This window comes from Mesoplodon bidens, assembly GCF_964165515.1.
Source record: "Mesoplodon bidens genome assembly, chromosome: 20".
NCBI classification, from domain to species: Eukaryota; Metazoa; Chordata; class Mammalia; order Artiodactyla; family Ziphiidae; genus Mesoplodon; species Mesoplodon bidens.
The window spans coordinates 8,857,748-8,968,755 of NC_138181.1; the positions used below are offsets into that span (position 1 = coordinate 8,857,748).

Below are 111,008 nucleotides of genomic sequence, written 5' to 3' on the forward strand. Positions count from 1 at the left end.
ATAGAAATGAATAAATTATTGGTTAGGGTTCAAAAAAACTGTAGAAATAAAATATATTGGAAAAAATGGCCTAAGTTACAATAGAACAAAGCAACAAAGTGTCTAGAAATTTTTTTAACGCACAACATCTACATGGGGAAAATATTTAAGTTGTTTAAAGCTTTATGGAAGACCCGAATAAATGGACAGATACAATACATGGATGAATCTCACAGTCATATGTTGAGGGAAAGAAGTCAGACACCAAAGAGTATATACTATGTGACCATATTTATGTGAAGTGCAAATAGGCAAAACTAATCTACAGTGAGAGAGGTCAGAATACTGGTTCTTTTTTGGTGAGGGGGGTAATTGCCCGGGAGGGAAGGTCGAGAGGGTGTTAAGTTGCAGGAGTGCGTGGCTCAGACCCCTTCAACACTACCTGATGTTGCTTCTTTTTCCTCTTTCTCAGTCCATGCCTATGGCCTCTTGGGGGTGCTCTTTATGGCCAGCGGACTAAAGAAGAAAATACTGAAGCCTGGTTTGTGGATGGCTCTGCATGACATGCTGATACCACCTGGAAGTAAATAGCTGCAGCACTACAGCCCCACTTGGGTAGCTCGGAAGCACAGAAGTGAAGGCCAAGCTGCTCAGTGAGCATTACAATTCTGAGCATTACAATTCTCGTCCACTTTGTCTGGAATAAGAAATGGCCAGAAGTATGGATCTACTCTGATTCCTGGGCTTTCACTCATGGGTGGCTGGATGATAAGGGACATGGAAGGAGTGGGCAAGGGAGGTTGGAGGAGAGGCACGTGGATGAACCTCCCAGGATGCGCAGAGACTGAAGATACTTGTGTCTCCTGTAAGCGCCCACAGAGAAGATCCACCGCAGGGAGCCTGTTAATAACAAGGCGGGCAAAATTACATGGTAAGTGGATGCTGGTCAGTTTCTCTGCCCGGCCACCACACTGTTTGTTCAATAGTATGACCTTCCTCTGACCAAGGCAGAGCTGGATAATGCTGCTGTTAACCGGCCAGCAGAGACTCCCACGAGCCCCCAGCGTGGCACTGTTCCCAGGGAGACAAGCCAGCCAAATGACGGCAGCTTGATTATAGTGGAAGAGGCAGAGATTCATCCTGGGCAGCATTCCACTGGAACAGCTCCGCATTCGGGATACGGACTTGCTCTCCCCATCTGCCTCTGTCAGCACCACCGTCTGCGGACCCATAGAACCACACTCCCTACAGCACTGCTTCTGATGAAGGAGCTCATTCCACAGCAAAGGAAGTGCAGCCACATACTCTATCGTCCGGAAGTGGCTGGGAAAACAGAAAGTGGAGTGGCTTAATGAAGACACAGTTACAGTACCAGTTGGGACACAACATCCTGAAAGGATGGGATTCTGCCTTATAGGATGCAGTCTACGCATTGAATCAAAGGACATTATATGATGTTATCTCTGCCATAGTGAGAATGCATGGGTCTGGGATTGAAAGGGTGAAAGGAGAGACTTTGCTCACTATATATACAAAAAAAAGCCTTGCAGAATTTTTGCTTCCCACACTGACAGTCTTGAGCTCTGCTGGTCTGGAGGTCTTAGTGCCCAAGGAGGGAACACTTCAACCTGCAGCGTTCCCCTGAATTGGAGCATGAGACTGCCACCTGCCCATTCTGGGTTCCTGACGCCACTGAGCCAACAGGCCAGCAAAGTGCCTACTCTACTGATTAGAATGATTGATCCTGACTGCCAGGAAGAAATTGAGTTGCTGCTATACAATAGGGGCAGAGAGAACTGTGTCTGGAACCCAGGGTATTCTCTGGAGCGTCTCCTGGCACCTTTATGTGCAATAGTTAAGATTAATGTAAAATTACAGCAAAAAAAAAAGGCTTTATGATTTTGGATTTGGATTTTTTAGGAATGAAGATTTGGATCACAGCACCTGGCAAAGAATCCCGACCAGCTGAGGCTCTGGCTGAGGGCAGGGGAAATATGGAACGCGTAGTGGGGAAAGAAAGCCATCTGATCAGTTCCAGCCTCATGGAAGACAAAGGTATCAGGTACAGAAACAAGGACACAGGGGCTGTGTGCAGTTTCTCTTTGCTTGTTACGTGTGTGCTTACTTGTACATGCGATCCATTTTCTTCTCTCTCCTTCTTCCTAATAGTATTTCATATACAGGTTGTTGGAGATAAAACTTTATAATTTAGTGCGACTCAATTAGGGGAGTCATTCATATAGCTGGTGATGGATACAGTGACTGTATCTCTTGATTTGGGGGGAAGGGTGAGAACATGTTCATTTCTGTGCGGGATGCTCATCTCTTGTTAGGTGGAAACAGAGTTGTTTTATTGTTGGAAGGAAGTTTAAGTGTATGTGGGAGGACGGATATGGAAGCTGACGGTCAAAGGGCTGGACTCTGCGCACCACCGGCTTATTGCCTGTTCATCCCAAATCCACCCTTCACGGTCCTGCTTTTGATGCTGGAACATCTCCGCCTTGCCGACTGCCCCGGTTATCAGCTTTGTCACTGGGAACACTGGAGGGACACAGAGGAGGAGGGACTCTTCCTGCTGCTCGGATGTGCTCCTATTGGGGGCCCATGCCCATAGGCAGTTTCTCAGTGAGTTGTGTGCAGTGATCCATGCAGGAATGCCACATCCTGTGAGAGCCGGCACCATTCCAACAAACTGGGAGAGTTTGTGATGGGAAAAATCTGACTGCTGTCCTCACCCCACAGCCAGCTCTTCCTGGAGAGAGAGAGCCACTTCTGAGAGACCTCCTGGGCCCCATAAGAAGATCACATTTAATTTAAGCTGATTACAGCCCCAGTTTCCTCGTGGATAAAATGAGGATAATGATAGCACTTAACCTCATCAGAATCGTGAGGGCTACCAAAGGCTGTATTTCAACAACCTAAACCCACTGAACTGTAAAAAACACCATGATTTTCTGTACCAGTAAGAAAAAAAAGCCACCAACGAAACTTTGGCACCACATCTTAGCAGTAATCGCCATGACAAATGAATGAGTCACGCCAGCCTCTTGTTGCTTTAAGGTTTTTCAGCTTTCCCTGAGGGACCTGGCAGTTTCTCTTGCCTTCCATTGCATTGCTTGGCATGCGAGATAGACCTTTGTCCTTTGGCTTGTGTTTCAGTGACAGACAGGCTCGCCTTTTTGTAGGTATATTCTGTTCTTATGACCCATTAGAATTTGGTAGAATTATGCTCATATCTCCACATGAAATATTTATTTGACCAACATCAGATTTATGCTCACTGCTGTTTCTATGCGTTTCTGCGTACACAATACATTTCTGTGTCAAGTTGAATCAAAGGGTAATCTTTCTGGGACTTCCCTGGCGGTCCAGTGGTTAGGACTGCGCACTTCCACCGCGGGGGGCACGGGTTCGATCCATGGTTGAGGAACTAAGATCCCGCGTGCCATGTGGCGAGGCCAAAGGAAAAAAAAAAGAAAAAAGGTAATCCTTCTGAAGAGATTTTTAAAGGCAATTAGATTCAACGTGGGTAGTACCAAGTGTACATGGCTCAACTGAATGACAGCTATGACTAAGTTCCCACATGCAAATGATAACTGTAAGTCAATAACCATAATTGTGACATGACATTGATTCAAAAACATGTCCCACGTTGAAAAAATTACACACTTTTTATCGCTGATGAAACATATATTTCAAGTAAAGTTAGTTCAGTGCCCGGCATATTTCAACCAGTCTACACATGCTGGTCCTGCTCCAGATACATCTTTCAAAGACAGTGTTTTCCTTCTAGAATGTACTGTCCAATATAGTAGTCACTTGCCACACATGGCTATTCACATTGAAAATGCAATTAAATAAAAAGTAAGATGAGGGCTTCCCTGGTGGCGCAGTGGTTGAGAATCTGCCTGCCAATGCAGGGGAAACGAGTTCGAGCCTTGGTCTGGGAAGATCCCACATGCCGCGGAGCAACTAGCCCCGTGAGCCACAATTACTGAGCCTGCGCGTCTGGAGCCTGTGCTCCGCAACAAGAGAGGCCGCGATAGTGAGAGGCCCGCGCACCGCGATGAGGAGTGGCCCCCACTTGCCGCAACTAGAGGAAGCCCTCGCACAGAAATGAAGACCCAACACAGCCATAAATAAATAAATAAAATTTAAAAAAAAAAAAAAAGAATCACTAGACTTTGAAATTTAAAAAAAAAAAAAAGTAGAAACCTACAGGGAAAATTAATTTAAAAAAAAAAAAAAAAGTAAGATGAAAAATCTAGTTCCTCAGTTGCACTCACCACATTTCAAGTCTCAGCTGCCCCCTTACTGGACAGTGCAGATTAGATGGCTCTTGTTGCCACACTAAGTTCTATTGAGAAGCACTTTTCTAGAAACTTCTATTAATAAGGACATATATATATATATATATTTTGGGGGGGGATAAAATTGAAATTTTATTCTTCATAACATATGCAGATATTATTTTAAATTAAATGCTAAACATAGAAAGCTTCTAAAAGTAAATGTAGATTATGAAAATATCTTCAGCAACTTGGAATAGGCAAAAATGCATATCTTTGTTTTTAAGAATTTTTAATCTCACTGAGATTGGCGTCAAGGTGACACGGGGTGAGGAGAGTAAAGAGGATGTTACCTATTATTAATTAATCAGAACGGGTATAGAAGAAAAGGATAAGATAAAACCAGCATCGCTAACTAGAAAACAGATTGTCAATTTGTTGAAGTACTGAGCACTTCTTTTTTTTGAAGTATAGTTGACTTACAATATTATATTAGTTCCAAGTGTACAACATAGTGATTCACAATTTTTAAAGATTAAACTCCATTTAAAGTAATTACAAATCACGGCCATATTTTCCTGTGCTGTGCAATAGATCCTTGTAGCTTATTTATTTTATACATAATAGTTTATACCTTTTAATGCCCTACCCCCATCATATCCCTCCCCCATCCCTCCCCCCTCCCCCCTCCATGTAACCATTAGCTTGTTCTCTATATCTGTGAGTCTGTTTCTGTTTTGTTATGTATATTCATTTGTTTTGTTTTTAGATTCCACATATAAGTGATAACACAGAGCATTTGTCTTTCTCTGTCTGACTTATTTTACTAAGCATAAGGCCCTCCTGGTCCATCCGTGTTGCAGCAATGGACATACACTTCTTATATACACAGAATATATTACTAAGTGTCCACGTCACTCACATTCTTTCCTTTTCTACCATTACCGTCTCTCTCTGTCCACACCTTCCTCTTCTCTCCAAGCCCCAGCCCAACACCCATCCACAAAACTGGGTTTCTACCTCCAGGGATTTTTTGTTTTCTTAAAAAAAACTTTTAATTTTAAAATAACTATAGATTCACAGGAAGTTCCAAACAATTACAGATTTACAAGAAGTTGCAAATACACTATAGAGAGGTCCCACACACCCTGCACCTAGTTTTTCTCAATGGTCACATAAAAACCAGGTAACTGACACTGATTCAATGTGTGCGTATAGCTCTGTGTCATCACATGCAGATTTGTGCAACCACCACCAGACTCAAGATACAGAACCATTCTATTACCAGAAATATCTCCCTCGGGTTATCCCTTAAACAACCCCCCTCCACCCCTCCAACGTTACTAATTCCAGGAAATCACTCATTTCCCTTTATTCTCCATCTCATAACATAGTCATTTTGAGAACATTATATAAATGGAACTACACAGTATGTGACCCTTTGAGACTGGCTTCTTTTTTTCACTCAGCATAACGTCCTTGAGGTCTATCCAAATTGTTGCATGTGTCGATAGTTTGTGTCTTTTTATTGCTGAGTAGTACTCCACGCTATGATGTATCACAGCCTGTTTAACTATTCACCTGTTGTGGGAAATGTTGCTTCCAGTTTTTGGCTCTTAAAAATAAAGCTGCAATGAACACTTTTCTGTGTGGACGTAAGATTTCATTTCTCTAGGATAAATGCCAGGAATGTGATTGCTGAGTCATATGGAATCTATTTAGTTTTTTTAAGAAACTGCCAAACTATTCCAGGGCACCACTTTATACACCATGAGCAATGTCTGAGTGATTCAGCTCCCCACAGGTTCACTCAGACTTGATATTGTCACCATTTTAAAATTTACTTGCTTTGTAAGTGATAATGATATTGTATCACTAATTATTTTAATTTGAATTTCTATTGAACATCTCTTTACATGATTGCCACCCGTGCATCCTTTTTTCGTGAAATATCTCTCCATGGCTTTTGTCCATTTTCTAATCAGATTGTTAGTAAAAAAAAAAAAAAAGTTAAGTTTTGAGAATGCTTTATATGTTCTAGATGAATCCTTTGTGAGATATATGGTTTACAAATATTTTCTCCAAATCTATAGCTTGTCTTTTCATTCTCTTAAGTATATTTCACAGGGCAAAAGTTTTCAATTTTGATGACGTCTACTTTATTGATTTTTAAAATTTTACGGGCCATGATTTTGATATAATGTCTGAAAACTTCACCAAGCTCTACACCCTGAAGGTTTTCTGTATTTTTCCTAGAAGTTTTGTAGTTTTACATTTTACACTTAAATCTATGATCCATTTTGAGACATTTTTTATATAAAGTGTGAGACAGGTCAAAATTTTTTTTTTTTTGCTAATGGATATCCAACCATTTGTTGAAAAGACTAACCTTCCTCCATTGAATTACTTTTGCACCTTTGTCAAAAATCTGTTGGTTGTACTCGTGTGGGTCTATTTCCAGTTTCTCTTTTCTGTTCAGTTGATCTGTGTGTCTACTTCTCTAACCACTAGAATATCTTGAAACTGGTAGAGTCATTAATCCAGTTCACTCTTCTCTTTCAGAATTATTTTAGCTATTTAGCTCCTTTGTCTCTCCATATAAATTTGAGAATAATCTTGCCTATATCTACCAAAAGTATTGCTTGGATTCTGATAAAAATTGTGTTAAACCTGACTATCAACTTGGGGAGAACTGATACTTTAAAATGTTGAGTCATCCAATCCACAACATGGTATTTCTCTCCATTTATTTAGTTCTTTGGATTCTTTCATCAGCATTTTATAGTTTTCAGCATACAGGTCCTATACACGTTTTGTTAGGTTTACACTAAGTATCTTTTTTTTTTTTTGCCTTTGGATCCATTTTTATTTTATGATTTTCAAATTTCTTATTATTCTCAGTTTTTTATACAATTTTAAAGGTTATACTCCATTTACAGTTATTACAAAGTATTGGCTCTATTCCCCGTGTTGCACACACACCCTTGTAGCCTGCCTTACCCCCGTTTGTACCTCCCACTCCCCCTCCCCTACAATGCCCCTCCCCACTGCCCCCCTCACTGGTAACCACCAGTTTGTTCTCTACGTCTGTGAGTCTGCTTCGTTTTTGTTATATTCACTAGTTTGTTGTATTTTTAGGTTTCACATATAAGTGATATTATACAGTATTTGTCTTTCTCTGTCTGACTTCTTTCACTAAGCATAATGCCCTCCAAGTCCATCCATGTTGCTGCAAATGGCAAAATTTCATTTTTTTATGGCTGAGTAGTATTCCATTGTATAGATGTACCACATCTCCTTTATCCACTCATCTGTTGATGGACACTTAGGTTGCTTCCATATCTTGGCTATTGTAAATAATGCTGCTACAAATAGTGGAGTCTATGTATCTTTTCGAATTAGTGTTTTCGTTTCTTTCAGATAAACACCCAGGAGTGGAATTGCTGGATCATATGGTAATTCTCTTTTTAGGTTTTTAATGAATCTCTATACTGTTTTCCACAGTGGTTGCCCCATTTTATATTCCCACTGACAGTGTGCAAGTGTTCCCTTTTCTCCACATCCTTGCCAACATTTGTTATTTATGTTCTTTTTGATTATAGCCATTCTGACAGGTGTGAGGTAGTATCTCATTGTGGTTCTGATTTGCATTTCCCTGATGATTAGCCATGTTGAGCATCTTTTCATGTGCCTGTTGGCCAAATGCATTTCCTCTTTGGAAAAATGTCTATTCAGTTCTTCTGCCCATTTTTTAATCAGGTTGTTTGTTTTTTTTACATTGAGTTGTATGAGCTGTTTATATATGCTGGATATTAATACACCTAAGTATTAATTTGGTTTTGAGTAATTACAAATGCTAGTGTATTTTTAATTTGGGGTTTCATGTGCTCATCTAGTATAGAATTTTGAATGTTTATCTTTGTATTCTGTGACTTTGCTTAAGTCACTTTTTAGCTTTAGGAGAGCTTTTGTAGATTCTTTGGGATTTCTACATAAACCATCGTGTCATCTGCAAATAGGGACAGTTTTATCTCTTCATTTCCCATCCCTATGTCTTTTATTTCCTTTTCTTGTCTTATTGTGCTAACACTTCTACTACTATATTGAACAGCAGGGGTGAGAGAGGACATCCCTGCTTTATTTGAAATGTAAGGGGAAAGCACTCAGTCTTTCATCATTAAGTGGTTGCTGTTGGGTTTTTGTAGATGCTGTTGGGTTTTTGTAGATGATTCAGTTGAGGAAGATTCCTTCCATTTCCATTTTTCTCAGCCTTTTACCTTGAATGGATGTTAAATACTGTCCAGAGTTTTTCTGCATCAACTGATATGATCGTGTGATTTTTCTTCTTTAGCCTCTTAATATGTGATTACACTGATGGATTTCCAAATATTGAACCAGCTTTGTATCCATGGAAAAAAAACCCACACTTGGTCATGGGTTATAACACTGCTGAATTTTCATTAATATTCTGTTAAGGATTTTTGCATCTATGTTCGTGAAGATGTTTATGCGTTAACTTTCATTTTCTGTACTGTTTTTGTCTAGTTTGGTACCATGTTAATAGTGCCTTCACAAAATGAACTGGGAAGTATTTCCTCCTGTTCTATTTTCTGCAAGAGATAGTGGAGCATGTGTTAATTCTTTCATTGTTTGGTAGAACTTTCCAATGTAACCATCTGGGCCTGGAGATCTCTTTTTCAGGGATTTTTAAAATTACAAATTCAATTTCCTTCATGGCTATAAGGCTATTCAAATTATTTCATATTTGATGAGTTGCGATAGCTTGTGCTTTTCAAGGAATTGGTTCATTTAATCTAAGCTGTTACATTTATTGCATAGAGTTGTTCACAGTATTCCTTTCCTATTCTTTTGATATCTGCAACATTGATAATATCATCTTGTTTTATTCCTGATATTGATAATTTGTGTCTTCTCTCTTTGATCTTAACAGAGAAGCTGCTCATTGTTTTACTGATTTTGTTTTCCTTTTTGTCAATGCCTTTGATTTCTGGTCTTTTCTTGTTTTGTTCCTTTTGCTTGCTTTTGATTATTTTGCTCTTCTTTTTTTTAAGTCCTTGAGGTCATTTGGTGCCATAAATTTCTCTTTCAATTGGTTTAGCCGTACCCCACAAATTTTGATATGTTGTATTTTTATTTTCATTCAGTTCAATGTATTCTTAAAATTTCCTGTGAGACTTCCTCTTTGGTCCATGAGCTATATAGAAGCATGTTTTTTAGTTTGCGTATGTTTGGGATTTTCCTGCTATATTTCTGTTGCTCATTCCTGGCGTGATTCCACTATGGCCAGAGAACACACTCTGTATATAAATTTTTGTAAGTTTTTTGAGGTTTGTCTTATGAGCCAGGATTTGGTCTATCTTAGTATATGTTCCATGGGTGCTTGAAAGGAATATGTATTCTGTTGTTGGGGGAAGGCTCTATAAATGTTGATGAGATCCTGTCGGGTGATGGTGCTGTTGAGTTCTTCTATATCCTTTATATATTGCTGATTTTATATAGTAGTTCTATGAATTGTTAACATCCCCAACTAACTTGTGGACTTGTCTCTTCCACCTTGCAGCTCTATCAGTTTTTGCTTTATATATTTTGCATCTCTGTTGTTTGGTGCATATAGATTTAGAGTTGCTATGTCTTTCCACGGACTGCTGAAATTTATTACTATGATGTTCTTCCCTGTCACTGGTAATTTTCTTAGCTCTGAAGTATAATTTATCTGACATTAATATAGTCACTCCTGCATTTTTTGATTAATGTTTGCATGGTATATCTCTTCCATCCTTTTACTCTCAACCTGCTTTGATCATTATATTTGAAATGAGATTCTTGTAGACAGCATATATTGGGGTCTTTTTCAGATCCACTCTGCCAGTCTCTTTTAATTGCTGCATTTCAGTCTATTTACATTTAATATAATTATTGATGTATTAAGGCTCAAGTCTCCCATTTCATTTTAGGTTGCTTTCTGTTTTTCCTCTGTGCTTCTAGCTTCTCTTTTTCTTTTTCCTCCTTTTCTATAAGTTTCTTGAACATCTTTTAGGCTTCCATTTCAATTTATTTATGGTGTTTTTGAGTGTACCTCTTGGTATACCTTTTTCAGGTTGCTCTAGGTGTTCTATTATATATGCATATCTTATCACAGTTTGATACCTGAGCCTAAAGTGTCAATTTATGAATTCCCTCTGAATTCAAGTGAAGTATAGGAACCTTGCTTCTCTTTGTATCTTTTACTCTACCCCATTTATAGTAAAATTGTCTTAAATACTTCCTGTACATACACTGAGAACCATATCAAACCATGTTATAATTTCTGCTTCAACCACCAACATAACTTAGAAAACTCCAGAAAAGAAAGTCTATTATATTTATCCATATTTTTAGTCTTTCTTTTATTCTTCCTAACTTACTGAAGTTCCAAGAATGCTTCTTTTATCCTTTTCACTCTGTTTAGAGAGCTTCCTTTAGCCATTCTTTTAGGGTGTGTCTACTGGCTACAAATTCCCTTCATTTTCTTTGATTTGAGAATGTCGTGACTTCCCCCTTCATTCAGAAGGCATTCCTGAATATGCCTCTGGTATATTTTAGCTGGACAGAGGATTTGGGGTTGACAGTTCTTTTCTACCAGAACCTGAAAAATATACCACTTCTTCTGACTTCCATGGTTTCTGATGAGAAATCTGCTATCATTCAAATAGTTTCCCGTCCCCCATAACTAAGGTGTATTTCTTGTAGTTTTACACATTTTTTTCCCTTTATCTTTAGTTTTTAGGGGTTTGACTGTATGTGTCTTCATATACATTTCTTTCTTTGTGAGAGTTTATCCTGTGTGGGGTTTGCTCAGCTTCTTGAATATAGAGGTTTCTATTTTTTGCCAAATTTGAAGGATTTACAGGTATTCGTTCTTTGAATACTTTTCAGCTACACCTCTTTTCTGCTCTCCTTTTTGGGACTTAGATGACATAAATATTAGCTCTTTTGTTATAGCCCCACAGGCCTTTAAGTCTCTGTTGTTGCTTTTTCCCAATGTTTTCTCTCTGTTGTTCTGAGTGAGAAATTTCTATCGTTCTATTTTCAAGTTCGCTGATTTGTTTCCCTCCATCCTGCTGCCGAGCCTATCCATTGATATTCTTCCTTCATTTATTTTATTTTATTTTATTTATATATATATATATATTTTTTTTTTTTTTTGCGGTACGCGGGCCTCTCACTGTTGTGGCCCCTCCCGTTGCAGAGCACAGGCTCCGGCGCGCAGGCTCAGCGGCCACGGCTCACGGCCCCGGCCGCTCCGCGGCACGTGGGATCCTCCCGGACCGGGGCACGAACCCGTGTCCCCTGCATCGGCAGGCGGACTCTCAACCACTGCGCCACCAGGGAAGCCCACTTCACTTATTTTACTTCATTTCTTTTTCAGTCCTGACATTTCCCCTTGGCTCTTCTTTACATCTTCCGTTTCTTTGCTGAGACTTTCTATTTTTGTTCGTTTGTTTCAAGCTAGCTCATAATTCTTGCCTGAAGCATGTTTACATGATGGCTGCTGTGAACTCCTTTTCGGATGCTTCTACGTCTCTGCCCGTTGGGGGTCTGTGTCCGTTGGGGTACCTGTTCTCAGCTGAGGTCTCCTCACTCCTGGTGTGATGCGGGATTCTGCAATAAGACCTGGGCACCTGAGCCGCGGGTTGTCAGGCTCTGGCTCGCGCTGCGCTCCTGTCCGCAGGCTCGTCCGACACCCACGGGGGACGCAGGGTACTATCTGATCACCAGCAAGTGGGGGCGGGAGCCAGGCTTCCCGAGTGGAAAGGGCCCTCCCGCACAGGCGGGGGGCAGCAGGAGTCCCGGCTCCCCCGTAGGCCTGCTGTCCCCTGGGGGCAGGAACGCCTCGTTCCTGCTGGGCATTCCCCACGTGGTGCCCCCCGATACCAGCAGGAGAGGCCGTGTTACTGTCCAGCATCGATGAACGTCCCCGTTCCCCACCCCATCACTCCAGTGGGGCACTGACTCGTGGCCTGATGTGTGGGGAAGTTTACGTTTCCCCCTTGGTCTTCGCAAGCAGGGGTGGGGCAGTACGTTTCGTGACGTTTGGCTGCCATAGAGTGGTTATCGTTTCCATTTCTGTTTTGCGAGGCTGCCCCGTCCTGACCCTTCACCTGATGTAGTGAGGTGGGTGCACACCCCCAAAGGCTTGCCCACGTCCTAGTTCCCGGAGCCTGTGAACATTCCCTTATACGGCAAAATACGTGATTCAGTTAAGGACTTTGAGAGGAGAAGCTCACCCTAGGTTATCTGGATTGGCTCTAAATCTAGTGACAAGCGTCCTTATAAAGCGATGCACAGGGGAGATTTGATGCATGGAAGAGAAGGCAATATGATCACATTGGCAGAAACTGAACAGATGTAGCCACAAGCCAAGGACCACCGGGAGCCGCCAGAAGCTGGAAAAGGAAAGGAACGTATCTCTCCTACAACTTCTGGAGGGAGCACAGCCCTGCCAGCATCCTGACTTCAGAGTTCTGGCCTCGAGAACTGTGAGAGAACACGTATCTGTTGTTTTAAGCCACCCAGTTTGTGGCAACTTGTTATAGTTTGGTACTGGAAAGTGAGGTGCTACTGTTAAAACTCTAAAACTGTGGAAATGGTTTTCCAATTATATAATGGTTAGATGCTAGAAGAATTCTGAGATGCATGAGAGGAAAAGCCTAGGTTGCCTTAAACAGACTATTGGTATAAATGAGTGTTAAAGAAATTGATGATGAGGGCTCAGAAAGTGAGACGCATGGTAGAAAAAGTTTCTAATGTCTCAGAGGATACATACATCATCATAAACAGAATGTTGGTAGATGTGAATGCTACTTGGCTCTGCCATTGTGTTCTACCATTATGTGGACAGCGGAACTTGTAAGCAACGAACTGGGGTATTTTATTGCAGAGATTTCCAAGCAAAGTGTTAAAGGTGCAGTGTGATTTCTCCTTGCTGCTTACAGTAAAATGCAAGACAAAAGAAATAAATTGAAGAAAGAACTGTTAAGAAGAAAAGCAGCAGCATTTGATGATTTAGGAGATTCTCCATCTATCCATATTGCAAAGGATACTAAAATTAAAAAACTCACTGTTGGAGACAAGTCCAAGGGCGCAGCTGGACAACCTCTTGCTGAAGAGATTATTTGTGTGACTCACAGACCCACTCACTCATCTCAGCAGAAGCCAGGAATAGAAGTGGAGTTATCCAAGAAAGACCTGTGGATCTTTTGTTAACGGTGTGGACTCCCATGACATACACAGGAGACCCACAAGATTATTAAGAATGTTGTATCAGCAGAAACAAGCTTGGTTTGAAAAGGACAGAGAGAGGATGGCATAAGTCTACTGGACTTCTAAAACTCCAGAGCCAGGAAATGGTTGACAGAGTGACTTGGTTGTAAACATGTGCTAGCTGTCAAGACAAAGGAGGAATGACTCTGAGGGCAGAGCCGTGGGTGCAAAGGAAGAGACTGGAAGAGCAGTTACAGAGGCAGTGGGTGCAGAGGCCTATGAAGCTGCCTTGGGTTCAGTGGACAGAGCCTCAAGTGACAGAAAATTATTCTCAGGACTTGAAACCTAACGGAATTTACCCTGGTAGATTTCAAACTTGCTTCGGGCTAGTGACTCCTTTATTCCTTCCAATTTCTCCCCTTTGGAATGGGAATGTCTATCACATGCCTATCTCGCCATTGTATTTTGGAAGCAGACAAATCGTTTTCTTGTTTCACAGGCCCACAGATGGAGGGATTTTGTCACAGGATGGATCACGCCCAGAGCCTGCCAAACCTGATGTTGATGATGAGATTCAAGACTTCTGAGCTGATGATATTTAGATTTTGGTCTTAGTGTTGATTCTGTAGTGGGTTGAGACTTTTCGGGATGGGGTGAATGTATTTTGCATGTGATGAATGTGAACTTTGGGGGGCTAGATGGTGGACTGTAGTGGGTTCCATGGTGGCCCCCCAGGAAGAAATGTCCACATCCTAATCCCCAGAATCTATAAATATCGTCTTATATTGTAAAACATGAGACCAAATTTAGGGTCTTGATCAAATTATGTGCCTCTTAGGCACTTATCTTGGATTATCCAGATCAGCCCTAAATTCAATCACGAGGGTTTTTTATGAAAGGTACACAGGGGAGACTTGACAGATAGAAAAAGAGGTGGCAATGTGACCACAGGGGCAGAGCTGCAGCCACCAAGTCAAGGATCTCCTGCACCCACCAGAAGCTAGAAGGAGCAAGGAACAGAATCTCCCCTAGGGACCTTGGAGGACTTGATCTCAGACTTCGGCCTCCAGACCTGTGAGAATAAATGTCTGTTTTAAGCCATATAGTTTGTGGTGATTTGTTACAGCAGACCTAGGAATCTAACAGAGTTGGAGAGCAGCTTCTTTGTTTGTGCCATTGGTCGGCATCTCCAGCCTTCCGTCAGGGACACAGGAGGCAAGAGGAAAACCCAGGGAACTCACCACCACATCACCGCTCAGGGCCAAGGTCCCTAGCTGGTCTGCCTCCTTCTCACTGCCTTTTGGGGTCTTACCTTTGTTTATAAATAACGTCCAAGGATCTCAGCTGTACTAGCAGGAGGAATAGGAAAAAAGTACATCTGCTCCACCTTTTGGAAGTGGAAGTCCTACCTCCAGAATTTTCACTTTTTCAACCAATTAGCATATTCCAGTTACATCACTCGTTTTAAACATTAGCTTTGGTGATGTGTCCTTCCTTGTTCAAAATTCTTCAGTGGCTCCCAACTGCCTACAAAATCAGCCCCTGACTCTTAACTCCACATTCATTCCCTCCCTAATCTGACCCCGTCCCAGCCTACCTTTCTGGTAGAATGTCCCACTGTGTTCCTCACCAGTGTTTCCAAAATCACGCTTTATCAAACTCAGTTCTTTGGGACGTCAATCAATGTTACATGTACACGGGAGAAAAAAAAAAAAAGGCTCTACTGTCAAATGAATTGGGTAAACAGTGGATTTAGGTAGATTTAAGCCAGTTTATTATTATAGATCTTTCAGATTCTTTAATAAACCAGTGCACAAGGTGAATCTCCAAGAGGCAGTTAAAGCATGAAGCGTTTCCCAAACTTCCCTGACACAGAACCCACTGTACCGCCTCCACGGAAGGCACTCTGTGAAACTCTTCTCGTCCCACTTTCTTCTCCAACCAAACTTGCCTGTTTGTTATCATCTGAACTCACTTTGCTTTCCTGCTGTTATAGGAAGGAGCAGCTTTTGTGAAACGTCAAAGAGGCAGTGCTGGCGCTCTGGCACTGTTTGATCAGGCACCATTCAATTTCATAAAACTTTCCATTAAAGTTGGGCTTTGAGTTCATAAGTCCCAACCAGAGGTATTATAAAAATAGACTGTGGGATTTGAGTCATGTTACAAAATAGAGAATCTGTTTTTTAAATATAAATCCATTTAATAATACCGCTGGATGATACGAGGGATGGGAACTGCCCCGTGCACCCTGCCACACCCAGGGGCAGGGGGTGTGGGCACAGGGGTCAGCAAGCTGGTGGTTGACAGACACCTTCCTCTTCTTTCCTTCTTCTCCATGGCAGCTTGCTCCCGGGGACTCTTTGGGACCCACAGGAAGGGAGACGCTCTCCCCTCCTGGCACCAGCGACTCACTCTGGCTGGAGAGACTCCGGATGGGGAAAGCAGCACTCACCCAGCCTGGCCCAAGGTCGAAGGCAGAAGGAAAACGTTAGCAGCCGTGAAGTCAGAAGAGGAGGGAGGACCGGGCTGGGCTGAATCCACGGTTTCAAGAGAAGCCGGATCCAGATTAAACCTTAGCTATGAAGACAGGTGGATGAGGCCTCTGGAGATCAGGAGGGGTCAGGAGAGGACAGCTAGCACCAAGTGCCGTTCATACTTCGCCCTAAAAGTCAGTTAGACGTGTGGCCAGTGGTCTGTGGAGCCACCGTACTCGGAGCACTTCTCTCCGCTCAGAGGCAGTGGCTGCCGTGGCTCCATCTCCCCAGACGCCGTGCTCGGCATCCACGTCTGCTGGGCCTCTGTGGCGGAGGACGTCCAGCGTGCAGACAAGCTGCTGGCACTGCCCCGGAGGGCTGCATCCTCGGTCCACGGTGATGGTCATGGCTGCTGGGGAAGCGAGATCTCCATCTGGGTGCCGAGAACACTGGAGGCGACGCGGCGGGGCCCCGGGGGCCTCGGGCCAGGCAGCCCGGCAGGGTCAGGGCCGCCCACCATCAGGAGGTCCGCTCCAGGCTTCTCCTCCTCCCCCGACTGCAACCAGCTCCAGTCTAGAGACTGAAAGTCAACGGGCACGTTAAAGACACCATGGCCACCTAGACATCTGCCTTGTTCGGGAGGCAACCAGCACAGTTTAGAGGGAAAATGAATTCCTCTCGTTAAGACAGCCTTGTTTCTGCAGGGTACCCCTGAGCTACAGCTACGTCTGCAAAACCGTGCCGGAGCCTTTTCTTCGGATGGGCTTGGAGCCCTGAGATTCCAGGAAGGTGATTTAAGTATTGTTACTGCAGCTCACAGCACAGACTCATGCTCACTGCGGGCAGCTGGTACCCTGGGCTAATCTCAGCTCTCGACCTCCAACCTCACCAGGTGAAATGGCCTGGTCAGACTTCCTTTTCCTCTGGCAGAAGTGCCAACGGGCAGTGAAAGGATCGAAGTATACACGGCTTGGAGGAGGAAGAACAGCAAGAAGAGACACAGAAAGCCCCAAACCAGAGAAGGACGCTTGACTAAGTAAGAAGTGATGACACTGAGCAGTATCCCCTCCGATTCTTCCCCCAAATCAGAAGTTCTGGAGACGCTAACATGTGACTGTATCGGCAGGAAAAGGCCGAAGAGCCAAGCGAGTGAGTTAGCATCCTCGCAGCAACTTCAGCTGTGTCTCAACGTACCTGCATCTGGACTCGTGTTTCTTTAGGTCAGCTTCCCTGTAACTAGGACTGCTAAGCCCCGAGTCCCTGAGAGGCGGGGTGGTGACGGGCTCTTGCTTTGTTCCCGGAGCCCAGCACTGCACCCCACACACAGATGCCCGGCAGTTGTACAGAAGGTGCAGCGGGGGAGAGGCCTTCTCACAATGAGGTTACCTTCTTCGTAAGGAGCAAGGGTAGCAAGGATGAAATGACATAATGCGCACAAAGTACCTGCACACGTTCAACAGGCATCAGCATTGCTATCACGGTGAATAAGAAGCACGTACTAGAAAATCCTAAGTGTACACTGAGATCGAGGAAGCACGGCATCGCCTTTCGATCTGCTTTTTCTCGTTTGCTGTGGAAAGAAAGGGCGTGGGGCGGCGGGGGCTCCCACGGGCCATTACCCTTAAGCTCTGGTCCTGGTCCTTCATGGTGTCCTGCAGGGCGTTTTCCAGCCGGGTGCACAGGGTGTGTGCTTCAGCCACGAGGTCTTCACTAAAAAAAACGATTGAATTAGTAGAACGTGGTCAATGTCAACTTTTCAAAAGTGTTTACAAATACGCTAAAGAGCTTCTGGAAAGGTTTTAAAAATTAAATAATTATTCTGAGGCTGAGTGTCTTAAAACACTGTGTTATTGCCTAAGTGATTTCATCTGTCTAGTAAGTGCTGTTACAGAAGCTCGAGTCCAGCTACGAGCATCACTGTTCACCACGTGAAAAAGCAGCGACCCGGCTTAATAACAAAGCTCTTTCTGACTTAACTAGATTCTCTCCTAACTGCCGTAACCTGAAGATCTCTCCCAAACCACCTGTTTTCCACTTTTTGAAACGGACAAAAATATACACACCATGCAATTTCCCCAGATGTCCCCAGCTCGTTGACATCTGGGGGAAGCAAGTTCTGGGAACTGATTTGTTTACCGCGCTCTCTCCCCTTCCCTCTGATGAGAAATGCACGTGTCCCCCTGATAACCGGCCGCAGTGAGAAAGAGGAGAGCAGGGCGAGGCATCTGTCCTTTCTAACCTTGGCTTGAGGACGTGGAGACACAGACAGCGGCCTGTGCCCCCGGGACAACTTCTCCAGAGCTTTGAGGATCTCATGGAAAGAGAGTGACAAATCCAGGAGGAAGGGCCCTCGATGCCCTCCCCTCACCGTGAAGGGGGCACTGATGGACGGAACAAAGCACGGCGCTGCCCAGACTCATCCATGGACTACTAACCAGGCTCCAGGCTCCGGGCCGGCCCCAGAGGCCCCGTGAGAGGCGCGGGACCTGGTTACCATCCTCAAGGAGCTAACAGTAAGTTGGGAGAGAATTAAGAATCCAAAACAGGGACTTCCCTGGCAGTCCAGTGGTTAGGACTCTGCGCTTTCACTGCTGAGGACCTGGGTTCAGTCCCTGGTCAGGGAACTAAGATCCCGCCAGCCAAGCGGCAAAAAAAATTAAAAATTAAAAAAAATTAAAAATAAAAAATCCAAAACTGTAGAGGCTACAAAGCCCCCAAGTACAGGAACAGGATTTTTTAAAACAGCTGTATTGAGATAAATTTACAAACCATAAAGTTCACCCATTTAAGGTGCACAGTTCCATAGTTCGAGTACATTTTTGGAGTTGTGCAACCATCCTGGTAATCCAGTTTTGGACCGCTTTCATCACCCAAAAAGAAACCTTGTACCTGTCGCCGGTCACTCCCCATTCCTGCCCCGCCCCCTGCCCTCGGCAATCATTAATGTATTTTCCATTCTATAGATCTGCCCACAGGAACCGATTTTAACTGTCTCCACTGCCTGGGGCCCAGCAAAGGGAAGGTGCTGAATAAATGTGAGACTGAACCAGAAACAAAAAAACCCCCAAAGGTGGTCCAGGAGGAGAAGGATCCCTGTGCTCGTGTGCCAGGGCCGTGGAGGAGGTGGGCGAAGAGGGAGGGTGGCTGCGGGGAAAGGTGTCAGCGGAGCCGAGGTTCTGGAACTTCAGGGCGCAGGAGGGTCAGCCAGGGCTGGTTCAACAGGACTGCTCCGCCCCACCCCGAGCTCCTGACCCCAAATCTGCATTTCTGGCAAGTACCCAGAACCCTCCGATGCTGCTGGTCTGGACCAGGCTTTAAGACCCCCGACGGCAGAGCCAGGAATCTGCCCGGGAGCAGTGGGTCAGAATGCGGAGGTGGCTTGAAGGCCTGAGAAGGCTCAGGCTTGGACCCCGAGGCAGGAGGAAGCCATGGCTGGTCCCTAAATAACTCGAGGAATAACTCGATCAAAGTGGTCTCCTGTGGGGCTTCCCTGGTGGCGCAGTGGTTGAGAGTCCGCCTGCCGATGCAGGGGACGCGGGTTCGTGCCCCGGTCCGGGAAGATCCCACATGCCGCGGAGCGGCTGGGCCCGTGAGCCATGGCCGCTGAGCCTGCGCATCCGGAGCCTGTGCTCCGCAACGGGAGAGGCCACAGCAGTGAGAGGCCCGCGTACCGCAAAAAAAAAAAAAAAAAAAAACGGTCTCCTGTGAAGACTGATTTGACCAGTGGGGCCTGGAAGCAGCACTGGGCGGGGAAGCAGGGAGGGAGAAGTTCGCCGGAAGGGCTCTGGGGCTCTGCTGCCAGCTCCGCGGCAGGGGTGCAGGTGATGAGTGGGGCAGGGAGAAGCCACGGGGGGGGGGGGGACCAGTGACACGCGACTCAGGCGTGGAGGCCAGGGCACGCCCGCAGGGACCTGGTTCTATGAGCAGACCGCGATGGGTGGACTAGCGGACAGTAGGGACTGGCCAGCACTTCCAAGGTTCCCGTCCAGCAACAAGCAACCTGACCTCAGACGAGGGAACCTTAGTCGGCGAGTCAGGAGGAGCTCTGGGAGCAAAACGCCGCATCTGTCCCCACAGCGCCCGGCAAACACGCACAGAACCGCCGACGGGTGACCGACACGCCTGACTCCTGCACTGGGCACGGCGAACGGGGACGCACCTCTTCTTGATGGCCCCGGGTAAGCTGTCAGGGGCTGGGCAAGGCTGAGACAGAAGCTGGCTGGGGTGACTCAGGCGGGATGTGTTCATGCTGTCCGGGCTTCCACTGACGGGACCTCGCACCTTGCTCTAGACGACAAAACCAGGAAGAGAGTCAGCAGTTTTGGAGCAAACAGATGTTTCAAATTTTGCATTCACACCAGGGTATTTTCTTTCTTTCAAGTTTTTTTTTTTTTTTTTCCGATGTGGACCCTTTCTAAAGTCTATATTGAATTTGTTACAATATTGCTTCTGTTTTTTATGTTTTGGTTTTTTGGCTGAGAGGCATGTGGGATTTTAGCTCCCTGACCAGGGATCGAACTCGCACCCCCTGCATTGGAAGGTGAAGTCTTTAATCACTGGACTGCCAGGGAAGTCCCAGGCACCACACCAGGGTATTTTCTCATGAGACAACTGGCCACGAGACACAGGCCCTTCCTGGAGAAATAGATCAACATCGCTATTTGATGGTTTGCATTTCAGTTTAGAAACTGTTTCTGTATCTATAGGTGTGCTTTTTGGTAAAAGTTTCTAGGGGCTTCCCTGGTGGCACAGTGGTTAAGAATCCGCTTGCCAATCCAGGGGACACGGGTTCGAGTCCTGGTCCGGGAAGGTCCCACATGCCGCGGAGCAACTAAGCCCGTGCGCCACAACTACTGAGCCCGCACTCTAGAGCCCGCGAGCCACAACTACTGAGCCCACATGCCACAACTACTGAAGCCCGTGTGCCTAGAGCCTGTGCACCGCAACAAAGAGTAGCCCCTGCTCGCAGCAACTAGAGAAAGCCCGCACGCAGCAACAAAGACGCAACGCAGCCAAAAATCAATCAATCAATCAATCTACTAAAAAAACCCAGATTCTAACTACAGAGAGATCTGAGGGCTCTATTGGTTGGGTCGCTTAACAAACTCTTACAAGGAAATTAGAAGGAAGGTGTGTTTACTCTTTCCAAGTAGAAGACAGACACACAAAGGTCCTAAGTGACTTTCTGTGACTCGCACCATCGCGGGACAGGAGACCCAGGTGTTCTGACGCCCCAGGCCGCGGTGGCCACTCCACCTCATGCAGCCGTTGCTCCTCTGACCCGCGACCAAGGCCTGTCACCGCCTCAACTGCCCTGCAGCCCGCAGGGCGGCGCGGTCTGTCCCACCAGCTCGCTTCCAAGACACGGCTTCTACCTGGCTCTTCTCCCTCCTCTGTCCTGGGCTCTTCTGTGCTGAGGGCTCTCTCTGAGCAACTCAGTGGGATCACAGCTACGCTGAGACGGCGGGCACACAGAGTGTGGGCTGAGTGCTGCGCGGCACGGGCACAGCTCAGGACCCACCAGGCCACACGGGCACGCGCTGCTGGGGCTGCACGCAGACCTCCAGGAACCTGGGCGTGTGACCTCGTCTGGAGAAAGGATCTTTGCAGGTGTAGCTAAGGAGCGGGTGATGAGATCACCCTGGACTACGTGGGTGGGACCTGAATCCAGCGACAAGTGTTTTTACAAGAGATACTCAGAAAAGAGACGCAGAGAAGAGGGTCACGTGGAGACAGAGGCAGACACTGCAGGGACACTGCCACAAGCCAAGGAGTACCGGGAGCCGCGGAAATCGAAGAAGAGGCGACGAAGGAGGGGGGAGTCTCCCCTCCAGCCTCCAGAGGGAGCCTGGCCCCGCCGACACCTGGATGGCGGCCTTCTGGCCTCCAGGACCGTGAGAGTAACTGTGCTAATTGATCACAGCCACCACCCGCACAAGTAACACGAGGACACAGGCGCCCACCCCGCCCCTCCCCACTCACACCAAGTCACGGAGCAGAGAAGTGGAAAGCGAGCGGTGGCCCCGCGGCCCCCACGCCGGGTGCTGGGCTGGGGACGGCAGCACAGGGCCGCGCCGAGGTCACTCACGCAGGCGATCTTCAGCAGGTTCCAGAGCTCCTTCTGTCGCTTTTCCTGCAGCCGAACCACAGTCTTCTCGTCCTCGCTCATTAGGCTCACCACCTCCTCCACCTTGGGCAGCAGCTCCAGAGCCTTCTGCTTGCAGACCACAGTCTTACTGTGAAGGACAAACGTGACAAGCTCCAGCGGCACGTGGGTCGGAGGACGCGGGACGCAGCCCCGGCCGTAAAGGCTCTGCTCGGCGCCGCAGGTGCAGGTCCCGCGGGGCTCAGGCGAGTGGGCGAGGCCTCACACACAGCCCGCCGCCCCTCCCCACTCCACCCCGCCGGAGGGAAGGCGGCCTGATACCTGAGCTGCGTATAGATCACTCGCACTTTCTTCTCAAAGCCTTGGATTGCCTGCAGGAGCAGCCGTACCATTTCCTGACTGTCGCCATCAGTTCGCTGGTCTGCAAAGAGGGACGGGGTCGCACGGTCCGCGGGGGGCGCTGGCCTGGTGCCCGGGTAGTGAGGGACCCGGGAGGTGGCCCACTCACCTCGGGGCTTCTCCCTCAGCCTCCGGTAAAGCTCCCGCGCCTGCTCTTCTCTGAAACACACAAGACAGCAGCTTCGTCAGCATCGAGCAGAGGTCAACAAGCTCACCTGAAGCGCCGGGGCCAACTCCTGCCGTCCGGACTACTGATTTCTAGAAGCCAGACGGGCAGCACATCCCGACTGGAGCAAACGATCGCTCCTGGTGATGTTACAGGTGAAATCCAGGACAAGGGAAGGCCCGCCTCATTATCAAAACTCAAACACCTCCACGGTCTAGTAAGAATCTTCAGGACAGCAGTCTCCTCTGAATTCCCTGCCCGCCCGGCTCCTGCCATCGGGACTCTGGGTGCGGTCTGTTGCTGGACCTGAGCCCGGAGAATGTGGCCCCCGAAAACTCAAGCCCAGGAGCAGACACAGACACCCTCCCCGTGCCCCTAACACAGTGAGATGGGCTGACATTTTCAGGGGTGACTTTCGTTTGAAAATCAGAGGAGAATAAAGGGTTAAATGACTTGAGAAAGTAAGGATTACAAATAACTAAATTTCTGATGTTCGGCATCTGGTCCTAAGAATCCTAATAGAAGCATCAGAGGACACGGCTGAGCCCCAAGGAGGTAGCTCCTGAGGGGCCCCGAGGCTCACCTGCCCCTCCTGTCCGCTCCCAGGGCTGCAGGCGGGGCTGCTCTGCCTAGGCACCCCCCTGCACTGCCCCCCACTCCCGGAGCCAAGGCCAAGTTCCTGATCAAGACTCAAATGAAGTGTCCAGATCCCACCTTCTAAGACTTGCCAGGCTCCACCCGTTCTACTTTCTGCTCCTCGGGCCACGGCGAGTGAGGGTGGGCTGGGCGGCCCTGGCGTCTAATCTGATACTTTGGTCAAGCAAAGGCCCTTGGGACGGCAGCCTCCGTAGTTCACGAGCCACCGCTGGGGGCGTTATCTGAACTGGTCCCCATAACTGTGAGGTCAGACAGCGCTTCTCTATCCTGTGAGGCTCAGAGTGACGGAGCTGTGCCTGTGCTCATCTCTGCGTGTGCCGAGGTGACCCCATGGGGGCCGAGCTCCGGGGGGAACGGGCCCACGGGGCCCCACCGGGACCACACTCAAACCATCCCGACACACACACTCATACCCACACATACAAAGAGAGACACACGCTCACACACAGACATACACATTCCTATACAGGCTCACTCTCACACAACACACGCTCACACACACACACACGCACGCGCGCGTACACACACACTCACAGGTCGTCCAGCGTCCCGCCCTGCTTCCGGCCCACGGGGCTGCGCTGCAGGTCCACGATGTCCGTCTGCAGCGCCATCATCCGCTCCACCAGCTGCTTCACCTCGTTCTCCTGAAGGAAGAGCGGTGCTGAGGCCAAGGACGCGGCGACAAACTCCTGAGACACGGGCTTCTCGGGGGGGCCCTCTGGCCTCACCGCAGACCCTCAGCTGACCAGCCGGAAGGGACACGCACTTGGAGCCCTGCAGTCGGATCTGGGGTCGGCCACCTGTCCGCTGTGTGGCCCTCGGGCAGGTCCCCTGACCTTGCACTGCAGTTTCCTCCACCGTAAACTAGGCTCTCAAAGGGCTGCGTTAGGGTGAGAGCAGACAGAGCAGGTCGGGGCCTGGCCCAGTCCTGGCGTGGAGAAGCGGCCGGGGCACATTCTCTTCTCCAAACTCGTCGATGACCTCAGGGATTACACCCACGAGTGCCAAGACTGGGGGTGCGTTGGGGTCCCTGTGGTTGGACAAGGTACTGCCGATGGACACCCACCTTTAAGGAGGCACATCGGTACTGATTTATAGAAACAGACGTTAAGACACGGAGGTGAAACTCCCTGCCCCAGTTCACAGGGAAAATGGTGACAAAGTCCAGGAAAAAGCCTTGGAGTCCACAGTCCTCCATTTGTGCGAGGTCTGCCACGTCACACCCTGGCCTCATAATCAGCACTTTTCAGCGGTATCTGATTTACACTGTCCTAAGACTTGCCCCTTAGACCCGTTCTTTCCTGGGGATTTCTTGTCCCAGGGAGGTTAGGACAACCTCCGACAAGACGGAGTGTTGCTCCTTCATCCAAGGCCCCTTCTCGTGGAAAGAGGACAATCACGTCGTAATCCTGACTCCAGTCTGTGCAGCTCCCGGACCTGCCACGGCAGGGCCTCCTGCACTGTCCCCCACCCCCTGCCTCTCCCACTCTTTCCAGCAAGTCCTAGCTGAGGGCAGAGAGCTGGGAGAGGAAAATCTCATTTTCGACATACAAGCTCGACCGAGAGCACAGTGAGAAAGGGGAGGACGGCAGGGAAGAGCCTCGCGCCCTCAGCTGGGCTGGGGACCCCAGGGTGCCTCCTACCCGTCCACAGAGCTCCACGGCCTGCTCCATCTCCCTCCAGGCCAGCAGCAGCTTGTCTGACGCTGAAAAAAAATGGAAGGAAAATAAATTAAAAGCAAAATGAAAACATCCCCAAACCCAAACAGAAAACAAGCGATTCAATGGCAAGGGGACAAAAGACACCTCGGAGAGAAGAAGAAAGCAACGGTCTCTCGACACTCATCACAGACAGTACACTCACTGATCCCAAACTCTTTCTGCTCACTGTACTTCTCCAGGTCAATCTGGATGCTGGTTTTAAAGAAATCCAGCTTGGCCTTGAGCTGCTGAGACATAGAGGCCATGGAATTCTTCATCTTGGACAGGCAGCTGTTGTTCCGGAGCAGATTCATCCTGCAGGGACCCCGAGAAACAGAACCGCGGGGTGTCTCTGGCATCCAAGTGCCAGTTCCTGGACCGATAGCAAACCCAGCTCAAACAAGACGGCAGGCCCCTGCTGTAACTGGTATAACCGCAACATGAGCAGCCACCTATAACCAAAATGACAAGCTCCTGGCCCTCGGCAATGGGTGAATTAGGCCAAGTACCACACGAAGTGACCCAAATCAGCCACAACCCGGGGCAAGAGTCAGCCCAGCCTGGCAGGACGGTCAGGGGAGGGCGGCCGACCCACGCCGCAGCGAGCCCTTCCGCGGCCCCAGTGCTGCCCGCTGACCACACTGGCCCGGTCGGGTCTGATGGAGCCTCCCTCCATCCCACCCTTCCAGACCAGCGTTCCCCTGCCCGCTCTCCCAGCGGCCACCCCTGGGCCCTCGCCTCCGCCACCGTCCTGCGGCTGGGCCACCGGGCAGCTCTGAGCAAGCAAAGGCGAACCACCGGGCACGTACATGGCAGCGCGCTGGCCCTGCTGCAGGCGGCCGCAGTCCTCCTTCAGGGCCTGGATGCTGTGCCAGACCTGACCCCACACCTTCCTCAGCTGGAAGAACGGGAGGCTCCTCTTGGGCTCTTGCACTGGCCAGAGACACACACGACCGTCAGGGAGCGGCGCCTGCGACGGACCGCCTCCTGCCCGCAGAGCTCGCAGGCACGTCTACACTGCTCCGTTATGTAATGCTCTGCTGCTACACAACCGTGTCGGGTGCTGGGCCTGGTTACCGTCGCAGACATTTTTGTGCCCTGGTAGAGCACAGGCACATCAAAAGTTACAGACGCACAGAACACCCCGGAAGGTAGACCCAGGAGTCAGGCAGCAGTGGTTTCCCTGGGGAGCTGGGGAGACGGAGGCACTTACTGCCTACCGTACAGTCTTTTTGATTTTTTGGTATCGCGTGCACGTATTGATTATTAAAATATGAAGACGACTTCAAGAATCAAGAAAATGGTCACGTGGTTCAAGTTCAGTAGCCTGTGGGCAGTACTGTCTGTCCTCTGTTTAAATGAGGTTGACATTAATTGAAGATGGATGTCCTTTCCTCTCTTCACCTGGGCTACTCCTCGCGGGTGCAAGTGAGGAAGGCTGCCTGAGGGCCGGAGGGACTCATCTTCTCAGGGGCAACCCCTCCCTCGGTCCAGGGCTCTCCCTCCAGCCTCGTCCCACGCACTGTAAGTAATTATCTTTTAAAAGATCACGCTGCTCTTACGGATACAGCTGACGCTTTCCGGCTGGGGCCGTGGGGAGATCTGGGTCTCATAGGTGACCCTGCTGTTGTCAAAGAGGAAAACGAGATCCATGTCCAGGGTGCGGCCCTCGTTCAGCTGCAAAGGGACAAGAGCAAAATGAGGCCTCGTGGACCCAGCCCCTCCTTTACTCAAGCAACAAGGCGGGAGTCTTCGGAGGGTCCCGACAGCACCGTCCTCAGACAGCAGGTGCCGGGCGCCCACTGAGCCTTTCCTAGGGGCCGCGGCCTGTGTTTCCCTTGGCTGCTCCTTTTACACTTATTCCCAAATGCAAACCTCATCTACAACTTACTCTATTCTATTCTCTGATTGTCTATATCGTGCAACTTAGATGGTTTGCTTTACTGTCCAGTGACTCTCTCTCCTGTGTTAACTTTCCAGCTCTTTCTGTGCAGCTGTCAGCACGGTTCTGCACACACGAGGTGTGTCAAAAATAGTTTTGGTTGACTCGGAAAAATCAAGCATCACTTTGGCAGCAAAGGCAAAAGAAAGGCACTCCCAGTGGTCTGGAAGGAACGGGTGAAGCGTGGGGTAACTCAGATCTCCTATCAGGTTCACGGGATCTCGCATTCCAACCTCAAAACAGGCAGGCGCCTGCCCTGCGTGGTAACAGACTGCCTGGCACGAAGGAGTGGGATGGGACGGGCGATCAGCCTCCAGGGGTCGGGCGGGGCTGGGGCGCCTGCAGGAGGCCAGTCTCACCTTGCCGTCGGAGGTGCACTGAGCGGCAGGCTTGTCGGGGGTCAAGGCCAGACCCGCTTCCTGCAGCAGCTCCTGGTCCTCCTCGGGGATGCCTGTGTCCTGCTGGATCCGGGCCTTCAAGCTAGGCAGACTCTCGTCCTCCGCCACGGGGTAGGTGTGAATGGTGCCCGTGACCATGTTCAAGACGTGAACCAGCTGCAACACAACCCAGGACAAACCACCTGACAGACTCCCGCCTGCTGGCCCGGATCCTCTGCTACTCCCCACACCTCCCAGCCTCCCAGAGGCCCGGCCTGGGGAGGAAGGTCAGTGCTGGGCCACACACAGGAGGAGTCTTCCCACTCCTGTCCGTCCACAGCTACGACCTCACGACCCACGTCGGTCAGCAAGGGGTCCCATCATCCTCTCACGTGGAGACGCCCTCACGGGAGCCTGCGTTTGCCCACTGGTCGGGCAGCCCACAGCCCGCAGCCTCGGGCTAACTCGGCGTAGGCTCACCTTCAAGTTTAAGATGTCGTCCAGGGCCTTGAAGCAGCCATTGGGCCCGTAGACGGGGTCGGTGCCCCTCTGTCGGGGGTGCCACATCAGCATCAGCTGCAGCCACTTCTCCAGCCGCTGGGCCAGGACGCTGAGAAGAGAGGGCCGTGCATGTGTGTGTGTGTGTGGGCGTGCATGCGTGTGGGCCCAGAGCCAGCCTCAGGGCCCCGCGTGGGAACTGAAAGGCACTCACACCTCACATGCACGTGACCATCACGCGGACGGGGCCAAAGTGATCCCTGAGGATGAACTAACCTGAGGAAAGACGAGCCTTTCCAACAAAATGACTCACTCAGGCGCTCACCCCTCCCGGACCTGCGCCAACACCCTCACATCAGGGCTGTCTTGGCAGATGGCTGTGCCAGAACCTCAGAAAGCTTTGCATGTGCTTCCCAGGCCCGCCCCACCTCAGGAGAACCACCCACACAATCCAGACCCCTCACTGCCGATTCGCTTTGTCGGTCGCCCTGGGGACCCCTCGAGGGGTCCACACGACAAAGTTCTCACTTCTCCCGGTCCAGCGGGGTCCTGCCGGCACCCTCAGCAGCCCTCGCCACGCCCCCAAGAAAGCCCTGCAGAGGCCAGCACTGCTACGAGCTGCCTCTCCTGGGCACCCCCCATCTTTCCCCATGCCTATCCTGCACGTCTTTCCAGATCCTTCCAGAAAGTTCCAGCCCGCCCACTCATCCCGCACAGCTAGTCCACTCGGTACCTCTCTCCCCGTCCTCCAAACACTCAGGAGTCACTGTGCTCCGTGCTCCTCAGCTGTGTGTGGCCGCCTGGCAGCTTTCCCCTGTACTAGTCCCCAATTCTGATAGGATTACCTGACTGCTCATATTCTGGCTCTGAGACCAGACTGCAGTGCCGTTCAAACCGCAAAGGTTTGTTTGTTGACAGTAACACACGATTAGGCTGCAGGCAAAGAGAAATAAAGCGTAATCCCTTGGCCATCAAAGGCTCACAGCTGATCAGAAGGTAAACCCTCTGCAAAACCAAATGTCACGCGAGGTAGAAGCTCCTTGGAGTGAGGAAAGGTACAGATTACTGTGTGAATTCGGGAAAGAGATGACTTCTAGATGGGGTCGGGGGGAAGGCGTTCCAAGTTTAACACTGAGATGGATTATGCCAGGTGCCGGCCACAGCAGGATGTCCCGATGTCAGAGCTACCAGGACGTCGGCTCCGACATCCATTTCTAAAACAGGAAGGACACGACGCGGAGGGGAAGGCCCGGGGAAGTACCTGTTGAGGTTGCTCGGGTTGGGTAACGAGCTGGAGAACTTCACGGCTCCGTTCAGGTCCTCACTCACCACGATGTCCATCTCACTCTTCTGTCGGACTTTGGAGTGCCTGCGGACGCAGGGCCTGGTCTGTCACGCTGCTTGTGACGACCCTGCGTCACCCAGCAGCCAACAGCCCCTCTACACCGGTAGCCTTCCACATGACAACCGGACGGGATGCCCCTGGGTCGCTAGTTAACCCCTTGGGATGCCGGCCAGTGCGTCTGCGTCCTGCTAGGATGCTTCTCTGAGAGTTTAAGGCCGTCAGTACTGCCCGGTGAGTGTCACTGACCTTCAGGCTTGTACTGCTGATTCCTGGCCTCACCCTGATCTTTCTTCTACTTTTCATCAAACACAAAACTCGCACGTTTTGGTATGGATCAAATTAGGACGTGCACACCAAGATTACTGCACGAGGGTCCTGCTCACGTGAAACCTGCACGCGCCACACACTTCCCTCTAAATGCATGTGGCTAAGCGTTACTTCTGATGGCGAATGAATGGTTACATTTCCCAACTTAGAGACCCTTTTGATGTATCTGAAACAGTATTTGAAGGAAGCAAATTTTTAAACTGGTTTCAAATCTTCTCGGTGACAAGGGTGATGACGTTAAGTCTGAATACTGCTTCATAGATAACCAAGCACTGACTGTGAACACGCCCTTCTCGGCCCGATGACCCAACGTGGTAGACGGTTTTCAGCCACCCATTCAGCGGTAAGGAAGTGAAGATCAGGTGACCTGCCCAAGGTCACACAACTGGGGACTCAGATCCAAAGTCTGGCGCTCCTTCTACTCTGTCTAAATGTCTACATCCTTCCTTTTCAAAAACACGTAAGAAATTCAAACGCAAAATGCTTTAGCCCTGAAGCCTCACTGGCGAGGGGTGAACCGGACCATGTGGAGCACACATAGCCTGGAAGAGCTGGGGTCCAGCTGGAACCTGCCTGCTCTACGTCAGGCTGTCATTACACACAATGGGATGGTCCTCTGATAGAAACTCGGTCTATCAACGGGAAACTATACAGATAAAGAAAAGGACACAGTAAGTGAAATGCTTACTGCTCAGGCCAGTCCTAAAATGTACTTCACAGTAGCTCAGTGATAGGATAATAAAGCTCAAATTGCATTTGTCCTGAAATTACTATCTACCTGCCATCTGAGATGAGAGTGAAATTGCTAAAGCTGCCTGAGGCATTACAAGGCAGACAAGACAGGCACGTCTCATGGCTACCGGGTTTCAGAGATGTCCACCTGCAAGTGGTCACCTGGCCTCCCGGCTCCGTACAGGAGGCTGGCTCTGCAGACAAAAAACTTACTATGAAGATGCCAGGCCATTAGGGATAGCTTCAAATAGCATTTCTTCTTCTAGTTCTAATGGACTTTAACTCATCTTGTTATAAATAATGGAAACGCTCGACATTTGAACTGAAAAAAATGCAGTAATTCCTTGGTTAGTTAAAAACACTATAGATGTACAGACATTTAAAGTTTTTGTCATGATGGTTACATGATAAGGTGTGACTAATGTAATGAGCTAATTCAACACTCCAGAACCCAGCTTAGGAACGCTGCCTCTTCTAAAGTCACTCCCCACAGGAGGGCACTCTCTGCCATGTCACCAGGCTCCTCAGGAGCTGGGACCATGCCTGGTTCATCTCTTCCAGTGTCTTGGCATGTGAATGGTGACTGAACTGGACCACGTCACACAAAACTACTCTTCTGGAATTGATTTCAAAGGCTACATCTTAGTCTTATAAATAAACAATCTCATGATGTCCTTTGAAAAAGTCAATGTTTTCGCTACTTCCAGAAAAATACTGAGAAACATGACAACAGCCAGTGTGGACCCACAAAGGGGCAGCTTCGTACGTTCCTGGTGGAAACATTATTTATACAAACTTTCTGTGGAGCAATTTGTTAGTGTACATGGAAGACCTTTAAAACGCGGATAATCTTTGATCTGTTGATCCCATTTCTAGGAATTTATCCCAGGGAAATAAATGTGGACATACAAGGATTTCCGTACAATGATGTTATTCTTGGTGTTATTTTAAGAAGTAAAAATTATAAACCACTGATTCTTCCAGTAATGGGGAACAGGTTAAACCAACTACTGTGGAACAGCAAACAGACGTGACAAAGAACATGGAAAACCAGAAAGTATTTTCCGTAGCAAGTTTGAAAGGCAGGTTCTATGAGAGTATGTATGGTAACCTACTTTGTTTTTTAAATTAACACAGGCACAGTGAAGAAGCTGGAGACACAGAGATATGTTCACAGCAGTTGGAGGAAATTCTCAGTGTAAAAATCCTGGAAGAGCACGTATAGGGCAGTGTGCACATTACACTGTCACTGAGGTAAAATGGGGTGGCGTACATAAATGAGTTAACAAACAGGTACGTGCTCATTTGCTTGTACACATACAAGACGTCCGCAGAGGAGGACCCAAAATCAATGGGACCGGATGCCTGTGGGGAGGAACCATGACTTCTCACTTTTATACTCTGAAGTTTGAACCACATGAACTTACCACTGCTCCAAAAAATAAAAACTGGAGATAAAAAAATAATGTTGAACAACAGTAGCATCATTTCAATTAGTGTGTGGTCTCTCAAGGAATCATTTTGAATGAATCCTAACTGATTTAGGGGGATATTAGTTTTTAAATGATGCATTTCAGTAAAGGTTAACTTTTATGTATGCAATGAACCACACGTTAGTATTATAATCAGAAAAGAAGTTTCAAAATATAGAGTAATTCTTAATAACTTAATTGTATCCTTTGACTTTTCTTATTAGAAAATCTTTTTGGAAATGTATTCAGTTCACATTTTAAGCCACTTTTTGACACTTTTAAAAACAGTAAAATTTGTCAACAATAAATTTTCATGTAAATACAGCTCATAATTTGTCACGTGAACATGCTATTTGTTTGTTTACAGTGTTTTCAGTGTAAGCGTACACTACACACACACTCTCTGTAAACACAATGACCTCCTGCCCTGCACAGAGCAGTCATTTACACAGTACTGGATTTAAAGCTGTTAAGGTTCAGAATCCAGGTTGACACTTAACAACCTTCCATCTTTCTAGGCTTTTGGAGCTCAGACTGCCCACGTGCCAGGTCTTAACGGGACTTCCTCTGGGCGAGAGGTCACAGGTGTCTCAGGCCCAGCCTGGGGCGCCCAGAGGGACAGGACAGGCGAGGTGACATCTGACAAAGACAGGGGGACACTCCCCGCTTCGGGCGGCCGGCCCGCCCCGAGCCCTCACTCACCACTGCACGGGCTGCCAGTTGGGCAGGAAGGGCCGGAAGCCCGTGATACACTCGAAGGCCAAGGTGCCGAAGCTCCAGTAGTCCACGGTCACCGTGTACTTCTGCTGCTCTAGCAGCTCAGGGGCCTGCGGTGACAATGGGGGGACATACCTGAGCTGCTCCCCATCTGAGGGTCTACCACAGAGCGGGGCACCCAGCCTCTTACCGTGCCCCATATGCTCCCGGGGCCCCGATCCAGGTGAGGAGGTGACCACGTGTTCAGCAGGTGGTACCTAAGGCCTCTCTGGACCTCATTCAGTCCCGGTGCTGAAACTAGGGCCTGGGGGTATTTTAGGTGAACCGGAGGGCAGCGTGTACCCTTTTCCCGGCACTGTGCAGGGAGGGGAAGACAGGGCACGGACAACAAAGGGAAGTGATCCCGGCCATGCACACCCGTTCACAGCGCACGCACTGCATGCCAGCTGGTCCCCTAAAGTGGCGAGGTCCACAGCATGCGGTCGGACAGCGGGATGGATTGTTGCAGTCAGGTAGGAAAGGCCAGATGCACGGCTGCTGCCCAAGCAGACAGGCTGGGACAACCGAGGAAAGCTTCCCAGCACAGGTGGGACGGGAACGGATCAGAGTGCCTCAGGGCAGACAGCCCAGAAAGGACCGTGACAAGCGAAGGCGTGCAGGCAGGACTGAGCCCGGGCTGGCTGGAGGCATGACGCTCACGAAGGACCACGGAGTCCAAACCAAGAGGAAAAATGTGGGGACGCACGGGTCAGCCTCTGTGTCCAGTTATGGGCAGAAGTTTTAGGCCCGCAAGTGAACAATTTGGCCGAGCATCCTTGTCAGAGCCTGGGGTCCTCACTAACTGCTGCAGAGCTGACGAGGGGTCCAGAGGACACCGGGCAGGACCCACGGGGTCACGTTATGTGGACACACGTGCTGAGTCACAGCCCCGAGTCCCCGCTCTGAATCCTCTAGTCCCCAGGGCAGGCGATAAACCGGCAGTCCACTGCCCGGTTGGGGGGTTAGCGGGAAGTATGGCTACACTCAAAAGGACCTCAATAATTGCTTTCTCTCTTTCTATATAAGAACCACGTAGGATAATTAAGCTCGTCGAGCCCAGTGGCTTTCAACCTTTTTTTGTTTTTCTTTTTTAAACTGTGGACTCCTTTAATCAACAGGTACTGGTTATCATCTGCAAACAATCTATTACCCAGTTCTGCTGGGTCTCTTCCAGGCATTTCTTGAACCATCCTTTACATCCTCAAGGCCCTCCACCAGCTCGGACCAGCTCAGTACAACAGCCCCCTTACCACTCACCCACTACCTGCAATCCACCCTCCACGCTGTACCAAGCGTGGTCTCTTCAAAAGGTAAACCCGGGCTTCCCTGGTGGCGCAGTGGTTGAGAGTCCGCCTGCCGATGCAGGGGACATGGGTTCGTGCCCCGGTCTGGGAAGAGCCCACATGCCGCGGAGCGGCTGGGCCCATGAGCCACAACTACTGAGCCTGCGCGTCCGGAGCCTGTGCTCTGCAACGGGAGAGGCCACAACAGGGAGAGGCCCGCGTATCGCAAAAAAAAAAAAAAAAAAGGTAAACCCGATCCGTCTCACACTTAAAAACCTTCCATATCTCTCCAGAGGTTTCAGGATAAGGTTTAAAATCTCTAACCCAGCCAACAAGGCTTTGAATAATCTGTCCTCTACCTCTCTCTCCAGCCTCAACTCTAGATACCCTCTTCCTTCTTCTCTGGTTCCTGCCACACCTTCTGGTCTCCCATGTCCTATCCCTTTACCTGGAACTTCCTCTCTCTTCCCCTCCCCCAGTCCTCCTTCCCCACCCCACCGCCCCCCATCCTTCAGGTCCCAGACCAGGCTAGGTCTTCCTAAAATATATTCTCATAACACCCTGCACTTGCCCTTTGCAGTACTGATCACAAGTGTAATTTCTTCATTATTTGTGTATCAGGGTGACGCCTGCTTTCCTCCTAAACTCTAAAACTACACTTGACCAATATTTCTTGGATGAATGAGTGACTCAAATAGAACCGCAGTATGAAGACCAAATAACAAAAAGAAAGGGTGGGAGCTCGAAGCTCAGCCCTCTCCTCCATGGCCCCTGAGATGCTGCGTGGAAACTGAGGCCCCCTAAAGACCAGCAAGAACCTGGTTTAAACTCTTTGTCCTCAGATAAAATACTGCAGCATGAGAGGTTATGGGGCTTGTGCGAGGGCCCAGGAGCAGGGTCCTTCTGATATGAGAAGACGACCACATCCCTCCATAAGGCCTCTGCTGGCAAAGCGTGCTGACTTGAATGGATTATGAGTCTGACCTCATACAACAGTTCCTAGGCATCCAGGAAACATCCAAGAGCCGGCAAACTTAGATGGCAGAAGGCAAGGATGGAGGAAGAGCCCCACAGACACGGCCATCGGACAGCAACTGACACACAAACATGGAAACCCCGTCTCTTACCAGGTACTGCAGGGTCCCCACAAAGGAAGTGCACAGACTGCCCTGGTCCAGCTCCTTGGCATATCCTAGGTCAATAATTTTGTGTATTAACTGAAAAGAAAGGGAGGAGGAGAAACCTGACGGTTATGAGAGTATACTGTCCTTCCAGAATTCTGAACGTCTCTGTTAGAGCAGAGGATATTTCTGAATTCCCGATCCTAAGACCCTAAGTTCCAAAGGACCACCAACTACACGGGCGAGTGCCCTGGACGTGGTAGATTTAGGCAAAAGAAAACAATGTAAAAACGCCAGGCACATGTTCTCCCTTGCTCTGCGACCAACTGCCAGAGGAAGGTCAAAATTAGCAGAACACGCACCAGCCCTCAGGACTGCTAAACCTAGACGCAGAGGACCAGGCCAGTTCCTTCTCAGTAAATACCTTTAATTCTCAAATCTTAGAACTGGCAGGAATGAGCGTGAACTGGGCCAAAGGTGAGAGCTAGGACAGGCATGGGTCACACCTAGGCTGCTGCAGGAAGCTGCGTGGAAGAGATCAGACAGTCTGTGAGCTGAGTTACTGCATTCCACTCAGCTGAGCCCCTGCCAGTCACCCAGCTGAACAAACAAGGCCAGGAAGAGCACAGGGCCAAGCCCTGCGGGGAGGTTACCCCACACCTGAGCAGGGGGCGCTGGAGAAGGTCCCCGAGAGCTCTGGGGAAACTGCAGGCTGGACCAGGCCCCATGGGCAGGTGCCAGCTCCAAATGCCTCCTCTCAGCCACGTCCAGAACCAACTTATAGATGGACTCCCTGTTAGCTTCAAAAGCTGAGGCTCTCAAACAGATGGAAAACAAAAAGTCCATTTCCAAGAAGTGCAACTCCCAAAGGCTGGGGGTGTCAGCTGGAAGACAAACATTATTTTTCTTATCAGATTCCTGCAACTTGGATGACTAACAATGTGGTCCATTCAAACCTGCCTCAATCTGCAAGCGAGAACTTTTCGCTGAATTTCGTTTCAAATCAAAAAGCATTCCCAGAGAATCAAAGCAAATATGTGAGCAAAGAAACGCAAACACACGAAGCGGGTTCCTCCCCCGTCCAGCTGCCACCCGCCCTCCCCAGGCCCTGGAGGGTCACTCACTCTCTGTTCCCCTTGCTGCAGGACGATGTTTTCTGGCTTTAGATCCCGATGGATGATCCTGTTTTCGTGAAGGTATCTAAGTGCAGAGGCTGACAGGGTGGAAAGGGGAGTGAGTTTTCGTTAAGGCTGGACAATGCTTTTCACTTGGAATCGCCTACCCAGTGAAAGATGATTACCGCATGCCCCTGACACACACCCTGACTCGGTGCAGGGGATCACAGTGGAGGGACGGGGACCGGCAGACACCCCCCCGGTGAAGGGAAGGGGACCCAGCTACGTGAGCAGAACTTGGACCAGCACCAGAATCTGCCTCGTTCACGCAAAGAACTCTGAGCCTTCCACCCACGAGGTCACCAAGTCCAGTCTTGAGTGGCGGTTCTCAAACTGCACTGCCTGGACCTGCAGCATGCAGACTTGCTAGAAATGCAAAACCCTTGGGTCCCAACCCAGACGAAGTGAATCAGAAACCTGGGGGTTACCCCACAATCTGTGTTTTACAAAGCCCTCCAGGTGATGCTGATAAAGATTGAGAAGGGGAACTTCTCTGGTCTAGAGGCTCAAAAAAAATCTAAATTCTGCTGGGCAGGTCAGGGAGAAGGGCCCTGTGGGCAGAGAGCACTTGGTCATCTGATGTAGAGTCCGCAGGGCAGAGGTGGCTCCAAGGAAGAAGTGGGGGGCTCTGGAAGGAGAGAATGGGGGCGCCTTCAATATATCTGACAGTCCAACGTGTGCCTGTTATGCGCCCCGTTCTCTGCTGGGTTCTGAGGGACATAAAATCAGGGAGGGCATGGTTCCCAACTTTAAAGGCCTCAGAATCTAGCTGGCAAGGAAGGAGCCTGCACAACCTGGCTGTGAAGTCACTTGATACCACAGCTTCTGCCGTGAAGAGCAAACATGACTATGCGACTGACCCAGGACGGCCAAGGCTAAGACTCCAAGCAGGACGTGATTTTTACCCCTAAGAGAGGTTTAATAACTGCAACAGAAGTCCTAACAACCTGTACTACAAAAGAAAAAAACTGAAGAAGTATTGGAAAGAGATAAAATTACCTTTAATTGGAAATGATCTGACTATATGCCAGGAAGACTCAATAGACTAAAAACTGGGAAAAATTTAGTAAGTTGTCTGGAAGCAAAACAAGTATATACAAATCAATAGTTTTTCTCCCTGTCATAGATCCAGTTGAAAGGAAAAAGAAAATAAAATCCCATTCACATTAGCAACAAAAATTCTAAAACACCACGGGATAAATTTAGCAAAAAAAGTAGTGTCATGTGAGGAAAACTATATGGCACAAAGAAAAGCAATACAAATAACATAAAGAGTTTTAAAATTTTATGGCAACTATGGAAAAGAGTACGGAGGCTCCTTAAAAACCTAAAAATAGAGTTGCCATATGATCCAGCAGTCCCACTCCTGGGCACTTACCCGGAAAAGACAAAAACTCTAAATCAAGAAGATTCATGCACCCCAGGGGACTTCCTTGGTGGCGCAGTGGTTAAGACTCCGTGCTCCCAATGCAGAGGGCCCGGGTTCGATCCCTGGTCAGAGAACTAGATCCCACATGCATGGTGCAACTAAGAGTTCACATGCCACAGCTAAGGAGCCGGCGAGCCACAACTAGAGTCCACCTGCTGCAACGAAGACCTGGTGCAACCAAATAAATTAAAAAATAAACAAAAAGATACATGCACCCCAATGTTCACAGGAGCACTATATACAACAGCCAAGACATGGAAGTAACCTAAATGTCCATTGACAGACGAATGGATAAAAAAGATGTGGTACATATATACAATGAATCCTACTCAGACATAAAAAAGAATGAAATAACACCATGTGCAGCCACATGGATGGAACCGCAGCCACATGGATGGAACCAGAGATTATCACAGTAAGTGAAATAAGTAGAAAGATAAAGAGAAAGATAAATATCATATGATATCACTTATATGTAGAATGTAAAAACTTATTTACAAAACAGAAATTGACTCACAGACATGGAAAAGAAATGGTTACCAAAGGGAAAGGCAGGGGAGGGATAAATTAGAAGGTTGGCATTAATAGATACACACTACTATATATAAAACAGATAAACAACAAGGACCTACTGTATAGCACTGGGAACTCTATTCAGTATCCTGTAATAAACTACAGTGGAAAAGAATCTGAAAAAGAATGTGTGTGTGTGTGTATATATATATATATATATATATATATATATATACACATATATATATATACACACACACACACACACATATGTATAACTGAATCACTTTGCTGTACACTTGAAATACTGTAAATCAACTACACTTCAATTAAAAAAAAAGAAAGAAAGCTTTATGGCAAGAGACACTATACACAAAGCAAAAGGCCAAAAAAAGGGAAAAGAATATCTGCAGCACATATGCCAAAAAGCATATACCTAACAGACAAGAGCTACTACAAATCAATAAAAAAGCAACCCAGATGTTAGGGTAGCAAGAAAACTTTAGTTTTTCCTTTTTTGAACCTCTATTTTTCAAAATCATAATGTTATGTTACTTTTCTAATGAAAAAAATACATAGCTTTTTACTTTAAAAAAACATAAAAAAAACAAAGAGGTGGGTTACATAGGTGGCTCCAAAGTTTTTGGATTCAGACCAGTAGAACTAAGAATAAAAACTGAGGATGGGGTCCAAGAGAAGATTACTATATTTCTATTCTGCCAGGTTAAGTTCATATAAAAATAATAAATATTATCCACTATCAACGTAATTTAGTAATTAATAATGTAAAAAAGGAAAGACCGGGCTTCCCTGGTGGCGCAGTGGTTGGGAGTCCGCCTGCCGATGCAGGGGACGCGGGTTCGTGCCCCGGTCTGGGAGGATCCCACATGCCGCGGAGCGGCTGGGCCCGTGAGCCATGGCCGCTGAGCCTGCGCGTCCGGAGCCTGTGCTCCTCAATGGGAGAGGCCACAACAGTGAGAGGCCCACGTACAGCAAAAAAAAAAAAAAAAAAAAAAAAGGAAAGACCATTTTAACACAAAGAAAGCAACCAACCCAGTAGGAAAAAGGGCAAAGAACACGTGAAGCGGTAACTTACAGGAGTAGAAATGAAACGCAAACCGTGAACAATTATGCAATTATGCACAAAGTCGCCGCGACCCACAACTACTGAGCCCACGGGCAACAACTACTGAAGCCCACGCGCCTAGAGCCCATGCTCCGCAACAAGAGAAGCCCCTGCTCGCCGCAACTAGAGAAAGCCTGTGCACAGCAACGAAGACCCAACGCAGCCAGAAAAAATACGTTAAAAAAAAGCCACAACGAAATGTCTTTCACCTCTTCAGCTGGCAGGAATTTTAGATGAGAGATAAAAGGTACTCCCTACGTTGCTGGAAGGAGTAATAACTGCTGTGCAATTGGGGGAAAGAAATATGGCAAAAGCTATTAAATTTTAAGACATACATATCATTTGACCCTTCATTTCCGCCTCTGGTAATCCAGCTTACAAAATCAAAAGCACTATCACGTACAAATACGGATGTGGACTGCATAGTGTGGAGTGAAATAATGAGAAACTAATGGAAAGTCATCAATCAGGGAACGGCTGAACAAATTATGGAAGATCCATAATATAACAGGCAATTATTAAAAATTATTTAGGTTTATATTACCCAACTCAGAGGGATGTCAACGATGTAATGGTATGAACCTTTTTTTATTAGAAAAAAAAAAGGTAAAAAGCAAAAGTGATCACAACACTAAGAGAGGTTTACTAACGGGTCCTCGGCCAGGGCACAGCAGGGAGGGAGGCAAGAGAGAAGCCCTCCGCAGAAACCAAGGGATCAGATATGCTGTGTAAAGACTTCATGCTGAATGTTTCCTGAAAACACTGGAGAAGGTCTAACTGAGAGTTAAACACCCAACTTCAGGGACTTCCCTGGTGGCTCAGTGGTTAAGAATCCGCCTGCCAATGCAGGGGACACAGGTTCGATCCCTGGTCTGGGAAGATCCCACATGCCGCGAAGCAACTAAGCCCGTGCGCCACAACTACTGAGCCCGCGTGCCACAACTACTAAAGCCCACATGCCTGGAGCCCGTGCTCTGCAACAAGAGAAGCCACTGCAATGAGAAGCCCGTGCAACACAACAGAGAGTAGCCCCCGCTCTTCGCAACTAGAGAAAGCCCGCACGTAGCGACGAAGACCCAATGCAGCCAAAAATAAATAAAATAAATTATTTTAAAAATAAATAAATAAACACCCATCTTCTCAGGGATGTTCCATCCGCATAGTAAGTCAAATCGTAAAACCTCTCCTTAAATCTGCCCTTTTAAACCCAGCCTTTGACCATAGAGTTCCAACATTTCACACCTGTTCCCTCTTTTCTTTTCTTTCATAACTGGGTACAGTGACTGGCTTAGGTCCAACAAACGTCCAAATGAAGGAACACACTCGCTGCTTTCAAAGTGTGCCCCACCAAATTCCCCCAAACATTGTTCTCGGTTACGGTGACTTTTAAAAGACATGCTTCTTATCAGCACTTTCGTTTTTATTTTACTCATCTTTATTAAAGAATCAAAGCAATGTGTAATAACAAGTACTAATAATTGCACAGACACGACACTGCACACAGGGATGCTGCTACTGCTGCATGTGAACGCATGGCCGGCGGGAGCACTATGTGGGGAGACCAGGCGCGCCTGCTCAGTGACTGGGTCACAAGGGCCTGCTTGGGTATGTGACACAGTGTCGGGATGTAATACATAAAGGCGTGGGTCAGTTTGTTCAACAGCAGGATATATGAACATTGAAACTCACTGTATTCAGAGCGAGTAGAAACACAGACTAAGGTAAGGCCTCTGAAGCTAGATGTGAACCTCTCAGAGCCAGTGGCACGGGGCACAGGCGGGGGGGTGTCCCAAGAAGCTCCCAGGGAGGGCAGTCAGGTCACACAGAGAGTGCTGCCCTCGACACTACAAAGACTGAGAGTTGTCACCAGGTCTCTAGGGAGGACAGAGGGCAAGCTGGTGACCACGCCAGTGATCACTATTAACAGCTGTCTGTTTTTATGCTTAAGCAACTGTACGTGACAAACTTGAGTCCTCATTTCGGGGGAGTCATTTATTCTCAAATGCTTTTTTGTTAACTTAATAAAGCCCGGAATTTAAAAAATCCTATAGGTGTTGTTATACACTGTTTCTTGGACTGAGGGAAACGGTCAAAACCTTGATGGGCAGGAGCTCTTAGACAGCTCCCCTTACGGGATCAGTCCTTAAAAGGCTTAGTTCAGTCTGACGGTGCCTTGTTTTACACAACGGTACCTCAGGGGAGTGTCATGAATCGGAATTGTCTCAAGCCAAGAGAATCTAATTTAATTTCAGTTGGATGGAACATAAGAATTTGAGATGAAGAACAATACCTTTGTGTCTAAAGGTTTCTTAAAAATCGAAGCCCCTGGGCTTCCCTGGTGGCATAGTGGTTAAGAGCCCGCCTGCCGATGCAGGGGACACGGGTTCGTGCCCCGGTCCGCGAAGATCCCACATGCCGCGGAGCAGCTGGGCCCGTGAGCCATGGCCGCTGAGCCTGCGCGTCCGGAGCCTGTGCTCTGCAACGGGAGAGGCCACAGCGGTGAGAGGCCCACGTACCGCAAAAAAAAAAAAAAAAAAAAAAAAAATGAAGCCCCTAACAATAGAGGTACTACAAGTGTATAGAAATGGAAAAGCACACCACAAAGCGGAAAAGCCTGCAGGTTAATTTCTCATGTTCCAGTGATAGAAAAGTGTCACCAAGCAGTACTCCGTGTGAACTGTTTTACACCACGCAGTGGCATTTCCCAGGACAGATGCTGCTCGGAGGGGTCCGCACCTGCCCCCCCCTGCTGTCCTTGTCAGGAACAGCACCCAGGTCTGGACCCCAGCTTTCTCTCAGCTCAAGAGGGAGAGACAAACATTGTAACTGAAGATGGTGGCACTCCTGGAGTTCTTACTGATGAGCCAGAATCCCAAACCACAGTCCACAAATTAGGGAACAGACAGGACCAGCTAGACTCCCATGTCGAGAAGCGGCTGTGTGAGGATCGTGACCATGAAGCCTACTGACCAGACCCTGAACCGAAAGAGATTACTCAGCTCTCTTGAGAATATTGTTGCTCGGGATACAGTCCCGAGCAACGATGGAAGAAATGGAAAGATAAATGGACCAGAATGCTGACGCAGGGATAAGAAGGGAAAGAAGACAGTTACCCGTTGGTGGTCTGAGTCACCAGTGTGGGAGAAGGGCAAGAGGACGTTCGCTTACTCAGTAAGAACTGGCCGCAGGCCTACTATGTGCCAGTCACTTTGGTGTCACTGGGCTTTCCAAGCAAAACAGGCTGGAAGGCCAAGGGCAGACATGTGGAGATTTAGTCCAGCTAATGGTTTCCTGGCTAAAAGAGCCCCTATGACTCATCAGCAAGGTAGCGAGGCAGTCACACCAAGTGCTGAGCGAAAAGTGCAAAATCATTCTCTCATTCACTCAACCATCCTCAGGAAGTGTCTTCATACCTAAGTGTGCCAGGTGTTGCCGAAAATGTGCCACTGGATCGAACCGTTTTCTTCACTTACTGCACAGTCTGGTCAATGGGCCTCAAACCCAGCAGTCAGTCCTTACTGTCAAGGACAGGCAGAGGTCACATAACAATAGCAGGGAAACCAAGTCCTGAGTGGAGGAGGCCACGAGGGCAGAAGAATCCCGAGAGGGAGACCCACTGCGCTCACCAGGCCAGGGCGGTCCCCACGGAGGGTCAGGTCGAAAGCGCAGGGTCGTGGGGAGGGGCCGGAGCAGCATTCTAAAGAGGAGCGTGCGGACAAAGGCTCGCAGGGGGATCGAAAAGTGGGTTTTGAAGTTGCCTAGAGTGGATCAGGAGAGATGGGAGGCTATGAGGTTTGGCCTTGATCTAGTGGTGGATTATGATGAAAACATCCTTTCAGAAGCATGAAAGATGGGTTAGTAAAATGGGAATAAGGACTCCAGGTAAGTGATATGCTGCGACACTGAATGAGCAGAGGTGGTGGGAACAGAAAGGGAAAGTGGGATGCTCAGCAGGAAGGAAAGGATGGAGACTTTTTGTTTGTTTTGTTTTTTTGTGGTACGCGGGCCTCTCACTGTTGTGGCCTTTCCCGTTGCGGAGCACAGGCTCCGGACGCACAGGCTCAGCAGCCATGGCTCACGGGCCCAGCCGCTCCGCGCACGTGGGATCCTCCCAGACCAGGGCACGAACCCACGTCCCCTGCATCGGCAGGCGGACTCTCAACCACTGTGCCACCAGGGAAGCCCTGAATGGAGACTCTTTAAATGGGATGGTGAGGACCAGGAAGAGGGCAGGTTCTAGGAAGAGACGAGATTCGAGGTCAGCACCCGTGTCGGGTAGCTGGCAGAAAGACAGGGCCAGTGACCCAAGAAAGAGGACGTCAGGAAGGGATCGGCTTTAAGGAAAACGTCTAGGACTTCAATTTGGAAGTGACTTGGGGAGAAATGTCGTGTAGACGTGGATATGGAGCTGAGGGTGGAGGTCAGCGTTCAATGTCCAGACTTCGGAAAAGATTTGGTTGATAAAGATGTCGTGAGAATGGCCCAGCACACAGAATACTGGAAGCAGCGGGCGGTCACCCAGGTGCAGAGAGGGACACACAGGCTGGGGCAGGAATAGACAGACAGCATCAAGACAAGGTTCCAGGCAGAAGATGATGCATGAGGACCACGGGAAGCAGTCAGGCTGGGGCAGTGCAGCGGATGTCAAAGACGTTCTGGGCAACCTTTCTGAAAATCAGAACCTGAACAATGAAAAAGCAATATTCAGAGTCAGAAGGGCCCCCGGGGGTCACCCAGCCCAAATGCCTCATTTAAAGTTGAAGATGCGCAGGCCCAGAAAGTCGCCTTGGTTTTCCAGAGAGGAAAGGCCCTCGTCAGAGGCAGCGGAGCTGGAGAGGCAGTGAGGCCAGGACTGAGAGCAGCTGTCTTCTCTTTTATTATGATTACATTCATTAATCTGGTTATTTACGCCTTTCCATGTATTTTATATATAAATGACCTGGACTGCTGAGACCAGGTAGTCATCTTTTATTATAATCAGCAATGCAGTCAGAACGTAAGTATTCAACAGAATAAGCAAGGAAGTCCACAATTACATAAACACAAAGCAGAGAGCCCAGTGTTCTGATTCCCTAAAGCCCTGAGTTCCCTTTGGAACCCTCCCTGTCCTGTAAGGTGGAAGGGCTGGACACCTGCTAGGAGCAGCTCTAACAGGGACAGAGATGGCGACTCAGAGAATGGAGCACAGACAAAATGGGGAGCGGGGGCCCTGAACGCTTACAGGACAGGATGGTCGGTCACCACGGTGCCCCGGCCACCTGGAGAATCAAGAAGGGTACAGATCAAAGATCCGGTAAGGCCGTGGTGATCGCTGACCGTCCCGCCCAGCTGGCCTGGGCGTGGGCAGGTCCCCGCTCTTTGGGCGGCAGAGACCTGGGCCTCCAGAGCGTGTAGGGGTTTGCTGTCAGCTGGCAGACGGAAACACATGGCAATGTTTTCCAAAGGATACTGAGCACACTGTTTAAATAGAGTCCACTGAGATACAACTTCCTGGACCTATTTTAGGGTCGCTTTATGCGGAAGACAGATCACTTCCAGCTACCTCTACCACCTGTCCCCAGACCTCTTGCTAGCATAAGAGCCATGTTCTAACAGGCCTGTCCGTCCTGGCACAGGACACGGGCTCACCCGCGCGCTTGCCCGGCGTCTGCTCGCTCACTCATGCGTACTCTGCAAGATCTTCTTGGGCAATGTGAAGCTCACTGGAAAAAACCCTGCCTGCGTCTATCATCCTGACGCTGCTTTGAGTGGGCATCTCTGGGAGGCCAGGGGCACCGAAGAGGTTAAAGGCAAGTAGGTGTCACCCAGAGGAGAAGGTCGTGAATCTGACCTGGCAGGCAAGGGTGGGGTTCTGCCCTTATCTGAAGTCAACCTGGCAGGGACCAGCAGGGCAGCTCCACAAAGGGGACGTGCGGCCGGCCCTTGGGACAAACTGGAACAAAACAGGTTCAGGAAATGTTCCAGAATACAAAAGAGTTACGTTAGATGAACTCCCAGAAAAACTTCTGGACTTGGGCTCTGTGACGACATCTGTGCAAAATAAATAAACTTCATGAATCTCGTACACAAATCAGAAAAGGGAGTGAAAGTACAATACAGGCTTATCAGCAACCTCCACCGAAGCCTCCAAATCAGGGGGCCTGATGGCATCCTGGAGGCAGCCACTTCCGGGGAGGGACATCTCAGAAGACAGCCACCTGCCTGGCTCACTGGATCCCAGCCTCGGGTCACAACCCAAGTGAGGGCGACGGAGGTTTTCTAAAAGGGGTGCCATGACCCCAAACCCAGGGGGGAAGGACAGGAGGAAGGGACGAGCATGGGCTCACTGCACATTAACGCGGCGAGCAGAGCGTGTGCTGGGACTACGTGTCCCACCTCCCTCTCTCCACCCTCCTAGCGGTTCTCCCGTGGTGAGTTATGTTCCCACCTCACAGCAAATAAAGCTGCTGCCCTTAAGAATTAAATAACGTGCCCTAGGTCACGCTGCCAACAGGTGGAAGCGCTGGTATTTGACCTGGGACTGTTAATTTAATTATATGTGGACAGCGGTTCTTTTAAATAAAAAAATATGTCCTTATTCTAATTTCTTTTGGGATTTATTTCATTCATTTGAAAAATATTTACAAACAAGCTGCTACATAAGGTACTACTGCTGTTCCAGATGCCAGAGACACAGCACTGACTAAGTCTCGGCCTTCATGGACTTAAGTCTAGTTGACTATACTTCAAAGCCTCATTATTTCCAACCTAGGGCCACAGAGAGGAAAGACAGGGCATCAGCGACCTAAAGACCTTCAATACTCATCCACCGACAGAAGAACGGAGCCACATAGGCACGTGGAGTGAACCTGTCTCCTGTCTTCATGACTGTGATTTACATGTAACTTACACACAGACACCTTGAATGCATCGCAGGAAAGCTGCCGCAGGAGGCCAAGGTAACTGGATGTGATACATGCCCACACCAAGGGACACGTGACCAGCAGAGGCTCCATGAATATTACTACAGTCACTTGAAGCAGTAGAAGGCTGCATGAGGAAGTAGACAGTTTCGTGTGCTTGAGCCAATAATTTAAAGACTTTCTTAATAACCATCTCCTGAATGCACAAATAATCTAATGAGGGGAAGCACGATATTTGAGGGAATAACATACAAAAAAATAACTTGAAACAGCTCTAACCAGAGAGAAACAAAACCAAAGTTGCCCATGAAGAGCAAAAGAATGTTCCCCAACCTTCTAACCTGCCTCCAACCCAACAGAGAATAAACTGATGATGTGGCCACTGGGGCAAAAAACAGGTAAATGTGTAAGCACAGCGTGGATGGGCCAGGGTGGGGCAAGGTGTCGAGGGAACAGGTGGGATCTTGGCCTAAGGACTGGACGCCCTAGGGAGTCAGAGAGGGCACCTCCCACACACCCACACCCACACCCACACGAGGGAAGCAGTCTGGCCCGTGACGGACGCCCACGCTGGTCACGTAAAACCGGTGAGATGTTTTCACGCTGCACACCTGAAACTTACATGTGTTACCTGTCAGTTATACCTCAACAGAGCTGGAAAAAAAAAAAACCCCAAACTGGCGCCAGGTCAACTTGCCCTCACCGTGAACCCCATCCACAGGACAGGGACACCGGCTACAGGGGGAGAGGGAATTTTCTATGTCCGACCGCTCGGATCCGAACCTTAAGCATGTCATCCCTCGGTTCCGCTCACTTCCTTCTTGACCAGAGCGAGAGGGAGGCAGACCCAGAGCCGCGGGGACCAGAGGCCCCCCTGCCCTCCCAGGCCAAGTGTCAGCCGACGCAGCTTTACAGACGTGGCGAGACGGTAACAACTGGTGAACCTGGGTGACGGGTGTGTGGGTTTCACTACTCTTCCGACTTTCCTATATGTTTGATATTTTCCTAAAAAGAAAGTTTGAACGCATAGAAGGAAAAAAGAAAAATACAGCTTCGAAGAGGTTGTGGTGGCAGAGGGGTGAAAATGACGTCATTCCCCAAATGTGGGGGCAAAGGCTCAGTGATGAACTCTGGGGTACCTCTAAACTTTAGATCCTTGCACCACCAACCTCGGAGGTTTACTCCTAAATAATAGCAGGCGCCAGGGTGGAGGAGACTGGATCTGACCCGGGCAGGCTGAGGTCAGGCTCCCGCTCCCCAGGCCAGCTGGGCTGCCAGCCAGGCCTTCTCTGAGGGCCATGGACACCCTCCTCGGAGGACACCAAGGGCACCAAAGGGATAAACAAGGCCCGTTTTTCCTAAGCCTGTGGCCAGCAAAAGAACCGCCAGTGTGGAAGTGGAAAAATTCACTGCCAAGGGATGAAATTCACTCAAAGAACAGACGACCTGCTCCATCACTGGCTGTTCCGGGAAAGTAGGGAGTGGAGCTTTAAATGGGAAAGGAAATCTGTTACCCTATATACACCATCATTCACTTCATGACTTAGTCTGGAAGGAAGGTATTTGAGTCCAGCGCCGGCCCGACCAGGCCCTGCTGACACCCCCACCGTCCCCCGTCCTCCACCACCGTCTGTCCCCGACAACCCCACCTCCATAGAGACCGGAGGACCAGTCATCTCCCCTCCTCGCCCCCAGAGGCCTCTCCCCGGAGGGCACGGCCTGACTTCCAGGGCTGGGATTTACCGATGTCGCTCAGCAAGGTGAGGATGGCTCCTTCCCGCAGGCCACAGCAGTTCTCAAACTGGTTCAGGTACTGTCAAGAAGGGGAAAGAGGCGTCAGGGGAGCGGCCACCAGCCACCAATGCGCCCCCAAGTGTCCTTCACCAGCCGAGGCCGGCTGAGCACTCCCCGGGCCCTGGGCCTTGGGGACCTGGGTGGACAGCCCACCCGGGCAGGACTGGCAGGGTCGGCCCAGGCGGGGAAGGAGGAAGCATCTGAGAGCTCCTAGAAGCGCTCCCGTGTGTGACCCTAACCCTGAGTCATTCTCAGAGTCTCATCTGGGCCGCGGTCCTGGGGGAAGCAGGCCCATCTGAGCTCAGCCACAGTTGGTCCACTGCTCCCGGGAGCCCGAAAGAGCCACTGAACACCTCCCTCCGACCCCCTCCCCGACGCGGCCTTGCTGTGGGGTGCAGATGACAGCAGGGACCGGGCAGTGGGCACTTCGTACGTGCCTGGCACCCGGCAGAGCTGCGTGGACGGGCTCAGTGCAGCCTCACCTGCCCCATCTCACTTCACCCTCTCTCCCGCTCCCCTGCCCAGGCCAGCGCTGGCGGCATTTCCACTTCACAGGTGAGGGTGCTGGACGGGAGGGGTCCAGCCATCCGTCTGCCACCACGGCCGCTGCGCGGCAGAGCTGCCATAGGACGCAGGTCCACCTGAGGCTCGTGCCCAAACGCTCAGCCCCTGTGCCCTCCTGGCCCTGGCAAGCCTGTCGAGGGACTCCATCTGCTGCTGGAAGCCGGCCTCAACTTCGGGAAGTAACTTCCCGATGGGGTTCCCCGTCGTTAATTCACACCCACACCCGTGCACGTCCGCCAGCCGCTCCCTGCGACAGGCACACACACGGCACTCCTTCAATCAGCTCTGGCTTTTACCCTCGCTCCCGTGCTGGTCAAGCTTGTCTCCCCAGACCAGGTGCGGATTCTGAACTTTCTAGAGGTGGGAAAGACGAGCCACCTCATTTGGAGAACAAAGAGGACAGACCGCGGGCACCCCAGGTCCCCTGGTGACCGTGTGGACCAAGGCCCCGTGGGGTACAATCGCTTCCCGCGTCCCCTGCACCATCCTGCACCCCGTGCCAGGTCAATCACGCCAAAGTCTGTGTCAGCTTCTTCCTTGGCCAACTGGCTCCCTGCTGCCTACAAGATGACGTCCAAAGTCCTGTGCCTCTGTAAGCTGGTCACCTCCCACCCCTCCCACGCTGCCCTCTAAGGACTGTCCACTCAACTACAATGACACGGCTTTATCTCCCTAAATAGCTGCAGTTAGGAATCAGACAGCTGTCAAAGGTTAGGAAGATAAAAGAACGGAAGCGTTGTCAAGTTCCCCATTTGTCATCGGTTATCAGTCCTGGGCTGGGGGTTGACAATGACTGTGCTCACATCCTGCCCTGAGCCCCAGGATGAGCCCATCTCCCCGGATGGGAGAGCCACCCGGGCACACCAGCCCTCATGGATAGTCTCCTTTGGAGAGGGAAGGCGGGAGGGGCCGGAAGAGTGCTGGGAAAGCATGCGATGCCGGGTCCCGGAAAGTAAGAACCGCCTGGCTATCCTGACCGCGCCCCCGAACAATGCAGACCTTTGTCCAGAGTGCGAGGTGAGGGGGTGGAGACGAACAGGCAACCTCTTTTCAATACAAAACCAGCTTCTGCCCAGAGCTCTCACGGTCCTCGTGTGCCGGGCGCTATTCCCTTCACAGACAGAGGGGAGCCTGCGGCTGGGACCCACCGGCCGTGACCCAGCCTCTGCCACTGCAGCTATGTGAGGCCCGGACACCCACGTGGGCCCTCGGGGCTGCGGGGCCCACCCTTCACACGGGATCCCATCCGTTTTACCCACGTCACGGGCTGCTGAGAATCACACGAGGCCACGTGTAAGAGCGGGTCGTGACACTGTTCCGGAGATCGCTGGGGAGGGGGGGACACACAACGGTCCCCGACACCCACCCCGTAGCGTGCGTGCTGGCAAGGGGACGTGGTGGATGCGGCGGGAAGAAAGGGAGAGGGGCCCAGAAGCTGAGTCAGTGGGGCTCTGGGTCCCCAGCCCGGCTGGCCCGAGCCACTCCCTTCCTGCCTCGCTCCAGGACCCCGGGTGGCCACATCTGGGAGAAGCCCTCCAATCCGGGCCAGTGGCCACGATGACACCAAAGGGCTCAAGTGGCCCCAGCGTGCCAAGGGAGGAAGGCCCGTCCTGGAGTCTGACCGGCCTCTCCCTGCGCTCGGACCTGGTGGGTCTTCCGCGTCACGTCAGGGACAGCTGCGCAGGGTGTACGGCAAGCCCCTCCCTGCCCTCCGTGCACCCGCAACCCCATGACCCCACCCCGAGGCTCCCGAGCGCCCTGCCCGGCCCCCGCAGCCTCACCTTCCGCAGGTCCCCTCCCTGGCAGTACTCCATGGCCAGCAGGGGCAGGTCGTTGGGAGCCAGGCTCTGCATGCCCTCGGGGACGTCCCGGGCGGCCACCACGTTGGGGTGGTTCAGCCTGGGGGGAGGGAACCAGTGAGGGAGGGCGGCCTGCAGGCGCCGAGGGCCCTGGAGAGCGAGCGGTGGGGAGACACGGGGCTCACCACTCGCCCAGGGCCCGGGCAGCGCTACTGTGGGCACCGTAGCCCCGGCTCTGGGCGCCCACCACTGGGCGGGGATGGGTGTGTGTGGGGGGGTGTGGGGGGGTGTGGGGTGTGTGTGTGTGTGTGTGTGGGTGTGTGTGGGGTGTGTGTGTGTGCGCGCACGCACATGTGCACCTGCAAACAAGGAAGGGGATGCCTCCCCTTTCCCTGAGCTCCAGCAGGGAGCCCCTGTTTGGGGCCTGTCGGCCTGTGAGCTTCCCCACATGCCTTCCTGGCTGAGGGCACCCTGGAGGAACGGACGACAGCAACAGGCTCAGGCCTCGGGAGACTCACATACCAGCTCGGAAATGGAAACACTGGAGAAAAAAGGACTTTTGCCAACAAAGGAAAATTCACTGTGATGGCGATTTTAAATAATTTAATATAACAAAGAAAACCCCCAAGAGCGCTTGGCAAGGCCAAGTGGTGGGCTGTAACTGCCACTCCTCCAGAAGTCAGCCCTCTGGACAGTGTGGCCTGGGGTCCTTACTGAGGGACTGGGATTTATGGCTCCTGCCCAGACGGAACTGGGGCTGTTGCTCCACATCCCAAAGCTCGGCCTGCCGGCTAGCTCCCTCCAGAGTCATTCCGACGCCCCAGGCCCCCGGTCCTGCGGTCCCCCGGCCCCGCGGTCCCGCACCCGGGCCCGCTCGTGCACCAGGCCCTCACCTCCTCATGATCTGGATCTCCAGGCACCAGCGCTCGCGGTTCCGGGGACTAAGCTCCTGCCGGCACTGCTTGATAGCGATCTGCTCGCCCGTTTCCTGCAGAGGACACATACGGGAGGATCAGAGAAAGCCGAGGGTCAAATCCGAAGTTGTCTCCCTGGGACCTGAGCACGGACCGCCGTCACCTCCAGGCTCCCGAGGTCTGCATGGGTGCCCACTTGAACAGATGTCCCCCAGTCACGTCCAGCCCGTCACGTGGGTCCCCACCAGTCCCACCTCCCAGCCTGCCCACCCCCATCTCTATCCATCCCAGGTCCACACCGAGGCCTTGCTCCATCCCCACCTCCTCCACGAGACCTCTGCTGGCCACTCGTGCCCCAGAGGGTCCTCACTCCTCAGACACCAACGCTGCTGGACGTGACCTCCGACCCACGCAAAGGGCACTTCCCTGCACTTCAACCTAACAGTTAATGCCCTGGCTTCAGTCTTCATGCTTCTGCCTCTGGGGGATTTCTCTCTCCAGAGAGAATGCAAGCCTGGTATAGGAGATGGAACATAGGCTGATTCAAATCCCGATGCAGCCATGTACCAGCTCTGTGACCCTCGGCAGACCACGAGGTCTGGCTCAGTGTCTTCAGCTGTAAAATGGGAACACTGACACCCACCTTTCAGGGCTGTCATGGAGCTGAGCCCCTAACAGTGTCCAGCCCTTAGGGGTGCTCAGTAACACCCTTGGGGGCAGACCCATGTCACACAGGCACTCCTGGCATGTAAAACCCTTCCAGGCTGCGCTCTAACCTGCCTTTCCATCACCCACCGTCGACTCCACCCCAGGCGTCTGACGCCAAGTCTAGGTCAGACCATCGGCCCGGTCCTGTGCTCTAGGGTCTCTGTTCTGGCTCGTGCGGATGCCCAGGCACCGACCCCCGACTCCTTCACTGTACTTACCTACCAAAGACTTACTTTCCGTAGGGTCAAAGGGTTATTTTCTCTTTTCTCCGTTAAACTATGGGCCTGTCCCTCCTCGTGCGTTTAAGCTCTAATGCAGTACCTGGCACAGTGCCCTCGATGGAGCCTCCGTGAACAAAGGCAATCACTACAGTTCTCGTGAATGGGCGACTGCCTGGGCCCCGAGAATTAACTCTTCCCTTCCCCTGGGTGTCTAGACAGAATCCAGGACAGTGCTCAGCTGCCACCTCCTGGCTCATGGGGCCCCCAGGACGGCCAAGGGTCAGCAGCTGCCCTGGCCATGGCTCTGCGGCAGCAGCCTGGGTGCTGGCCCGGCCATCAGCGAGCAAGCTGACCTCCACCCCTACCCCGCGAACCCTACACACCTGCGGCGAGACCCCTTCCCCCAACAGCCCACGTGCCATGAGCCCTGGGACAAGCCCCAGCCGGTGGGACGGGCGGAGTGTAAATCCAGCAAGAAAAGGCTTCAGAATGGTACCAAAATCCTACTAGTTCCCAACTGAAGGATGGGTGTCCTACAGGCCCTGTCGGACCATTGTCTCTGTTTATGAAAATGCATACCGTAAGGCATCATAAGCTCTGTAAGTGCAGGAGTTCATTCGGTACAGATGGGACTTATCAGAGGCATGCTGAGGACGTGGCAAGGTCCCCAGGAACACATGCTTCCCGAGGGCGGTGGAAGTGCATCGCGGTCACACGTCCACCGAACTAGCCACTATCCCTGTGAACAAGGACCCACCCAGGAGGAAAAGGAAAATGGGACTCCAGGACGGAGACAGACGGTGTCCACAAAGACCCCTGACTCGCTCGTCAACAGACCCGTCCCTAAAGCTGACATTCAAGAACAGCAGCTTCGGGAAGAAGGCGGAGGCATTGTTTGACCGTGACGGCTCCAAGGCCCGAAGCAGGTACTTGCCACACCTCCAGGGCACTCTCAGAAGTAAGTGGCTTTTATCACATCCCCGTGTGGCTGTGGGTAAGCCTCTGTCATGAGGTCACCTCACATGCTTATTGTTTTTCAACAGCTCTACTGAGCTATAATTCACATATCATTCAATTCATCTGTTTAAAACACACATGTGGGGACTTACTTCCCTGCTGACACAGTGGTTAAGAATCCGCCTGCCAAGGCAGGGGACACGGGTTCCAGCCCTGGCCCGGGAAGATCCCACGTGCCACGGAACAACCAAGCCCGTGCGCCCCAACTACTGAGCCTGCGCTCTAGAGCCCGCGAGCCACAACTACTGAGCCCGCGTGCCACAACTACTGAAGCCCGTGCGCCTAGAGCCCGTGCTCCGCAACAAGAGAAGCCACCGCAGTGAGAAGCCCCCATACCGCAATGAAGAGTAGCCCCCGCTCGCCGCAACTAGAGAAAGCCCGCGCGCAGCAACGAAGACCAAGCGCAGCCAAAAGTAAATAAATAGATAAATAAAGCAGACACGTTAATGGTTGGGGCGCATTCAGAGTAACGCGGCCAAAGCCACGGTCGGTTTTAGAACACGCTCATCATCCCCCAAAGAAACCCCACACCCGTCAGCCGTCACTTCCCGTTTCTCCCCAGCCCCCTCCAGCGCCAGGCAACCACCCGTCTACACTCTGTCTCTACAGATTTAGCTGTCTGGACGTTTCATCTAAGTGGGATCATACAAGATGTGGCCTTTTGTGATGGCCTCTCACCCCGCACAGTGTTCCCCAGGCTCACCCTGCGGTGGTCCATGCCTGCCTCTGTGCCAACGCTCCCTGGTGCCAGGCAGGCCCTGATGGCCAGGCTGTGCCACATCGTTCACTCACTTTGCTCTCAGAATCCTGATCTCTGGCCTGGATTCAGAAGCCCTACTGAAGAAGAGCTGACGTCTTTCAAAAACTGTCAACCCTGCTGCTCCTGAGCCCATCACTGCAGCTGGACCAGTGAACTTGGGTGGACGTCCAGCTAATACTTGTCAAGAGTTACGGCGTGTGTCAAGAGACCACTATTTCTTTAATCGAGGTACAAACAGGCTTGAGTTACATCTCACAAGACGTTCCGTTCTCTACAGCGTGAACTTCCCGCTTCCTCTGCTCTCGAACTGATTTGAATCTGCTTTCGAGTTTCACTTCCCACTAAGCATTCAGACTACAACGTTTTCACCCAGGTCTCCAGTAACTTCACCAACAGCCGCTCTGACATGCGTCTAGATGCTTGTTTCCAGGTGGGCGGGATCGCACAGGAACCCGGGCTGGGATGCCGAGATCTACCAATGAGAGAAGACTGACGGCCAGGCTGTAAAAGGAGGCGACGCCGCTGGCAGTGTCCACTGGAGCGTGTGACGTTGCGATGGACAGTGCTTTATGCAACCATTTCGAAGAAGATACTGCCACGCACGGTGTGTTACCTCAGGATGTCTCTGAGAGTTTAAAAATCTGCACCTACTTTAAATTCAATACACAGAACAGTGTATTCGTTTTCTATTGCTGCTACAACAAACTGCCACCAGCTTACTGGCTTAAAACAACACAAATTTATTTCCTGATAGTTCTGGAGGTCAGAAGTCTGGAAAGTGCCTCGCTGGACTAAAATCAAGATGCGGGCAGGCTGTGTCCCTTTCCGGAGAAGGCACATCCCCGTCCGCCCCAGCTTCTAGAGGCTGCATTCATCCCTTGGCTCATTGCCCCTTCCTGCAGCTCAAAGCCAGCAGTGACCAGCTGAGTCTTTGTGGTTGCATCACTCTGACACTGACTCTCCGGCCTCCCTCTTCCACTTTTAATGACCCTTGTGGTTACAGTGGGTCTGCCCAGATCACCCAGGATAATCTTCCCATTTAAGTCAGCTGATTAGCAACCTTAATTCCCTCTGCCACGTAACCTAACACAGTCACAGGCTCAAGGGGTTAGGATAGGACGCAGACTTTTCGGGAGGCGTCATTATTCTCCCAAGCATAAACAGTATGCTTCCTTCATAAAGATAACAGATAAATCAAACCCAAAGGGTTGACTTATTAAGTGACTTAGAAAATATTTTATAGACTCTTACCTGTATATGCTGGGTGATTGTAGATAACTGTAGTCTTTTGCCCAACACAAACACTGGAGCTAACACACTGCCATCACCTGGCCCATCCCAGAATCCACAAATAGATTCTGATATTGAAGACTGATCCGATATCGGTCTCAACAGCCAAACCAAACCTAAAGAGCGAACTTAATGTATGAACACGGAACACATCACAGACTAAGTGGGCACAGACACCAACACTGACTCTGGACAGCTCAGCTTCGTCCTACGGCGGCAGGGGATATCCTGACTTCCTAGGCCTGAGTGTCCCATGCAGACACAGACACAACTTTTCTTACCCGGTGGCCCTCTAGGAAGTACTCTAAAACATTCCCGTTTTTCCATGAGTAATGTTTCACTTGAAACAGAAACCCAAAGAGAATGACCTTCCATTGCTAAAAACATACTGGCTCTGGAAAGCGTAATTCAATTCATTGTAAACAGACTACAAAGATGTTTTTGAAAGTCGGGGGGTGGGGGGGGGGTGGGGGGCTTGGTTCCCCAGCAGCAATGACACTCGAGGGCATGGATGACTTTCTCCACTTGGCTCGGAACCTCCCTCTCTCAGCTCAGTTCTCTGGAAACCCAGACTCGGCCCAAACCATCGCAGTATCCGACTCCTAGTAAGTTGGGGCAAAATTTAGAAGTGATGTGTATTTTGAGAAAATGGAGAAAGGGGCTCACAGTGGTACCTACATCAAAGGCAGTTGATTATGAAGGTCCTTTGAGTGTCTGCGACTCTGCCTTTTGTACAGGAAAACACGAACCTGGCGTATAAACGGGGGTATACTCTGAAGTGAGGGCGGCGGGGGGCATGCATCCTCAGACTTCTGAGACCATCGGATGGTGTTCTTCTAACGACAAGGGGACATGCACGGGAAGCCGAGAGGTCCCTCCACACACTCAGGTCAGAAAGCCGACTCTTGTTACCATAGCAACCACCCAACAGGCCTCTGTGGTCCAAGAGGGGGATTAGAAATACCTTCCTTGTTCCTCCTCAGGTCCTCCCTCCCAGATGAGTGTTTCAGGAAGGAGGTGCGAAGCTGGGCCCAGAGAGATCCTAGGGACAGAACCCAGGCCTGAGAGTCAGAAGGCCGAGGTCTGGCAGCAGCTTCACCCGATTTAACCCCGGTGACCAGTCTACGCCGAGACGGCTGACTCCACCCAACTCCCTTCGGAATAAACACCTAACGGGCACGTCGGCCTCCAAACTCACCCACAGGGGCTCAGGGGTGAAGCAGGTCAGATCATGATCCCTGTACTCTGCCTGGTGCATGTGCGACCTTGAGCCCATTAGGCCTCTGGGTCTTTATCCACAAGGTGGAGGCGACCCTACCCCTGCCGGTGCTGTCAGTTAAATGAGACGCAGCATCTGATCCTTGAGGGCCTGGTGCACATTCCCGCAGCACCGTTCCCTTCCCAGCCCCGTGTAGGCGGTGCTCTCCCCGTCCCACCACCTGCAGCCCACCTCCCATGAAACCCTGCTTTGAGAAGCCTCCGATCGCCACCGGGCATCGACGAGACAGTGCGGGTAAAGCACCCGGCACAACTGGCAATGACATTCCTGATGAACAGGAGCTGTGATTACTTCCTCATGATTTGGTGCTCATATTTACACTCGATACGTTCCTGAGGATTCACTTTATCCCCTTGACTAGAGCACAGTATGTCAGGGTCACCTCCTTTTTTCCCTGACGGCCTCAGGCCCGTGCTCAAAGTGTTTAAGGCCTGAAGACACACAGACAGGCTAAAGTGAGCTCAGTGTCATCCAGTGAGGGGACAAGTAGAGCCAGCGCCATTTCTAGAGGGATAGCCGGCGTGTCCTCGGGGACCAGGGCAGCAACTCCCAGCCTTTCCCATCACAGCACACAGAGTAAGTATGTGGTATCTGTGAGGTACCCTGGGACGAGTCCGGAGGCTTCCAGGGCGTAGCAGCGCCACGTCTGGCCCAGACAAGCTGAGAGCAGAGGGGATCGATATCTCAGCTTCTTTCAAATCCGTGTGGGAGGCTGTGGCCCAGAGCCCTGAAGCTCAGGCTGTGCGACTGTGAGTCCTGAGTTTTCTCCCCCTCACTCCCGAAGGGGGCTGCAGCTGAGGTCACGGAGGTCCCCCCCTCTGCTTCTTCTTCCTTTGTGTTTGACAAACACCTTATTGAAAATATCAGCCCATCTAGAAAGTACTGACCCTTGGGCTGAAGATTTAAGGGAGTATCCACACAGCAAGGATTGTCAAGGCCCATGCTTGGTAAGAGAACCAAAAAACTCACGCAGACGGGTGGGGTCATTTGTTGCACTGCCTTTCCTCCGTGGGAAAGATTCACTTTAGGGTTCTCTGCTTAGCAAGGAAGACTTATATAGTCTGTCATCCAAAGGGGTGTTTTTCCTTTAGTGCTTCAACTGAACCTGTTCCGGGGTGTCCCTGACCTTGGATCCCCACCTTGGAGAAGCCACAAGCCAGTGGAGGAGGCATGAGGCTGGGATTCAAACAGATGTAGGTTCAGAAGATTCCCGCTCCTTTACTTACTAGCTTAGCCTCTCTGAGTAAGGGGTTGACTTCTCTAGGCTGCAGTTTCCTCAGTTATAAAAAGGGAGGAAAGACAACAGTACGTCCATTTAGGGTGGCTGAGCAGACTGGAGATAATGCACGTGAAACACCTCGCCCGTGCTGCCATACAGGACGTCCTCAATGAATGATGGGTCTGGACTCCCCTCATGGCACAGTGGTGAAGAATCCGCCTGCCAGTGCAGGGGACACGGGTTCGAGCCCTGGCCCAGGAAGATCCCACATGCCGCGGAGCAACTAAGCCCTTGCGCCACAACTACTGAGCCTGCGCTCTAGAGCCCGTGAGCCACAACTACTGAGCCCACGTGCCACAAGTACTGAAGCCCGCGTGCTTAGAGCCCATGCTCCGCAACAAGAGAAGCCACCGCAATGAGAAGCCCGTGCACCGCAACGAAGAGTAGCCCCCACTCACCACAACTAGAGAAAGCCCGCGTGCAGCAACGAAGACCCAACGCAGCCAAAACTTAAAATTAATTAATTAATTAATTTTAAAAATACTGAAAAAAAAATGATGGGTCTGATCATCAGTCTGACTCATCTGACTGAGCACACCAAGGCTTAGGCTCCTTTATGCTTCTCCTGTGACGAAGGACAAATATTCTCTCTTGTAGACAAGGTACATGGCATATGAGAAAAACGTACACAGTTGTCACGTCGAATATAAGCAATTACTCTGCCCGACTGGAGTTACGTAACCACCACCCTGTCCCAGCTGCTCTCCTCCAGAGGTTCTGAAAGCAGGGGTGTCCCCACCCCGAGAACACACTCGTGTTCCGATTCTGAACACCGATTAAAGACCCTCCCCTAAGCACCCAGAGCAGCCCAGGGACTTCCCCCAGGGGGGAACGCCCGGAGGACCTGGAGTGCTTCCCGGACGGAGCCAGGCCCCGGGCCAGTGCTCACGACACACCTGGGAACGCTGGACACCTCTCCCCCAGCGCCTCACCGTCCACTCCACCCGTGTCCTGCCAATGTCACCCTGAAAAACTCTTAAATCTGCCCACTTCCCCCCACGTCCACCACCATCAGCCCAGTCCAATGTCGCACCTGGACTGCTCCGGAAACCTCTTACTTAACTGGTCTCCCCAACAGACGGGGCAGTGCCAGTGGGGGCCCAGTACCGGATCCCGAGAGCTGACTGCTAATGCTCAGGAAATTCGGTGAGAAAGGAGGTTAAGCTGCCAGCGGCAAGAAACAAGCCGCGGTGGGAGCCGTCCCGCTGCAGGCGTAGGGGAGTTTTTTCGGACAGCTGACTTCCCAGCCCAGCACTGCCTGGGCCCCGCCACGTGTTCCTGCAGCCCAAGCGGGGCTCCCTGCAGCAGCCCTTCCGCTCACATCCACCTGCCATGACCTACCCCTCCCAACCCTCCAGCAGGGGCTCTGAACAGGCCGCGCCCTGGGCCTGGAATCCTCCTCCCGCCTTCTCTGCCCGGCTAGCTTCCACCAACCCTCAGGTCTCCTGTCCAGCGCTGCTTCCTTGGGGCAGCCTTCCAGACCCCCTGACGGGCCCCGGCCTCCGGGACAAGGTCTCACTGCACCGGGCCCCTCTCCTGGGTCGCAGTGATCACAGCTGGGAGCTTACATTTTTAACACTTGATGAGCGGCTCCTTCCCTTCTCCAGAAAGGTCTTTAGCCAGGAGTGGACGAGCCTGTGCACCTAACACACGTGTAACACGAAGAGAGTCTCTGGGGGGGGGGAGTGAAAGAAGCCCAAAGCCAGGCAGTGCCCAGGCTGATGAGAACACTCCTAGGCAGAAAACCACGCAGCGCGTGAGGCCGCCCGAACGAGCGAGGGTGAAGGGCTCAGTGAGAACCAGCTCCCGTGGGACGAGGGGTCCTGCCGGCTCCGTGGGAGGTGGTCTACACGGGGTCCTGGAGGCAGGGGCAGAATGCACACAAAGATGTCCAGGAGGGAGGGGCTCGTCCCACACAGGGCTCAGCCGGGAGCCGACGGGGGAAAGGCAGGGGGTGGAGGGGCCGCAAACGGGAGAACGAGAGCTCCGCCTTTGGCGTTCTAAAAAGTAAGGTTTCTGAACAGGAGAAGAAACTGGAAAGCAGTAATTCTAGAAAACAAGTCCACACACACACACACACACACACACACACACACACGCACACTCTTGGGCTCGCAGCTGTAAAGCCAGAAACAAACTCCGTCTGACAAGCGTATCCCAAGCCCAGAGAGCAGATGGAGGCCACTTGGGGTGAGAGGTGGCAGACACTCGGCACATCCTGATAGAACTCTTCCCGCAGGAAACCAAGATGTCTCCAGTTCAGCTGCAGCGGGACACTTGCTGTAGTCAAGACTCCAGAAGCCCTGGCCTGTCTGGGAGCAGCCCGGCCCAGGTCTGCGTGGGGCTGTGGAAGGATCTGACTCTCCTTTCCTGATGCCAGGCCCCTGGCTGCACCCCCTGCCCCCCTCCCCCAACCCCATCCCAGCCACAGGGTTTGCTGGAATTGGCGTCTCCTGGGTGAGTGTGAGAATTACCAGCTGCAGGACTGTCCTCTGCCCTCCAGCTCTGGCTCTCACATTCCTCCAGGGGCTGCTTCATCCACTCAGAGCTGACAGGGTTCAGGGCAGGGCCTCAAATGTCTTCCAGTTGATACAGGAGGGTGGCTGTCTGAGATGGCCCTCTGTGTGGCTGGCCGGGGGCCTGGATGACCCTCCCTGCTGGCTGCAGCCAGGCTCCTGGGAAGCGGTACGAAATTTTCCATCTCTTGAGTCCAAAAAGATGCTCGCGGCCCTTGATTAAAAAGCAGGAGCCTTCTTCCCTCAGGGGCTCTGGGGTGTCTGAATTTTGGGTCAAGAAACTAGTATTATCTCTTTGGTGAGAGGGGGTTCCCTCAAGCAGTGGTCTCCAAATTGGGTACATGTAGGGGTTTCCCAAGACTGGAATCCAAAAAATAAACACCAAATGAAGCTTTCCTGATATTAACCGTACAGCACCGGCCTCAGATCATGTGTCAGGTCATGTGCCGCTTCTGACACTCGAGGGATCCCAAGGAAAATGGGCATTCCACAGGCAGGGGATGGAGGATGTGCTGCAGGTTCCGTGTGCCCCACTTTGGTAGAATTATGGATGGTATTATCCGATTTTAACAAAATAACTCTCATAAAATGGACGAATGGCTTAAAGACACTGCTGTGGAGAATTTCAGTGCATGTAACACCAGTACAAACAAACAGTAATATGGAAGACCTAACGCTTGTGGGGTGAGAAACTCACGTCAGACACATAAGGAATAAAAACAATGAGGATCACTTTGTTATCCAGCAGAAACTAACACACAATTGTGAAGCGATCATACTCCAGTGAAGATGTTTAAAACAAAACAATCAGGATCTAGCAGAGCTAAAAAGAAATCGGTCCAAAGAATTCAGAACTATAAAAATTATTTGAAATACGGATGTTCACCCACCATCCTTAACCATAATTCTCACTTTCGTGTGTCTCTGTATAATTCGTGCTGTTAAGTATTGCAAACAATACTGGGAAGACATCACAATTGGTAAGTACTTAAAATATTTTTTAAATTAACTTTTCAAACATTTTAAAATATTTTATTATTTTCACACTGTAGATTTTTCTATTTTTGCATGTTTCATAACATGTAATATATTACTACACAATGTATTAGTAGGTGTTAGTCTAAGGTTAGCATAGATACAGAATTTTCAATATATATAACTGAAGCTGAAAGCTTAAACTTTTTTTTTTTTTTTTACTATTTATTTAGGTGACACAGTCATTAAAGCTTGGAGACCACTAACCTAGAGTCAGCTTAGGGGCCCTGAGGCCCCCTCTCTCACTCTCTCCCAAGAAGCCCATGGCCAAGGTGAGCCCCGTTCACCCAGGGAGCCCAGGGTCGGGCAGAGGCAGTGAGGGGGGAGCCTGCCCCCAACCCCGCCGCCCCCAGCTCTTCCCAGTGGCACCGGGCCTACCTGATTGTGCCATCGGATGACGTTCCCAAATCCCCCTGTCCCAAGCCGTTCTTTCATTTCCCAGGCCCCGCATGTCTGGGTTGGCAGGGAAGGTGACCAGCTCATACTGATGTCCTGCTAACTCTGTAAGCAATTTGGCGGTGGGGGACAAAAAGCGAAGGTTAAGGAAGAATGGAACGCAAGGAGATGGACAAGAGATACTACAGCCCTTCCATGTGAAAGGAGAAAAATCGGAAGTGGTTTTCACCTCGTACATAAACCAGGTTGTTTGGTTTGGTTTTGGTTTTGGTAGCCAACTCCGGCCTTTCGCAGCCCCTCCACCGACCCCGCCCTCCCCAAGCTGTATGGAAGCAGCAGGGAGGAGAGTCCCTCAAAGGACGGGGCGCCCCACTGCCCAGGACCTGCAAGGGGATCCCCAGCCGGGACCCCGCCCGGGCGCCCTGACCGCTGGCCGGGGCGCCTCCCCTCCCAGCTCCCAGCGGTCCCTGCGTCACCGCGGCGCGGACGAATCACCGCCCCGTCCCGGGCCCCCGCCTCGCGGCCGCCACCCGGCACCACCCCGCCGGGGCCGGGCTCACGGGGCCTCCCAGCTCCCCCAGCCCAGGAACCCCTGACTCAGAACCCGTCACGGGCGTCCCCGCGAGCCCCGGAGAGGAGGGGTGGGAGCCCGCCGGACAGGTGACACCGGGGGCGCCCGCCCGAGGGACTCACCTGGCGGCGGGGCGCGGGCGCCACCCAGACGACATTAAAATGCGGGAATCTCAAACCCACCAGCCGAGCGCCACTTCCTCAAACACTTCCTACTCTGACGTCATGGAGCACGTGGGCTGCGGCCTTAAAGGGACTGCGCGGCCCAGGCCCCGCCCCGCTCCGTCCGTTGACCAGCCCTGAGAAACGCCAGAGTCCTCTTCAGACTTAGCGACTTCGACCTGAGCGGCTTCTGGGACAGGGAAGATGAGCATTTCCTCACCTGGCACCCCTGGGGTCAGCCTGACACGCTTCCTAGACTTTGAACTGGGGGAATTTCCCGGCCCCTGCTAGGACTGGTTTAGGGCCGGTTTACACGAATTGCCCTGGGCCTCCTGTTCCCGGGCTGCGCTCCCTGCCCTGTCTGGAGGCTCCTTGGCTCATATCGAGAATGATAAGTCACACCTGTCGTCCCTAGGAGGAGTGACAGCCCCGTTTCCTCCTTTAAAAAATAAAGAACAAGGGAAAGAATCCAGTAGCGTAACACAGAACTGCAGGTTCAGCCCCAGTGTCGTCTGGAAATTGTGAGAACAGCTGTTAATCGGTCATCTCCTACCTACTTGGCATCATAATTAGGTTTTTACTATTGACTTTCTCAGTTCGAGGCCCTCATATTAGCAGACAAAGGAGAGGCCTCTGTGTGTTGGTATATTTACTCAAGCAGGAAAAAAAGTATTAAGGGCAACCTGAAGATAATAGCTCACTTTATAGAGTGCTTACTGAGTGCCTGACACTGTCTAAATTCTGTACTTGGATTTCCTCATCCAATTGTCAAGACCATCCTACAAATTGGACAGTACTGCATTATTATTATCCCCATTTTACAGATGAGAAAACTGACGCACAGAGCAAAAAATCTTTATCCCAAAGTCACAGCCTTATAAGAGGATGATGATCTGATGCTTAAACCCCAGCAGCCGGTTCTTGGGTGCACACTCTTAAAAGTAGCATACTAGTAAGTTCAGAAGGGAGCAAACTGGATTTTGAATCCGGGTACTGCTATTGAGAACCTCTGAGAATTTAGGGCAAGTTATTGATACTTAGACCATTCTAAGCAGCCATTTTTCTTCTTTAAAATGTAGGCAATATTAATGGATGGGCTTGGAGGGTATTATGCTAGGTGAAATAAGTCAGACAGAGAAAGACAAACACTGTGTGGTATCACTTATATGTGGAATGTAAAAAATACAACAAACTAGTGAATATAACAAAAAGAAACAAACTCACAGATATAGAGAACAAACTAGGGGCTACCAGTGTGGAGACAGAAAGGGGGTAGGGAATTAAGAGGTACAAACTACAACGTATTAAATAAATAAGCTACAAGGATACATTGTACAGCACCGGGAATAGAGCCAATATTTTCTAATAACTATAAGTGGAGTATATTCTATAAAAAATTTTGAATCACTGTGTTGTACACTTGAAACTAATTATATTGTAAATCAACTACACCTCAATTTTTTTTAAAGGTAGGCCATATAAGGGTGAATTGCATTAAATTATCATTTTTTTAAATAAAACAAAACCAGTTGAAACATCAGCAACAAAGATTAGCAGTTTCATCTGGTTCAGCCTAAAAGCAGCAGGAGGTAAGAGGGCACTCAAGTCAGAGACAGGAGGGCTGGGAGGGCGGGGCTGTTGTGAAGGAGAGGTGATAAGATGGTAAGAGCCGTGCCTGACACAGAGGACGCTCCTGCCTGGACAGAGCCTGAGGCTGAAGTTTACTCTTAGGAGCAGACGTCAACCCAAGCAGACGGGTCGGTGTGCCGAGGGCTGCCCTAGCCACGCCAGGATGCTCAGAGTTTCTCCACTTATCCTATTGCTTCTGCTAAACAGCACGCTGGGCCTCAAAGCAGGAAGAGAAAAGAACATGAGTAAACAGTTGTAAAACACTTAGACTAGTGCCTGACGTATTCTAAGTGCAATGTAAGTGTCTCTCTCTCTCTTTTTTTTTAATTTTTGGCTGCGTTGGGTCTTCGTTGCTGCGCGCGGGCTTTCTCTAGTTGCGGCGAGTGGGGGCTGCTCTTTGTTGTGGTGCGCGGGCTTCTCATTGCAATGGCTTCTCTTGTTGTGGAGCATGGGCTCTAGACACGCGGGCTTCAGTAGTTGTGGCACGCGGGCTCAGTAGTTTTGGCACGTGGGCTCAGTAGTTGTGGCTCGCGGGCTCTAGAACGTAGGCCCAGTAGTTGTGGCGCACGGGCTTAGTTGCTCTGCGGCATGTGGGATCTTCCCAGACCAGGGCTCGACCCTGTGTCCCCTGCATTGGCAGGCGGATTCTTAACCACTGGGCCACCAGGGAAGTCCTAAGAGTCTCCTTAATACATCAATTTTTAAAATAAATTTATTTTCATAAATAAAATTTTACCGAGTTCTACAGGTGCTGGCCCCTCTCTAGAGTGTGTTTCCTGTTTCACATCACAAAAGGTTTCTTTTTAATCCTGTCACCACTGAAAATCACTGTCCCTGAGAAACTTAGTGAGACATCCAGAGATATGCCAAAGGTTCACTCTGCACCACTATAATTTAAGAATTCTCATTTGCTCAGCTAAAAATAGCTTGGTTTCCAACTGAAAAAAATCTCTCTGATAAGTCACATATTACTGGATTTAAAAAAAAATTAATGATGGCACAGGAAGGAATCTCTGGGTTTTTTCATGTCCTGAGATGTTTATCATGTTAAGTCCCTTTTTCCCTCCAGGTAAGACGCATCCACTGCCTACGTCTGGTCTTTATCCTGTTCTAGAGATGACTGGGCAGATTTTTTACAAAAAATATTTTCAGATGCAGCAGAAAAGTCTTCCTTTTCCTTCCTGTTTTGAGGCTGAATGTGCTATTTAGGGTGATCCAGAAACACTGAGCAGCATGAGTGCCCCGCACAGCCCTGGGTACTGCTGGTCTAGGGTATCCAACTCTCATTAGAGGCACCTAGAATCTTACTGGAGGCGTACGACTCACTGAGGGTCCCCAAGTGATGAGAGATGGGGACAAGGCAATACAAAGTCCAGCGCTAATTTGTTCTGCTGTAGAGGCGGTATGGTGTTGGTGATAAGGGTAACGTTTCCAATGGGGTTATTTTAAAATAAAAGTCTTCTTCACAGGGTAAGTCAAAAATAGCTATCCTCTTGCTCGATCTTTGAGAACAAAACAGCACTGAGCTCCCTTGAGTGAGAAAAGGATTGTTTTCTGAGCAATCTGGGAGCTGAGTCATAGTAAGAGAAGCCAGCTTAAAAGATAAGAAAGCAATAAAACAGACCACTTGGCAGAGGGAGGATTTCCCCAGGCCCCCAGCCCCAGAGTCAGCTCTGGTTCAGTGATTTCAGCAACTCTTTCACTATCCTTCTGAGTTTGTTTTATCCCAGCCCTGCAGGGAGAGAGCTCTGCAAGTCAGGACCTGCTCCTTCAACAAACAAAAAATCTTTTGTCGCAAAAGTTGGAAAACTTGTTCAGTTGGAGGACATAAAGAAATCCCGCCTTTCTTCTAGGGGAGATAGTGGGAGGTGGGAATGGGCTGGTGGAGACTGATGGTGAGAATGAACTTCAGCCCAGACCCTACGTGGCTCAGCGCAGAGCCGGCTGCAGTGAGGAAGGGAAGAAACTGTAGCTAACTTCCACCTCTGTGAATGAGCCCTGGGCCAGTCCGGCCATCGTGCCTCAAACCTTGGGTGAAACACGGAAAGCTGGGGATTTGGGGCCCTGAGTCCCCGTCCTGAGAGGGATGATAGCTGGGGGAGGAAATCAGCTTGTAAGCTCCTTTCATTTGTACATGCACATGTTTTTATTCCAGTAAATTCGAATTAAAGAGGAAGGAGCTGCTAAAGCACAGCTGCCCATCCCTTGGCCGTGGTGGTGGGGAAACCGTGGATGTGGGCTGGGTGTGTGTGCTCATACCTTAGGATGTTTCTTAGCTCACCTCAGTTCTGAGCTCTTACCTGTGCCCCATGGGAGCAGAGATTTTATTCCCTGCTGCATTCCTAGTGCTTGGAATATCACAGGTGCTCAATAAGAGTTTACTGAAAGAATGGGTGAATTGGCCAAGGCAAAGACTTGGTGATACTGCACCCTTTAGCATTTGGTTATAAGTGGTCTCTGGAGCCAGAGAGATGTGGTTCTAATCCTGGCTCTGTGTTTTCTTGGCTTTGTGAACAGGCAGTTCACTGGCCCTCACTGAGCCTTAGTTTTCTCATCTCTAAATTGGGGGCTAATAATCATTTAAAAGTCTACAAATAATAAATGCTGGAGAAGATGTGGAGAAAAGGGAACCCTCTTAGACTGTTGGTAGGAATGTAAATTGATACAGCCACTATGGAGAGCAGTATGGAGGTTCCCTAAAAAACTAAAAATAGAGTTACCATATGACCCAGCAATCCCACTCCTAGGCATATACCTGGAGAAAACCGTGATTCGAAAAGATACATGCATCCCTATGTTCATAGCAGCACTGTTCACGATAGCCAGGACATAGAAACAACCTAAATGTCCATTGACAGATGAATGGATAAAGAAGATGTGGTACATATATACAATGGAATATTACTCAGCCATTAAGAAGAATGAAATAATGCCATTTGCAGCAACATGGATGGACCTAGAGATTATCATACTGCATGAACCAAGTCAGAGAAAGACAAATACCATACGATATCACTTATATGTGGAATCTAAAATATGACACAGATGGACTTATCTATGAAACAGAAACAGACTCACAGACATAGAGAACAGACCTGTGGTTGCCAAGGGGGAGGGCGGTTGGGGAGGGATGGATTGGGAGTTTGGGATTAGCAGGTGCAAGCTATTATATAGAGAATGTATAAACAACAAGGTCCTCCTGTATAGCACAGGGAACTATATTCAATATCCTGTGATAAACCATAATGGAAAAGAATATGAAAAAGAATATATATATGTATAGCTGAGTCACTTTGTTATACAGCAGAAATTAACACAACATTGTAAATCAACTTATACTTCAATAAAATTTAAAAAAATAAATTGGAGGCTAATAAAACCTACTCCTCATGGTTATATGGTTTAAGTGAGATAAGATCTATAAAGTGCCCAGTACAGAGCTTGGTGCTTATTAACACCCATTTGAATAGTAGTTATTAATACTTTTTTGTGTTTTTTTGTCTTTCTTTTTCGGCTGCATTGGGTCTTCATTGCTGAGCACGGGCTTTCTCTAGTTGTGTTGCAGTTGTTCAGTCAGGGACGAAAATGAGTCCAGCACACGAGATGTATGCATTAAAGCACAGTGGTAGAGGGCTGTTGCTCGCTCAGGCAAAACAGCCAAGCCCTCAGTCCACTATGGCGTATTTTTTTAAGCTTTATCTTATATCTATTATACTTTTTGTAATTAAAAGCACATTTTAAGAGCTAGATGTACTTTACTTATAACTTTATCTAATACAAAGGGTTCTGTTTAGTGCAGGCTGTGCCTTCCTTGAACATCTAATCAGTGCACCTCCTTATTTCCTTATGTTCCCGATTATACCAAGGACATGCGTGGGTCAGTGCCCAAAACAATCAGTACCACTTGCAGTCCTGAAACATTCGCATGCACCCAGCTTGCTAGGTGAACCGAATATCTTGGGTCACGTCTCTTCCCATGTCCTCAGTCACCCTTCTACAAGCTGTGGCAAGTGGGGTCTCTACTCTTCATTGAGGTGCATGGGCTTCTCATTGTGGTGGCTCCCTTTGTTGCAGATCATGGGCTCTAGGGTGTGCAGGCTCAGTAGTTGTGGCTTGCGGGCTCTAAAGCGCGGGCTCAGTAGTTGTGGTACACGGGCTTAGCTGCTCCGTGGCATGTGGGATCTTCCTGGACCAGGGCTCGAACCCATGTCCCCTGCGTTGGCAGGCGGATTCTTAACCACTGCGCCACTGGGGAAGTCCTAATACTGTTAGTTTTTAAATGCAATAATCCAGAATTCAGCTGAGATCCTCGTCCTTTGTGGCCCCCACTTAACGGTAAAGGCCCTGTGTCCATTCACCTTTCACGTCTCTCCAGGAATTTGATGTAAGAGGTGGTGGTGTTAAAAGATAGTGTGCTTCGCAGCCTCCTCTGATTTTGAGCCCCTGCTTTTGCTGAATTCTTGACTGTCCTTTCTAAATCGGTCTTCCTCTCCACCACAGCCAGTGATTTTGTCACCACACTCTCTTCTAGTCCTTAAGAGCCATTATCACTAATCTTTAAAAAAAGACTTCAATTTTTTTTAACAGAATTGCGTATTTATTTATTTATGCCTGCGTTGTGTCTTTGTTGCTGTGCGCGGCTTTCTCTAGTTGCAGCGAGCGGGGGCTACTCTTCGTTGTGGTGCGCGGGCTTCTCATTGCAGTGGCTTCTCTTGTCGCGGAGCACAGGCTCTAGGCGCGCGGGCTTCAGTAGTTGTGGCACGCGGGCTCAGTAGTTGTGGCGCACGGGCTTAGTTGCTCCGTGGCATGTGGGATCTTCCCGGACCAGGGCTCGAACCTGTGTCCCCTGCATTGGCAGGAGGGTTCTTAACCACTGCACCACCTGAGAAACCCCATCAGGATTTAAATTAAATCCTTTTGCCCCCCTGGGTTTGTGGATCCAGTTCTCTGCCCAGACCTGGAAGACAGCCCTTCAGCTCGAATTCACCCAAAGCATCATTCGCAGGACTCGTATTTGCAGACTTTGCCAAAGGTTTGCAGAGATGGAGACATTTACCTCCCAGCACCACAGGCGATTTGAAATAGGCCTCAGACAGCTTCTCTTGAGCAGTTTCCATTCCCACCACCTGGCCCAGCTTCCCCCACCTCCACCTCCCACCTGCCCTGGCCGCCCAGCTCCAGGCCTCCTGCTTGTGGACAAAGAGCCAGATCCCTCTGACATCTCGGGCAGAGCAGCCCACTCTTCTCGGCCACAGCCCCGTCCTCAGTTAGGTCCCCAACAGAGCACAGCCAGGGGCCCTCAGGCAGCCTGCACGGCTTCTAAACTAGATTCAGATCCCAACGCTTTAGGCTGAGGCCCCAAGCCTGTCCTTTCCGGGCCCACCCCCTCTCCAGCTGCTGCCCTCAGGCTGCCATGACCTCCTCCAGACGCTCCGTCACCCCCCGGAGGCCTCCCCTTCATGACAAAAGTCCTGGGCTGAACCAGGGGACGTCTACACTCTAATTTCTCTCTCGGTCCCTGCAGAGCCACTACCCTCTAAGTTCCCTAACTGCAGTGATTCGATAGGAATTCTGCCTCCCCTTAGAAGACAGAAACACCGACAGACCATTTTGGGTCCTAAATAATAAAAATTTTCCCCTCTCTGCTACTGCTACCTGCCAGTCTGGATTAATTCACACTGATCTGGTGGGTGGGTCTGTGAAGTGGGCAAAAAATGGCAGGACCCGGAGGGATGGTTCTTAGGAGGAAAAATTGTAGACCCTATTCATTTTATTACCAGAGGATGTCAAATCACTTAAACACATAGATAATCTTTCTACTTACTTTTGGTCATTAAAAAAAATTACGTTTATAGAGATACCATTTACATACTATAAAATGTACCAATTTTAAGTGTACAATTTAAGGAGTTATTTTACAACTGCGTGTAGCTCAATAGCTCTCACGAGAATCACCCCGTAGAACATCTCCACCACCCCAAAGTTTGCCCTCCCTTGGGGCCCCTTGCCGTCCACCCTTCCCCCGCTCCAGGCCCAGCCCCCCGGCCAGCACTGATGCAGTCATTGCAGTTACTCAGTTTGGCCCATGTTCATGTAACTTCGTGGCAGCTACCATTTCTAGAGAACTGTTAAGGTGTGGCCAGCCTGCTGGCTTGGGCTGGATTTCTCCTGCTGAGAAGTCAGAAGCTGGAAATGACCAAGTGTACACTCCGGGAAGGGCCTGGGTCAGCAGCTCCAGACCCGGCTGAGCCAACCACATGGGGAAGGAGGACTCACCACTGAGCCGCCTGAGCCAGGAATGAGGAACAGAGAGAAAAGGGAAAGGCCGGGCAACTCCAGAGGGAGCAGGTGGAAGGCCACAGGGCCACAGAGGTGGGAACTTTAATTAAAGGCCTGCACTGTGTTGCAATCCAACTGTCAGACCCCAATCCACCCCAAGCCCAGGCCGCTGTCAGCACTTCCCCTGGTCAAGGGTGTTTGTCCCACCTGCCTGCCCCGTCCCAACTTCTCCTTTCTGCAGGAGACTGCGGGTGGGGGGCTCCGGGGGGCCAGATCTCCCAATAGGTAAAGCGGATCTCCATCTCTCCACCCACTTCCTGCCGCGGGCTGGGGCCTCTCTCTGCCTGAAGACATCTTACCTAGCTCCTCCCTCCCCTGGGCCTCTGCCTCCAGCTTCATGCCCTTTTCTGTGGGTGGGACCTTTTGCAGGGGCGTTTGAATTTTAACTGGAAAAAGAAAAGGAAGTAAAATCACGTCTTGAACATCTTTTACCAGAGGGAAAGAAAAATTCAAACAGTACCAAACAAAATTAAAAGTAAAAAAATTCTCTCTCCAGGTCTTAATTCCCAGTTTGTCCCCCAAGAGCCAACACATCAATATTTCTTTTATGTCCTTTGTAGGGAGAACAGGGGATACTGTCTTTTTCTTTTTTTTTAAATTTTTTTGATGGGGACCATTTTTAAAGTCATTGAATTTGTTACAATACTGCTTCTGTTTTTTTAACGTTTTAGTGTTTTAGCTGCGAGGTATGTGGGATCTTACCTCCCCGACCAGGGATCAAACCCTCTCCCCCTGCATTGGAAGGCGAAGTCTTACCCACTGGACCGCCCGGGAAGTCCCGGGGATATTGTCTTAAAGCAGCATAACATATGCATGGCTGTGTACCTTCCCTTTATCACTGTTCCATGTCAGCATATATATTAATTTTGATATAATTTCAAACTTGCAGAAAACCTGTAAGAAGAGTAGAAGGAATTCCTGTACACCCATGAGCCAGATTCACCAATTATCGATATTTCACCCCTTTTGCTTTATCTGTCTACCCACCTACATATTACTTTTCTTTTTTTTTTTTTTTTTGCGGTACGCGGGCCTCTCACTGTTGTGGCCTCTCCCGTTGCGGAGTACAGGCTCCGGATGCACAGGCTCAGCGGCCATGGCTCACGGGCCCAGCTGCTCCGCGGCATGTGGGATCTTCCCGGACCGGGGCACGAACCCGTGTCCCCTGCATCAGCAGGTGGACTCTCAACGGCTGCGCCACCAGGGAAGCCCACCTTTCTTTTTTTTTAATTGAAGTATAGTTGATTTACAATGTTGTGTTAATTTCTGCTGTACAGCAAAGTGACTGAGTTATACATATATATACATTCTTTTTTATATTCTTTTCCATTATGGTTTATCATAGGATATTGAATACAGTTCCCTGTGCTATACAGAAGGACTTTGTTGTTTATCTATCCTATATATACTAGTTTACATCTGCTAATCCCCATCTCCCATTCCAACCCTCCCTCAAACCCATCCCCCTTAGCAACTGCCAGTCTCTATGTCCTTGAGTCTGTTTCTGTTTCACAGATAGGTTCATTTGTATCACATTTTAGATTCCACATATATGTGATACATATCGTATTTGTCTTTCTCTTTCTGATTTACTTCATTTAGTATGATAATCTCTAGGCCCAACAATGTTGCTGCAAATGGCATTATTTTGTTCTTTTTTAATGGCTGAGTAATATTCCGTTGTATATATGTACCACATCTTCTTTATCCATTCAACTGTCAATGGACCTTTAGGTTGCTCCATGTCTTAGCTATTGTGAATAGTGCTGCTACATATTACTTATCTGAACCATTTCAGAGTATGTTAGAGACGGTCTTCCTCTTACCCCAATTTACCTCAGTGTGTATTTGCCAAGAGTAGGACCTTCTTTTACATAGCCCCAGTCTAATTATTAATATCAGGAGATTTAACACTGATTCACAACTGTTACTTGATTCGCAGTCCATGCCGCAATTCCTCAGATGTTCTGGTCATGTCCTTTATGGCTGTTTTCCCCAGTTCAGGATCTAGCCAGGATCATACTTACATTTCATTGTCCTATCTCTTTAGTCTACTCCAGTCTGGAAAAATTCCTTGGCCTTTCTTTGTCTTCCTGGACCTTTTGAAACAGTACCTGCCAGCCCTTTTGCAGAATGTACCTCAGTATGGGTTTTCTTGACGTGATGTCATATCTTGATGGCACATCAAGACATCTTGTGGGGGAGGGCCGTGATGTCATTTTATCCTACCCATTACTGGTGCCTTTAACTTCAATCACTTGGTTAAGGTGATTCCTGCCAGATTTCTCCACTTGTAAAGTTACTATTTTCCCTTTGTGATTAAGGTGTAATTTGTGTAAGTATCTGACTGTTCATCAATTTGTTTCCCATCTTTTCATGATTTTTTGTTTTGTTTTGTTTTTAAAGATTTTTTGATGTGGACCATTTTTTTTTAAGTCTTTATAGAATTTGTTACAATATTGCTTCCGTTTTATGTTTTGGTTTTTTGGCCCGAGGCATGTGGGATCTTAGCTCCCCGACCAGGGATCGAACTCCCACCCCCTGCACTGGAAGGCGAAGTCTTAACCACTGGACCACCAGGGAAGTCCCCTTTGATGATGTTCTAACTCTATCGTTCCTTACAGTTGGTATTCTACTGTAAAGAACTTGGTTTTTTAGCTGGCATTCTACTGTAAAGAAGAGCTTTCCCTTCTCCACCATTTATTTATGTATTTGTTTTGTTTATATTAGTATAAACCTTTGGATTCTTATTTTATTCAATGAGTTGTAATCCAGTGTTATTACTTTTATTAATTTTGATACTTAAATTATCTCAAATGGCCAGTGAAAGCCACTTCAAGTTGACTCCTGTGTCCATTTGATGTGGCCCCATCATTCTTTGAGCCCTTCCTTATATTCTGGCAACATTCTGGCAACAAGATGTTCCAAGATTATCTCACACTTTCTATGCCACTGTCCTGGAATCAGCCTTTTCTCCAAGGAGTCCTGGTTCCTTTTAGTGGAAAATGATATTTGGAATCCAAGATCAGGGTACTGGCAGCACATACATTTTCACCTACTTGATTTATCAGCTGGATATGATTCTATTGTATGTATGTAACATGATTTATAACCAGTTACCTGTTCATGGACATTTGTAGCGTCATCAGTTTTAGCTATTACAAAAGTGCGTTGCTGTGAATACTCTTGGCTTACATTTGGGAATATATCTGTAGAGCAGATTTCTAGCAGTGAAATGCTCAATCAGGTTTATGCATTCAAAAACTTGATAAGATTACTCAGCCATAAAAAGGAACGAAATTGGGTCATTTGTAGAGACGTGGATGCATCTAGAGACTGTCATACAGAGTGAAGTAAGTCAGAAAGAGAAAAACAAATATCGTATATTAACGCATATATGTGAAACCTAGAAAATGGTACAGATGAACCAGTTTGCAGAGCAGAAATAGAGACACAGATGTAGAGAACAAACGTATGGACACCAAGGGGGGAAAGTGGCGGGGGGAGGGTGGTGGTGTGATGAATTGGGCTATTGGGATTGACATGTATACACTGATGTGTATAAAATGGATGACTAAGAAGAAAAAAATTTTTTAATGCAATATAAGCAGAATGATTAAATTAGAAACAAGCATTCCAAGGATTAAGAAAACAAGCAGATTGAATTGCTCAGAGCTGTCATAAGTAAGGGAATAGAACTTAAAAACTAAAAATAATAAATGAAGGACCAGGCTAAATTTGAATTGATAATTTTGTATATTTAATTATATGAAAATATGAACATTACCCTACCCACAAGGTTAACTAGAGGTTTAAAGTATGCTAAATTCACCTATATAATACCCCAGAATCTTTGTTACAGCAAAGTCATAAAAAGGCAAGCGTGAGAGTCAGAGACAGTATGTGCCAGGATTTATTCAATTTATTTTAAGCTAAATTCTTTCTATTTTTAGATTACATACAATATCACAGTTAAATACACAAGGATGAGAGGTACAATTGAGTAGAATAAATAAGGTGAAGAAAAAACTTAAGAAGAAAATATGGATAGAAAACATGTTATATGATCAGATTAAACATGGAATCAGCTGGGCATACTGACCCTTTATTAGGTCCTTGAGGCTACTAGGGACTTATAGATGGTTTCTGTCTCTAAGGTTTACACAGAATTCCCTATTCTTTTTAAATCACCACTTTCACTCAAACCACAAACTGCAATTTCAGTAAGTGCTGAACTTCACTATTTTGAGATCATTTAAAAACTTTATGATTTCCTCAAATTGTCCAGTGTCTACACAGTCTGCTGCTCTCTAGACAATACTTCTTGCAAACATACACTTGATTTTTTAGCTTAATCACTGAAGAAGCTACACACCTACTTCTCATGAAAAATGGGTTTGTTTGTTCTATTAGCAAGATCAGCAGAGCAGTGATGTGCTCTGCACGGGGACAGGGGACAAATCTACACCCACTTGGTGTTTGTCACGGTGAGAGAAGGTTGAAGTCAGTGGCTCCAGTAAGTAAGTATCTTTAATTTCACATGTACACTAAAAAACCAAGTTAGTCAAATTCCACTGAATAAAACATATCCGACTAACATGTATGAAAATTTCAAAAATGCTTAGGGATAAATGGCCAAGCAACCATTAAAACTAGCACGTTATTTACAATAAATGTATAATTATAAATCTTATTGATACAGATTCACTTAAAGATTCACATTTGAAAATTTAGAGCAAGTTTATAAGGTTTGGCGAGGCTTCTTCAATAAAGGTGGCATTTAAATGGAAAAAAATGTGATAAGGAATATGAAAAAGAATGCACATATATGTATAACTGAATCACTTTTCTGTATAGCAGAAATTAACACAACATTTAAAATCAGCTATACTTCAATAAAGTAATTTTTTTTAAAAATGTGATAGGTATTTTCAATTATCCCTTGAAAAGATTAGAAAAGTATACTGATTCACTCCACATCAATGATGGAGTGTCTATTTATCCAAATCTTGCTAACTCTAAATACTATCAAAAATTTTAAATTTTGTCAATTTGATTATGGATTTCTTGTGTTACAAGTGACATTGACTATCTTTCATTGGTTTATTGGCCATTTGTATTTCATGCTGCCTGGTCAAATCCTTTTCCCATAAATAGACATTCTCTTTATTCTTACTGATATATACCTTCCTTGTAAATGAAGACATTAGCCTTTTGACAAATTTTTTCCCAATTTATTTTCTGACACTGCTTAGTGTGATTTTTTTTTTCTTTTTTTGCAGTACGCGGGCCTCTCACTGTTGTGGCCTCTCCCATTGTGGCGCACAGGCTCCAGACACGCAGGCTCAGCGGCCATGGCTCACGGGCCTAGCCGCTCCGTGGCATGTAGGATCTTCCAGGCCCGGGGCACAAACCCTTGTCCCCTGCATCGGCAGGTGGACTCTTAACCACTGTGCCACCAGGGAAGCCCCTTAGTGTGATTTTTTAAAAAAACATTTCTCATAGCCAGTTTATTGACATTTTGTGGCTTCTAGGATTTATATTCTGATTAGACAAGCCTTCCCTACTACAAGATTACCAATGAGCATCACTCAGATGTTCTCTTTATACTTTTGTGGTTTCTTTTTTTAGGTTTAATAGTCTATTTAGAGTTTCCTTTTGTGTAAAGAATGAGGTAGGGATTCAGCACTATTTCCCCCCGCCCCAAGAGGCTAGTTCCAGATGCTTATTTAAACATCCATCTTATTTCTCACTACACTGAAGCTTACCTTTATCAGAAACTTCATCCTCATTTGTTTTGAATCTATTTCTGAGCTCTATTTTGTGTCATTCAGCTCTCTTTTATTCTCCAGGGAGGAAAAACTATTTTAATGATTGTACTTTATACTGTCTGACTATCTGGAAGATGACACATGATCTCATTTAAACCTCAAAATAACTCAGAGAGAAAAATGTTTCTCCCATCATGGCTAGTGAGGAAATGGAAAAGAGGAGAGGCAGCTTGCTCTGGGCTGCAGAAAAGTTACTAGGACCCCAGGACCCACCCTAACTTCTCCATCGCTCTCCGGGGCTTTTTTGAATGCGAGGCCTTCCAGCAGGGCTTAGTAGGTTCTGATATCCTGCTAGGGCTCAGAAGAGTCATTGGCTTTACCCTGTCACAATCAAAGGTCTTGCAGTTCATCTTAGATAGTCTCAGTTAGTAGAAATATTCCTTGCTCTATGTAACAGATGTTTCCGAAAGGTCATATTAACCAATTTTTACAAAGTAAATCCTTTTTCAAATGAACCAGAGGGGGGTCTCTGTTGAAAGAAACTTCAACGATCTAGCACAGCAGAGTCCTCTTGCAACTGTAAAATTTTCTCCTTCACTGATCTTTTTGTGATTCATATTTGGAGCAGATATTCGGACCTCTTTTTTTTTTTTCTTTTTTTCTTTTTTTGTGGTATGCGGGCCTCTCACTGTTGGGGCCTCTCCCGTTGTGGAGCACAGGCTCCAGACGCACAGGCTCAACGGCCATGGCTCACGGGCCCAGCCGCTCCGCAGCATGTGGGATCTTCCCGGACCGGGGCACGAACCTGTGTCCCCTGCATCGGCAGGCGGACGCTCAACCACTGCGCCACCAGGGAAGCCCTTGGACCGCTTAAAAAGAGGCATACCTGCCCTCTTAGAGTCCAGTAGCTTATGACAAGTGTGCCTGAACCAGAGATATTGGTGAAAGGAGCAATGAGGTTGGACTCCAAGGTAAAGATGAGTGTTTCCTGGAGAGTACCCTTCTTCTTTGTCCGCATCTGAAGTTCACTGAACGGTTGCCTGGGAAAATGACCAGCAAGCTAATGATAGTATGGTGTAAGAAACCAGTTCATCTTCCTTAGACAGGAAACTTGAAATTGCTTTGTAAGGACAGTCAAAGGGTGGAAAAGCTGTTGAAGAGACTGTTTTCCACTGGCGCTCCTGCTGAGATGCATGGTTTTCTGCACCAAGATCAAGAAGGTATCTATCTAGATGTTTCCTGACACCGCAGAGCTCAGTTTTAGTGAGCATCACCTCATGCCTGATCTGTGCTAGGGATTTTATAAATCTCATTGGATCCTTAAATATAAGTTTTATTGTATACACCTTTCCTACCTAAACACCTTTTAAATGGAAAATATATATCTCAAGGGGGAAAAAACAGAGCAATACAGAAACGTATAATTCGGAAAGTGGAACTCCCACAAGGCAACTCACAGAGATAAACTCTTCTGCAATTTTTTTTCCACTTAATACTCTGTCTTGAAAATAGATCTGTGTCAGTTCTTATTCTTTTTAACAGCAGCTTCGTATCCCATCGGATGGATGTACCACTTCTTAACTGTTTTCCCATTGGTGGGTGTTCCACATTTTGGCTATTGTAACAGTGCTGCAATAAACATCCTTGTATGCGTATCTTTGCACACATGTCAAGAATTCCACAGCAATCCCTAGAAGTGGAACTGAGAATTCAACAGCCATGCACATATAAATATTGTAATAGTCATTGCCAAATGGCTCTGCAGAATGCTTATGTTTTACAGACAAACTCCAGATAAGGGCTTGTGTGTCTTGTGAGCTGAGGGCTGCCTTTCCTCTCTGAGCCTGAGGGTCCTAGATTCCCTTGTGATCACAATAAGATGAAACTACAGGCTACAAAACACAGGGGCTCCCTCTCCCTTTACTTTGTTGTCACACGCGTGCCCAGTGGTGTCCAGATGAAATGCGCTCTGCCTGCCCATGTGATTCTCAAGGAGCCCAAGGCTTCTCCCCCCAGAGCCGGGTGGCTCCCTGGGTGCTGCGACAGACGGCTGGTGACCTGTCGCTGGGCCGCCCGCCTGCGGTACTGAGGGGTCGGAGTGTCCTGACCTGGCCCGTTGCTCTCCTCAGATCAGAAGATGTAGACCCGTGGCTTCATCCAACCGCGATGCTCCCCCTGCTTTGGGAGTATTGATGGGAAAGGGAGAGGTATTCCTGACTTGTATAGAAGCATTAAAAGTGTGATTTCTAAACAAAGGGCCTAAAAGCCCCTTTAGGCCAGGGCTTTCCAGATGTTACCCCTTGTGGCTGATGTGCCCTCTGCCTGGGGAAGAGCACACAGACCTTGGCACAGCTGGCTAAGGCAAACCACAGCTTATGTATCCCTCTGACTTCCGTTCAGAGGGAAAGCGCATTTGCAGGAGGTTTACCTGAGGGTTCCCCATATATCTCTGGCCTAGTCAGTGGGGGAATCAGGATCTGAACCCAGGTCTTACTGATTCAAAAGCCTCTCTAGAGAAAGGACGGTCTATTCAACAAATGGTGCAGGGAAAGTTGGATATCCACATGCAAAAGAAGGAACTTGGATCCTTACCTTACACCATATACTACAAAAACTAACTAAGAGTGGGCCATATACAGCTCAATAACAAAAGAACAAGTAATCCAATTTAAAAATGGGCAAAGGATCTGAATAGACGTTTTTCCAAAGAAGACGTACAAAAGGCCAACAGGTACATGAAAAGGTGCCCGACATCATTAATCAGCAGGGAAACGCAAACCAACACCACATGAGATACCACCTCACACCTGTTAGAATGGCTGTCATCAAAAAGACGAGATGACAAATGCTGACGAGAACGAGGAGAAAAGGGACCCACCATTGGTGGGGTTGTAAACTGGTACCACCACTATGGAAAAGAGTATGGAGGTGCCTCAAAAAGTTAAAAGTAGGGGCTTCCCAGGTGGCGCAGTGGTTGGGGGTCCGCCTGCCGATGCGGGGGACACGGGTTCATGCCCAGGTCTGGGAGGGTCCCACATGCCGCGGAGCAGCTGGGCCCGTGGGCCATGGACGCTGAGCCTGCGCGTCCGGAGCCTGTGCTCTGCAACGGGAGAGGCCGCAGCAGTGAGAGGCCCGCGTACCGCAAAAAAAAAAGTTAAAAGTAGAACTACCATACGATCCAGCAATCCCACTTCTGGGACTATATCCAAAGGAAATGAAAACACTCTTACGAAGAGATATCTGCACTCCGTTGTTCATAGCAGCATTATCTACAGTAGCCAAGACATGGAGACCTCCTAAGTGTGCACTGACAGATAAATGGATACAGAAGGTGTGGTATCTGTACACAAGGGAATATTATTCAGCCATAAAAACAAGGAAATCCTGCCATTTGCAACAACATGGATGGACTTTGACGGCATTATGCTCAGTGAAATAAGTCAGACAATGACAAATACTGTATGATCTCATTTATATGTGGAACCTAAAAAAACAACAACAGCAGAAAACCAAACTCACAGAAAAAGAGATCAGATTTGTGGTGACCAGAGGCAGGGGTGGGGGGGAGGGAAAACTGGATGAAGGAGGTCGAAAGGTACCAAGTTCCAGTTATAAGATAAATAAGTACTGGGGATGTAACGCACACCATGATAAATATAACTAACACTGCTGTATGGTATATTTGGAAGCTGTTAAGAGAGTAGATCCTAAGGGGTCTTATCACAAGGAAAATAACATTTTTTCCTTTTTTTTTACTATATACATGAGATGATGGATATTAATTAAAATTATTGTGGCAATTATTTCCCAATATATAAAAGTCAAGTCATTATGCTGTATACCTTAAACTTATACAGTGCTGTGTCAATTAAATCTCAATAAAACTGGGGAGAAAAAGATTTTTAAAAATGGACTGCAAACCTAAATGTAAGAGCTAAAACTATAAAACTCTTAGAAGAAAACATAGAAGAAAAGCTTCACAATACTGGATTTGGATATGACACCAAAACCACAGGCAACAACAACAACAAAAGAGATAAATTTGACATCAAAATTTTAAAGTTCTGTGCATCAAAAGACATAATGAATAGATTGAAAAGGCAGCTCATTGAATGGAAGAAAATATTTGCAAACCGTCTATCTAATCCAGAATATATGGAAAACTCTTACAACTCAACAACCACAACAAAACCCTATTAAAAAATGGGCAGAGGACTTGAAGAAGTCTGTTGTCTCCAAAAAAAGATATACAAATGGCCTAGAAGCACATGCAAAGATGCTCAACATCACTAATCATTAGGGAAATTCAAATCAAATCCACAATGAGATACCACCTCACATCCATTAGGATAGGTATCAAAAAACAAAAACAAAAAACAGAAAACAACAAGTGTTGACAAGGATGTAAGAAAATTAGAACATTTGTCCACTGCTGGTGAGAATGTAAAATGATACAGGCACTGTGGAAAACAGTATGGAGATTCCTCAAAAAAAAAAAAAAATAGAACTACCATATGATCCAGCAATCCCACTTCTGGATACAAACCCAAAATAATTGAAAGCAGGGACTTGAAGAGGTACCATTATTCCCAATAACCAAAAGGTGGAAGCAACCCAAGTGTCCACTGATGGACAAACAAAATGTGGTCTATACACAATGGAATATTATTCATCCTTAAAAGGGTAGGAGATTCTGACATGTGCTACGACATGGATGAACCTTGAAAACATTACGACAAGTGAAATAAACCAGTCGTAAAAAAAAACAAATAATGTATGATTCCAGTTATATGACGTGCCTAGAGTAGTGAAACTCATAGAGACAGAAAGTAGAATAGCGGTTACCAGGGGCTGGGGGAGGGGAATGGTGAGTTCTTGTTTTATATTGTTAATATTGTTTAATGGGTACAGAGTTTCAGTTTTGCAAGATGACCAAAGTCCTGGAGATGTATGTTGGTGCTGGTTGTACAACAATGTGCATATACTTGATACCGCTGGACTGTACACTTAAAAATGGTCGAGAAGGTAAATTTTATATTATGTGTACTTTACCACAATTTAAATTTGTTTAAATTCACAATAGTTCTCCTCCAATGTAGGAGGAGAGCAACACTTTGTTGCTCAAAAGTGTGCCTCAGAGACCATCAGTTTCTTAAAAGTTCAGATTCCTGGGCCTCATGCCCAACCTATGGAATCAGACTCTAGGAAGGAGAAGCCCAGGAACCTGCCTTTGGATGAGTTCAGATGGTTCCTAAGCCCACCAGTTTGCGAACCATTTCCCTACAACCAAGTGGCCAACTGAGGAAACATAGCAACTTTCCAAAGCACCCCTCAGCCCAGGAAAAGCGATGGCTCGGACTTTGAAAGCAGAATGACACACAAAATCACCTTGCTTTTGCTGCAGGGCTGTGGTCTGTGAGCAGCCAGCTCCCCGCCTGCACTGCCTCCCTGGGGGCTCAGGACTCGGCCTTACAGCCGGGGCCTCGTCCACAGCTGACCCGTGTCACGCCTGGTTCTGACGTAACCAGTAAAGTGGGGGATGATCACTGCCTCACCAGGTTGGTGTGAGGGTGAACTGAGAAATGCCTACAAACTCTGCTTTGAAGTCGTATGTAAATATAAATTATTGTTATCTTGCAATTCTGAGAATAAACCATTTTGGCAACAACACACTCTCAGATCAGCATCTCGTATGCAGCAAAAGACCTTCCTCAATATGGTGTAGAATAGAGCACAGGGACAGAACTGACGCGTGGTCCAGCCTGGTACAATTTAGGAAATAGTTCCTGTCATGTTTCCTGCCTTCCAATCCCTGGACCAATTACGAGAGCAGCCTTGTGTCAGTGGATAATCCATTGATAGCTGACAACTTAACATATGAAATTAATTATGAATTACTTCTCAAATCATTGCTATACCAACACAGGAGTATGGTAAAGAAGATTAAAAGAAGCAAAAGGAACTTGGCACACTTAAATCAGGCCTGTTTGCTGCAAACATCACCTGGAGCATTGCGTGCATTAGAGGTACTGCCTGTCCCATCACGTGTCTGGCAGCCACAGCACTGGGATGGCCAAGGACACAGTCCCCCTTATTTTCTAAACAGGAAAGAGAATGGACTCTGTTTTATTAGCTTCTTCCTTCAATCAGGGATCAGACTAGAAAACTGTGAAGGTTTAATTAATCCATTCACATAAAATTACCGCACGGATATGACACACACATCGGCCTGGATTTCCACATTTTGATTGGGAGACCCCAAAACATGACAAACGCCCAAATGGCATAATGAATACATTTAAAGAAAAGTGTTCATACATCATCAGTGGAACCAAAACATGATTACTAGAAGTAGTTACCTCCCAAATAATAGGAGACCTGTTTTGGAGTTTATATAGACTAGAGGGTGTCCAGCCCTGAAGTCATATCAGTATCCCCCTCACGGAGTCACTGCTACTAAAGCCAGAAGCCCTCGGTGACCAAAGTCCTGCATCATCGGAGTTCAGCTGAGTTTCTATCTATAGCCTAATTTTTCGAGTATAAACAAAATTTGAGACAACATACAGGTCTAAAAGCTCACATATTATGTGTCCAACTATAGATACGCTTAAAATGATTAACCAAACGACCGGGACTGTTGACCCTTATTTTAATGCTCTGAACACCAGTCCACCACCGAGCTCGCCTGCAGTTACAAACTTGGGCTTCCTGCCAGGACTGTCTGCCTCCCTGAAACTCAGACCTGGTATCTGACTCAGCCTGGAACCCTGGGGCCTCGTGCAGGGCTCTGAGCAGTAGCACTAGCAATTTCATCTGAAGTGATGCCGCGAATCATGCTAATTAATAGTGGTTGTTATTATTATTAATCCTGACCACATCTCAGGGGGGTTTTGAGACAGAAAACCCTGGAGATGTGTGGGTTTCGGAGGACACAGAAGCCCCATGCCCACATCCAGAGAGACCTGCCCACTGGCAGCAAGCCTGGTGCCATAGCAGTCATGTGGAAATGGTGACTGGGCATGTCCAGTCCCCTGTGTCCCACAGCCCTCCTGGACAGCACTAGGAGTGACTGGGAGAGGGTCCAATGACCAGCAGGAGCCTCTCGGCAGGGATGGGGGGACAGCATTCGCAGATGTGGCATGGGCTTTCTATGCTATGCTAGAGGCTATGGAAGGATTGTGGGCAGTGACAAATGCTACAAAGAGTGAGGACAGTGACCAATGACCAGGCAAAATGGGTTGACATCTGTGGAGGGTGGCCAAAAACAGCATGGACCAGAGGGCTCCCCTACCTGCTACAGAGCTCAGCCAGAGTTCACTGACCAACCACCAGTATGGAGTTTTCCTTATACCTTTATTATTTCTTACAGGGGTCCTTTACACGTCCCCTCAACATCTACCCTAATCTCTCGGATTCTTCTAGTCTTTTCACTGCCCAGTGCTGCTCTAAGATGAGGCTTGCTAAAAACAGCATCTAACATCCGCAGTATTGATTCTATTCAAAATCTTGGCTGTTTATCCATGCTAGAAAATGTTCTCCCAACCACAGGGCTGATGCTCTAAACCATCCCTACTGTAAACGGATGCTCTCTGCTTTGTCATATTAATGCGCCTCTCTACTGCGATGTAAGTACATCAGGGATCTGATCTGAGCTCACATCCCACACTCACCACTGCCACCCGTGCTCTCTCTCTTCTCCTCCACTGTTAGCAGCAGGGCTTTGACCACTATCGCTTATAAGCATGCGAGCTTAGATTTCCATATTAACTTTCTATTTTTTTTTTTTTTTTTTGCGGTACGCGGGCCTCTCACCGCTGTGGCCTCTCCCGTTGCGGAGCACAGGCTCCGGACGCACAGGCTCAGCGGCCACGGCTCACGGGCCCAACCGCTCCGCGGCATGTGGGATCCTCCCGGACCGGGGCACGAACCCGCGTCCCCCGCATCGTCAGGCGGACTCCCAACCACTGCGCCACCAGGGAAGCCGTCTATTTCTTTTTTCATTTGTTTGGAGTGTGTCTGTGATCACTCACTGAAGCACTTTTATGACAACACTCTCAAGTCTTCACCAGATAATTCTGCCACCTCTGTCAACTCCGTCTTGGCATCTGTGGATGGTCTTTTTTCACTCAGTCTACTGATTGTTTGAGATCTTCCTGGTTCTTGGCATGATGAGTGATTTTTGGTTGAACCCTGGACATTTGGGGTATTATGTTATTAGGCTCTGGATCTTTTTCAAACCTTGTGTTTTAGCATGCTGCCTCTGACACGACACTGGCAGGGCAGTTGGCTGGCGATGGGGGGAGGTGCCACCTCATTACAGCCAGGAGGGGTAGGAGTCCAGGTTCCCCCACAGCCAGAGATGATCCCTGAGGGGGGCGTCATTACTGCTGTTGGTGGGAGGAGTTCCTGCTCCCCACGTGCTTTCCATGACACCCAGTGTGGGGTGACCTTGTTACCACTGGGCGGTGGAGAAGGTTCTGGCTCTTCCCTCTGCTCCTCTGACAGCCCCCAGGAGGGAGACAGGGGCCCGTGGTTCCAGCCACGCAGTTCCAGCCAAGCAGTTCTCGGCAACTGTGTTGAATTGTCAGCTTTGAATCAGGTTTTGAAAATTTGTAATTAACTCTACTTCATAAGCTTATAACTAATTGTTATAATCAACCCTACTTGGCTTCCCATTTTAGGCTTCCTTGAAAGACCCGAGAAGTCACCGCAATTTGGGTCTGGCCGTGACTGCTTCATACAGTAGAAATCTTCCACCCTAACGGCCCTACCTCATTACAGGACAAGAGCGGAACAGGATTTGTTTATACTAATCTGAGTCTAATATCACTTAGAGAAAACAAAACAAAACAGAACGCTCTGTTTATGAGCCCAGATAGCAATCTAATTTTCACGAAAACATTAGATTTTTAAATTGTTGCTTTTCAACCTTTGACCTACTAAGAGTACTAATAACAGAGACAGGCTGGGACCTGAGACCTGGGAGTCCTTGCTGCAGGGCTTCATCTCCTCTAGCAACAAAACAAAAAGAAACTATAAGGGGCTAAAAATCACTGCGTATATGGGCAGTTGCAGCAAATTATGGACAACAAGATACAAAAAGACCAAAAACCCAACTGCCACTTCTGAAGAGCCGGGAGCAAAAGCAGGGTCCTGTGCACGCCCCCTGCTCTCAACCCCACCTAAGGGGTGGGCAGATCACCTAAGCCCCGCCTCCAGCCCGACCCCGGGACACACCCCTACCCTCACCTCATATAAGGAACCAGCTCGCACCACCCCCCCTCCCCTCCCACCCTGCTCGGGGCGCAAGTAAGGGAACCTGTTACTTGTTTTTGCTCCCCGCTGCTGCAACAGGGACCCCAGTAAAGCCTTGCCTGAATTTCTTTTCTTTTTTGTTTTAACATCTTTATTGGAGTATAATTGCTTTACAATGGTGTGTTAGTTTCTGCTTTATAACAAAGTGAATCAGCTATACATATACATATATCCCCATATCTCCTCCCTCTTGGGTCTCCCTCCCAGCCTCCCTATCCCACCCCTCTAGGTGGTCACAAAGCACCCAGCTGATCTCCCTGTGCTATGCGGCTGCTTCCCACTAGCTATCTATTTTACGTTTGGTCGTGTATATATGTCCATGCCACTCTCTCACTTCGTCCCAGCTTACCCTCCCCCCTCCCCGTGTCCTCAAGTCCATTCTCTACGTCTGCGTCTTTATTCCTGTCCTGCCCCTAGGTTCTTCGGAACAATTTTTAAATTTTTTTTTAGATTCCATATATATGTGTTAACATGTGGTATTCGTTTTTCTCTTTCTGACTTACTTTACTCTGTATGACAGACTCTAGGTCCATCCACTTCACTACAAATAACTCAATTTCGCTTCTTTTTATGGCTGAGTAATATTCCACTGTATATATGTGCCACATCTTCTTTATCCATTCATCTGTCGATGGACGCTTCGGTTGCTTCCACGTCCTGGCTATTGTAAATAGAGCTGCAATGAACATTGTGGTATATGACTCTTTTTGAATTATGGTTTTCTCAGGGTATATGACCAGTAGTGGGATTGCTGGGTCATATGGTAGTTCTATTTTTGGTTTTTTAAGGAACTTCCATACTGTTCTCCATAGTGGCTGTATCAACGTATCAATGTTGTTTACATTCCCACCACAGTGCAAGAGGGTTCCCTTTTCTCCACACCCTCTCCAGCATTTATTGTTTGTAGATTTTTTGGTGATGGCCATTCTGACTTCTCCAAAGAAGATATACAGATTGCCTGAATTTCTTGTCTGGACTCTAATCAACTTCTATTGATTAAGGAGGCCAAGAACCTTGGTCAGTAACAATACCAATTGAAAGTAATCAAACCCACTTAAAAAGAAGACATACAGATGGCAAACACGCATATGAAAAGATGCTGTACATCACATGTCATTAAGGAATTACAATGAGATACCACTACATACCTGTTAGAATGGCCCAAATCCAGAACACTGACAACACCAAATGCAGGTGAGGACATGGAGCAACAGGAAATCTTTCCTTCATTGCTGGTAGGAATGGAAAATGGTGCAGCCCCTTGAGAAGGCAGTTTGGCAGTTTCCTACAAAACGAAACATACTCTTTTTATATGACTCAGCAGTCATGCTCCTTAGTATTTACTCAACTGAGCTGAAAACTTAACGTCCACACAAAAACCTGTGCATGGACGTTTATAGCAGCTTTATTCAGAATTGCCGAACTTTGGAAGCAACGAAGATGTCCTTCAGCGGGTGAATGGGTACGTAACCGGTGGTATATCTAAACATGGACATTTATTCAGCACCAAAAAGAAATGAGCTATCAAGTCATGAAAAGACATGGAGAAACCTAAAGTGTGTATTCCTAAGTAAAAGAAGCCAATCTAAAAAGGCCACATACTATATGATTCCAACTATATGACATACCGGAAACGGCAAAACTATGGAGATGGTAAAAAAGATCAGTGGTTGGCAGGGGCTGGGGGGAGGGAAGAGTGAATAGGTAGGGCACAGAGGTTTTTGAGGGCAGTGAACTACTGTGTATGATATTATAATGGTGGATATATTGGTCCAAACCCATAGAACGTACAACACCAAGTGTGAACCCCAATGTAGACAACAGACTCTGGGTAATAATGATGGGTCCACGTAGGTTCATTAATTGTAACAAATGTACCATCTGGTGGGGGACATTGATGGTGGAGGGGAGTACATGGGAGCTTTCCATATCTGTTCAATTTTGCTGTGAACCTAAAACTGCTCTAAAAATAAAGACTTTTTAAACATTTAAAAAATTGTTGCTTTTTCAGCTTTCTGCCAATCAGGAGTAATAATATACCAACTGGAATGAAGCCAATGTACTTAAAAATCCTTTGCAATAAGCACATGCTTTTTTTTAAAGCAATTTTATTCGTGGCTCTATTAATCGCAGCTTTACGGATGAACAGATGTTGGTGAGACAGGAAACCTAGTCTCATCCTTCCTTTTTACTGTGTCATCTTTAGCAACTGACAGCCTCACTTAATTTTTTTTCCTTTTTTCCCATTCTTTTGTTTTTCTTTTGTTTTCTCTTTTTTTAAGCCTCACTTTAGTCGAATGCTTTTTCTAGTATATTTTTAAATTATAAATTGCGAAATATTTCAACTTCAGGAGAGTAGAGAAATAATATAACAGACAACCACACATCCACCATTAATTTCAAAAATGGATATTAGCACTTTGCCATACTTGCTTCATTAACATCTTTACAAGACAAGGTGCCTTACACTTTCCACATCACATACTGTTTGTAACTTTATCTCCATGCATGTCATCTCTACATTTTTTCCTTGATCAGCAAACTCATGAGAACCCAGCAACCCTGTTGGAGAAGATTCTTCTTGGCCTGGCCTGCTGTTCAAAGTAATTTCTAAGCTGAACTATGGCTGGTCCTTCCTTCAAGATCATGCAATCTAAAACTGACCTTAATTCCTCTTAAATGAAACATCATGACAATGAACTCATGTCCATAGTCACACATAACTGTCGTTTCTTCAGTTGGGTATCTTTTGTTTTATTTTGTTTTAATGTAACCTTAACATCCATACAGAAAAGTACATAAACTGTAAGGCTGCAGCTTGACATCACTCAGATCACATGGTATCTTATTAAGTGAGGGAGATGCCATAATCCAGATATGACATGAAAACCTAAATACAGTCTAAGACCTTATAGCATGTGATCTATGAATGCTATCTTCTTAATGTTTGAGCCATAAAATAAATCTTTATTTTTTCAAAAGCAATGTGTAATAAAGATCTGTACATGAGCACAAATGTACATGAGGTAGTTAAACATAAACCAGAAATAAATACAAAATTAATTAGTTTACCTCCTGAATTACCTAGCCCTATTACTTTTAATATCTTGTTAGACCTCTAAAGTAAGATTAGTATATACAACAGCAATAGCTACTATCCTGTATTAAAAGACTAATTTTTAGGTATAAATAATGTTAAAATTACTAATGTAGCCTACAGAATTTTTACCTTGGTTTTGCATTTATGTAAATTACCTGATTTTATGCTTCAGTACGGACACAGCACACAAACGCTTCCTGAGCTGACGGACACAGCACACAAACGCTTCCTGAGCTGATCTTGCTTATATTAAAGCTGGGCAACGGAAACACCCAGGTGGGCTTTTACAGGCCCATAAACCTAAAGGCGGGGCCTGGCTTTATCGATAGCGGTCAGCAGAATTGCGCGTGCAGCATTGGCACACCAAAGGGAAGGGGCTCTTGTCTACGAAAACTGAAAGGCTGCAGCACCGAGAATACCATAAGGCAGCTCATCACATCTTGTTTGACCAAGTCCCCACGGAATCAAATTGTCAATAAATAATTTTAAATTATCGAACAATAAATGGCGGTTTGACTGAGCTGTCCTGAGAATGGTAAATTTCATCCTAGCAGTTGAGTGCATATAGTTGATCCAAACCAGCATTCCCCCGTGTAAAGCATGTCTAAGAATTGAAAAGTGAAGTTCAAATTCAACTGCATTGTGGATAATTCCAGCTGAAATAAAAATGAAGATACTTAATTTTTTCCCTTTTTTTTCGGTTGGAGTGGAGTGGGTTTCAAACATACAGAAAAGTTGAAGAAATGGTACAATGAAAACCCTTATACCTTCCATGCAGATTAAACATTTTGCCATATGTGTACCCTCTCTCTCTCTCTCTCTCCCAAACTCTCTCTGCTTCTGTCTCTCTAGGTAGATAGATTGTTCGATAGATAGATGTACCGTTATATAATTTATGTTTATGTTTGGTTATGTCATTTGAAAGTAAAGTTGCAGACCTTATGATAGGAGGACAGGTCATCCTAAATATTCCGGCATGAGTCTTCTAAGAATAAGGACAATCTCCTGTGTAACCACAGTCCTAGTATCACACCTGAAAAAACTAACAATCATTCCTGAATAGCGTTTATATACACTCCATATTCAAATTTCCTAAATTGTGTCCAGAACGCTTTTATACCTTTTATTGCCTTGGACTTGCTCGTTACATGTTCTTCAGTCTACCCACTCCTTTTTTCCACTCCTTTTTTACCTTGACTTTTAAATTTTTTAAAAAAATTTATTTATTTATGGCTGTGTTGGGTCTTCGTTTCTGTGCAAGGGCTTTTCTCTAGTTGCGGCAAGCGGGGGCCACTCTTCATCGCGGTGCGCGGGCCTCTCACTATCACGGCCTCTCTTGTTGTGGAGCACAGGCTCCAGACGTGCAGGCTCAGTAATTGTGGCTCACGGGCCCAGTTGCTCCGCGGCATGTGGGATCTTCCCAGACCAGGGCTCGAACCCATGTCCCGTGCATTGGCAGGCAGATTCTCAACCACTGCGCCACCAGGGAAGCCCGACCTTGACTTTTTGATGAGTCCAGGACTGTTATCCTGTGGAATGCTCCACAGCCTGGATTTGCCTAGATTTGTCTAACCGGCCTCTTGATGTCACTTAACTTTTTCTCCCTCCCCTGTACTTCCTGTGGACTGGAGGTTAGGTTTACAGCTTTGGTAGATGCAAGTAAGACATTCTGGACAGTCCTTCATGGGGGATGGTGGGTGCTTTTTGCATCCCAGTGGGAGGCACATATACTCAGGTTGTCCCACTATCTGTGAGGCTAATGTTGATCACCTGGTTAAAGGGGTGATTATCAGATTGCTCCGTTATAAAGGTGTGTCTTCTCTTTACAATTCACAATGAATCTGTGGATGGTACTTTGGTGCCATGAACATATGCTGTTCACTACGATCTTTCACCTAATGGTTTCAGCATCTGTTGATGATCATTGACTGAATGAATATGTGGGACTGCAAATTGGTGATTTTAAGAAAATGATTTTCGGAGACTATATAAGTCAAGACCCTGACAAGAATTAGATACTTTCCCATGCTTCATCCTAAACTAACACAGACAAAGCATTTTTTTTTTTTTTTGCCAGAGGACTGCTAGTAATGGCTTAAAAGCCAAATAATATGTGGTGGTTGTATCCCTCTGGGAGTCTGTTCTGTAACTGATACTCTCCTATAAAACTCAACTTCCTTACCCTTGCGATCAGCAGAGCCTCGGCATTGTAGAAGAGAAGGCACAGGACGGTCATAAAACTGTCAGAAAAGGTGCAGCATCTGGGTTAAGAACAAAGGAGCTACATAAACTAGCTACTCTAGTTTATAGGGTATGTGGCTTGTGAACGTTTTCATGGTTAAATAGTCCAAAAGAGGATTTAATAATTAATAAAAAAAAATCTATGAAGCACTCATACCCAACTTCAATGAAAGATCTGTAATTCATAATATGATGTATTTTATTGGAACCCACAGAGCAGATGGGTCAGAACATGGTGAGCAGACTGACAGGTACACTTGGATGAATCAACTGTAGCTCAATCCAAGCAAATTGGGGGTGGTTTGGGGGACACCTGATTACACTGAACCCACCTTAATCCTCTCCTAAGTCGAATTAAACTCTGTTCCACATTTCTTAAAACATTCATGTTCACTTAAAGAAGGGAAAAAACGCTGGGGATCTTAAGCAAGTGCTGTAAGAAAATGGTAAACAATCAAAGTTAGCTAAGATCAAAACTTACGTCTTCGGCATGAAAAATTAACCAGCACTAGACGCACAAGACGGGTTTCGAATCCTAAATGTAACTAAATGAACGACTCATGAACAATTAACAGAATGAAGTCATCTATGTTGCAATATTTTGAAAAGATTTATTAGGAAAGGGGAGAGGCCAACTCCACCCAGATAGTCAGTTATGGAAAATGGAATTTAGGTTAAACTTTAAATATGCTTTTAGCGGTAATAACCTCAAGCTTATTTTAATAGAAAAAGAAGGTACAGCTCTTTTGAAATTGAAAATATTTTTTGTTGAGCAATGAAAATACCAAAAATTCATTGCAGGCATAAGAGAAGGTATCAGTTTAAGTGGCTTAATTCCCGTAATCAACCAGTAGTCCTGACAAACTATTGAACTAATCTATATATTTTATTTTATTTTATTTTATTTTAATTTATTTATTTTTGCAGTACGTGGGCCTCTCCCTGTCGTGGCCTCTCCCGTCGCGGAGCACAGGCTCCGGGCGCGCAGGCTCAGCGGCCATGGCTCATGGGCCCAGCCGCTCCGCGGCATGTGGGATCTTCCCGGACCGGGGCACGAACCCGTGTCCCCTGCATCGGCAGGCGGACTCTCAACCACTGCGCCACCAGGGAAGCCCCTTATCTATATATTTTAGAAGAAATAATACTTATTATTAGAAATAATAGTAGTTAGAAATATGAAAATCGGATTTCTTGGCATACGTCCATTTAAAAGGATAAGAAGGACGGAAGGCTGGGAAGGTGAAGGGGGGATCAGACAGGGGAGGCTTTTCCTGAAGGGTCTGCACATTCTCCCGTGGGTAGCAGGGAGCCAGTGAATGTTTTAGAGCCAGGTGACTACGTGAGGCAGGCATTGTTGAGCGATGACCGGGAACAACTCTTTGAGAAATGATAACGGCTAGTTTGCAGGCATCCCATAAGTGCCAGGCTGTGCGCAGGCCCGGTGGATATTCTCCGTCTCAGCCCCCCAGCCAGTCTGCAGAGTGAACACCGTCCCCGTTTACAAATGAGGAAACTGCTCAGAGAGCGTGTATCTTGCCCAAGGCCATTCTGCTGGCAAATTGTGGAACTAAGATTCAAAACAAGTGTGTTGACTCTGAAGCTGGATGCTTTCCTCTGTCCCAGGCAGTGACGGTGGAGAAAGCATGGGCCTGGCCAGCAATGCAGAGACCTGTCTTCTGTGCAAAGGAGAGCGCGGGCTGCGTCCAGGGCCCGGGGCCGGGGGCCGTGGGGTTTCTGCCCTCTTTCCAGGGTTAGTGCTGACACCAGGGGATTCTTCTCCACGTGCTCCAATGGGAAAGTCGCCTTGCCCTCACTCTAACCCTCTGAAGGCTGGGCAAAGGAATGAAGAAGTAAGACACAAGATAGACGTAAGATGGTAATTCAGGGCTGAGGTATTTGGCGCTGACTCTCAAGTGTGTCACTTTACAGGTTTTCTACTCTTACTTCCTTCTTACCTGTCCAACCGCCATTGCTGTTGGAAATGTACCTAGTCAACCACCAGTGCCACTAGAAGCAGGGACGGGGCAGGGGCACACAAGGGACAGAAATGGGAAGAGGAAGAAACCTGGGCAGGGGGGCAGTTGATCATGTTTTCTGAACTCAGAATATAGCTGGATTCAGAATATATAAAGAATATCTCTTCAGAGGTGATTTAAGGATTGAAATGGGATTAGTGACCATTTCTGGGTACTGGTGCATAATCACATTCCCGGAGTTTCTCAAACTTAAATGTACATATGAATCACCCGGGATCTTATTACAATAAATATTCTGATTTAGCAGGTCCAGGGAAGGGCCTGGGGTTCCAGTCCAAGTTCACACCTGGGTAAACGGGAGCCAGACTTCTGTAAAGGACAAACCTCTGTAAAGTGGCCACAGAGGTCTTGGTGTGAAGCCAATGTGAAGAACCAAATAAAAGTTATTTGGATAAATGATACACTTTGATGTTAATTATTTAATTCACCAAGTGTCCGCTGGGGTACCCACCAAACACCTGGCAGATATAGAAGACAAAATTCCTGAGAATTACTCTCAATTTCAGAGGCTGGACTCGAAAAAGAGCCAAAGTGTCCAGCAGCTAAGCAACCACGTAGACGGGGCCCAGGGAGGAGCTGTGTGGGAATCTCTGGAATTCTTCTTGCTCTCTGGCCTCGGGCACCACAGCCTGCTGCCAGGAGTGGGCTACAGGTGCGCCCCGGCCAGGGTGATGCCACAGAGCAGGAGACCCTCGACCACAAAGGCATTGCCCTCCCCCCAGGGCACTGGATTCCCCTGGCTCCCTGCCAGCCACCTGGAGTGCTCCAGCCTGACCAATGGGGTGACCGGCCAGCACCCCTTCTTAAGATCCCCTCCCTGCACTGCCCACGGTTTAACTTTCTTCCAACTCTGAGGAATCTTGGCATCCTTTCCCTGCTGGCAGGGGAGGCCACAGGGGTGGGACAAGGGAAGGGGGTCCTCTGGGCTGGGACCCACGAGGGGCAGCGTGGAGAGAGCCAGGGGTCTGGCACCAAACACGTCTGCCACTCAGGGGAGGCAGTGGCTTTTGGGCAAGGGTTCCCATCACAGGACGGGCTTAACAATGCCGATCTCACTGTGTTTTGCGAGAATGAAACTGAGATTGTTTATGTAAACTATCTGGAAGTGTGCTGAACACAGATGCCTCAGGCCTGCTTGTTCCTCTTCCCCTCGGCCCTGAGGACGGAGCCCCCCTGAGCTGCCTGCTGCTTCTCCGGCCTCCTCTCTGGCTCCCGTTCCCTCCAGTCTAATCACATTCCTGGGTTGTGGCGGCCTGACGTCCTGTGCAGCGCTGACCGCAGGGCCTTTGCTCGCCACATGCCTCCCTTTTCCAGCCACGCTGCCCCCAGTCCAGCCCACATGGTAGCTTCAACTCTTCGGTCAGCTCAACCCTGCAAGGTCTCCTTCACAAGGCCTGCTCGGTCCTGACGTCTCCTCAGTAAAAGTGCCGACCCCCCTGTGAGCCTCCCCACACTGGGTAGTCATGTCTAGCTGCTGCGCCACCCTCTGGGGCAGGATCGGCAAACCGCAGCCCATGGGCCAAATCCAGCTCACCACCCGGCTTGGTCCATAAAGTTGTATCTGAACCCAGCCACACTCCTGTACGGACCATGTGGCTGCTTTCATGCTGCCGTGACAGTGTTGCATAGTCACCGTGGAGACCCTATGGCCCTGGACCATTTGGCACGTTGCAGAGAAATCTGCCAGCATCTTCTCTAGTACATCCTTGTCTCCTCTCTCTGGACTGTCAGCTACCTGAGGGCAGGGCGAGTGTCACCTGCCTCTGTATCCCCAACACGTCGCACCCTGCCTGGCACGTAGCAAGATTCTAGCCAGTGTCCGAGAGATGGAAGAGCGAGCACATAAGTACTGGAATTGCGAGCCTCTGTCATCCTTATCGCCCCGTGGAGTGGGGACCCATCGTGTGGCTTGAAAGTAGAGGCAGAGGGATTTTTATTATATATTTATTTATTTATTTATTTTTGGCTGCGTTGGGTCTTCCTTGCTGCGCGCAGGCTTTCTCTAGTTGCGGCGAGTGGGGGTTACTCTTCGTTGTGGTGCGTGGGCTTCTCATTGCGGGGGCTTCTCTTGTTGTGGAGCACGGGCTCTAGGGGCGTGGGCTTCAGTACTTGTGGCACACGGGCTCAGTAGCTGTGGCTCATGGGCTCTAGAGCGCAAGCTCAGTAGCTGTGGTGCACAGGCTTAGTTGCTCCGCGGCATGTGGGATCTTCCCAGCCCAGGGCTCAAACCCATGTCCCCTGTATTGGCAGGCGGATTCTTAACCACTGCGCCACCAGGGAAGCCCGAGGCAAAGGACTTTTGTGCTTGAGATGAAGTCTCCTGGACCGCAGCGAGCATATCCGAATGAAATGGTGACATAAAGTAGCTTATCTGGATGACAAAAACTCCATCTCTGCCAGTGCTTCTGAGGATGCTCCCAGGGTGCCCTGGGACTGCAGAACAGAGTCCCTGGACAGGAGGACAGCAGGGAAGCTGGGCGGGAGCTCTGCTTCCGTCCGAGGAAGAGGCCACAGTCAGATTTTGCAAAGAGGGAAAACTGGAGATCAGATCAGCGTGTTGTGAAGTGGTAATGGCTTCACGCATGAAGCTGCCCTGGGCTGTCTATACCTACTTCCAGGGAGGCTCATAACTGAGCCTTTCTCCGGAGGGGCAGCACCCTCACCCTGTAGCCATATTTAACTTTCTCTGAGTCGTTTCTTTGGAGTGGCAAGGTGGATTTCGTGGTGTTCTAGAGAGAGCCCTGGACCCGGTCAAGGAGCGCTGGGGACCCAGTCCTACCACCACTGGTCCAGGGACGTGGAAGTGTGGAGTGTAGGCTAAGTCAAGTGGAATCCAGGGCTGCTTCTAGTTCCATAATTCTGCAAATCCTATTTATTCTCCCTTTGGCTTGGGAGTACAAGAGTCCCTTCCCGTCCAAGGGACTACGGTGCCAGGGTCTCAGTGCAGATGGGCGCTGGTGTGTGATCTCCAAGGCAGCGTGCTGGCCACTGCTCCTGTCTTCCTGCACCCTCTCTGCTTCTCTGCAGGCCATAGTGATGGACACACGACCCAGGCTGGGCCTGTCCCCAGGATCTTTCTGTGGTGACAGGCTATAAGGACTATCTGCATCCCCTGGACGCGTGGCACGCCAGTCTGAGAGGCCCTGTCCCACAGAGAGAAGGGGAGAGACGGTGAGCAAAGACCAGTGTCTGCTGCCCGACAGGCCAGTTTACCGGCTACTATGCCAATAAATCCCCTCTGTGTTCAACGCCGCGCACGGGACCAGACCTCCTGAGCACACAGCAGAGTCCTGGCCTTCTCACAGCGCTTCAGGCAGCTCAGGGCCCCACGGGGCCCCCTCCCCGATGCCCTTACTGCTCTCTCTGGGAGAGTCTTCGCTGGGTAGTGCTGTGTTGTGGCTGCACAGGGGTACTCTGGAGTCAGGCTGGACTAAATCCTGGTTTGTCACTTACTAGTTGTGTGATACGCAACTCTTGGTGCCTCTGTTTTATCATCTGCAAAATGGGCGCGATCACAGCATCTCCCCTCACAGGGCTGAACGCCTGTGAAGGGCCTGACCGTGGAGGTGCCATGTAAGACATGACTATTAATATTCTCCCTGGGAACTCAGGCTATCTCTGTCGCAACCAAGGAAGTTTAGACCCTTGATGGAAACCCGTTCTCCCTTCAGCGTGGCAGGCTGGGAGTGCGTGCATCAACAATTGTGTTTAACTTTTTGTCCAACCCCGGCCAGATAGGACCACTTCAGATGCATTTTTGTTTATTGCTTTACCTTGAATCACTTAAAAGGAATTCGGCAGGGCACAATTTCCTGTTTAGGAGACGCAGAGTGCTTACGTGAAATGGTGCGGGTTAGCCGTTCCAGCCATCCGCCCCCTTTGGCGTCCACCCCCCGCACAGCTGGATGACCCCAGGGTGGCCTGAGAAAGATCCAGGAGCTGGGTAGCCAGGTGGGGTGTGCAGAGGTAGCTGCGCTGCCCCCTGTGCCTGCCCTGCCCCCACCCTCCTTTCTGACCCGTACCCTTTATGAAGGTATTTCATAGGGAGTCATAACTGAACTTATTTTTGCATAGCAAGGTCTCACCAATGATCATTGGTGGATGGATTTCATTCCCATTTTACGGATGAGGAAACTGGTCCAAGAGCTTAAGTGGCACCTGGTGAACGGCCTGGGGCTTAGTTTCATCTCTGGACCGTGTCTGCTAATAGAGGTAGCCAGAGACCCTCTGGGCAGGTGTGTTCCAGGTGTGAGCCTGTCCGTCCCACCTGCGTCCTGCTGCTTCTCTCAGGGAGAAAGTGCCAGGCGGGGCTGCCCCATCCCCCCAGGTGGAGCACATCCTGGCTGGTGGAGCACATCCTGGCTGGCAGAGCACGGCCGGGGGACTCATCACCACCACCATCACCACCACCACCAAAGCGGGACTCCCAGCCCAGGGGGAGGTCAGGCTATGGGGCCAAGTTTAATGACGCTGGCAAGGGCACGCCTTTGGCATCTCTGGGGATGGAAAAAGAGTGACCCGTCCCAGGTCTGGCAGGGTGGAGGCAGGTGGGGAGGGCAAAGTCGTGCGGCAGCCTCAGCTTTTTGGCATCCATGCCCTCCTCCTGACCGGGAGGCTGGGGCCACTTCAGACCCAGGGGATTCCCGGGAGCCAAGAGGCCCAGGGGGAGACATGGGCGGTCACAGGACGCGGGGAAGCGGTCTTCTGTTCCCATCCGTGTGGGACAGGAGGAAACACAACACACAGCCTCAGGAACGTTCCATGGTGACAAGAGCCAGCTGAGCAGCTCTGCCTTGAGGACGTGGAAAGCGCCAGGTAGCATTGGTTCCAGGAAGCCACTTGATGGGCACACCTACCACAAGAGCATCCCTCTAGCCAGCACGTTGGCTTCTGATGTGGTGTGGGTTCTGCTGGGGGCACGACAGACCAAATCATCAGCAAACTTAATCCTCGCTTGAGTTGCCGCCTATAGGCGGCTGCTGTGGACTCTCTGCCTGCCCACTGACAGGTGGCTGGAGCCCTCTGCTGTGTACCATCCTGGCTGAGTCCAGATTCTATTTCGGTTGACCTCACTGGGCTTCCTCCAGTATCAGTGAACAATTCTGTGGCCACAGGCAAGTCCTCTCTGGGCCTCTGTCTGCTGCTCTGCAAATTGGATCTAACACCATCTCTGTCTTGCTGCTAGGCGATCACATTTGTGAACAGAAGTGATCGTGTACCTGAACGAGCTTTGTAAGAGACAAGGCACAGTATAAAATTAGTTATTACCACAATCCCGTGGTGTCTGCAAGGCCGGCTCACCCTGGAAGCACTTGGCATCTCCCTGTTTGAGCTTCCTTCCTCCCTCTATCTCTCCTCCAAACACTCAGCATCCCCTGGGTACCACAGCCAGGAACGGTGAGGTGGGGGACCACACTGCTGGCACCACCCTGCAGGAGTAGCCTCTCCTTTCCTTCAGGACTCAGATTACCTTTCATTTCCCAGCAAGGTTAGGGCTAGAGAAGGTGTCTTCCCTCCCAGTTTCATGCTGCCCCATAGCCATCCCCGTTCCCCGCCTCACGGTCCTCAAGTCTCCTCTCCTCTCCAGCTCCACCTATCCCAACCCCTGACTCCTTTGCCCTCTACCAGCCTGGACCCAACAGCCCATTAAACACGGTGCCCACGAATGTGCTAGAAACTCTTATGCTCTTATTCTAACTCCAAGCTTGGACCTGACCATCTCAACGCTCCCTCGGAGGGGCTCACTTACTCACTTGGTTTCAAATATTATTTCTTCAGCTACAACCTCTCCTCTCCTGTGAACCCTTTGGGGGGGGTGTTTTTTAAAAGTTGGCATCAGAATGCTTGGTAACCTGATTATTTCTCTTTTTAAAAGTTTTTAATTTTAAAAAATTCTTTATTTTTTTTGTTGACGTGTAGTTGATTTACAATGTTGTGTTAATTTTTGCTGTACAGCAAAGGGATTCAGTTATACATATATATACATTCTTTTTCGTATTCTTTTCCATTATGGTTTATCACAGGATATTGAATATAGTTCCCTGTGCTATACAGTAGGACCTTGTTGTGTATCCATTCTCTACATAAAAGCTTACATCTGCTGACTCCAAACTCCCAATCCATCCTCTGCCACACCCGCCTCCCCCTTGGCAACCGCAAGTCTGTTCTCTATGTCTGTGAGTTTGTTTCTCTTTCATAGATAAGTTCACTTGTGTCATATTTTAGATTCCACATATAAGTGACATCAGTGTCTGACTTACTTCACTTAGTATGATCATCTCTAGGTCCATCCATGTTGCTGCAAATGGCATTATTTCATGCTTTTGTTGGCTGAGTAATATTCCATTATATATATATACAACATGGTCTTTATCCATTCACCTGTCGATGGACATTTATAACCTGATTATTTCTTCACTTTCCAAAGTAATTTCCCTGTTAGCCCAAACACATCAGCTAGTACCTTGAGAATGGGTGGGTCTCTGCCCTTGACCTGTTGCAGTTGTGATGTGATGACAGGCAGGCGGATCGCTGCTCACAAAGGTCTTTCTTTCGAATTGGAGGATAGGTCAGATTATTCCAATCAACAAGTGCGTGTGCAGTGTTCTGTGTTCTGGCAGCTTCCCTCAATTTCTAGCAAAAGCTGTGGACTAAGCCATGCCTGAACCACACAGTGAGATAGGACAAGTGACATTTGGGATGTGATTAAAGCCATCAGTCTAAAATCAAACAGGAAACCCTGTACCCCACTGATAAAGGGGAGCTGGGAAAAAAAAATCTGACGTCAGGTTTGTTGGGATTGGTGCTAATGCCTCACAGGGAAAGAAACGTACAGTCAGTCAGGATGAGTTAAAAGAGCATCTCCTAGAAAACACATCACTTCCCTGGGGTGGAGGAGACGGGCACTGGAGGCCACACCAGAGCTGAATTCACCAGGCAAAAATGCTCGACTCAGGAAGAGGCCGTGGGCAGGGAATCCTGTGATGCTGCAGGGGGAGGGGTCCAGCGGAAACAGTGGGTTCCTGTCTCACTGGACACATGCAGTTCCCCCACGATGATCAGAACTGACGTGGACTGCCTCGCCCACGTAACTGTGTCATGTGAGTGCCTGGCAGGTGAGGAGGGCATCGGCCCCCTCCGCGGGCCTGTCCCAGACATCACAAGGACCCGACACTATGGGGTCAGCTCGTGGGCAGATCACTATCCACTTAGTTTGGTTATAGCTGCTTTGTTATTTCCAAACGAAAGGAAATAACCAGAAGGGCTGAAAGGAAACAAATCAAATGTAGGCTTCCAATGAGGCCTCAGGTTTGGGTGGCACTGGATATCGTAGGACAAGTCACCGCCCAGCATCACCTACACAGCGACTCCAACGGTCACTTCTGAGTGTCCTCAGGTTTAAAGTTAAGCTCCTTCAGGTAAACTTAATGGACCACAGACACCCTTACAATCCTAAAATGCTGATAGAATCCTTACAGATATGGATTAGATGGGATAGATGTGCATATAAGTAGACGGCGGTGGATGGTTTCACAGACCAGTTAATCTCTGCCAAAAAACCATAAAAACTGGATTCTTAGTGTCATTTGAGGAAAATATTCAAATGTTAGAGATTACTACAGGCGAACTGAAATCAACTGATAAAACATAGACTTTATATCCATCTCTTTCAGATGTAATCTTGCCGTATTTAAAATTAATTTAAAAAGTAATCTTAGAGCTAAAATTTCTTGTTTACAATTTGTCAAAAGTGTATAAATGCATATAATATTATTATATAATTTTATATCAGAAATGGCCATCTTTTGCAGTTTCAAGTAAATATTTCTAAAATTAATAAACATTTTTAGAAAAGTTTTATTTACAGAAAAATTAAGCAGAAAATAGTTTTCCCATATACTCTTCTCTTCCTGCATTATTATCTTACATTTAGTCTGGTAATATTGTTTTTAAAAGAAAAACATCATTAGCACTGATTTTTTTCATAAGTGTGACACTCCTACTGCTTCAAAGACAGTTTGAGAAAATTTGAGGTAGAAAAAAGTAGGAGAGGTTTTCCCCTACAAAGCGTTTTCCATTTGAGGAAAGATATAAGAGGGACGAAGCTGCAAAAAAAAGTTTATGAAATGGCTTATGAAATCACCCATAGCATGTCATCAGCCTGAGAGCTTTTTCTTTCCCGTGCTGTCTTATTTGAGTCCAATAACAACCCTGTGAATTTACGGCTCTCATCTGAAACAGAAAGAAGCTAAAGCTCAGGCAAACTGGCCACAGTGGTGTAACTGATTTCAGAGGAAAAAGGGTGAATTTTCTGATTTACACCCACAGGTTCTCTCCACAGAGGCACAGGTCATATGTCACAGGGTGGACAGCTCACAGGGGCACAGTGGACACATGCTTATTTAAAGAGTCCTGAGGGCTTCCCTCGTGGCACAGTGGTTGAGAGTCCGCCTGTCGATGCAGGGGATGCGGGTTCGTGCCCCGGTCCGGGAGGATCCCACATGCCACGGAGCGGCTGGGCCCATGAGCCATGGCCGCTGGGCCTGCGCGTCCGGGGCCTGTGCTCCGCGGCGGGAGAGGCCACAACAGTGAGAGGCCCGCGTACTGCCAAAAAAAAAAAAAAAAAAAAGACTCCTGAAAGGTCAAAACTAGGGGTTATGTTTCAAACTCAATTTTTTAGGGATGGAAAGGTCTTTTTTTTTTTTTTTTTTTTGCGGTACGCAGGCCTCTCACTGTTGTGGCCTCTCCCGTTGTGGAGCACAGGCTCAGCGGCCATGGCTCACGGGCCCAGCCGCTCCGCGGCATGTGGGATCTTCCCGGACCGGGGCACGAACCCGCGTCCCCTGCATCGGCATGTGGACTCTCAACCACTGCGCCACCAGGGAAGCCCCGGTCTTTTTTTAAAATTGAAGTAGGGTTGATGTACAGTGGTAGGTTATTTTCTGCTGTACATCAAAGTGACTCAGTTATACATATACATACATTCTTTTGTGTATTCTTTTCCAGTATGGTTTATTACAGGATACTGAATATAGTTCCCTGTGCTATACCATAGGACCTTGTTGTCAATCCATTCTCTGTATAATAGTTTGCATCTGCTAATCCCAAACTCCCAATCCATCCCCCCACCCCCCTCCCCCTTGGCGACCACAAGTCTGTTTTCTATGTCTGTGAGTCTGTTTCTGTTTCATAGGTAAGTTCATCTGTGTCATATTTTAGATTCCACGTATAAGTGATATCATGGTATTTTCTTTCTCTTTCTGATGGGATAGAAAGTTCTGTTTTAGAGAATCAAGAGGCTAACCTGAGCAAGTCAATTCCCTCCAGGAAGGAATTGATTAAACAAGAGATGTATTCTAGGAGTGTTTGAACACATTCATGGGTAACTCCATAACTTTCCATAACAGATTAAGGAAAATTCCTAACCCTCCGGCACACAAGCCTGCCTCCTCTTGACCAGGCCTGCCCTTCCATTGCCTGAGTCAGAGAGAAACTGCTGGTCGCACTCAGACTAGCCTGGATCCAGTGCAAAGTCAGTAAGTCTCTTTTTATTAAAGCAATTTCAAAGTATTAAAAAAAATGCATCAAAAATTACAGCACTCCAGGGACTTCCCTGGTGGAGCAGTGGTTAAGAATCCGCCTGCCAATGCAGGGGACATGGGTTCGATCCCTCATCCAGGAAGATCCCACATGCCGCAGAGCAACTAAGCCCATGCGCCACAACTACTGAGCCTGCGCTCTAGAGCCCGTGAGCCACAACTACTGAGCTCGTGTGCCACAACTACTGAAGACCACATGCCTAGAGGCCGTGCTCCACAACAAGAGAAGCCACTGCAATGGGAAGCCTGCACACCACAATGAGGAGTGGCCCCTACTCGCCGCAACCAGAGAAAAGCTAGTGCTCAGCAAGGCAGACCCAGCACAGCCAAAAAAAAAAAAAAAAAAAGAATCCGCTTGCCAATGCAGGGGACATGGGTTTGAGCCCTGGTCCGGAAAGATCCCACATGCTTCAGAGCAACTAAGCCCGTGCGCCACAACTACTGAGCCTGTATTCTACAGCCCACAAGCCACAAATACTGAGCCCGTGTGCCACAACTACTGAAGCCCACACTCCTAGAGCTTGTGCTCCACAACAAGAGAAGCCACCGCAATGAGAAGCCCGTGCACCGCAACAATGATTAACCCCTGCTCACAGCAAGAGAAAGCCTGAGCACAGTAATGAAGACCCAAAGCAACCAAAAATAAATAAATAAATAATAATAATAACAGCACTCCATAATGAGAACCTGCTGTATAGCACAGGGAACTCCACTTCGCTGTATAGTAGAAACGAACACAACATTGTAAAACAAATATACCTCAATAAAAAAAATAAATTAAAAAATTAAAAAAAAATAATAATGCATCAATTTTGGTTCATTCATTGTGACAAATGTACCATACTAATTTAATACACTAATAGGGACAGTAGGTGCAGGGAATATGATACATTCTCATTTTTTCTGTAAATTTAACACTGTTCTAAAAGTAAAGTTTATTTTTTAAAAGGTAAAAAGAAAGGAATAACAACACTCCTCTTTTGACTTTCTCTCCAATCTTTATTACACTCAAGTGGTGCTTACATAGTTTATATCACAGTTCACATACAAATTTGTTTTCTACTTTTTTGGGTAAGGTAATTTATGATCGATTTTGATATTCTATACAATTACACTATAATCATCATAATGGCTACACAGTGTTGCATTATACTGACATATTATATAGGACTCTTCCCTTATTTTTGGGCATATATCATTTTCAGTGTTTAGATACTCAGGATAATGTCTTGCACATATTATTTTCTTACATGGGAATTTAAATTTTTTATTTCATTGGGCTAAATATTCAGAAGTAGAATTATTACTCCAAGAGAATAACTCAGTTTTTACCTATTTATTTTGAAGTAATTTCAAACTTACAGAAAAGTTGCAAGAGTAGGTCAAAGAACTTGCAACCTGGTGAATGATTCTTAACAAGAGCAACCATTTTTCAGGGCACTTTCCAGGCATTCGGCCTGTCCTATTCAGCAGGTCACCAGGACAGCTGACCAATGTGAGAGTCTGGTCTGGATGAAGGCATAAAAAGGACACATCCAATGATATCACGTCAAATCCATTGTGATTTTTACCCCAACCCTGAAAAACCGGATGGCTACCCAAATTAAACCTTCTTAGGGATAACCTCATCCACCAGAGGGCAGACAGCAGAAGCAAGAAGAACTACAATCCTGCAGCCTGTGAAACGAAAACCACATTCACAGAAAGATAGACAAAATGAAAAGGCAGAGGACTATGTACCAGATGAAGGAACAAGATAAACCCCAGAAAAACAACTAAATGAAGTGGAGAAAGGCAAGCTTCCTGAAAAAGAATTAAAAATAATGAGAGTGAAGATGATCCAGGACCTCAGAAAAAGAATGGAGGCAAAGATCGAGACGATGCAAGAAATGTTTAACAAAGACCTAGAAGAATTAAAGAACAAACACCTAGAAGAATTACAGAACAAACAGAGATGAACAATACAATAACTGAAGTGAAAAATACACTAGAAGGAATCACAAGCAGAATAACTGAGGCAGAAGAACAGATAAGTGACCTGGAAGACAGAACAGTGGAATTCACTGCCGTGGAACAGAATAAAGAAAAAAGAATGAAAAGAAATGAAGACCGCCTAAGAGACCTCTGGGACAACATTAAACACACCAACATTTGCATTATAGGGGTACCAGAAGGAGAAGAGTGAGAGAAAGGACCTGAGAAAATATTTGAAGAGATTATAGTCGAAAACATCCCTAACATGGGAAAGGAAATAGCCACCCAAGTTCAGGAAGCACAGAGAGTCCCAGGCAGGATAAACCCAAGGAGAAACATGCTTAGACACATAGTAATCAAAATGACAAAATTAAAGACAAATTATTAAAAGCAAAAAGGGAAAAATGACAAATAACATACAAGGGAACTCCCATAAGGTTAATAGCTGATTTCTCAGCAGAAACTCTACAAGCCAGAAGGGAGTGGCACGATATATTTAAAGTGGTGAAAGGGAAGAACCTACAGCCAAGATTACTCTACCTGGGAGGATCTCATTCCGATTCGATGGAGAAATCAAAAGCTTTACAGACAAGCAAAAGCTAAGAGAATTCAGCACCACCAAACCAGCTCTACAACAAATGCTAAAGTAATTTCTCTAAGTGGGAAACACAAGAGAAGAAAAGGACCTACAAAAATAAACCCCAAACAATTAAGAAAATGGTAATAGGAACATACATATTGATAACTAACTTAAATGTGAATGGATTAAATGCTCCAACCGAAAGACACAGACTTGCTGAATGGATACAAAAACAAGACCCATCTATATGCTGTTTACAAGACACCCACTTCAGACCTAAGGACACATACAGACTGAGAGACAGGGGATGGAAAAAGATATTCCGTGCAGATGGAAATCAAAAGAAAGCTGGAGTAGCAATACTCATATCAGATAAAATAGACTTTAAAATAAAGAATGTTACAACAGACAAGGAAGGACACTACATAATGATCAAGGGATCAATCCAAGAAGAAGATAGAAAAGTTATAAATATATATGCACCCATATAGGAGCACCTCAATACATAAGTCAAATGCTAACAGCTATAAAAGAGGAAATCAACAGTAACACAATAATAGTGGGGGATTTGAACACCTCACTTACACCAATGGACAGATCATCCAGACAGAAAATTAATAAGGAAACACCACAAGCTTAAAATGACACAATAGACCAGATAGATTTAACTGATATTTATAGGACATTCCATTCAAAAACAGCAGATTACACTTTCTTCTCAAGTGCACATGGAACATTCTCCAGGATAGATCATATCTTGAGTCACAAATCAAGCCTTGGTAAATTTAAGAAAATTGAAATCATATCGAGCACCTTTTCTGACCAAAACACTATGAGATTAGAAATCAATTACAGGGAAAAAAATGTAAAAAACACAAGGACATGGAGGCTAAACAATATGCTACTAAATAACAAAGAGAGGGCTTCCCTGGTGGCACAGTGGTTAAGAATCCACCTGCCAAGGCAGGGGACATGGGTTCAAGCCCTGGGCCAGGAAGATCCCACATGCTGCGGAGCAATGAAGCCCGTACGCCACAACTACTGAGCCTGCACTCAAGAGCCCGCGAACCACAAATACTGAGCCCACGTGCCACAAATACTGAAGCCCGTGCGCCTAGAGCCCGTTCTCTGCAACAAGAAGCCACCACATGAGTAGCCCCTGCTTGCCGTGACCAGAGGAAAGCCCACACACAGCAACAAAGACCCAAAACAGCCAAAAATAAAATAAATAAAAATTAAAAAAAAAAAAAAACCAAGAGACCACTGAAGAAATCAAAGAGGAAATAAAAAAATACCTAGAAACAAATGACAATGAAACCATGACAACCCAAAACCTATGGGATGCAGCAAAAGCAGTTCTAAGAGGGAAATTTATAGCAATACAATCCTACCTCAAGAAACAAGAAAAATCTTAAATAAACAGCCTAACTTTACACCTAAGGCAACAAGAGGAAGAAGAACAATCAAAACCCAAAGTTAGTAGAAGGAAAGAAATCATAAAGATCAGAGCAGAAATAAATGAAATAGAAACAAAGAAAACAATAGCAAAGATCAATAAAACTAAAAGCTGGTTCTTTGAGAAGATAAACAAAATTGATAAACCCTTAGCCAGACTCATCAAGAAAAAGAGGGAGAGGACTCAAATCAAATCAATAAAATAAGAAATGAAAAAGGAGAAGTTACAACAGACACCACAGAAATACAAAGCATCATAAGAGACTACTACAAGCAACTCTATGCCAATAAAATGGACAACCTGGAAGAAATGGACAATTCTTAGAAAGGTATAACCTTCCAAGACTGAATCAGGAAGAAATAGAAAATATGAACAGACTAATCACAAGTAATGAAATTGAAACTATGATTAAAAATCTTCTAACAAACAAAAGTCCAAAACCAGATGGCTTCACAGGGGAATTCTATCAAACAGTTAGAGAAGAGCTAACTTCCATCCTTCTCAAACTCTTCCAAAAAACTGCAGAGGAAGGAACCTCCCCAAATTCATTCTACAAGGCCACCATCACCTTGATACCAAAAGCAGACAAAGATACTACAAAAAAGAAAATTGCACATCATGCAAAGATCCTCAACAAAATAATAGCAAACAGAATCCAACACACATTAAAGGGATCATATGCCATGATCAAGTGGGACTTATCCCAGAGATGCAAGGATTCTTCAATGTATGCAAATCAATCAATATGATACACCATATTAACAAATTGAAGAATAAATCCATATTTTTTATTCTTCTGATCATCTCAATAGATGCAGAAAAAGCTTTTGACAAAATTCAACACCCATTTATGATAAAAACTCTCCAGAAAGTAGGCATAGAGGGAACCTACCTCAACATAATAAAGGCTATATATGACAAACCCATAGTAAACACCATTCTCAATGGTGAAAAACTGAAAGCATTTCCTCTAAGATTAGGAAGAAGACAAGAATGTGCACTCTCACCACTATTATTCAACATAGTTTTGGAAGTCCTAGCCACGGCAATCAGAGAAGACAAAGAAATAAAAGGAATACAAATTGGGAAAGAAGAAGTAAAACTGTCACTGTTTGCAGATGCCATGATACTATACGTAGAGAATCCTAAAGATGCTACCAGAAAACTACTAGAGCTAATCAATGAATTTGGTAAAGTTGAAGGATACAAAATTAATGCACAGAAATCTCTTGCGTTCCTATACACTAATGATGAAAAATCTGAAAGCGAAATTAAGGAAACACTCTCATTTACCATTGCAACAAAAAGAATAAAATACCTAGGAATATACCTACTTAGGGAGACAAAAGACCTGCATGCAGAAAACTATAAGACACTGATAAAAGAAATCAAAGATGACACAAACAGATGGAGAAATATACCATGTTCTTGGACTAGAAGAATCAACATTGAGAAAATGACTATACTACCCAAAGCAATCTACAGATTCACTGCAATCCCTATCAAATGCCCAATGGCATTTTTTACAGAACCAGCACAAAAAAATCTTCAAATTTGTATGGAGACACAAAAGACCCTGAATAGCCAAAGCTATCTTGAGGGAAAAAAATGGAGCTGGAGGAATCAGACTCCCTAACTTCAGACTATACTACAAAGCTACAGTAATCAAGACAATATGGTACTGGCACAAAGACAGAAATATAGATCAATGGAACAGGATAGAAAGCCCAGAGGTGAACCTACGCACCTATGGTCAACTAATTTATGACAAAGGAGGTAAGAATATACAATAGACAAAAGACAGTCTCTTTAATATGTGGTGCTGGGAAAACTGGACAGCTATGTGTAAAAGAATGAAATTAGAACATTTCCTAACACCATACACAAAAATAAACTCAAAATGGATTAAAGACCTAAATTTAATACCGGACACTATAAAACTCTTAGTGGAAAACATAGGAAGAACACTCTTTGACATAAATCACAGCAAGATCTTTTTTGACCCATCTCCTAGAGTAACGGAAATAAAAAGAAAAATAAACAAATGGAACCTAATGAAACTTAAAAGCTTTTACACAGCAAAGGAAACTATAAACAAGAGGAAAAGACAACTCTCAGAATGGGAGAAAATATTTACAAGCGAATCAACAGACAAAGCCTTAATCTCCAAAATATATAGACAGCTCATGCAGCTCAATACTGAAAGAACAAACAACACAATCAAAACACAGGCAGAAGACCGAAATAGACATTTCTCCAAAGAAGACATACAGATGGCCAAGAGGCACATGAAAAGCTGCTCAACATCACTAATTATTAGAGAAATGCAAATCAAAACTACAATGAGGTATCACCTCACACCAGTTAGAATGGGCATCATCAGAAAATCTACAAACAACAAATGCTGGAGAGGGTGTGAGGAAAGGGAATCCTCTTGCACTGTTGGTGGCAATGTAAATTGTTAGAGTCACTATAGAGAACAGTATGGAGGTTCCTCAAAAAACTAAAAATAGAATTACCATATGACCCAGCAATCCCGCTACTGGGCATATACCCAGAGAAGACCATAATTCAAAAAGACACTTGCACCCCAATGTCCATTGCAGCACTATTTACAATAGCCAGGTCATGGAAGCAACCTAAATGCCCGCTGACAGACGAATGGATAAAGAAGATGTGGTACGTATATACAATGGAATATTACTCAGCCATAAAAAGGAACGAAACTGGGTCATTTGTAGAGACGCAGATGGACCTAGAGACTGTCATACAGAGTGGAGTAAGTCAGAAAGAGAAAAACAAATATCATATATTAACGCATATATGCGGAATCTAGAAAAAATGGTACAGATGAACCAGTTTGCAAGGCAGAAATAGAGACACAGATGGAGAGAACGAACATATGGACACTATGGGGGAAGGGTGGTGGTGGTGGTGGTGGGATGAATTGGGAGATTGGGACTGACATGTATACACTAATATGTATAAAATAGATTAATAAGAACCTGCTGTACTAAAAAAATCTTCTTAGATTATACACAACACTTCTGTCTTCTGGTACCAGACCACCTTGTCATAAGCCTCTTGTCTGTCTCTCTTTTCTTTGAGTTTCCAGACATCACATCATTTCTTACTCAGCTGATTGGGGTCTCAGCGAGGTCCTTGTTCTTGTGCCCATCCCTGGGTCCACTTGGGTGATAAGGGGTCGGGGGCTGGTGACTCGTGATGCTGCAGAGGAGGGGGCCACAGCAGAAACAGCATCTGCTGGGAAAGCCCTGGAGGAATTCTGTAGGAATATTTCCTTCCAGTTTCCCTGTGCCCAGTTGGTCTCCTTGTTATCTGGGCCTGGGTTTTATCTCTCTTCCTTGAAAGCAAAGGCCTTTGATACAAGTTTCTCAGGATGTGATTTCACCAAAGTTTATTTTCATTTCTTCTTTTTTTTTTCCCACAGGAATCTTGTGACTAAAATCAATGCTCCCATTGTCATCATAGCAGCCTCCCTACTCCCACATTCCCCAGAATCTAGGAAAGAGAAAAACACTCTCATGTTCAGTAGGAACACAAAGGCCCGTTCCTAGGACCAGGATATTAACTGGTCTGAGTCATTTGGTTGTGTTTCAGCAAAGCTCCGGGGGGCACCTGCTGGTGACCAGAAAACTCTCTCCTTTCAATCCACAGCTCTTGGTCCACCTCAAGACCCCAGGCCATCCCGGGCCCAGCAGACAGCTCCTCCCTACTGGAGGCCACTTTGAAGGTTAACTGATCCAATTTGCATTTAATCGGGGCCTTAAAACCTAAGGGATCGTGTTTCTCTTTTTAATTTAATTTTTATTTTATGTTACAGTATACAGTAGTTGATTTACAATGTTGTGTTAGTTTCAGGTGTGCAGCAAAGTGATTCAGTTATACATATATCCATCCTTTTTCAGATTCTTTTCCCATATAGCTTATTACAGAATATTGAGCAGAGTTCCCTATGCTATACATTAGGTCCTTGTTGATTATCTATTTATATACAGTAGTGTATACATGTTAATCCCAAATTCCTAATTTATCCCTCCACCCACCTTCCCCTTTGGTAACCATAAGTTTGTTTTTGAAGTCTGTGAGTCTGTTTCTGTTTTGTAAATAAGTTCATTTGTATCGTTTGTTTAGATTCCACATATAAGTGATATCATACGATATTCATCTTTCTCAGTCTGACTTTTAAAAAATTTTTAATTAATTAATTAATTTATTTATTTATTTAGGCTGCGCCAGGTCTTAGTTGTGGCATGTGGGATCTTTTTTTTTTTTTTTTTTTTAGTTGCGGCTTGTGGACTTCTTAGTTACAGCATGTGGACCCTTAGTTGCGGCATGTGGACTCTTATTTGCAGCACGTGGACTCCTAGTTGCAGCATGCCTGCGGGATCTAGTTCTCTGGCCAGGGATCAAACCCGGGCCCCCTGCATTGGGAGCATGAAGTCTTACCCACTGGACCACCAGCGAAGTCCCCTGACTTACTTCACTTAGTAGGATAATCTCTAGGTCCATCCATGTTGCTGCAAATGGCATTATTTCATTCTTTTTTATGGCTGCGTACTATTCCAGTGCATATATGTACTAAGGAATCACGTTTCTAAAGGTGAAGTT

The 111,008-nt window shown here is 47.7% G+C and overlaps 1 protein-coding gene across 2 annotated transcripts; it reads right to left on the reverse strand.

Annotated features, from left to right (window-relative positions):
• Positions 1–15,289: 15,289 nt before the first annotated feature.
• On the reverse strand, positions 15,290–62,384 carry IKBKB (inhibitor of nuclear factor kappa B kinase subunit beta). 2 transcript variants are annotated; one of them, XM_081220792.1, is made up of 22 exons: positions 62,298–62,384; positions 61,587–61,709; positions 51,083–51,177; positions 50,172–50,289; positions 47,776–47,845; positions 36,012–36,100; positions 34,894–34,983; positions 32,430–32,554; positions 29,113–29,220; positions 27,834–27,963; positions 27,336–27,530; positions 26,597–26,711; positions 25,844–25,967; positions 25,222–25,349; positions 24,978–25,039; positions 23,869–23,978; positions 22,621–22,670; positions 22,434–22,533; positions 22,095–22,242; positions 20,166–20,293; positions 17,626–17,716; positions 15,290–16,586 (listed from the first exon to the last, which is right to left on the reverse strand). In XM_081220792.1, the coding sequence occupies exons 2-22, from the start codon at positions 61,689–61,691 to the stop codon at positions 16,410–16,412; spliced, it is 2,358 nt and encodes a 785-aa protein (XP_081076918.1). In that variant the 5' UTR covers positions 61,692–61,709; positions 62,298–62,384; the 3' UTR covers positions 15,290–16,409. The 2 variants fall into 2 exon arrangements, with proteins under 2 accessions (XP_081076918.1, XP_081076917.1); XM_081220791.1 differs by having other exon boundaries at positions 25,198–25,349.
• Positions 62,385–111,008: the final 48,624 nt, after the last annotated feature.

Coding starts and splice junctions, on each gene's coding strand:
- IKBKB (XM_081220791.1), bottom strand. CDS start 61,691: ATGAGCTGGTCACCTTCCCTGCCAACCCAGACATGCGGGGCCTGGGAA. Junction 32,555..34,893: donor TGGGGACCCTGCAGTACCTG/GTAAGAGACGGG, acceptor TTGTCACCGCAG/GCCCCTGAGCTGCTAGAGCA. Junction 16,587..17,625: donor ACCAGGACCAGAGCTTAAGG/GTAATGGCCCGT, acceptor GTTGACTTTCAG/TCTCTAGACTGGAGCTGGTT.